The sequence below is a fragment of the Onychostoma macrolepis genome, chromosome 03 (genome assembly GCF_012432095.1).
Source record: "Onychostoma macrolepis isolate SWU-2019 chromosome 03, ASM1243209v1, whole genome shotgun sequence".
Classification (NCBI taxonomy): domain Eukaryota; kingdom Metazoa; phylum Chordata; class Actinopteri; order Cypriniformes; family Cyprinidae; genus Onychostoma; species Onychostoma macrolepis.
In genome coordinates, this window is record NC_081157.1 from 36,129,125 (window position 1) to 36,243,185 (window position 114,061).

Consider the following 114,061-nt stretch of genomic DNA (forward strand, 5'->3'; position numbering starts at 1 on the left):
CCTTTAAGAACAGTAGCCTACATTCGATGTTTTGTAATTATATTTAAATTACACCAGGAGTGTAATGCAATTAATTAAATATCGAACGAAACAATCTTAATAGATTTTATTAATATAAAAACACTGAACAGTAAACCTGATTCTAACTAAGCAAAGCAATAAGAACGAATGGAAAATGTATAATGTAGTAAACGTTTTGTATAGGCTAATAAATTCAGCATGTTGTTTCAACCGGACACCTGTGCCACATTGTATTTTCACAGCAAACATTCAATGTTAAACCTTAAACTATTTACAAAATAATGAAATGACCTTTGACTTCCTTGGCACACTTGACTTTGTTTATTTGAGTCAAAGGATCAAAGTGTGTTGAATTAGTGAAACGAAGCAAGTCTAATAAGGGTTAAAGATAAGTAATTTTCAGCAGCATTATGTTAATATAAAAATCATTCTAATAATAACGTTGAATTTGCTGAGCTATGGAAACGGAAACCATGGTATGGTAATATCATGGGACAGTCTTCCAACTATATGGAGCTCTGTTTTTCACTTAGCCTTCAGAATCAGATGCAAAGGTAATCCATCAGGTGACAGTGACTAAGCATTTTGGTACCATAATTTGCACACGAAACCGCACTTTTGTCAGCAATAAAACATGTCCACTCACAGGACGTAACATTTTGCTGTGTCACTGTGACTCAGCAGCATTTCGCCGTTTCACTTCCTTATGCGTAACGCGAGCACGTTTGGAACTTGGAACTCCTCCTGAGGGCGTGGACTGGAGTCTTCATGTCAGCTTTTGTAGTGAACAGCTGTCAGAGTGCCACATTTTAGTACTTTTATATCAGTATTTTTCATATATAAGACTTTTGGTAGTAATGAGAAGGAGATAGTATTAGTAATGATAGATAACAGAATAGCAATAATGAGAGTAATTGTCTATTATTGAATGAAGAGACCTACCCAAACTTATAACCTATGTAATGCTCTATGCTACTTTTTAAGTCTTCCCAGTTCCCAGATGTCTGGTAAAGAGCGCTTGATCTGGGAAACATCTGCTGTGTAAAAGCATCTGATAAACATTAGAGCAGTTACATAAGCTACATTCTAAAACAAAAACATATTCAAGTAATCGGTTAATTTAAGCACTCTAAACAAACATGTCATTGTTAAATGAGGTACCCCACATACTATATATGACGACAGGGAATGTATGATAATGTTTTACATTTTTCGCATTCGTAATAAAACCTGTACTACATTGCAATAAACTAGTTAAGTTTGTTATAACAGTTTATTTGTCAGAATACAACCATCTGTCATGGGAAACATTAATAAAAGTAACCTTCCTTATTTCACATGACTTTGTGAAAGTGAAACAAATGTACTCCTAACATGCCGAGTCACTTTCTGTTGTCCAAACTTTAATAATAAGTTTATGCAGTAGGGATCCAAATACTTTTCCAGACCACCGCCTTCCTCCAAAGCTCTTCTTGAAGAGAGGGATTTGAGCTGGTCCAGTTCTGTCCTGCTTCCCTCTCCTCCTCCTCTTCACAGTGTAGCCACAGATGTTTAAGGGGACTTGCACAGGAGTATTGAAGAAACTGACAGCCCTGATGAAAAGAAGTTCCATACATGCAATAAGATGAGTGCTATTCAAAACGGGCAAAATAGCCTGTATGCTTATACAGTTATATAGAACAGGATCTTTGTCAATGTATGCCCCTGCCAAGCTCAAATACACAGGCACGTTTACATGCACACAAATAATCCTTTTGTAATTAGATTAAGGGCTCAATCAGACTGAAAAGCCTTCATGTAAACACCTAATCGATCCGATTGAGCTTGATCTGAATGAAATTTCGATAAGATTGGAAGGGGTGGTTTATTCCTTTTCTAATACAATTGAGAGTGCATGTAAAGACTCGATCGGATTGAACCCCGAAACTGAAAGGAGGTTAAGGCTAGAAGAGATACGTATAGCACTACTGGGCATGCGCACATCAATACAGCGTAATTAATTATTTTTTCATTATTGTAAGGGGTAGGTTTTAGGGGTAGGTGTAGACGTTAATAAAACACAATCTAATAGGTAGAAAATTAATTTCATTGTTCGTTTCCGGTAGGAGCTGTATCCCTTCTAGCCACAACCCTGAAAGGACTGCACATGTGCAGAAAATGTAACGAAAATTCAGAAAATGTAATGTCGTATGACGTGCGGAACAACCTGATCTTCCCGTTGAGTAAAGTGTTGAACAAATGAGTGTTCTGTCATTATAAAACTGTCATTTCACTCAGCTTCTGGGAAGTGAAACACTAGTCCTTGTTTTGGATTCTTATCCGCAAATGGCTGGTTTTTGGGTGCAGGTACGGGCGTTTTTACTGCGTAAACGGCACGGCACAGCCGTCTATATGCTCACGGTCACCAAATTATGACAAGAAATGGCTAAATATTAATTCTGCTGTTTAAAACAAATAAAGAAACAGCGGGAAACTCTCTATATTTGTGCAGTGTATGTATGTCAAAAGATTAAATCCAATCAGAAACTTGTGACATATAAACATGTAAATTAACCCCGATCACTTTATTTAGTGTTCAAGAAAACACTACATTCCGATTCATCAATCGGAATGAATTCAGTCTGATTTAAACAAAAGTTGTGCATGTAAATATAACCAATAATGTTTCTATTCCCTAAATCTCAATGCCTATTTGTCTTCCATTTTAAGAAAAAAATCCCCTCACCTCTTTACTTCCCCAATACCAAATGCTTTGAATCACACTGTGGTTGGCAAGTGCCTGGGTAAGATGATCCCTGCCCCCTGTTATTATACTGACCAGACCTCCGGGGATATCAGAGGCCTGCAGGACCTTTGAGCAAAAAAAACAGAAGTCGAATACATTACAAACAAAGAATTGCAACGTGAAGCTTAATTGTAAAACGTGAACATTAAATGAAGGCAGTCTGAAGGTTACAGTGTGAGTGTAAAGTGTCTCCTGCTACCAATTAAAACACAGACATAAACAGAAATGTATTTATTTGAAAAGTAACAAACCTGTATAAATTCAAGAGCTGGAAGAGGGTATTTTTCACTTGGCACCATGACAACAGCATTACCCATGGCAATAGCTGCCCCTAGCAAGGACACCAGTGAGAGCAGCGGTTTGGAGTTGGGGAGAATCACTCCCAGCACCCCTAAAGCCTCAGGAGATGACAGGGCAGAACCAGACTGGGGCAGGAACTTTAATGAGATGAACATATAAATTAGAAAGCAGGCAAATGAAATCTTGGGTTAATTGACCCTTCGCAGGGAGCTTGATTGACAGACTATCTGACCAACCATAATGCCGAGTCAAATGAATCAAATGACAAACAAATCAGACAGGAGCGTAGATTAACATTGGTGAACTTGAGCTTGAAAAATGATGTGAATTGACTTCTTTCCGCGGTTGAAACAAGAAACCTTCTGATGTTCATTCTGATGTTATTTCATGCTATAACTAGTAAAGAGGAAGAGATGATCGGTTCACATGCCACTTGAACTGAGGTGCTACAGTCATCTGTCACGACACATTAAAGAGCCACAAAATGGTATTTCAAATGGTGTTTAAATTCTTTTTTAAAAATACAAAATTTGAAAGATGAGACTTCGTGTCATATCAAAATAAGCTGTTCTGTCTCGTATGCCGGTGTGTTGTCAGTGTCCTCTTTGCTCTACAATGTATTTTTCACTGTGTGAGAACTTGGTGTGTGGCATGAGAGCACCATGGCTTGTCGGACATAGCAACAGTAACTAAGCGGGGCAGTCCTTTGCGAAGGGTCAATTGTGCAAACATTCCAATACTAATTAATATATATTGTAGGTTCTTACTGGAGTTCCACCCTGCTCTTTATCACAGCGTGCAGCCCAATCAGAGAGCCTGGAGACACTAAGCTCCACCTCTTTCTCTGCCTTTTCTAATGAGATGCCGGTTTGAGTCTGGATCGATGCAGCCAAGTCCCGTCTCTTCTTCTCTAGACTGTCAGCAAGTGAATAAAGGGACTGAGAGCGTGCAGCGGGGCTTTTCTTCATCCACCTGCAATGACACAAGGAGCATCACATTAGATCTGTCAGTATTTTATCAAAATAGTTTCACCTAATTTTTTTTGGTCCATATGATTTATCCTCATGGTAACTTTCCCATATGCTCTTACCCTGGCTGGACCTTAATGGCGGCCTCTACTGCATTCCGGACATCCTTCCTGCCTCCATCTGGGCAGTGAGCCAGTACAGTGCCCCCCGGGGCCAAAACTGACCTGCTGCAGCCCGAGTCAGCTTTACGCAACTGACCACCCACTAACTGGGAGTAAAAGCGAGGGACACTGTGAAAGTGAGGAGGAGAGAGAAATGGGTCATGGAAGAAGACAAGAGGAGGACTGAGTTTAGCAGACAGCAGTAGTGGTCATTTAACCACATTTTATACACTAAAGGGTCCCCAGCGGGCAACCTGATATCGATTTGATGTCACATATTACTCAAGACTTGATCAAGATGCTGTAACATCATTTAAATTCAGTTTGGATGGCAATTTCCAGTGGTATTCGGGTGAAAATAGGAAGTTAGTGAAATTGGTTTAATGTATATGTAGTATATGTAGTGTAAATTTACTGTACATCAAATCAACATGTTGTCAAGTTTTTGATGTCAGTTTGATTTGCATATTTGACCTGTTTTGACATCAATTTTGATGTCAATTTGATATCTTTTCAATATCAATTGGGTATGTACTAAAAATACAGTAATACTATTAAATAATACAATTACAAAACTCATTGGAACAGAAAAAAAAGAAAAGGGGGAAAAAATGGAAATCTAAATCAGTGGATGAAATTTTAAAGCCTGGGTGCATTTTACAGATTTTTGTGACTTGATTTCTATGGTGCAGAGAGGAATTAAGTAAAGCATGAAGACGTAGTGAAGTACAGTGACCTATAATACAAGAAGCTGTTCAAAAAATGTTTCCAGCAACGTCACAATTCATTTTCAAAGAGAGAGGAAAGTCCCACACAATCCATCAAAACAATATGATTCCCGTACAGGGTCATTCCGCGTCAAAATTCAGAAACTTCCCCGGATAAAGGCTCAGGTTTATTCTCTGTGTTCCACTCTGTCTCGTGCAAGCTCTTCAAAGCATACTGCATTGACTGTGAGCGCAGATGGACACCCAACTGGAGCTTTGAGTGCTCACTTGTGCACAGTATGTGCGAACCCAATATTCTGGCTTGTGTGCGGACTCTGTGCCTGGAACTCAGCAGACAGTGCTGAGGACAAAAGTTAAGTCACATGGATTGTCCACAGGCCAGATTAGAATTCAGACAAGAGAAGTATACTTCTGGCTTAAATTGAAAATGGGTAAAATTCAACAATCCCCATATCTCTGGGACTGAACTATATTGGGCCTTAAAAATGAAGATACCAAAGAGGCTTAAGAACCAGAATCTAAAAGGATACTGAGATGGAACATTTTGGGAAAAAAAAAACACAAGAAGTGCATTTTCCCATTTTTGAACTGTCATTATTGGCATACAATTCAACAAAGATCGCTGAACAGACCTATTTTGCTCTATGCCATCTTTCTTAAGTCATTTCCCCCCTTTACTTTGGCTCAAATCTTTGTCATTTGGACCCCTATACAGTTGGAATAATCAGTAAATATTCATCCATGACGTTAAATATTTCACCAGGAAAATAAAAATAACCAAACTCAAAACTCTGGCTTGACTATGAAATTAGGTGTTAGTGCTAAAATCTAAACTCAATCTAAATACTTCTCACTTTTGATGATATTTATACCAGCTGTAACATGACTGTTCAATTTATGACACCAAACATACATGCATTTTGCAGTTCACCATTGAACTATGAGCTACAACACACCCACCTGGAAGGATCAAATCCTTCAGGTATCGTGAATCTGGAAGCTGCAGAGCCAAAATCAGCATAATTGATAGAGCTGGGACTGGAGCGAGCGAGGGAGGGTGAATGTGACAGCCGAAGGAACTGATACAGACCCTACAGAGGAACAAAAAGCACAGAAGAAGTCAGACATTCTCAACTGGTCACCAACCAAGACCATATATCCAATCAGAAATATAGTAGAAAACCCAAAAGAACAGAAACAATAGCGTAGACAACATTGAATCCCATTTTCAGCACACGAAGCTGAATGTGACCATTTTTATAATATACCTCTCTGCCTCCATCGGTGCAGTTCCCGCTCTCCCGCCGTCCACACAGAGGCAATGCAGGATCCATTACAGAATGACAGTTCACCCACACCGAACCTACACACAGACTACGGAGAAAGAAAAAGAGATAAAAGAAGGGAAGTAAGAGATCAAGATCAATGAAATCAAGGTTGCCAAAATACTTGACCAAGCATGGATGCACCTTTTTGCAGACTCCAAAGCCAGAGTCAAATCTTCAGTCCAGATGGAGGCTGCCTGACCATGAGGACTGTGGCTTCCTATACACAAGTACAGATCACAAAACTTTTAACTCACTTATATTACAACGCCATTAATATAATATGTAAATTTGTAAAAATATTCCATTAAAAGCTTCAGAATAGATGGATCACTGCACTCAAGACAACAATGCATGCCTATGGAAATAGTAAACTATAGCAAGATTTTTAGCTTCATATAAATTAGTTCTCTTTAATTTCAGCCTCACCGAGTGTAACTCCCTCAGCAGAGCTCCTGAAAGATATGAGGGGCAGCACAGGGCCTGGAGGAGGTGAAATCACAGACTCGCAGGAAGGAGCCAGTCCACACAGTACAGTAGGGGGGTAGAGAGCACCAGTGCCAGGTGGACATAACTGGATCAGCTACAAGATAAAAAACAACAAGAAAACAAAAACATGAAAGCATTCATCCTTTAAATGCCAAAAAATCCATCCTATAGTATTTGGCGACATCTAAACTTAAATGTTCACGCACTGTCGCCCCCTGCTGCTGGGCCTCCTGAACTGCAGCATCTATAAGGTTCCTGTCAGTCTCGGTGGCAAGAGGAACACATTTCATCCCAGTCATTCTCAACTTCAGTCTGGCCACAACACTGTCCAACACTGATTCCTGCACACAGAGCACCCACTGGAACTGGACAAGAGAAAGAGAGAAGCAGGCAAAAAGATAAATATTATATTTGTTTTATACATGACAAGTGATTTTTAATCAATGAGCACCCCTAGCGGACTATAGCGGTACCGCTGAAGCGCTGTTAACTGGTTTTATTTTAGAAAATAAGCACTAAAATAACAAGTAGTGCTTATATATTAAATATTAGATACCTAATTATTAAATACATATCAATATTACATCATATTTTCCTATGTTCTTTTCTGAAAACCTTGGGAACTTAAAATATTTAAATATTTACTCCACTGGAATAGATAAGATTTTTTTTTTTTTTATATTCTTGAGAAATTTCTCATGCTCTCCAAGGCTGCATGCAAAATACAGTAAAACAGCAATATTGTGACATATAATTACAATTTAAAATAACTATTTTTTTTACATCTCTTTTCTTCTTGAAGGCCAGCTCTATCACTCCGTCCACAGCACTGTCGAAGTCTGCCGAATCAAAGATGATAAAAGGGCACACTGAGCTGAGTGAGAGAGAGAAAGACATAGGGACTCCCCAACCAGCCACTGCTTTAGCCAGGGCTTCTCCACTCTGTTGTCTTCCGCTGTAGGTCAGGTAGTTCACTTGTGGATTTTGAGCCACTTTGGCACCCACTGATGCTTCACTGCCTGTGACCACATTCAGCACTCCAGCAGGGATCCCAGCCTCCATAAACAGCTGAGCCAACAGAAGGGCAGGAAGAGCGGTAGTCTTGCCAGGCACCACAATAACAGCATTGCCTAGAAAATTAATAGTCATGTAAATAAATAATAGTTAACCCCGCAGTTTGATTTGCACCTGCACATCTCATTCAGATAGGATTACTAGATTTTTACATTTATGAGCAAGAACTCCTAATGAATTAAGCGGTTTTAAATAATAAATTATATACATTATTTGGTAAAGCAGTTAAATGCAGGGTTATAATTATAGTTCATTATATTAATAATTAAAACCATAAAAAAAATTGTTACATGAAATAAAAAGTTAACTGAAATAAGATTAAATATAGTAATTTTAGTTCAGCTAGTTAATTTCTCATTTACATTTAGTTTCACTTAATGTACTAACACATCTAAAAATAAAACTATTTAAATTAACAAAAGCTATATACAGTATGTATATTTTGAAAACAAAACTAATTAAATGACAAAAAAAACCCAAAGTAACTAAAAATGGAAAATATACACATGTACATAATTCAAACTATTATAGTTATAACGAAAACCATGAAAAATGTTACTTAAAATAAAAGTTAACTAAAATAAAATGAAAGTCTTTTTATTTCAGCTATTTGTCAAGGCAACATTTCTCATTTTCATTTATTTAAAGTAATGTACCACAATGACTAAAAATAAAATGAAATAAAAAAAAATTATAATAACTATATAGATACATTTTAAAAACAAAAATGAATCAAATGACAAAAACACACAAATGAACAAAAATTTAAATTACAATGAAAAAAAAAAAAAAAAGAAATTATTCAAAATATTTTATTAATAAAAACTATACTATCTCTGTGATACTAAAATAACACTGGTTAAATGTAAACAAGTGAAAAAGGTTGAACAATACTCGCAAACAACCCCCACACAATTTTATAGGGACGATGTTCAAAACACTGCCAATACTAAGGTCAAGTACAAAATTGATTTTTAAAATTAATTTATAATTTTCAGTATTACCTATAAATGTGAAGCATGTAGGCCTAATTTATGTGACCACAGTTTTATTACTGTCCACACTATTAACACAAGTTAACCTACAAATGCCTAAACTGCTGCTTTCAGCAAGTTATTAAAACTGGTGCTATATAGCACTAAAAGTGGTTCTTGGCTCGTAATCATAGGGGAACCACTTTTGGTGCTATATAGCACCATATCTTTAAAGGATATACCATTAAATATACCATAAGAGGTGCCATATTGTATTGTATTTCTTCAACAAAAATGGTGCTAAACAGCACCAACAGTGGTTCTTTGGCTCGTAAAGAACATTTAAAGGGGCTTAACAGGTTCTTTGTACGGCAGTGGTGCTATATAGCACCTTAATCACCCCAAAGAACCACTGAAGAACCATACAGGAGCTTAACAGGTTCTGTGTATGGTAGCAGTGCTATATAGCCCCTCAGTCATGCCAAAGAACCGCTGAAGAACCACTGAAGCACCAAGATTTGGTGCTATACAGCACCACGAGCCAAAGAACCACTTTCAGTGCTATACAGCACCTTTTTTTTTTTAAGAGTGTAAAATTCTTATTTTTTCTTCCTTTTTTGTCATTGCATTCATCCTTTGAAAGTCTGGGGAAGACATGAAACTCAGAAAAGAAGGTATCATTAATGTTCATATATTAAGCATCATATCATGCTCAGTTTAAGAGAAAGACTCACCCATAGCTAGAGCTGGTAAAACCTTAAGTAGAAGAAAGTAGACGGAGCAGTCATCTGAAACAACCACCGCCACAATGCCTAGTGGACAGACGAAACATGACATGAGACTTACAATCATGTCTCTTTCTTACAACACATTTTCTCACAGTCTTCAACAAGTTCTGTCTCTCAGACTCACATACACACAAACAAACACTCACATACCATGCGGGATCCACTCAGGCATGAGCGTGTCTCGTAGCTGAGCCCAGCTGGCATAGTATTGGGCCAGTCTAACGAGCACAGCAGGAGAGGTAGAAGACTGAGAGACCTCACACAGCTCAGACACACACTGACTGTGTCTCTGCAGGACACTCGCCAACCTGCGGCACAGACATACATTAATAATGATGTAAAATGTAACATTAGTGACATTATTTTGAGTAAAGCTCTAGTACTTGAGTAACACTTTGGCTCTTTGGTAACCGCTCCATCCACTCCAGGTTTTAAAGCCTCCAGCAGCAGATGAGGCAGCAGACGCAACATCCTCATCTTTAGCACAAACAGTGCTGCAAACCACCGCTGCTGCACAAAGACAGAAGGAGGAGGGCAGGAGAACTTATCTTATCACTGCATGGAAGATTACATAACAGATCTGAACTTCAGGAAAAGATCAAATATTGCTTACCTTTGGAATCAGTCACATCCTGGGTCTGTCTGTCTGCAGGGCTGGAAAATTTCCCATCGATGAAGAAGCCAAGAATGCGAGAGTGTTTCTCCAGCCATGACTGAGAGAATGAAAATGATGGATACCTTCTTGAGAATTTGTGTTTAACTGGAATAAATGAATATCTCACACAAATTTGACAGCAATGATGGCATTACACTTTAAAATTAAGTTCAAATTATGCTGAAAATTTAAATTTCTCTGATAATCCAAATAACAAGCATGTTTCATTAAAGTAAGCAAACTGTAGTTTGGTTGTTCCACCTCTCTGAGGGAACCAATAGAGCGGCTTTGTGAAAACAGGGTGAAGGTTGCAGTAGATCATTCATAGAACATATAGCTCTCGCAAAATACATGAACAGTTAACTATTTTGAACTTTGCTCACAACACTTTCTTTTTACAAATTAAGTAAATTACATGTACTTAAACTAATGTTGTTTCAACCTGTATGACTTTCCTTTGGCCTTTTATAAAGTGTGATATAAGAAATATAAACATTGACAAGCTCAGTCACATTTCACTTTATTTGCATGGCAAAAAGATGCAATTAATGTGAATGGTGACTGAAGCTGTCAGTTGGTAACCTTCTGCCTAAAATGTTCTTTCGTGTTTCACATGAGAAAAAAAGAAAAGAAAAGAAAGTCATATGGACTTGGTACATGTTGAAGATGAGTAAATGACTGAATTTTAATTTCTAAGCGAACTACTCCTTTGAGACATCCATTGTTTTTAATGCGAATTTACAGCAAGAGGACCACCACCAGCATCTTGTCACATGCTTTTCTCGTGAGCTGTCTGCATCCTAATGTACAGTCACATGTAAATCATTTTAACACAGGTTTAAAAGATGGCAGTGCTCTGTTGCACTTTAAATGATACATAAATGTCAAATTGATTATCCAAAGTATTAAATGCATTTCAGATACAAAGTTAATATACCCCAAAGATCGCGTTACCTGTGCAGTTGCTGTGCTCGTGCTGGATGGTCCATACTCCATATTTTGAAATATGTCGTGCACAGTCTTTGCAGAAGTGCCTGCCATAACAATTCAACCTATAGAAATAAAAATTGTTTCTGACTTCCGAAAAATATGCTAATTCAAAATAAAATAATAATACTGAGTGTGTTGATTCTTTCACTTAATAACAGCGATCAAATGTACAAAGCTGGCAACTACTAGTTACAATAAGCAGGACCTGACGAATTTTCGATTGCAAGAAACACGTAAATATTAAACAATTCAAAAGTGCATTCAACGTGAGCTTACAAGTCCACGCTGGTATTTCTTCCTGGGTTGTATTGTGTTGCCAGATCGCGCAAGAAAATCAAGCAAAGTGATTTTTTATAACAGCAAGTCACCAAAAAAGCGAAAATGAGCAAACATGAGCAACCCCCGCCCCCTCCCACATACTACATATTTTATAATATGTAGTATTATAAAAAGATAATACTACAATAATAATAATAATAATAAAAACCAAATATTTTTCAGATTTATGAAGACTAGACATTGCAAATTGTTAACTTAATTGTTTTCAGTAATACTTTCATTACAATATACTTTAAAATAATACAATATAGGCTACTTAAAAAAAAATCATTATATGAAAGACACACAACCCTTTACTGGCTGTCTTTTGAACTCTATGAACAAATAATCCCAGAGAAGCTTATAGTAAGTGGACATGGCAACACTGGTGTAGTCTACGTCAAACTTAACCCCTCCTGATACTGTTGTGTAGGCTACTCATCATTCACAAAAAAAAATAGACGGAGCTGTCACTATAATAAGTAATACGTTATAAATGCACAGGACTTTAAAGTAAAACCATAGTTGTTATATGGGAAAGATATCAGATGGATTTCAGGAAGGCGTCCATATACTTCCCATCTAGGCTGTGTCTCATTTCGAAGGTTGCACCCTTCGGTCATTTCATCGATGTTTGTCCCAGTTCAGAAAAGTACCCATTATAACATTGACTGTTATTCGTCGTAAATCGTAAATTTCAGCAACTTATTTATTATTATGGAATGCAATGGTTATACTTTTCTGAAATGAGGCAGCCTCGGTGGCGGAGGCAGCCGACATAAGCGACCTCTGGAGGGAGCAGCCTTCGAAATGAAACACAATTGTTACTCCTCTCCACAAAAGTTGAAAGATCCTACTAAAATAGAGTGGTATTCCCCGTAGTTACACCCACTCGAAAACATTACCTGAAACACTAACAACAACAATATTATAGGCTTTAGATTGCCTATATTTTACTGATATGGCTTGCGAAGTCTCGCAGGGTAAGTGACTGTGTTTGTTTGTAACATCTTAAGCGATGTTAGATGTTTGTTACTTATGTTTCTCTTCGCTCTACAGATGACCAGATTGGAGAAGCACTCTTAATCGGGTACGTTTCACTTTTTAAACTTATGATGTCGCTGTATGTCGTATTTTATATTCATTATAAACTTAATGTTTCCGTTAATGGCTAGTGTAGCCCAGCTTTAGAAACTTTTTTGGGGAAAAAAATCCCCCCGGAAACACAATAAGGGTTAAACTATGCGGGGGGAAAAACAACAATTTATGGCAAACAATTGATGATCATTAGTGGACACAGTCACACAGTAGGCTAAGGCCATGACATGTCATCCAAGAATTGGCATAACATGCAATAGTTGACAATACTTTATTGTAGAAACAAATACAAGTGGGAAAAAAGAGAGGACACTTACAATAATGTGATCAAAATGTCCACCACAGAAGAAAATAATATACAGACGTGGTCAGAATTGTTGGTACCCTTGGTAAATATGATCAAAGAAGGATGCGAAAATAAATCTGCTTTGTTAATCCTTTTGATTTTTTATGATAAAAATTCACAAAAAAATCTCTTTAATTGGAGATTTCATTCATATTCTCTTTCATTGGAGAATAATAATTTAAAATGGGGGGAAATATCATTATGACAAATGTTTAATACACATTGGACACAATTAACGGCACCCTTTTATTCAATACTTTTTGAAACCTCCATTTGCCAGTTTAACAGCTCTAAATGTTCTCCTATAATGCCTGATGAGGTTAGAGACACCTGACAAGAGATCAGAGACCATTCCTTCATCCAGAATCACTCCAGACCCTTTAGATTCCCAGCTCCATGTTGGTGGTGCTTCTCTTCAGTTCACACACTCATTTTCTACAGGGTTCAGGTCAGAGGACTGGAATGGCCAGCAGAAGCTTGGTTTTGTGCTCAGTGACCCATTTTTGTGTTGTTTTTGAGGTTTGTGTTTGGATTAATGTACGGTTGGAAGATCCAAACATGGCCCATTATAAGATTTCTAACAGAGTCAGTCACTTATTGATTTTTTTTTTATCTGTTGTTTTATATGTCCAGGACCTCCAGCAGAAATATAGGCCCACAACATCAAAAATACAGCAGTATATTTCATTGTACACATGAGGTACTTTTTATCCCTGTGTGCACCAAACCCATCTTGAGTGTTTGCTGCTAAAAAGCTAATTTTTTTAGTTTCATCTGACCATAGAAGCCAGTCCCATTTGAAGTTTCAGTCGTGTCTGACAAGTTTGTTTTTGGAGGAGCGAGGAGAATTTTTCTTGAAACCCTTTTCTTTGATCATTTTTAAAAAAGTTTTCTGACCCCGAGACTCAACTATTTTCTGCAATTCTCCAGCTGTGGTCCTTGGAGAGTCTTTAGCCACTCAAACTCTCCTTCTCACCGTGCATTAGGATTATATAGACACACGTCCTCTTCCAGGCAGTTTCGTAACATTTTATGTTGATTCGAAATTCTTAATTATTGCCCTGATGGTGGAAATGGGAATTTTCACTACTCTAGCTTTTTTTTTAAAGCCACTTCACTAATTTGTGAAGCTCAATTATCTTTTGCGGCACATCAGAAATATATTATTTGGTTTAACTCCTTGCAATGGATGGTTAAGAGAATCTGGCCTTTGTTTTCCCTCCTGTTTATATTTCTGTGAAACAGGAAGCCATGGCTGGATAATTTCATGTTCATAATCGCTGGTGTGCTCACAATTGTGATTATGAATAGGAATATACTTCAGAGATATTTTACTCATAAGAATTTCTAGGGGTGCCAATAATTGTGTCCAACATGTATTTGAGAAAAACATTTATTGTTTAAATATCATAATGATACTTTCCCCCATTTTCAATTGTTTTAGTTCAATAAAAGGTTAGATTTTTGTGATTTAAAAAAAAAAAAAGGATTAATAATGCAGGTTTATTTTCAGAGCCTTCTTTGATAATATTTACCAAGGGTGCCAATATGGTTGCAATATGATGCTGGTTGCATGTTGTTGTGATAAACTATTTTTTAGTTGCAGGGGTTGTCCAGTTAGTAACATATTTGACAGAACTTTTGACAACATAAGAAAAATAAAATATTTTCATAAAAAAAAAAAAAATGTAACTTAATTTTAAAAATGATTAACGAGTTACGATTAAAATAACATTTAATAACGATAATGTTGACTGTGACATTTTTACACTCACTAAAACAGACGCTGCAAAACCGTAATTTATCGTGGGATTTGTGTGACATTATAATATACCTAATGTATCTTGTGGAACATCTACTATGCTTGCTAGCAATCAAATCATTTTGGAAAATCTAAATGTCATAGTGGCTAGATTGTAATGTAATGTTGGCTGTAATCAGAATCCGACCACCGTTTCATGCCTTCGTGAATGTAATTTGAGGAAAGTCATGATGAAATTATTAGTGTTAAAATTTTCATGTTTATTGGAGGTAATTGTGAATCTGTTATAGTATCTCTATGAACATTTGACTCATGTAGTTAACAAATAAACGTCTTTCAGGGTGGTAAGAAATGAGGTGATGAGCGTAGCAACCGAGGTACATGCAGCCCCACCAGCCCTTCCCGAAGCTCGACCAATAAGCAACAGCCAGGACCAGAAACTTGTTGAGCAGCTGGCGGAGACCATCAAAGTGATCGGTGATAGGCTCGATCAGGATAAAGCATTCAATGAGTCAGTCTGAGATTTGAATCTTTACTAAACATCAGTGTTGCTGTCTATACTGGTTTTAAAACACCAGGTTTCACTTTCTGTTCTTCTGACCTCGTAGCATGATTGATGGCTTAGTAAAAGTGGCTGATAAGAGAAGTTTCTGGGAACTTGTGGAAAAGGTTTTCACAGATGGCCAAATCAACTGGGGGAGAATTATAGTGCTGTTCTATTCAGTTGGAAAACTGTCTGCAAAGGTATTGGATTAGTTAGATCCTGCATGTTTATTTTGTCTTTTTAAAGGGGTCATGAACTGCCTTTTTTATTATTTTGTACTGTTCTCTGACATCCACTTATAATGTTATAAAGACTTTTACAACATGAAACATAATTTATAAGTAATATGCTATTTTCTGTCCTGTTTTGATGCAAAGATAGTTTTACCACAACTTAGCACTGCACAGTGTCTTGTTGTCTTCGGAGTCTGGCTGTTTTTGGCAGACTGGCTTCAATATAAGCTGTTTTTAGACTAATGACAAAGTTTTGAGTTCTGAAACTTACAGGATGTTTTTATAGTACAATGACCTCCTATATAAAGATCAAGATAATTTTGATTTCTCAGTTCATGACCTCTTTAAAATTTATGTTAATATGTCTGTTGTTTGTAGACCTGCATCTTTATGCTTATATCTGTGCATATTTACCACTTTCCTTTCAATAGATGGTCCTTGCACACTTACCCACAATTGTTTCAGACATTTTGACCTTAAGTCTGGATTACTTCAGGAGGATTCTGTTGGAATGGATTCGCAAAATGGGAGGATGGGTAAGAAACAATGAAGACACATTTTTACATTATTGTCTCAGAGAATATGAAGAAGCATTTGACTATTGTTTTAATCTTGTTCTATTGTTGTTAGAAGATGTGTTGAACAGTATTGATCACAATGTCATATCTATGACATCTCCTTTGTTTGTACCCCTTAATACAGATGCACAGTATCCCTGCGCTGGCCTGTTTCTCCTTTGAGCAATTTTCTGCTTCTTCACTTAGTAAATATTCTTCCTATTTTGGAGCCGCATTGGCCTTCACTGGTGGCCTACTGCTAGGTGGCTTCATCGTCTCTAAATTTCCAAGAAATAGCTGAGGAAGAAAATGAAGATGTTGCAACAGAAGTGTCCATAACGTTGAACTTGGGCGAAACATGTTACATCTGCATTTTGTAATTTGCCCCTTTTTTATTGTAATATGCCTTTATTTTATATGTATTTATACTGTTTTGTAGAAAACACATTGAATATGGTCAGTGTTAATTGATTTAAAGACTGGCACATGTTTATTCAGGATCAGGACAGATTGTTGGGATAAAGCTGAGCCTAAGCTTTTTACTGAAAATTGACACATGATATTACAATAGTGATTTGTATAATCTGGCTTGTTCCCTCTTTTGTTCATTTAAATATTTGGCATTGAATGTGATTAAAGTCCCGATAATTTGTATGTGAAAATGTATGTTTTAAAAAAATGATGGTTCTGTAATAAAATATAAAATAGTAATAGACTATTGGCCTTTGTACAGAGAGAGGGTTTTTTTTAGGGTTTTTTTCTGAGCTACATTATAGTTTGAGGATGGCTGCTAAATATAAGGTAGAATTGTTTTGGGTGGAGAAATGCAAGGAAATTAAGCAAACCGCTCTTTGTTTCGCTTTTATTTTCACTTAGCCTAGTGCGACGCTAGCAGTTAAGATGCGGAACTGACAACAATTTTATTATATCTTATATAATAAAGCAAGACTTATTAAACCAGTTAGAAGTTTACGATATGTTTATACTATGGCACTGACGTAAAGGCAGAGGCCACCCATAGATACGGTTTCATTGTGATTTGTGAAGTGGCTATCAAATCTATAGGATCAAGGAGGAAGAAGGAAAAAGCGCTCATGGAATTAGGTAGGCTATGACTTTACTAAACGGGCCTTTGTCATTATTTTGTTAACGTGAGCTCTAGTATAATGACATGAAATTTTATTTTATTTTGTCTCAATCTTTTAGATTACCAGTTTTCAGAGAATCACATATTTAAATCGTGCTTAGGCTATAACTTAATTAATAAATATTTTTTATAATATTTAACAAAATATACCCAAATAACCCAAAGTAACTTAACCCTCTGGTTGTGTTCGGACTCCAAACAATTGCTTATAAATCTGTCATTATGCTATATTATCACTAAATATTGGATTCATTCTTTTTGTCAACTTGTTTTCTTTCATTTAGGACTGGTTTTGTGTTTCTATTTGCATCTGATTAATCGTGGGCCCCCCCTTTTTTGGGGGGAAAAATCATTTTTTTATGAATAATTTTCACATTGTGAGATAAACAATTATGAAAATTTGCACGGTTTCTCACACTAGTGTGCTTTAATGATTAATCAAGAAGTTTGGTTTTAAAAGCTTTTATTTTGTACAAAATTGCAAAAAGTCACACTTGTGGTGTTCCCGGTCAAAAATGACCGGACTCCGAACAATTGCCCATAAATCTCTCATTTTACTATATTATCACCAAATATTGGATTCAATCTTTTTGTCAACTTGTTTTCTTTCATTTAGGACTGGTTTTGTGTTTCTATTTGCATCTGATTATTTGTAGGCCTCATTTATCTGAAAGTGGGCCCCCCCCTTTTTGGGGTGAAAAAAGCATTTTTTATGAATAATTTTCACATTATGAGATAAAAAATTATGAAAATTTGCACTGTTTCTCACACTAGTGTGCTTTAATGATTAATCAAGAAGTTTGGTTTTAAATGCTTTTATTTTGTACAAAATTGCACAAAGTCACACTTGTCAAAAATGGCCGGCCATTGAAAGTGAATGGGGAAGAATGAAAGTAAGAGAAACAACTAGTATTCAGGAGCATGTTGTGCTTGCAAACATAAAGGCCTTGGACCTGTGTGTGTGTGGATGCATGTATACTCACACTATCACACACACACACACACACATCTATGCATACAAACTATTGTGAGTATTACACCTATTTCATCCTACCCTGAACTGCATGCAATATGCTTTTATGAATCTGATATTATAACTCTCTCTCTCTCTCACACACACACACACACACACACATGCTCAAACTGCCTTGTCTTTGGCCTGCATTGACTTCAAAATAGTCCTTTTTCCATCCTTTGACCAGAACGTTACATCAACTTCAGCTGGTCCCTCAAAATCAGAAGATTGCTCCTCTTCAGTTGTTGCAAGGTTTTCAGCTTGTTCAGTGATGTTTTCCTCTTCCAATATATCTTGCAATGCATCTTCACTGTAAGATTCATCTTCAGTTGTCCCTTCCTAGGCATTTGTATGCTCTAGCATTTATTTGTAAACTTTTGTCTACTCTGTGAGAACACGAAAGCCTCAAAACCTATTGTCATAATGTTTTTTCTAGAATGTGGTGAAAGAAAAGATTCTTTTGAAGTAAGTGCAGGCTAAAGACAAGGCAGTTTGAGCATGTGTGTGTGTGTGTGTGTGTGAGAGAGAGAGAGAGAGAGTTATAATATCAGATTCATAACAGCATATTGCATGCAGTTCAGGGTAGGATGAAATAGGTGTAATACTCACAATAGTTTGTATGCATAGATGTGTGTGTGTGTGTGTGTGCAAGGCCTTTATGTTTGCAAGCACAACATGCTCCTGAATACTACGGTAGTTGTTTCCCTTATTTTCATTCTTCCCCATTCACTTTCAATGGCCGCCATTTTTGACAAGTGTGACTTTGTGCAATTTTGTACAAAATAAAAGCATTTAAAACCAAACTTTGATTAATCATTAAAGCACACTAGTGTGAGAAACAGTGCAAATTTTCATAATTTTTATCTCATAATGTGAAAATTATTCATAAAAATGCTTTTTCACCCAAAAATGAGGTGCCTACTGGATAAATGAGGCCTACGAATAATCAGATGCAAATAGAAACACAAAACCAGTCCTAAATGAAAGAAAACAAGTTGACAAAAGATTGAATCCAATATTTGGTGATAATATAGCAAAATGAGAGATTTATGGGCAATTTTTGAGTCCGGTCATTTTGACCGAACACCACAAGTGTGACTTTTGCAATTTTGTACAAAATAAAAGCATTTAAAACCAAACTTCTTGATTAATCATTAAAGCACACTAGTGTGAGAAACAGTGCAAATTTTTATAATTTTTCGTTTAATATTGTGAAAATTATTCATAAAAAATGTTTTTTTTACTCAAAAAATGAGGTACCTACTATCAGATAAATTAGGCTTACGATTAATCAGAAGCAAATAGAAACACAAAACCAGTCCTAAATGAAAGAAAACAAGTTGACAAAAAGAATGAATCCAATATTTGGTGATAATATAGCATAATTACAGATTTATAAGCAATTTTTTGGAGTCCGGTCATTTTTGACCGGGAACACGACAAGTGTGACTTTTTTCAATTTTGTACAAAATAAAAGCTTTTAAAACCAAACTTCCTGATTAATCATTAAAGCACACTAGTGTGATAAACAGTGCAAATTTTTATAATTTTTCGTTTAATATTGTGAAAATTATTCATAAAAATAAAAAATTCACTCAAAAAATGAGGTACCTACTCTCAGATAAATGAGGCTTACGATTAATCAGATGCAAATAGAAACACAAACCCAGTCCTAAATGAAAGAAAACAAGTTGATAAAAAGAATGAATCCAATATTTAGTGATAATATAGCATAATGACAGATTTATAAGCAGTTGTTTGGAGTCCGGTCATTTTTGACCGGGAACACAACAAGTGTTACTAGGTAAAATAAAACCCACAAAAAAATCCGAAAATTTGAAAAAAATTTATGAGAAGTACTTATACCCTATGTGAACAAAGTCAGTAAGTTTGAGTCCAATGCGATAACGTTAACTAGTATTTTCGGAAAAAAAGAAAATCTTCTTCGGGTCAATTTGACCCGAACACAACCAGAGGGTTAACCAACAGAGCTGTTTACCTGAATGCCATGTTTTCCGTGTTATTCGTTGTGGCGTTCGTTTTCATTAGCGTTCACTTTGGGTAGCACTAAATAAAGTAATAATCAGTAGTAGCCTGCATGTCATTCGTTTAATTATTATATGACTTAATGTTCTCAGGTCAGTGAAGGACCAGGTACAGAGAGCGGGAACATGTGCACCGTCTCTTCCTGAACCGCAGCCAATGAGTGCTGAGCGGGAGCAGCTCCTGGACCAGGTGGCCAACGTTATCAGAGTCTTCGGCGACTCGCTCGATCAAGAGCCGAGATTCAATGAGTTAGTATCGATATCGAAATGTATTTTTGGCATGCAAGAGTAAACTGTATGTAATAATTATAGAAATCAGCTTCTGAGTAAAAATATTAATGTTAAAGTTAATATATGATAGGATAAGAAATAAAGTTGTGAGAAAGGGATAGTTTACCTAAAAAAGTGAAAAAATTCCTTCATTCCTTCCACTCACCCTCCACTAGGTAGTATTTATTTTCCATACTATGGAAGTCAATGGCTAACGTCAATTGTTTGGTTACCAACATTCTGAGATGGTCCTCACTGCAGAACATAAGATCCAGGGGGCGTGGTTGCATCTAGACCCAACTCCTCCCACCTTACATTTACCTAAACCTACCTGTCTCCACCCCCTGATCCCTAAACCCACCCATCCCCACCCCTAAACCCACCCATCTCCACCCCTATACCTACCAATCTCCACCCCCTAGATGTAGATACAACCCTGCCCCCTGGATCTTTGTTCTGCAGTGAGGGGCTACTGAACATTCTTCAAAATATCTTATTTTGTGCACAACAGAAAAAAAATAAAAAAATAAAGTAAAATCAGTTTTGGAACAAGTGAAGTAAATGATGGCAATTTTCATTTTTGGGTGAACTATCTGTTTAAGTCAGCAATTTTGAGAAATTAAATAAAATTGAAATTGCACCGGTATAATGAAAAAGCAAGTCTGTTTCATTAAAGATGTGTTTCATTTCAGCTTGGTTGATGGGTTTGCACGTGTGGCAGATAGACAGAGTTTCCAGATGCTTGTAGATAAAGTGTTTGTTGGCGGCATCACCTGGGGGAAAATTATTACTCTGATCTGTGTTATTGGGAAAACAGTTGCAAAGGTATGCAGTGCTTGCTTTCTTTCTTTGAGTCAAAAACTATATTAAATTTTATTACTCTATATTAAATTAAATTATAAAAGTACTACATTAATACATTTTTGTGTTTCAGTGCCCAAAACAAAATTAATTATCTGAGGTTGCACTTTCATATATGTGCGCTTGTTTTTTGTTGTTCATGAATAGATTCTTGCAAATTCAGTCCCAAGCATTGTGTCTTGGACATTGGATTACTTCAGAGATTACCTACAGAACTGGATCTGCAGTAGGGGAGGATGGGTATGATTTGATAAACATGTCAGCACTTGTATTAACACAGCATAGCACTGAAAAGACATCAGTAATATTCATTGATTAACCCTTTTAAATACTTGAAGGTCAACAGTATCTATTCTTTGGCTCGTTACTCTTTTGAGCGAGATTTTTGTTTCTCATCAAGCCCGATCTCCCTCTCTTCTGGAGTCATCTTCCTCAGTGGAGCACTGCTGGGTGGCCTCATCGTCTGGAGACTAAACAGAGGTGCCTGAGGACGGTCAGTGGAGGACCAATAAAGTGAGAAAAAGAGGAATTCTGGGATTTATACATGCTACAGACCAAAACAAAGATAGTTTGGTGACCAAATATAGGAGAAGAGAAGGCTGTTTGGGAATATTATGCAAAGTGAGAAAGGGTGTGAAATAGTCCATGCGAGAAAGATTAAGAATGAGGGCACTTACAAGTTTCATCACATCCAGAATGGTATGTACAGTGTAGCAAGATTTGAAATATCCTAGATGCTGTGCCAAGAGGACTGTTCACTGACATTTTAGTGACACTGTTATTAACCTCTACCTCATTTTCACTAGTGCCATTGTTTTTACTCCGTGCATTCTGTTGTCAGACCAACTCTTTTAATAAAGCAAACTCTTTTACTGGATGTGTTGTGGGTCAATGCATAAACAACCCTCTAGCTAGAAATGTGCTAGAAATATACAAAAATTATATTTTTATATTTACAATTAAATTCTAGACTTTCTCAATAATGTAGATTAAGAAAGCACAATAGGAAGGGCCTGCATTAAATAAAGTCCTTCCCCCACAAAGGTACAGGAAAATTAAGATGAGAATTTGTGGTTAAAAGTATATAAATTAACTAAAAACTGCAATTTGAACCTTCAACCCTTTGGCTCTCATTGAAGTCCACTATATGGAGAAAAATCCAGAATGTTTTCCTCATAAAACTTAATTTCTTTTCGACTGAAGAAAGAAAGACATGAACATCTTGAATGACATGAGGGTGAAGAAATGTTTGTTCCGCAAGTGAATTAAACCTTTAAGTAGCATGTAATTATATTCTAAAAAAAAACAACCAAAAAACACATGGATCATTTAAAAAAATATTCTAAAATGCTAGCATTGAAAAATAAATTGAATATGTAAAAAGTGTGAAAAAAGGCAAGCACACTAACTGTACTGTAAATGTGCTCTCAGATCCCAGAGTAACATGGAGAAGTCAGAACAAACATTTGAAGAATCACACAGGACACATGTTGAAAATTTTGGCATGAGCTTTTAACATTTTTATTGACTTTTTGATAACTTTTTCTTTTTAAATTGGATTTCATTTTTCTAATTGTTTTTATTTTTTTCCTATCTGTAATGGAGAAGATTTGATCAGGTAGGTTAGCATTCACGTTCAAACTTCCATACTTTTAGTAATATAACATTTTTAAGTCTCAGTGTTGACAAACTCTGTTAAATTATTACAGTTTATTAATTTTTTTCTTTATACATTTCAAAAATATAAAAGGTAAATAATAAACATTCCATTGAAATATATTTTATACAGTTCTTGATATATTTTTTTCCCTTTTTTTTGTATGACAATAAAATTGTATCCAGCATCAATCTTAGTAGCATAGAACTCATCCATTTCTTTTAGGAACCTTCTCTTTCTCACTGGCCTCTCTTTCTAACTCTCTCTCTCTTTCTCTCTGTCCCTGTTTCTTAACTTAGGGGGGTGTATGGTTAGGCTTGCGCTCAGCAGTAGACACAGCAGCTCCATTAGCTGTGATAGTGCAATGAATTCCCCCTTTAAACAAGCTACATTAAGTAACTAAAGTAGAAAAGGACAGGTAGTGCATATTGGGTCAAACTATACTAGAATAAATGCACAGACACATGCAGTGAAAACTGAGTTCCTGCAGGCTGTTTTGGCGACATCTGCTGCATCTGTTCAGCTCTGAGTCTGTGGAAGCTCTGATGAATATTCACTACAGATATATACAGATAAATATCATCTTAAAAACAATATATAAATATGTAAATGAAGCACAGAGTCTTTCGGAATGGCTAGCGTATAGCCATAACTTATATTTGGCATGGCTACATTTTGAAGAAAAAGGGATGCGCGGGAAACCAGAAACAACATATGCTCTTTCTTCCTCTCTAATTATCTCAGAAAGAGAAGTCGTAGAGTAGAGAGCCCAGGTGAAAGAGATGGTTACCTCATTCTGGCCATTCACAAATTATTCACAAGTTATGTCCTCATTGTATTCCATGCATGCAATACAAGTCAACTTCAAACAATATGATTGAAAAACACAAGAACAAGGGATGCAAAAAAGCTTCTTCCTCAAAAATAGAGAAGGAGAGGGAACAGATGAGAGGGGAAGGTGGATGCAAACAGGAAAGCGTGAAGACTGATTCTGGCTATGTTCTGCTCCTCTCTGATATGTTTTGTATTTGGGTTTCAAGTAAAGGTATGTTGAGCTGTCAGCCATCTGGAGGGGTTGCGGTCTCATTCACGCTAAGACAAACCCTCATGGGAAGCATTCGCAGAGAGAGCATCTTCAATTGATGTGGCCGGTTTGCGTACACATTCAGGGAACAGTTTCAGGCACACTGGATTTCTTATTAGGGATGAGATGAACATGTCCCCCAATTCCTAATGACGACAATGAGGAAAAGGTGTCCCTCCATCATTATTGCTCCAAAACACCATCCAATCGGATTTATGAACGACCAGAGAGGTACACATCATCTTAACCAGTCAGCAAATGCAATCTGGAACTGAGTACCACATATAAAACAAGTTAGATGTCCTACAAACCCTCTGAGATGAGTATATGCTTACATATAAATGTATATGTTAACTCGAAAAGTGCATGAGTGTCTTCCTGCACCGTGAAGCACGCAGAAAAGAATAACATAAAACAGGCCTGACGTATTAATCGAGAAGAGAGAGGGAATTCAGTGCACCACTAAGGAAAGTGACATAGCTACTACAGCTGCACACGTCTGTCGCACCTTCAAGCTACTCGGACCAGCTGCTAACGTATGAAGTAAAACTACACAGTCAGCAGATAATGCTGGCTCTTGTGGTGATGGAGCTGCATCTGTGTCGTTTTCCCTCCCTGGACACACAGCACCGGTAAACAGACACCAGCCAGCTGGCCTGAGCACATGGCATGTATGTGTGTGTGTGTGTGTGTGTGTGTGTGCGTGTGCGTGTGTGTGTGAGCTGCAAAGGTCTTGCTTAGGTGTTGCATAGGTAGTTACTAAACTAAACTAACATCTGATTCTGAACGTTGAGCGCTGACAGAACACAGTCATGGCGTTTCAAGACAGCAAATGACACTTTAAATCAACGTAAACAACACCTAACCAGACTAACCAACTTTTGTAAAGTATCCAATGCTTCGTATCTTGTCGAAGACAGCAAAAGTTTTAAACAAACAGTCAAACAGTTACTCACACGTGTAATCTATGATTTAAAAGCGACACTGGTGGAATCATGGCCTCCTCTCACACAGGATAATGCTAATACTGATGCTAATATCAGAAATCTGCTGCTAAGTTATTAAGGAAGTCCATTTTGGTATGGCATGGCTGGTTTTAGTGGGTGCTCAGCATATGCAAATCTTGAAACTTTCAAAATCAAACAAATATTAAATCTTGTCAAAACCTTGCAATGCTCTGTACCACCAGAAAAAGAAACTACAGAATAAAATGTCAACATTTTAAACAAACTCAACACAACTACAAAACCATGGTCAGGTTTCTGAATCTCCTGAGCACCTTTGAGCTCATATGGTGGCGCTACTCTCACATTATGGCTTCCTGATTGAATAATAGTGCTTTGCGATGTAAGTGCTCAGGATCTCATGACACAGCAGTTCACACAACGCTAATATATTCATTAGATTGATATTAAGTGGATGCAGGCTCACTTTCAATGGATAAAGCTTTGATTTACCCACGGAATGTGGATGAAATAAAAAGAACAAGCATCGCAAATCAAGCCAAGACTTTCCATCAGGACTCAACTTAAAAAGAAAACTTCACCCACAGCCTTAAAATCCCCTTCCACCTTGCTCTTCAGACCCATAACCGTCAAAAGAAAAGAGCCCTGTAGGTGTCGGAGGTCTCCAGAGGAGCTGTCGTGCCACTGCTGGAGGCTGCCATGACTGAGGGAGACTGTGAAGGGCAGAGCAGAGAGCCAGGAAAGTTCAAGTAAAGGGTGAAACGGCGGACAAAGAGAAGGGAAGAAATGTCACTTGAAGCCATTGAGGGAGCAGTAGTAGTTGAAGGAGTTCGTCTCATCATTCAGCTAGACTCAGTGGGGTTTGTTAATCTTTTACCCAACAAAACTCTGTGAATCTTGCAATCCTATATATTTTTACATTATTCTTTTTTTTTTTATATTCAAAAACAAAATATAGAGCCTCTCTTTTTTTAAATATATTCTTTTTTTTTCTTCTAAATTTAGTAGCATTTAGCATAAACTTTTATTGTTTCCATTTGATTTCGGCGTTTAGTGATTTCAAGCCCTCTAATTTGGGGTTCAGGGCTTGCAGAAGTCATGCAGTTTAGTCATGCTGGTAAACAAAGTGAGAAAAATGCATTTTTTAATTTTCTCTTTTTTTTCAGCTTTTGTTCAAAGTTCACCCAGTCCACTTAAAAACCCCTCCGTCCTTCAACAGGTATCATGCACTTATGTTGTATTTTCTGTTCCCCACATGAAGTTGAAGAAAGTGACCCCATCCACTGATCCAGAGTCACCCATATTGTACTGTGCAAACAGAGCGGTCCCATCTACGGTTTCCTCTTGTTCCTCTCAGCATGATCTCTACCATCTTTCTCTCTGTTTTGTTTTTGTTTGTTTTTTTTTTGTTTTGTTTTTTCATTCATGCCATGCAGTTCATCTACAGTGGAACAGAAATGCTGAGATGCAGAGAGCTGAACTAAGAGAGAGAGAAAAGAGAGAGGCTAACGCTCTTTTCTTCATAGTGGACAAAGTCACCTTTCTGTGAGCCCTGAGAAGGACACTCTGAACAAGATTTCCAATTGGATGAATGGGGAAACAGTACGATATAGGAATATGGCAGGCCGATGGCACCGCTGTCTATTTTCATTTAAAGCACGTGCAAGATCTCCAAAAGGTAAAGGAGCGGAAAAGGTTTGGCTGATAAACTGTTCGATTGAAGCGTTTGATGAAATTGACTGTCAACGTGTGTTTGAATTGCATAGCGTTGAAGGGAATGATGGGTGTTTTTCCACACTTTATGTGTATTTGAGACTGGATCGAGGGTTTTTTTGTCCACTTTCAGGTGCATTTATCATGGTGGAACGCCCCACAAAAATAGTTCCCATCACTTTAAAATTGCATCCATTTCCACCAGGTCGAGCCAGGACATACTACAGTTTGTATGCTGAATCCCACCCGTTTTCCAAGGCCAGCGATCCCTGTAGGAAGAATGTGTTCCACATCCTCCCAGGACGTGATATTGTCAGTTTATTGCACCTACGTTGGGGGTTAAAATTAGTAATGGAGAGATGAGCGTTATACAATGCTTTCTTCAAGTTGGTTTAGCGAAGCACTCCTTTCATCTCTCTTTTTCTCTCTTTCGCCGTCTCTAATCCTGCGGTGACCCTGGGGGTTGCCTCTGGACAGGTTTTGCGGTAGGGGAGCTTTAGAAAAGGGGCAGTTCAGAAGCTCAGCACTGTAGGGAAGAAAAGAGAAAGACAGAAAGAGAGGGGAATAGGAAAATGGAGGACAGAAAAATCAGTATCGCGCCACACGTCGCGTCACCTCAATACAAACGCATTAAAAGCTAGGCTACACACTGCTAGAGGCTTTCGCAGATGCTGGTCGCTTCAGACCGCGCAACTGCGAGAGCCAAAGCTAAAGAAGCCAAACACACATTTTTTTTTTTTTTCTTTTTGTTTGTTTTGGAGTGATGTCCATGGAACATTATTTTCATGAAGTCTCCTAAATACCAATGTAAAAAGAAATGAAACAAACCAAAAACCCAAGTGTACTCATAGCAAAGCCCATCGTAACATGCGCTCAAAAACAAAACACACAAATGCAAGACTCTAGGAATCACACTCACAAAAACAAACACACACACGAAGCTGAATAAAAGTTCCAGTCGTTGAGGGCCACAAAATCTTGTTCTAAATCTACGTCAATAAAATCAGCAGAATCAATTACCAATCATTGATTTTGTCAGCCCTCTAGGATGGACCAGAACCAAGCAAAAGCTCACTGTACATCAGTTAATCCTCTTCACACAGAGGGTGCGTCCCAAGACGACTCGCTATTCCCCATGAAGTGCCCTTATTTTGATATTTTACCAAACAGTGAAGCTGGCATAGGGAATAGAGAGTGAGTGCACCATTTGAGCGCAGTGCCAAACATTAGAAGAGCGGGAAAACAAAGTGTCACACAAAGAAAATCAAAACACTAAGCACACAGTCAGGCACATCACATGAAAACACGCAGTGTGACGCACAGAACGCCATATGCACATTCTTACACTGAGAAGCGTTCAGCTCCCTTCCTCCTCTCTTTGCTTTTTTTCTTTCTTCCCCAAACTGTCCTCCATTTCACGATGCCTTTCTTCATTTGTTGACAATCCTCCCAAAACTCTGTTCCCCAAACACACAATCTGTCCATCTGACCCTCATGCTTTCATCTCCTGAATTTGGTTGCGTCCTGATTCCATATACAGGTTTTTTTGTTTTTTTTTTGTAATCCACTTATGGCAGACCATCTTTGAAAAGTTCTTTTTTTAAAACAAATCACTCATTATTTTTCCTCAGTTTCTCATTATGTCATCCGGGTTTTTTGGTTGTTATTTGGAAGCAGTAAGAGTTGGGAATAAATGAAAGTGACGGATGAAATGATGAAATGAAGCGCGTGAAGGACACTGTGGAAAAGGAAGACTTGGAATGAATGTTGGGATCAAACATGATTATTTCATATTTACACAGATGCATGCGTACACGGGGTGTTCTCATCTGCCTCTCTCTTTGTTTCGAATGACATCATTTTGGAAGCACTGGTATAGACGAACATAAAGAGATTTACCTGAGTAGTGACAGGGGAGCGTAAGTCAGAAACAGAGAGGATTCTGGATAATGTCGCTAAATCGTTTGAACTCGACCTGCTCTCCCCATTTCGAATGCCTCATTTGAATCAAACGATAGTTTCTGTGCTGTTAACTCCACATGCAGAGCATTATTTACACTGTCCTCCGTGATCACATGCAGCCTCTGCTTACCAGGGCATTTGCTAACTAAGCTAACTAGTGGCAGGCCTGTCTCTTCCACATTGTAACCTCAGAACTGAGATAAAGGGATAAAATTGGAGCCATCCCATCCGCTCTGTTGACCCTGACTACGCCTTAACAGATAGACTACACACAGCAAAACCACAAAATGCACTAGGGATGCTAAGTGCTAGCTATCTTGAATGTGTGGAAACATGCATCGCTGCAGTGAGCAGACTTCTTAGCATTAGCTTCTTTCTCTCTGCTCTGATCAGTGTTTAGTGAACAGGAAATCACTTCTGGTCCGAGTCTGTTCAAATAAATGCCTAAAGATTCTTTTCTTTAATCTTAAATATAACAGGTAAACATTAAGGGCTAAAATTAGGTATTCTTAGCCTCTAAAGTGACAAAAGAGTGCTAATGATCTACAACAGCGAATGCTACGTCATCCCCCGTAAAACCAGCAGAGGGGGCTACAGCTGAGGTTCACACAACAGCAAGGGGGAAGAGAACACTAATCTGCACTTTAAAAATGCAAAACTAAGATGATTAAACAAGATTGGTGATGCCATGAGATGAGAATACAAACTAAAATGCACTTGTATGGGAGCTGATACTGGTTTGGGGGCTCAGGTGTTCGTTTGGGAATGTATTTGTGAAGGAAGAAGTGGATTTTCTGTTCTAGTCTTAGTTCACAGTTACTGCTTCTTTTTGCATATATCTGATAAGCACTGGGCTTTCAGAATAGTTCTCTGTGAAAAGATGAAAAAGAATAAATCATAAAATGACAATCTGCAATGCTTTTGATGTCTAACAATGAAAAGAAAACTTAAACAGGTAGTTAAAGCACATTCAAAACCCCACATTCAATAGAACAGTTGTAATGGTCTCTGCCAACCAATAGCATCTTAGCATGCAAAACTAAGCCCCCCCCCAACAGCAATCAAGTCAAAAATGACAGATTGGTAACAAAACATCAATGGAAAAAAGTTTGTACATTTGTTTCATGCAAATCATTAATATGCATGTGCATATGAATATACACATCCATATGTACACACTCGTATCAACAAACATGTACATAAACCTCTGTTAAAATACATTTTCTTATCAAAACACACAGACTTATAATTTCCTTATTGCTCGCAATAGAAATCCATGCATGTGGAAATTACAAAGTCAACCTTCAAAACTGTACATCTCATTAAGACCTGAACTATACACCCTCATACAGAGCATTTAAAAACACAGAAAGGAAATGAAAAGAGAGATGAAGAGGAGGAGAAGGACATGGAGGAGACACAAGCTGAGAAATAAAACAGTGTTTTGGCTGGACTTGAATCATACCGGCATTTTAGTCTTCCTCTTTCTCTCCCTCTAAACGTACCAGGTCATTTGTCTGAATTTAAGATTATAAATAATGCACACTTGCATTTGTTTGTTTTACAAGGTACCTTGTTACATACATTTTTAATATACACCTATTAAAGGAATTAAAGATCTACGTTAGATAATTTGCCTCACCGCCATGCAAAGACAAAACACAGTAAATGCAAAATAAATGAGCAAAATCAGCTCTCTTAAGACAATAATCTGTTGTTTGTTGGATGGGTTTGACTCAACTATGCTCAGATTCAAAGTAAATCGTGTGGTGTAGTTACTGTATTTTGTCTTTAAATGGCTAAATAACCTGCTAGTTCAAACCGAAAAAATAAATAAATACATAATTATCACTCATAACACTGATCTGAGAATCTCCCTAAAACGCTTAAACACTCCAGTTACACCAAGCACACATGTGGCATAGCATACATCCGTCAGATGGCCCTCGCTCACTGTCCTGAGGCCTACAATGTATATGAGGCATGTACATAAAGCAGTGCAGCGCACATGCAGACGACCGGTGATTGGTGTTTTACTCATTAAAGCACAGTGTCACACATTAGTTTGCTGCTGGCATGCAGATGCTCCATGTAATCAACAACCTCTGTGACTTCCTTCACTCTAGCAGTGAACTTCTTTAAACAGGAAAGAAGAGAGGAGGGAAAGAGGACTGTAACAAGTAATGTGGCAATAGCAAAAAGACATGAAAATAAAAAACCTAAATGCAAATAAATAAATCAATTCTAAAATAAAAAACATTGCTTAATTCAGAAGAATGATTACAGATGATTTGAAGTAAATTAATAAATGATTAAATATGGGTATGTAAAATATTTCAATTGCAAGACAATAAAATCATCTAAATATATAATGCTACTTTGATTTCTGATCAAGTTTAGTCATTTATACCCCAGGTTGTCTGTTGTTTCACATGGAGAAAAAGACAACAAGAAGCTTTGTGAGCTGCCATTGCAGAGATATCTTCACCAGAGGTGTGTATTGCATCTGTGCACTGAAATATGCAGCAGATCGACACAAATGGCTCATATATCTGCGTTTCAGAGAGTTCATTTTGTCATCTTTTCTTTTTCTTCTCTTACTGACCGCTGTCAATCCAGCATCCACTCAATGTTCCCTCCTTTATATTGGAACGAAGGCCAGCATCCAAGAGACAGAGCAGGTAAACAAAAGAAAAAAGAAAAAAAGAAACAGAGAAAGAAAAGAAGGGGACCAAAGAGAAAACAAACTGAACTGATTTTCTACTGCATTCAAATCAGAGGAATAACAGTAATCAGAAAATGATTATGGTGAGGGAAGGTAATGCCAGTGATGATGAGGATGATGATGAGGAGGAGGATGAAAACGTCCAGCTAATTCTTGCCCTTTAGTGGGGAAACTCTGAGGCCACTGTCTGGTTCACCACAGCCCCAGGATATGTGGATATGCAGTGAGGAGTGCAGTTCAGCTTGATATGTCTTCATATTAATGAGGAAATACCATAATAAGGAAAGGATATATTTTAAAGACAGTTCCTTCATGCACTAGTATACAAATTAAAAAGGGTCCCGAAAAAGTGCAGAAGGTTATAGGCCCTTAACAGGAATGGCTCCTCCTCATTATTATCATCATTTTTTTTTTTTTTTTTTCGCCATTTGTCCAGACCACTGCTCTTTTCATTTCGTGGTACTTGGTGTTGAATATGCAGAGAGTCAAAATACAAAAACCAAAACGTTAATTGTAGATCTCCATGCAACAGCACGATATCCTGTCCTCCCAAAATGTCAACTCAAAGCCGCCCGCGCAACTCCAAACCCCGATCCGAATCGCAATGTCCAAGTGCTTAGTACAAAAATAGCCTCTTTTTAAATAATGATCAGTTCTCGGTCTCTCTGTTAGTTGTTAAAGTTAATAGTTGCACATAGTAAAGTTCGCAGGATTCATCTCCAGCTTCTCAGGGTCAGAGGTCACCATAATAGTCGATATTGCACAAGAATGGTTTAAGCATTTTTCTTTGTCCTAAATAAAGAGCATAATTATAATAGCGGTGTGAATTATATGTTAAAATATCGAGTGACAACAAAAGTTGCTCAGAGGGGAAATGCTCAGAGTGTGATTAAAGATGGTCCTTGTGTTTATCGTAATCGTAATACTCATCATGTTCTATGGCCTGAATCACCAAAAACTCCATCACAGTCAAATCAGCCAAAACGATCCATTAATTCTCTACCACAGGGCTTAATTATAAGTTCAAATCAGTCCAGCATACGGTGCGTTTATTTTCATATCCTCATAGCAGTTAAAGGGGATTGGGAGTTTAGTATATTCTACTTGCCTAACTGACATCTTTTCTAGCATGCGCTTGAACTACTTGCATGTTGACCTATGACCTTTATCATTCCAAGCTTTGATATGAAGTGGATTTTCAAGGCCTATTATGGTGTATCAAAGCTGATCTCAACGACTAGTACTCAATGATTAAGCCTGCTGGATCACAGTCTCGTTTTTTATACAACCAGCAATCAGGCGGGAACATGAGGAAAAGCCAACTACTATCATTCAGCTACAGGGGTAGATTTCCTACAGGGTGCTCATCGCTGTCTATAGACCAGTGAGGAGTTTTATCCTAGTAATATTCAGTGCTTCTTTTTATTATTATTATTTATCTTCGATAATAAGGCATAATCTGCTGATGTCACAGCATATAATTGTTTTAGTTGCCTGTCTGAAATATTGCCTGAAGTATATGCGATGAAGTCATTTTAGTACTTAAAGCTCTAAATCCCTAAACAAATTCATCCCATTCCCTTTGAGGCATGACATATTAAAAAGAGTGCTGGGTACCCCCACCCTGTCCAGTCAATGGAGGAGTGGAGGTGTGAGTACTTAACATTGTTATTGTGATTATTAATACTATTGCGGTATGATGGTGCATGAGTGTCTTTTTTCCGCTTATTTCGACGTCGTTCCCTAAGATGTGCTACAGAATGGAGGGGATGGGGGATCGGCAGCGGCGTAGGGGGCCGGGGGATTCGTAGGGCTCATAGGGTGGGTTGTTGATGGGGGTGATGGGGGTCAGGCGCAGAGGGGCCCCTGTCATCCCCGAGATGTTATTGAGGCTGCGGGACTTCTCGTAGCCAGCAGCTACAAAACCCAAAAATCAGGTGGATGGTCAGTGGATAGGTTACATACATTAGAGAAAGATGAATGAATGGAATTATTATGGAAGCATTTTACAAACAAAAACATTGGATTCATGACAAAAGTGTTTGTTTGTTTTTTTCAAAGGGGGAAGGAAGGGAAGGGTAAAAAATGGAATTTAAAGCAAAGAATGACAAAATGAAACGGATGTAAATGACACAGAAGCAGACAGACAGAAGGACAGACAGGGACAGACAGAGACAGAGACAAGGACAAAACAGGAAAATGAGAGTTATGAAATGTCATCAAGTTTTCTTGTCAATTTTGTTGTTGTTGTTGTTGTTATGGCACAGCAGTATTAAAAAAAACTCCCTTTAGTCGCAGCCACATACAGTTTTCAGGGAGAGATAAGAGCAGATGTGTAAAAGAGCAGGTGGATGAAACACCTGATGGCTGACTCAGACCAATAGTGAGGTAAAGAGTTTAGCATCCAGGTGTTTGACCCAGTCTCAGACGGAACACTCTGCGTTCTGATACTAGCACTGGAGTCCAACAGAGGAGTAGCAGAGGAGCTCCGTCTAGTCAAAGCAGCCTCACTCAGCACTGTGGGCCAGGTGAAGCTCGGGCAGTTCAGACTAAATGTCTTTCCATTATTAGCAGCAAATTCGTCTTCCGTTTACACATAAGTGTGTTTCAGTAGATTAATAGGGACTTCAAACAGCTTCACGTGACCCCAAAGTGCCTGAAAGCTTTCCTTCCACATCCATTTCTGGCTTCGTTTTGTAAGGGTGGCCAAACTTTCTTAAAGGCTTCGGTTTGTCTTCTTTTCTCACCCACCAAGTCCAGTGTTGTTTTATTTGGTTAAAAATTCCCTTTACAGGTCTTAGTGACCTTCATGGGATAATAATAATAATTTGGGTCAGATTTCAAATGACTTCAAGGGGAGTTCACTAAAAATGGTTTGCGTTCATTTGTGTGTTTTTGTTCCTAATTCACTAAAGAGATAATGCCGAATATGCCCACAAAAATATATGTTGAATGTAATTTCATGGCACAGTCTTGCGGGTCAATCTGAGTACTGGCTTGTGGATGATGCAGTATGCAAAACTACCATGATCTGCCATTCTTTACTGTAACATGTTGATCCACCACTGTGATCCAGCTACTTAAATCCTGAAAGTTTAGTAAGTGTCATTCCAAACCTGCGTGAATTTCATTTTTCTGTGGAACACAATATAAGACATTTTGACAAATGTCTGTGTTTTTGTCTATATGGTGAAAGTCACAGGAGTCCAGTGTTTTTTGAACCCCACTGACTTTCACTGTGTAGGCAAAAACATATTCAAAATATCTTCTTTTATGCTCCACAGAAGAAATAAAGTCATTCAGGTCTGGAACAACGAGGGGAATAAATCGTGACCGAATTTTCTCAAGTTTGGGGGGAAATAAAACCTTTTTTTTCAAATAGCTGTACTTAATAATATGAAAATTGGTTATAAAAACAGCTAAACACAGCTGTTTGTTTGTTTAAGAAGGGGAACTGGACTCAGATATTGCTATTTTTTCAAAAAGCCAACACGAATGGATATGGAAGGAAGAGCTGGCACATTACATAGTAGACAACCCCCTCCTGACACAGGAGAACTTCCCACACGGACACAAACACAGTGAGTTAGAAGTCTTAACAGAACAAAACAAGAGACAAAAGCTCACAAGGAAGGAAAAACACGGGGTGTTAAGAAGGTCCTACTGTCGTATAGTCGGCAGTCCTATCTCCAGTCCCTTGCGTGATGCAGTTCTGTTAGGAAGTGTGTGTGAGTGTGTGTGTGTGTGTGTGTGCATGTGTGAGTCTGACTCAGAGGGCTGCTGGGACACTCTGGGTGCTGCACAGCCACTTGTCATTCAAAATCTACACCAAAGCATCGCCTATAGGAGCTGCAAAGGAAGGCAGTGGTAGATAGATCTGGGTCATCATGTTCCTTACACCAGACCACTTGTGCAAGCCAGAAAGTGACTGTTTTCCACCATGGATTTGAGGAAATGTACATATTTAACCAAATTATTTTGTTTGTAAATAATAAAAATACATAAGAGTGCTCATTTACAGAGAGAATACATAAATAATGTGTGCGTGAACGTCATATTCTGTACTTGCAGCTGTGATGCAAACACTGCACAGATAAGAACACGCTTCCTTCCTATTGCTGGACTTGTCTTTACCTCCCTATTAGCATTTACTTTCTCTGAATGAGATTAATTAGGATCAATAAGGCGAGGTAGTATGTGTCCAACAGAAATAAGTACACCTTTGGCACCTGCAATCTTTCTTCCTCTTTTTCTCTGAACAATTACAATGTAAATGTGACGATTAAAAAAGCATTACTAGCCCTTCTTTTCATGAATAACTGCTTTATGACAATGCCTACATGAAAATGATTGTTTTTTGGATTCCAGTTCAAAGATACATAGAACAACAGGTATAGATACCTAGAATGCCAGTAAAAGAAAACAAAACAAAATAGAGCAAAGCAAAACAAAACAAGAAAAAAAACAGACAAAAAAGCAAAGCAAAAACAGACAAACTGAAACAGATAAGAGGAAGAGGGCAGGGGAAGAGAAAGAAACTTGTACAACAACTGTTATCAAAACAATTTAAGATATATTTATATATATATTTAAGATATATTTAAGAACTGAGCTTTCATGGTCATGGAAGAGCAAAAGTCTAATAATACCTACATTTTGCAGTTTCCTATATTTACTAACAGTACAATGATTCCAGCATAAATCATTGACCTGTCAATTAATCTCATTATCGACATCTTAATAACACAACTCGCACTCACCAGCCTCACGCATGCAACACTGAAGAGCTTTGGTGAGAGGTTATGTATGATGAATTACAGCAGTGTTGTGGACTGGTGTAATTCAAGCCTTTAGCTTGACAGACTCTGTGCTCCTGCAGTTCTTTAGCATCTGTGATAGAGATGTGGCTACATTCAGTGTGACTGTCACTGTTTGTTAGGATTTGTGAAAATGGTCAAAGAGTCGAGAAGCAAGTTCTCTGAATGCATGAAATGCAGAGTCTTAACATCGTAGCTTCACAGCTTAGCACAGGTTGCGAGTCTAACAATCATGCTTACAAGCCCACAGAGATTATATCCGTATGGGCCAGCCCTTGACCTGACATGAATGAAAGTCCCTCTCTGCTGTGTTTACGTACCTCATGTCAAACTTTAGTGACACTACGAGGACTGTATGAGTGGCCTGGAGGTGGGATGGAAGGTGAGTGTTAGTATGTGGCACAAATATTAACCACAGAATGGTTTAGAAATTGTGCAGCAATAAAATAAAGTTTAATATACTGTGTTGAACAATTTACTAAAATTTTGGTCTGTTTGCAGTAACCTCATGTTAAAGAAAGTCCATCTTTTTCACTTACATCACAAAAGTCAAGTGTGGAAAATCTGAGTTTTCGAAGACGACGCCAATGGTTTTTACTAGTGGGAAAATTTTATGTAATTACATTATGGTGTGAATTATAGCATTGCAGCATTAGAGTCTATAATGCAGCTAAGTTTCAATAGTGTGTCTGAGTTCATACACAGTATATTTGATCTGTGTGAATCTGTCCAGGTTAATATTTGCAATATCCACCAGTGGATATTTGTTCTTCCTTTAAACCCAAACACTGGTAGTCACATACATACAAGTTACATCACATCTGCATGTATGATTTAGACACAGAATAACACGTAAACACAGCACAACACGACACAACAGTACACAAACATTACACAACAAAGACACAAACTGTAAGAAAAGATGATCACTAAGAGAATAATTAAAGGAGGGCAGGAATATGTGATGGATGTAATGACTGCGGTGAGAAGAGAGGGGATAGTTTACATTCAGAAATTAGCACCTGCATATACAGTACGAGGATGGACAGAAATATAAACTTATGACATTTAACATGATGAAAGATAAACAATTCACTCCAATGTGCACATAGAGAAGTTCCCAGTAAGTGTGTTGTACATGTCACTGTTGACTGCAAAACAGTAGGTGGATTTACATTAATAATAAATAATAAAATATTTCATAAAAAAGAAAAAAGTAGTTAATGCAGCTAGAAACAACAGAAAGAAATATAAGTGCGCAGATGTTGACATTTCATCTAAGACAGTAGAGGACAGAGTGAAACAACAAACGTTGAAATAATAAATCACAGAACATTCAGATCATGTATGATAATAGTGTCATACATGCAGTTCACCGCCACTGATGGTGGATAAGACCATTCATACACAAACATGATTTGAAAGACAATAAAAACATTGTTTCTTAAATATATACTTCAACCATTCACTAACCTTGAATAAAAACCTTGCACTGAGCATATTACCAAAAATCTTATACTATATTTTAGTTTTTTTACTTGAACCAGTCATGCTCAGGCTTCTGTTATACTGAAGTTAAATGCAGTGGATCAGTAGATCTCTGCATTTATGTGCATTACTTGATGGATAATTTACCATCACTTGAATAATGAATTATTTTTAATACAATTAATAATAAATACTGCGGAGACAACGATTGAATCCAACAGTCTGGTCCACCAAAGAATAAATAATGCAGAGCTTCACTATATGATTAAGAAGAGGTATTAAAAAGATTTTATTTAGAGTCTATATGAGAGATGTGTTGTAAAAAAGAAAAACACCTCATCATCAGGTGAGGTCATGACAGGCCCCTCCCCTTCGGCCCTCGCTCTCTGTCCCCCGAGGGGCAGTGACCTGAACAGAATGAAAGCATTGACCCCTTTGGAAGCATTATCGGCCAGGCCAGCAACCTCTCAGCCATATCTTGCCGCTCAATTTTTACTGCACTGCAGTCAAATTCTCACACCGATGCAACATGGAACTCTGACAGTTGGCTGCAACGTTTGTGGTGGGAACTGCTGAATGACAAAATAGCAGGAAAGAGCAATTGCAATCAGCAGATGTGCCAATTTGGTTGTTGGGAATCATTCTGGACTGCCATTCTGTGGACAATAATAACTCATGTATAATATAGTACAACTATATATATATATATATATATATATATATATATTCCTATCCTATATATATATAGAGAGAGAGGATGCAGTTAAGGTCCAATGTCAACTTTAAAAATGATTTGAAAAGGACATAAGGCACTGTTTATACACATAGTGATACATGATATGGTGAAATTGATAATGAATTGGTCTAGCTCATCTAGAGCCCTAGAGAGAGAACCCTTGGGTTCTCCGGTTACAGCAAAGATTCAGAAGTGAGGTTAAATGGGAGTACAGGGGAAAATCAATCAGTCTGCAGAGAGAGAGAGATGGGAGGGAGAGAAAGAGAGAGAGAGAAAGAGGGGTGTGACTGCAGCCCTGCAGTGCAGTACTATTTCTACGCTTTAAGACAATGGCTAGAGAGGAAGATGACCACAATGCCCTCAGTCAGTGTGCTGTGGCCAGAATCCAGACTGCAGCTCTTACACATTTAGCCTCACCACTAGAGTCTGTCAATGGCAGGGCCCAAGGGTATGTGTCAAAGCTCTCAGCGTACTCAAAATATAAAATACAAAAACACCAGCACATCAAAAGAGCACTTTAGACTGAATAAATGATTGATAAAAGGGGGCAAAAGAAGAAACAACAAAAACAAAACAAAACAACAACAGGGGCACAACAGCAATAAAATAACCATAATAATCACCTAAGTGCATCTTGGGAGTAAGTGGGCGTCTGAACATTAAGGTTGTAACGTCAACCAATTTGCCAGGTTTTAGAAGACCAAATGTCATTTTTTTTAGCCTGAACCATCTTTAACCCCTTCATTTTATATTTCATCATGTTTCGCTTAGTCCCAGAATGCTCTCTTCCACTGTTTCCTTGGCAACAGTGGGCAGGAAGGAGTGAGAGGGCAGAAGGTAGAAACGGAAAGAGGCAGAAGTTCGAGTGGGGAGAAGAAAGAAAAATACATGCTGTGGTGATCGAGGAGGAGAGCGAGGGAGTGGAATAGAAAGGCACAGTTCACCCATAAATTGAAGTTCTGTCATCATTTACTCACACTCCTATGACTTTTTTCTTTAAAGCACCATAATATTTTAGAAAAATGTCCAAGCTGCTCTTTTCCATATAATGAAAGTGAATGACTACAGCTGATTTTCAGTGAATACTTAATTTTAGTCTGTTCCTGACTTAAAGCTATAACTGCTTCCCAAATGTCGCACTATACACTATGTACTTATACACTATGTACTTATGCACCAAGTACTCAACCATGTAGTGTATGAATTATATAAGGTTATTATGGCATTAATAGCCGGAGTCTGATAGTCCCTCCCCCTTCGCAACGTAATTAAAGCTGCAACGGTTGAGTGTATGAAGTGTTTAACATTCCACACGTTTTTTTGGTTATTTAAGTGGATTTAAAGTGCACTTTTTCTTTTTGGAATTTTCAGTGTGAACACTACTCACACTATTTATGCTACAAAACGTTATATAATAGCGATTAAGTACACGATTTGGGACGCACCTAACGCTTCAATTGTCTTCAAATATAGAGCATTAAGGTTGGAATACACCACATGACTTTGTCCCAGATCTTATGGTCTGGACGAGTCAACGCTAGTTGCCAAAAATAAGAATCAGTCTGCAGACTTTGGTGACAGATTTCACAGAAAATAACGTAGTGTATGATGGGCACATTTTTTTTTAGCTTCACACTATTATTCTGTCCAGTCAGAGGATATTAAACGTTTGATATTTAGAGCCAATTTTAGAACACATATGTGACCCTGGACCACAAAACCGGTCTTGAGTGTCAATTCAATTCAAAAATTAAAAAAAAAAAGCTGAAATAAGTTTTCCATTGATGTATGGTTCGTTAGGATCGGACAAATTTTGGCCGAGCTACAACTATTTGAAAATCTCGAATCTGAGGGTGCATAAAATCAAAATATTGAGAAAATTGCCTTTAAAGTTGTCCAAATGAAGTTCTTAGCAATGCATATTACTTATCAAAAATGAAGTTTTGATACATTTATGGTAAGAAATTTACAAAATATCTTCATGGAACATGATCTTTACTTAATATCCTAATGATTTTTGGCATAAAAGAAAAATGGATAATTTTGACCCATGCAATGTATTTTTGGCTATTGCTACAAATATACCCCAGCGACTTAAGACTGGTTTTGTGGTCCAGGGTCACATATTGTTTACACATATTGTACCGACAGACCCGGACCAACGCCGACAGACAACCAATTACAGTACTTCACTTCTCAGACATGAAAAGACCCAACAAACAACGATTCAACATGTTCAATTGGTGATAACAAGCACCGACCAATGGCAACAGATGCCAACAGGGTTCACTCACTGATCCGACAAAACCAGACAAACATGTAGTGTAGTGTATTTCAGCCTTTAGTAATTTGGATCACTTTTATATATTTATGCTGCCATTTTGTCCTTATTTTAATCTTGACAACCTATTCACAAATTGTATGGAAGACAGCAGCTTAGACATTCTGATTAACATCTTCTTTTGTGTTCTACTGTAGAAAGTCAATTATACAGGTTTGGATTGAAATAACAGCGAGTAAATGAATGGTCATTTTGGGGTGAACTATTTTAAAACATCTATACCAGCAGACCACACTGAAAAGCAATAGCACAAATACAGAAACAAAACCCTTAGATATGAGTCCATACAACACATAAAAATACACACACGCACAGGTCAATAAGATGGAATCTATAAAGAAAAAAATGAGAAAACATCCAAAAGAAAAACTTTTGACCTTTCCTGACCCGTGCTCTTTTGCATTCGTCAACATAATTGTGTAAAAGTATAACTGAAGAGGCACTGTGACCACAGTAAAACACACTCTGTGGGCACAAAGGAAGCCAGAGAGAGTGAGAAAGAAAAAGGTAAAAGAGAGAAAGGAGAAAGCAAAAGTAGTTCCACATTTACCCCTGATTTGGGTCTTACTGCATGAAAACTTTGCAGCGTTGATTTGAAACAAGTGCATCACAGCCTTTAAAAGTCCAGTTACCATGGCAACATCCCAGGTATGTCATTACAGCCCAACAAGAACTTACCTGTGTCTGTGGTTATCAGTATATGTGTTTGCTGAGCTTTTTAGTTTTTCATGTGTCTCTTTCAAGTCTATCAGACACATTTGTTTCTGCTCATCTAGTGTATCTGCGAGGCAGAATTGTGTCCCTGATCAGTAGACTACAGGACTGTAGCACACATCCTAACAGCGTCAGAGCACAGTGTTTCAGCACAGCCCTATCAAGCATTTGTTATCTACTAATGGCTAGAATACTGGAGTTGACTGTTTCTGGTCCATATAAGGAAGGGTTTTCATCTGCTGGCTGTGATGAAACACTGGTCAGTGGACCCCAGAGTGGAGGGCAGTTCCAGGAGAGAGAAGAAACCAGCTTTATTCAAAAAATAAACAGAAAATGCAAATAAACACAACCCTTCTCAGTGACCATTCACCAAAACCCCTACAGCATTAAAGGCATTACTCTTTTGACCTCTTTCTGGTAGTAAAAATAGTGTGGGATGGCAATTATACAGCCCTACAAAGGCAAAACAAAATAACTACAGCAACAATGAAACTGGGGAAGACGGCTTCACTAATTGATAATCTGAGTTTAAACGTAGTTGAGCCAAACCTGTTCATTACAGGAGAACTCAAAGTCTAAGAGATGCAAAATTTTGGTCATGATGTAATGTGTAGTTGCTGTGTTTTGCCTTTGAAAGGCAGTACAGTGAGCACTGAAACTCTTTACAAAGACCTGAGGGGCACTCTACTGAGGTGAAAGGTCACCGCTAGGGAGGAGAAGGAGGAGGAAGAAGTCACAGCAACACCGAATGGATTACAGTGCACACACACACGACAACACACGAACAGGGGAAGACAGTGTAACAGTGTAGCAACAAGAGCTGACATACAAACGCATGACACGACACAACCTGAGGAAGGAGATAACACAACAACAGCTCGTCAGACAAGCGCACCTCAAAAACACACATCAGAAAATACAACATCCCCAAACACACACACACACACACACACACACACAAATTAAAATAAACACATTTTCATTTCATCAAATGTGTGGGTGTGTGGAAATAATACAACATCCCCCAAACACACAAACACAAATTAAGCAGGAATCACACAAATAGCCTTCTGTCACACAAGAATTAGGACATTCAACATATTTTCATTTCATCATATGTGTGGGTGTGTGAATGTGAGTGTGTGTTGAACTACTGGCCTGAGGGTTAAAAGTGCAGCGTTTCAACTTTCAATTTCAATCCTTAATGTCTGGTGCTCAGTCAAGAGAAAAGAGCGTGAAAGATGTATAAATAGGAGGGAGGGAAAAAGAAAAGAAATTGAGGAAATAATTAGAGGCAAACACAATTAGAATGACAAAAGTTTACTTTTGAGGGGAAAATGAGAGAAAGAGAGTGAGAAAGATAGAGATGAGGGAGCTAGTGCTATAATGACATCGCTCATATACTGTAACACTTAGACTTTGAGATATATGTAGATATATAGTGGAGGTTTCAAAGCTAGTCTAAGCAAACACTTACTTACATTTGAGCCAGAGAGAAAGATGAGATACTGATTCTAGTCTGCTGTGAATCAGGGACAGAAATTGAGGCTCAGGGCAAAAATTCCCCATTGTGAATTACTCCATGTTCTAAAATGTAATATGTTTCATAATATTGTACTCAGTGTTGGGAAGGTTACTTTGAAAATGTAATAGGTTACAGATGACCAGGGCTGGATTTAGTGAATTGGGGGCCCCAGGCAAATATAGGAATGGGGCCCTATACATTTGCACACATTTACCTAGATCAACCTTGAGGTTCCTTTTTGTCGTGATGCTTGCTCCTGCACAATGGTGCCCCATAGTTGAGTCCAATGTTTCTACATTTTTCATGTACATGTTATAATGGGACTCTTTCATTTACATTTACATTTATTCATTTAGCAGACACTTTTATTCTTTCATGTTGTAGACCACGACATAGCAATTGATTTACCGTTGAGATACAAGTTTTAACAAAAAACTAAATAAATTATAAAATGATAAACCTCACAATTGAACCTTTAAACCATTTGTTTTTTTTTTTAAGAAAAGGGATGAGTCAGATGTATAAATTATTATATTATTTAAAACGGGTTTATGTGGGTGGATTTTTGAACAAAAACTGCAGACTGGATTATTGAAAATGTACATTCATTCTCTGCCAGTAGGAGGTGTTTTTGGAACTTCAGGGCCCGGTTGCATGAAAGTCCTTAAGTCAGGGGTGTCAAACTCAGTTCCTGGAGGGCCGGAGCCCTGCTGAATTTAGATGCAACCCTAATTAAACACATCTGATCCAGCTAATCAAGTCATTAAGGCTTATTTGAAAACTACATGGTATGTGTGTTGGAGCAGGGTTGGAACAAAACTCTCCAGGAACTGAGTTTGACACCCCTGCCTTAAGTAATTTGTCTTAGGAGTATCCCTGAGGGGGAAAAATTCCCTGAGGTAAGGGATTTCTTTAAGAGCGTTGCAACAAACGTCTTAAGGGTGACCCTTACCTGAGTGTTCATACTAAGCGTTTCACGGTAGTTCCTGACAACATCTCACAATAAACTGTATAGATATGTATATCTCTGACAATAAACAGAACATAACGAAATACAAACCTAACCAACTAAAACACAAACAAATAAACGAGCGTTGCCCGTTTCTGCACTGTTTTGTGTACAGTCGTTACCGAGGAAGCCGCTTTGTTTCTAAAGTGAAAGCGCCTCCTGATGACTAATGAAGGAAATGTTGATAAATGTGAAAATTAATCCATGTCTTGATGCAGCAAACACACAGAGTTGTAAATGTAAACAGGTGGATCGACAAGAAGATAATGCATTATAAAAATCTAAACAGTTAAGCCATACATTACATTTATATTGTTATTTAATTAATGTAGGCTAATAATTGATTAATAATAATTGTTTAAATTAATATATATAATGTGCATTTATTATTTATTATTACATTTGTTTGCCTCTCTGTGCCACATACTGTATTTTGTACTATATTGTATTTTGTATTTTGCAGCTAAATTCTCAATAAAACTGTTTTCATTGGTATATTTTTCTGTTTCTGTTGTCAGACAATTTGATGAATATGAAATTTAGAATACATTAAGACTACATAACCAGCTCTCCCTTCCAAGATGTTAATCTGCACAAAAATCCTGATTTATAAACGTGCTGTCGTCTGATAAAATCAAATAGGCCACACATAAGATAAAGACAATAGCTGTGCTGTGATTTCAGCTATACTTGCATGTAAAATTAGAGAAGCAACATATCTGTGTTTTAACTGAAAGCGCAGCTCCTTTCAGCCGCTCACCGAACAGAGCAGACGCAGAGAGAGAGGTGTGTGAGCGCTGAGAAAGAGACCTCGCACTCGTCAGCTTCAGATGCATAATATTTTCATTTTTTCTACAAGCAGGATACACAAGAAGCACGTTCAACTCGGACACGCAGACGGTTGTCACAGTAATAAACACCGTAAACAGCAACCGTTCGCGTGTCCGCGCTTAATGCGCATCTCGTATATGAAAAGCATTTTAGGGGGCCCTTGGCTTTTGGGGGCCCAAGGCATTCGCCTACCTTTGCCTAATGGGTAAGTCCGCCCCTGCAGATGACAAGTTAAGCTATTTAAAATGTAATACGTAGTGTAACTATTTCAATTACTTTATTAATGTAACTGATTACATTTGATTACTTATTGATGAATTTTCTAAATTTCTAATGAATGTTTTCACCTGTTAATCATTTTCAAACATTCAAAGCAGACAGGGTTAACCTTACAGTAGGACTCAACACTGATTATTGTCAGATTTTCAAAAGACTTTCCTTTCTCACTTGAATTAAGATTATAATAATTTAATTTTAACGCACAGCCACCACAACATCAGACTTTAGCACCTCTTTTCACCTCTTTTCACATCATTATGAGGTTAAATACAGATTTAAAATAACAAGAAATAGTTTAATAGCTATGATACTGTTTTTGAAATCAAACCTTAGCACAGTCATGACAGTAAACACTGGCATCTAACAATGTTTTCAGTCTTGAAAAATAAAGCATATACATAAATGCAAATAGGAAATAAGAGTTATTAAATAAGTATGTGTCCTGTTCTGTGTCCTAAACTCCTGAAACATTGGTGTCTCATATTTTAGAGCAGTTGATGCAATTTGGGAAAGAAATTAATTAAATCTGTATGTGTGTGAAAACATTCAGATGTAACCCCCTTTGTAATCGGTAACATTTTCATAAGTAACTGTAATTTAAGTACACTTTTTAATTTATTTATTTTGTCATTAATAATTATGTAATTACATGTAACTCCCCAACACCGATTGTGTTCTATGTACATCTTGGGTTTAGTATTAAAATACTTGTATCAATTATTTAAAGGGTATTCTAAAATTTATTCGTTTAAGATATCTTATGGACTACTCATTCCTTAATTTATTTTAGAATTGATATAATTTAGAATAACAGAACTTGATGCTGCATGTTTTATTAGGTTAGAAATATTATTAAAGGCTAGAATAAATAAATTCTGGGCAAATTGAAAAAAAAGACATTGCCTATTAATACAAAAGTGACACTGTCATGACTGATTTTACTGTGTGAATTTAACCTATGCAGATATTAAATACTTAAGTTATATCAGTGTGTAAATTGTTGAACACGGAGACAGAACATATAGAAGACATTATCCCCCTCTGACTCAAAGGCATATTGTTCCTGTTTATAAGTCATAGCCTACTGAAAGTTTACTTAAGTCATGTATTTTCATAGAGACATCAACCTCTATAAAAGCTTAGTTTAGTATTGTGTACTTTAATCCTGAGCGTGGCTTAGTTATGTTTGCGTTTCATATCCATGGTTGCTCTAATGCATGAACATGCCTAATATATTCTTTTGTACAACTTCTTTATATCCTGTTGAAATATGTGCATATAAAATATTTCCCTGTGAAAAAGCACTGTGCTGTATGGAATTAATTAAATATTGAGCTCTATTGATTCAACTAATTTCTACGCTGCATCACTGGTTGCTTTTTTGAGCGTTACCTCTGATTCATTATGGTTTGATCCAAGAGGAGGCGGAATTGGCATTGAGGTCCTGCGGTAGCAGTGGCCCTTCCGGCTTGAACCAATCCTCTGCTGGGGGGGAGACTGGGTTGGCGCCTGCAGCTTCTAGTGTTTTTGTGGGTGGGGGGGGTTGTAGGATTTGGTTGTGTAGAGGAGTGTATTTGGAATACGTGGAGGTTGGTGGAAAGGTGCAGGAGTAGGAAGGTATAGTATAGAAATAAAGGCAGATGTCAATCATGCCATTGCAAAAAAAGAACAGATTCAAGAGGATGTGACGTGAAGTGTGGAAGACAAGGAGAAAAAGGGCAAGATGAGGGGATGGATGGAGGAAAAGAGACATGGGCAGAGACAAGCCAGGGTAGGAGGCCAGGAAGAGAAAGAGAATGAAGTAAAAATCAATGAATGAGAGCAAGAAAGAGCAAAGGCAAGCCTGATAGATAGACAGATAGATATATAGATTGATAAGACACAGAGAGAGAGAGAGAGAGATACAACTAGACAGACAGACAGGTATCTGGTTTTGTGTTATTTATAATTGAGTCAAGAATTTCAATTCAATTCCTGAATCTGAATTTAGGTAGAAAACAGGAATCAGAATTGCAATTTGCAAATTAAATGTAAGAGTTAAATAATTAATGTATTTTAAAAGCCTTGAAATTTCATAAAAATATGTAAAAAATTAAGCAAGATGGAAGAACAGAATGCATTATCTGTATTAAACTCCTCTTCCTGTCATTCCAATTTGAATTGCAGTTTAACTTCCTCTGGGATGTGGCCAATTAAATTCAACTCTTAAATTGAAAGAGAGCCAATTCTTTAATTCATGATAGACTGATATATCGACAGACAGACAGACAGAAAGAAAGAACGATAGATAGACAGACAGACAGACAGACAGAAAGATAGCATTTGAAGAGCTTGTTGGCCAGACGCAGTGAATTTGTTTGATATATCTGTTAATGATTTAACTTGCGCTAGGATTATTTTAACTGAAAAGTCCTGATTTTATCAAAGATTAAACACATTTAACAAAGATATGAATTGAATTATTACTGCGTGTGTGGTAAGAGCTTTGCTAATGATGAGCGGCCTTCAGAATGATTGATGTGGTGAATTATGAGGAGAAATGCGAGAGGAAAAGGCGGGAGCTATACTGTTAGTATGGATGCGGGAGAGTCTGCTTTAATGCGTATACCTCTGATGTACTTTGTCAGATGTTGCATGTATATTTGTGTATAATATATATATATATATATATATATATATATATATATTGCTACAATGTATGTGGTCTTTTCCCTAATATGCAATAATAAGCATTTGAACATACAACTTACCTTTCCTGAGCCTGTTCTGTGTGATGCACACTGAAAGTATGAGTATAATAACGTGTTTGTTTGTGGGTGCTGCATACCTTTCCTGACATTGCTGTCTGTGGTGCGGAACTCTCCGGTACTGAGAAGGAAGCAGGCCCTATCGTGGGGGTAACGCTCACGCCCCGTGCATGTCCCCAGCCCACCGGTGGCAGGACTCCTGTCATCTGGCCCCAGCACCTGATCTATGGTGGGACAGTCCTCATTAGCCAGAGCTGCGTTTGCAGCATCTCCATTCTGTTTGGAGTCTGGAAGAAAGAAAGAAAGAAAGAAAATGACTATTTGTGGTACTGTGTGCATGTGATATTAGAGACAGTCATAGTAACATGAAAAGCCAGGGAAGAGAGAAGAAAAAAATTCAGGGATGAAAAGGCATGAATAAAAAGGAGCAAAAATAGATGCACTACAAAAAGAGCAGCATCACTTGATTAAAATGGTGCAGGGGAACTCAGAACATCACATACACAAACACACACAGCATACACAACATGAATGAGTGTGTCTGAAAGAGGGAGATATGTGCATGTGCACACACACTCAAACAAAGAAGCTGCAGGGGCACTTGTTCTTATAGCTTCCGACACAGCTGTCAAATCTAATCTGACGTGAGTTACCGCTCAACAATTTACAGAAATAAGCCAGGGGCAAAGCCTGCTAAAGACATGGAGAGAGATGGAAAGAAAAAGGAGGATGGGGAGGCGAGGCGAGGGAGAAGATAACAGAGACCCGTTATGCAGTTGGACCTCATTGGAAGAAATTAAAAATATTTATCAGTGAAAATGCACATGTCCGTGAAATCTGGGAAGATGAACACGTTCACAGTTGAATGGTGACAAAGGGTGATGAATGGATGACACAAAATATAGCAAAGGTCATGACACAAGGTTCACTACACCAGATATAACTCACTTTCCTGACAGCCATTAAATGACAATCATTGAAGAGATTATAAAAAAACTTATAATACAATAAAATAAAAACCATTTATTCACCCTAGTTTCTTTAAAAATCCACATGGATTTATTTTTATCCGTGGAACACTAAAGGAGAAATCTTGAGCAATGTTCAAGCTTCTCTTTTCATACAACAGAAGTAAATGGAAACCATGGCTGGATTTTGAGTAAATAATGAGTACATTTCTGCCTGTGCCTCACATAAAGCTATTGTATTGACCCCATTCAATTTGACTGTATGAAATGGAGCAGCTCAGACAAAACATCTCCTTGTGTTTTCCACTGACAAAATGTAATCATACGGGTTTGGAATCTTGGGTGAACCTTTTAGAAACCTTCAGAATAAAATCAGTTACAGAATCAGAGCACCTCTCACGCAGGCCAAAAAACCCCCACCACACTCACACATGGGGACGGGTGACAAACAAATGACTTTGTTATGTGTTTCACACTTTTAGTTTTACACTACTTAATAAAACTTCATTAACAGTACACATAATGGATATGATGCCAGTACTGTAGGTGTCAAGGGCATGTGGGAATGGTTTGAAGCTACAGGAGGGCACATGTGCTAAAGCGTTTCCTCACAGCAAGCGTCTCAGGATGCTCATGCTCCCTTTCATTTCCTTGGGAACTTCCAGCTGTGAGAACTCCATGGAAGAGCAAAACAAAGAGGAGGAGCCGAGAACTACAGCTGTCATCCACTTAAGAGTTTGCTTGTTCCAAAAATGTTACTTTCTAAGATAAACAATCTAAAGTCATCCTATTTATAAGGATGCACTGTCATCTGCCATAATCTGTATATTTGGTGTTGAAATCATCTAAATATCGGCAGATATGTGGCAGTAAGCAGAGTGCTGTTGATTTGAAACCTTTTGCTTATATTATAGATCAAATATAGCATATGCTAATCTGAGAGGCCGTGACTAATCTGGCTCATGTTATTCTTAGCATGGGGTATGTATATATGTGTTGTGCTCAGTAATGACAGACGGAGCTCTCTTGGCTGCATGAACTCACTGGCTGACACCTTCACATGCAAAAACGGCGAAAAAATATGTTCTTAAACAGCTTTTTAATCTTGTTTTACTGTAAAACATCCTTACATCAAGAAAAACTTTACTTGAGAAGCAAAATATTTTTACTGGATCAATAAAAATATACTGATTAGGAAAATGTGTTTCTGCAGTGGGTGTGCAAATAAACTGCACACACAAATAGTACTGTAAGCTCCATGTCAATCATCTACCAAAAGCTGTTTGCTAGTTTCAGCATCATTTTCCCTTCTCTTCTGATTGGGTGGGATGTTTTCTGGTAGTCTAAGATACTGATTGGAACGCATGAAGCGTAATCCTGCTATAATTTTAATAACCTTCCTGTTCTCTGTCAAACTCGGCCGTGACAGCGTAGTTTTGCATATTACTGCTCTCAAATATTTGTGTGTGTAGACATTACACAATATTATATAAAAGACCCAGTTTAGGTAATGACAGTTCATTATAAAGAGCTGTAAGTGATGATCACAGGCATTTGAACTTTCTTGATGGGTGAGATGGAGTTAGTTGACATCACACACAAAAATACACTCACTTGAAGTGTTGTGCGTCTATAGCATTTTTTGTTCATAATATAGCTATTAATTGCCTTAAAGCATTAGTTGACTTCCAGAATAAACATTTCCTGATAATTTAATCACCCTCATGTCATCCAAGATGTTCATGTCTTCATTTCTTCAGTCGAAAAGAAATGAAGGTTTTTGAGGAAAAAATTCCAGGATTTTTCTCCATATAGTGGGCTTCAATGGGAGCCAATAGGTTGAAGGTCCAAATTGCAGTTTCAATACAGATTCAAAGGGCTCTACACGATCCCAGCCGAGGAATAAGGGTCTAATCTAGCGAAACGAATGAACGTCATTTTCTAAAATAAATATAAATTTATATACTTTAACCACAAATGCTCATGTTGCACTAATTCTGCCTCCACAACTTCACGCATTACGTAATCACGTTGAAAAGGTCACGCCAAGTAGGTAGTACCGAACTCCATCTGATTTTCTCCACCAACTTAAAAATCGCCCAAGCATCATTGTTTTACCCTTTTTTTTTTGTAAAGGGCGTTTGATTTAGTCTTTGCACATTCACTTTGTAAACACTGGGTCGGTACTTCCGCCTGCGTCATGCGTGAGTGACCTTTCCAACATGATTGCATAACACCTAAGGTTGAGCTAGAGTAAGATGACCATTTGTGGCTAAAAAGTATATAAATTTGTCTTTTTTTTTTTAGAAAATGAGCGATTGTTTTACTACAGCAGGGATCGTGTAGAGCCCTTTGAAGCTGCATTGAAACTCCAATAGACCTATCGGTAAACCCCTCCCCTCGTACACAGATGAGCCAATGACAGTCGAGTATCAGTTGCACGGGGAGCAGAACTCGGATATCTTTAGGTTTCAGCGCCATAAAGAAACATTGGAAGATCCGAAGCTTGCATCGGTTTTATGGGGTTTATGCTTCAAAAACGGAAAAACGATGGCCTGGGGTACTTGTAACACTGATTCCAGGTATCCTGAGAGGATGGGCAATATAATTTATTTTATTACATTTCCTGAATCCAAACAAAACAGAGCAAAATGCCCCCAAGTATTCACCCCCAATACAAATGAAGACAAAAATGTTCATTTTCTGGTTGTCATACACTGATTAAGTTACAATTTTCATCTGCTCAAGCAGAACGTTAATGTTATCTTGTGCTTTAGCAAGGTATCTCTGGCTAAAACTAGCTAACGTTAAATTTAGTGAGTCCATGCTAACGTTCAACCTAAGTAGCGGACCGTTCTCGCGTCTTGTACAGTGTAGGTCAAAAACACATAAACTAAGGTCTACATTTCAGTGCCTCTCCATATTAAACCGGTTAAATGTGCATTAATTTAATCGTACCCTGCGATACATGAACAGTGTTGATCCTGCATGTTGTCATCCGAGATCATGATGACTGACCGTAATATGAGACTTCTCCCGCGTGCATTGTGATCAGTAAACCCTCCTTTGAGTTACCCACTGTATTTATTTTTAAATATTTTATAAATCCCTCCATAGAATATTTAATTCCCATTTGGTGGCCTTCTGTGTCCAAAATAGTGCAAAAACATCGTGGGACAAGGTTTTCACACTGCAGCTGTCTTTGTAAGACAGTGAGCAACTCCCTTTGTTTGTTTGAGGGAGAAACAGTAACTAAGGGGGGCGGGGCTTACCGATAGGTCAATTTGTACCTTCAACCTGTTGTTCCCTGTTGAAGTCCACTATATAGAGAAAAATCCTGGAATGCTTTCCTCAAAAACCTCAATTTCTTTTTGACTGAAGAAAAAAGACAGGAACATCTTGGATGACATTGGGGTGAGTAAATTATCAGGAAATGTTTACTCTGGAAGTCAACTAATCCTTTAAAGTGCGGTCACATTTGTGAAATTTAAGGCAAAAAAAACAAATTATCGCTTTTCACTAGCATAGCAATGTAGAAAGCACAGCTCACACAGTAGTCACTTTTAATCTGTGTGATAAATTCAAGTGACCAACTGTGTGGGAAATTTTTTCGCCCTCATGCCAAACTCCCAATCATGAGGTCACGATTTCACCCGCTAAATTTCACAGAGCAACTGTAAATGTGAACGCACCTTTATTGTTGGAAATGCAACCGGTAACACTTTAGAATAGGGAACACTTATTCACTATTAACTACGACTTTTCCCTCAATACATTCCTAATTTTCTGCTTATTAACAGTTAGTAAAGTAGTTGTTAAGTTTAGGGATGTAGAATAAGGTCATGTAGAATAAGGCATTAATATGTGCTTAATTACTACTAATAAATGGCTAATGTTCTAGTAATATGCATGCTAATAAGCAACAAGTTAAGAGACCCTAAAATAAAGTGTTACCCATGTAACCTAGTAGTGCAAAGAAATGTCACACACACAAACACGTAAACACATGGGTTCACTCACACACACACACCTGCTCTGTTTATCTCTATGATTTCCTCCTGTGCAAGAGGACAGTCTCCTGCCATGCTTCCAGAGACCACCATACTGCCCAGCACATTACCCATGATCCTGTGCGGCGAGGCAGTGGCCATAGCCAGGGCATCTGGCTTGCAGTAGTTGGGCGATCCAGGCTGTGGAGCCCGCGGGATGTGCTTGTTCTTCTTCTTGGGCAGCTTCTGCTTGGCCATGGCCAGAGAGTAGTACATGCCGAAGTTGTTTACAATGACGGGCACAGGCATGGCGATGGTCAGCACGCCCGCCAGGGCGCACAGGGCACCCACTAACATACCAGACCATGTCTCTGGATACATGTCTCCATAGCCCAGTGTGGTCATGGTGACCACTGCCCACCAGAAGCCGATGGGGATGTTTTTGAAGGTGGTGTGGGCGCTTGCCGTGGGGTCTTCCGGGTCGGCACCGATGCGCTCGGCGTAGTAGATCATGGTGGCGAAGATGAGCACACCCAGAGCGAGGAAAATGATGAGGAGCAAGAATTCATTGGTGCTGGCACGGAGCGTGTGACCCAGCACTCTCAGCCCCACGAAATGGCGCGTGAGCTTGAAGATTCGCAGGATTCGGACGAATCGCACCACGCGCAAAAAGCCCAGCACATCTTTCGCCGCTTTAGAGGAGAGGCCGCTCAGCGCCACCTCCAGGTAAAAGGGCAGGATGGCTACAAAGTCGATGATGTTCAGCGAACTCTTGAAGAACTCGGCCTTGTCCGGGCAGAAGATGACACGGGCGAACACCTCGATGGTGAACCAGATGACGCATACGCCCTCCACGTAGGTCAGCCACCTGTCAGTCACTACCTCAAACACAACCTCCTCCCGCGTGACGTTCCCCACCGTCACGTTCTCTGTCTTATTGTAGATGGTGTTGAAGGCTTCGTGTGTCTCCAAGCAAAATGTTGAGATGGAGATGAGGATGAACAGGAGCGAGCCGAACGCCACATACTGGAAACAGAGAGAGGAAGACAGAGAGAGACAGAAAGACACAAAGAGAGATGAGAAGATGAGCACATTAATATTATACAGTGAAATCAGTGAGATCACTTTTGGAATAAAGAACTAGTACAGTGCTTAAAGCTGAAGTGTGTCATTTCTGTGGCAGAACTGCAAAAATAACGACAGTCTGATCTAAAACATAATCAACATCATGACTTTTTCGTCTCTGCAAACTGCTGTTCTACTGTAGATAAGGAGTCTTTAACAGGGGCTCTGCCAAATATTGTTTGATACCAAACTAAAGTTGTGTCCCAAATGACATAATATACACTATGTATTTTTTGAAGGTTATTTTCTCGTCCAGTGTCTGATAACCGGAAAGGAAAGCTGCGACAGTGAAGCGCATGAAACCATTCCACACTGAGGATTTTTTTCAGTTAAATATATGTACGGTCCAGGTATTTGAAGTGCTCTTTTTCTTGTCGAATTTTCAGTGTGAACACACTATACTCACACTATTATTAAATGGCATAGAATAGTGCATAAGTACGTACATTGGGACCTTACTTTTTATGTTCCAAGCTAAAGCTAACCTTGAGAAGCTGAAATTCAAGTAAACATTTAATTCTTCCTGCCACATTAGTATATAGGCTACTACGTAAAATTTAAATGTAACAATAATAGTTATTTTAATGGCTTTACAATTTAAGTACCATAGTCTATGTGAATGTATCGATATAATACAACATGTGTTATTATAATATAGACCAGGCTTAAACTGCAGTGCTCAATTTCAACAATATGTAACAGAGAGTCCATGCTTGGTCTCATAATACAACAAAAGGTCTTTGGCCTGAAAAAGATTGAAAAACCCTTTTCTATATAGATTTTCTAAATCAAATGGCATGCCAGCCTTCCCGTTCTGTGCTTAAAGCAATAAGTTGTTGGCATCAGGTAGACAAGCGCATGGAAAGACCCTTGAAAATAAAATAGTCTACAGAATAAGCACTTTAACATCCAGAGGCTGCTGTGATGCAGTTTGGACCACTGCAGAGGTCCTTCACAATAAGAAGGAGGTGTACTACAGATAGAGGGCGCCAAATACTACAACAAAACAGCAAAAGTGCTCTGAGAATAGTGGGAATGGTGTGAATGCAGCAGTCTCATTGACACGCTGCACCGAGGAAACACCACAGGGGAAGAAGATGGGGAAAAGCAGACTTTGTGAGTAAGACGAGGAGAATGGATGATGGAGGCAGACAAAATGAGAAGAGATGGTACGTATACAAAGACCTGTAATGGAAGGGGATAAAAGGAGAGAAAAAAAAGAAATGTATATTTAGAAACAGGAAAAAAAAAAAATCTGAGAGCATAAGGAAATGGAAGGGGGAGAAAAGAGGAAGGGAGGGGCCAGTGAATTATAGCAGTGTGCGCTGTGCGTGGTCACCATTCTGAAAACAGAGATGTCATGTTGGCTCTCCTGCAGATAGATGTGCATTGATTGGCTAGTGCACGTCTCTTGTTAAAGCCCACAGCCTCTTCTCCTATCACCTGCAATCAATATAATCTGTTTATCTCAGTCCACCTCAGTGCCAGCATCCATACTATAATTTATTTATTTTTTTTATGTAGCCCGACATTACAGCCATTTATTTGGAAGTGTAGGTGTGTGAGTGTGTGTGTGTGTGTGTGTGTGTGTGTGTAAAACACTGCTGCTGCTGCCATTCCCCCTCTGCAGTGCTCACATTATTCTCCCCACTCCCCGCTCCTCATTTCTCCCCCTCCTCTCTGTCAGTCCACACTTGCCCCTCCTCCCTTTACTGGGGTAAACCATTCCTTTTGCAGAGGACTATCTGTCCACCTCCTTTTCTGGCTCCTCTGCACTGACAGTCCACCTACCCTGTTATCATTTTTTTCTGTGGATTTTCTGCAAGTTGCCCAGATGTCCCACACATTTCATAATGACATGCCAGACATTTACACTACAAAAATCATTTTCATGATCAGTATTTTCTAGAAGCAAACAGTTTAACTTACTCCACCTTTTTTGAGTAAATATCACTACATTTTGTTAGATTTATGCTTAAAATAAAAAAAAAAAAACCTTGCTAACAGGGTTAGAAAATGTAAAAAAAAAAATCTATTCTCTGAAAAGAAAACTATCTTCATTCCTATTTTATTTGTTAAAGTTTCAATGAAACAGACGTATAGACAGATTTTTTCCCCTCCGTATTGTGACGAACATCTGAGTGAAATCAATAATGGGAAAAGAAAAAAAATTAGGGAGGGGACTTGATTTCATCAGTTGTTGATTGGATTTTAAGCTGTGGCTGTTGTGCTCAAATGAATTAAATATTATATTTTTATATTAAACATTACAAATACATAGGTGATTTGTTCTATAATGTGATATAATATAAGATCTATAATATGCATTTACCAAAGAAATGAATGAAACAGGTGAATTTTCATTTCATGCCGACTTTATAAATTTATCTTATTGGTAAATGTATCTTATTTTAAAGATAAGTATATAGTATACTATATATATATATATATATATATATATATATATATACTATACAAATATACTAATTATGAAAAATATTTTTTCAGTCTAGATGCACAGACAAACCACTTTCAGTACCAATAAAAAACAATAACACATGAAGAAAACAGACACAGACACAAACACAGTCACTTAACCATTTGAATTAAGACACCTAAAAAAACAGTTTTAAGGACATCTCTCAAATAGCTGCAGTCAGGTCAATCCTCCCATGACGAACGAGGAGCAGTCAAATGAAGGACTGAGGCATCCTGGGAGAATTAACTAATTCCCCAACCCGATTAGCATGAACTAATTTAACGAACCCATCTTGTCGTGCCCTCAAAATCCTGATGAGGGACCCGTTTGTGTGTCAAGCAGACACTACCACGCACGCTGTCACCAGTACTCCACACGTTCTGCTCCAGATACAATCTCTCAACCCTCTGATCACAACTGAGATGTATTGATGGTAAAAATAAGATATAATTCTAATTTGACAAGAAATCAGTTTTCTGTAATATTCTGGAGAGGAAAGTAGGAAAATGTTGGAGCAGAGCAAAGTACATCATACCATGGACAAGATCATCAATTAATGAATTGAACCCTTTTTATTATATATTATTATATATATGTATTTATTATACACACACACACACACACACACGAATATATATATATGGAAGCGTTTGTGTCAGAAATCGTTGGCATTCAAAAAGAGTTATATTAATTCATTTATCTTCATTTTGTCTACTGAATACAGTATCTGACAGTTTTCAAGCCAACTGATAGTCACTCATTTGCATAAAGTTAAAATACTCTCAACTTTGGCAGACACTCAACACACTCACATCACCAAAGTTCACTGTCGCTGAAGTGACTAAAACTGGCCAACTCTTTGTAAATGATTATTTTTCAGATCGCTTTCACACTGTATGAGTGAACGGCCCTTTATTTTTGAAGGACACAAAACCTCAGCGCTTATGCAAGAACAGAATTGAGTTTTTCTTGTATCACTGCAGTCTGGCTCCACAGTTGTGGAACGAAGTCTAAGAGCATCACTGTTTAAAGATTTAGAGGATGAATAAGGACTCTAGCAGGAGAGACTCTCCTGGAATGAAGTAACTCTTCACCATAATGCCTTAATGCCACTCCTGGGAGTGTGGACACGCTCTTAATGGCTGTTTGCTGCCCACAGTTCTGCTCTTGTTCCTGTATTCCATTACAAGATACTCTGATGCTACGGACATGTTTGTACCCATCATGACCAGCTTTTTCTGTAAGAAAGGTTGCGTGAAATATGACCTCTTGAGACGGTGCCTGCTGATTCCATGCTGTCAAACTTTCTAAAAACATGCTGAAACATACCAGACAAAAAAATAAAGATAGGTGTGTGTGCATGCATCTAAATGTCTTAAAACCAGTCTCCCGTGTATAAGACAGAATATCAGAACCATAGGAGAATGAGTATGAATTTTACACACTGGAATGAGTGTACAGTATAACCATAACCTGAGTGCATTCTTTCATATAATTCTCACACACCAAAAATAAAAAATAAAAATAAATGGTAACACTACAATAAGGTTCATCAGTAAACATGTCTACAGCATTTATTAATCTTAGTTAATGTTAATTTCAGCAATTACTAATGCATTATTAAAATAACAAGCTGTGTTTCTTAATATTAGTCAATGCACTGTGAACTAACATGAATAAACAACGAACAACTGTATTTTCATTAACTAACATTAACAAAGATTAATAAATAGTGTAATAAATTCATTGTTCATTGCTTGTTCATGTTAGTTAATACATTAACTTATGTTAACAAATGACACCTTATTGTAAAGTGTTACCAAATAAAAAAAAAAACTATATTGCATACAGAAAGCTATTAGCAGTTTTTACTGTAATTTTGTACATATATTATGTAATTATTATTCATTGTGAGATTTTTTTCAGGATAATTAAGCATATTTCACCCTTAAATTCTCATTACTACAATGCATCTGATACTGTCTTTCTTAATATTTTTTAAAGATTATTACTTCAATATGTTTTTCCTTTTTTCTACATAATACTTCTTTTAAGGCAGAAAAATGCTACCATATGTATAAATACTTTAAAATTACTATATTACTATTTTTCCGTTAATGTTTACATTACAATGAGACTGTCATAAATAAAACACATAGCATAAGATCATCAACTGTATGATTCCCAATCATTTCAAGAGCTAATTGCACATTTATGAGAAATCTTTTATTTTATTTAAGTGAAAACCCACACTCCATTTAGGATTAGCACAATCATCATCTTTCCCCAGAAAATTGCAGAAACTGTTCCAGAAAGCTCAGGAGATCTTTCACCATTACTTGGCTTGAGAACGGTCGAGTAAGTAAGTAAAGCGAGCTATTCCAAGAGGAGCATTTAAGTGTTGCTTTTCCCAAAGACACTGTGTCAGCTCTATGGGACACGCCTGCTAGATTTCTGGAGGAATTGCCTGCAGAGCAAATGCTAAAAAACATACTCTAGCAAATCAGAAGGCCTGATGAGATCAAAAAGCAATGCATCATGTCTTACAAAACAACAATATTTTGTTGTATTGTGCAGAACACTGTACAGAACACAGAACTGCACATTCTTTGAAGCACGAAAGGTCAAGGCTTTGGTCTCAGATCCCTCTGAACACTGTTCTCACACCAATGGTGTGTGCGTGTGCTGCATAGTGTCATTGAGATAGCTCGCACTGAGTCAGTGCATTAATTCCTTCCAAAATCCCCCCAGTTCAAAACCTATACTAGTTATGTCATATACATGTTGATTCTGACTGACGACAGCACTGGTGGCCACACTGAGTTTACTGCGCAAGTTAAAACCCTCTACAAGTTACTGTACCATCATTTGTTACAGTGGAGGTCCGAGATCTTGAATATGAATGTCACAAATTTGTACATTTGAGTACTGACCTAGTAATAGGGAGCTACAGAAGCATAATACAGTTGCCAGTCACGTTTTATGTTTAGTTTAAAGAGAACTCAATTTAAACTTAATGTACCTTTTAGAAATGGCACTTAAACATGCATGTGACACGGTCATAGGTGTCAGTGTAGCTCATGTTTACATATTAAACCTATTTAAAAGCAGCCCAGAATGAACTGACCCTTAGTATGGTTATGTTCACATGCAACTTAACACAGACCATTACATTTTCAGCATGCAAAACCAAATTTTCTGTAATCTGTGCTGTGTTAACTGAGGCGCAGTGGAAGTCGTCTGTCACGCTTTACAATACGAGTGTTTGAATGTAGCCGTAGTCTACAGAATCATACATTTTACAATGTAACGTTTCTTTGTTTGATTTTTTTTCTAAATTCCAAAGCTTTTGGTTTGTGTAAAGTTTACATTTGAATTTTTTTTTGTGTGGTCTCATGACTTTTGGACCACACTGTATATCAACCACAAATACTGGAGCACAGCACTCACATTTTGTCTCGTAGCTTGCATGTTGCTGCACTAGTACTGCACCACAGATGAGAAAGTAACCACTGAAATGAATAGAAATGGTCTTCTCCATAGTATGCAAAGCTAAAACCAAAGCTGAATAATTTTTTCTATCATTAATAAATCATCTACAGTTGGTGTTTATGAATATACATAGGCTGTGGGCTAAAAATAGAGGTCTAGATTTGTCTGGAGTATTGGAAACAGAAGGCAGAGTCTCGAGTAAAAGGAGCAATCTGGCCGCAAGCGCACAAGTTTAAAGAGCAGATGACTGGAGAGGAGATGGGAAGTGGATACAATAGACGTGGCAGATGTCGTAGTTTAAAGAACCAGAACTCTATACCATCTTTCACATCCCTCCACCACTCGTTTTAATATGCATCTACAAAATGTTCTGATCTTCTCTGATCTCTCAGGAGAAAATCCCTCCTTTATATTCCAGCCATCTCTGTATCCTCATTCTCTTCACCCACCGCCTTCATCTTTCTGTTTTTCCTCTGTCCACATCTTTCATTAGACATGGAGTGACCTAATTTTTATTAGCACTGTGCAGTACACCATAAATATTACAGACCACACTGTCTCACACACATCAGTTTGCAGGACTCCCATTTTTGATCATGCTGTCGTACTCTCTTTGTTTTTTGTATCTCTCTTTCTGTCCATTCCTTTGTTCCTGTCTTCTCTCACCATGAATAATGAATACAGGTGCAAATATCAATATTAAACACTTAACATTAGTCAAATTCCTGACCTCTTTCTTTTTGTCTTGAAAGCACTTTTTTCCTTGAATTGTTTTGTATAGATTTTATGCTTCACTCTTGTCCCAGAAGCAGATTTTCAATTTTAACTACGCAAATCTGTCATAAAAATATGAGAGAGTGGAATCAACAAAAATTTTTTTACACAAATTACTACTGTCCTAACACCTTATATTGTGGTGTTAACTCTACGGACAACAAATTTGTATCCAATAGTTTTTTTTTAAGTTAGCGTAGCCTGTTTAATCACCCAAACAACACAGTCAGTGAAGCGTTGCTTGGTTTCCCTCAGACATGAATAAGGAATTGAGGTTCATCAGACCAGAGAATCTTTTTTTTTTCACAGTCTGAGAGTTATTTGGGTGTATTTTTGTAAATTCCGATCAGGGTTTCATGTATCTTTACCGAGGAGAAGCTTGAGTTTGGTCACTTTGCCATCAAGCCCAGATTGGTGGAGTGTCGCAGTGATGTGTGTCCTTCTGTAATTTTCTCCCATCTCCATATAAGATCATGGAGCTCAAACAGAGTGACCATCAGTGTCTTGATCACCTCTCTAACCAAGACCCTTCTCCTTCGATTGCTTAGTTTGGCCAGGAGGCTAGAGCTAGGAAGAGTCCTGATTGTTTCAAACTTCATCCATTAAGGATTATGGAGGCCAAATGCTCCTGTGAACCTTCAACACAGCATAACTTTTTTTGTAGTCTTCCCCAGATCTGTCTCAACACAATCCTGTCTCTCAGCTCTGCAGGCCATTCTTTGACCTCATGGCTTAGTTTTTGCTCTGACATCCATTTCAGCTGTTAAACCTTATATAGACAGGTGTGTGTGCCTTTCCAAATTGTGTCCAATCAACTGAATTTGCCACAGGTTAACTCCAGGCAGAGTATATAAACATCTCAAAGACGATCCAGTGAAACTGGAATGCTCCTGATCTCAATTTCAAGTGTCAAAGCAAAGGGTATGAAAACTTATGCAATGTCATTTTTTTTTCATTGTTTCCTTTTTAATAAATTTGCAAATTTCCGGTTTTGCTTTGTCATTATGGTGAGTGGGGTGTAGATTTATGTGGAAAAAAAAGTAATTTAAAGCAGTTTAACATAATAACGCAACATAACAAAATGTGAAAAAAATGAAGGGGTATGAAGACTTTCTATATAGGCACTGTATATGTTATTTATGCATCATTTCTAATTTTTTTTAAATTACGCAAAAAGGGTAAAAATATTGTTTCATTATCTGAATTTGGTGCTAGGTGTGAACTAAACTTTAAAAAGACAAAGCAGTCTATAATTTTATTCTAAAAATGTTTCAAATGTCCTTCCTACCACTGCCATTTCCACCTCAGAATGTACAGTATATAAACATATTATTGTTAGTACTAAAAATACAGCTCACATTTATTTTCCACAAAGTCAAAGACACACCCAGCTGCATGTGTTTTGCCTCTAAAAATGTTGTAGTACATGGCTGAAAAAATACAACAATCTAAAATTGTAACACTGTAAGATTGTCTGAGAGGTGAAATAAGATGTCAAGAAAAATACAAAGAAAGGAGCAAACCGTGTTTGTCGGTCAAAGATTTAAGAGAATTAACAAAAAGTCGAATAGGGAAGTGCAAGCATAATGGAACAGTGCAGAGAAGTACAGTAGGATTAAGAGGAAAAGAAGCAGCATTTCCAACAGAAGATTACAATACACTATTAGCGTCAATTAACTGGGATGTATAAAGCCCTACAGACAGGTCCATACTAATCAGAGCCCGGTGATGCATACGTGACCTAACTATGCCACAGAGAGAGTGATACGAAGACAGGAAAAGAGAAAGAGTGTGTGAGAGAAAGAAACTAGCAGAAGCAGGACAGGAAGAGAGGGAGTAAGCACATCAGAATTCATCAGGAATAGATCAGAACAGGGCTACATAAGAATGTTAATTCAGAAAGGAGAACAAGCAGGAAGAAAAAAAAAAACCTGCCTTCATCATGTACACAATGGGAAAAATGAAAAGCAGAATTCAGATCCCAATTGTACAGCACACTATTGAGTCAGCTCACCTGCTTTTTCTCTACTTTGTACAAATGAGTGCTCTAGCAGCCATAAAAATAATGTCATTGTTACATTTTCAGACAACATTGCTATTTTAGGTTTACTGCACAAGGATGCAAGTCCCATTGTGAAATTTTGAAGAAATAAGCAATTCTGTACAGTCCCAGCTAAGAGGAAACATTTCTGTTAGTTACGAACAAATATTCTTCCACTAACTGTAAAGGGATAGTTCACCCAAAAATGAAAATTACCCCATGATTTACTCACCCTCAAGGTGTATGTGACTTTATTCTTTCAGACAAATACAATCGTCTGAAAGAAGCTTTATAAGCTTTATAATGGCAGTGAATGGGGGGTCAAGATTTTGAAGCCCAATAAAGCACATCCACCCATAATAAAAAGTACTCCACAGGGCTTCAGGGGTGAATAAATGCTTTCTGAAGCAAATCAATGTGTTTTTGTAAGAACATTATCCATATCTAAAACTTTAGAAAATAGAGTGGTGTCCAGCAGATGATTAGGCGTAGCATAAGCTCCAGTGAGAATATACTTTTTGGGCTTCAAAATGTCGACCCCTGTTCACTGCCATTATAAAGCTTGGAAGATTCTTGGAAGAGAATTACATTTTTAATATAACTCTGATTGTATTTGTCTGAAAGAAGAAAGTCATGTACAGCTATAGGATGGCTTGAGGGTGAGTAAATCATGGGGTAATCTTCATTTTTGGGTGAATTATCCCTTTAAAAGACCGTTCGTTCAACATGTTTTAAATGTTACTACTTACACTCTTAGAAATAAAGGTGCTTCACTATGCCATAGAAGAACCTTTTTGTCTATATGGTTCCATAAAGAACCTTTAAGATCTGAAGAACCTTTCTGTTTCACAAAAGGTTCTTTGTGGTGAAAGAAGGTTCTTCAGATTATAAAAAGTAAGAAAGAGACGGTTCTTTGTGGAACCAAAACTGGTTCTTCTATGGCATCGCTGTGAAGAACCTTTTAAGCACCTTTATTTTTAAGAGTGTAAGTTCCCATAATGTTTGCAAAATTATAAAATGGAACGTTCCCTTAATGTTTGGATAATCCAGAAACGCATTATTCAAACATTATAAAAAACTGACATTGAACATTCAGAAATAATGTTTTCATAACTTAATGGAAACATCAGAAAAATGAACACATTTTTGTTAGCTGTGGTGACTACTTAATGTTTGATGAAATTAAATGAAGATGAAGACTCCATTCTTGGCAGTAGCCTTAAAAAGCTGTTGTAATTTTTACAGAGAAATGGGTCAATTCATATTCCAAAACAATTTTCCATATACTGCTATGTACGTTAATACCCCAACACATAAAACAAAGAGTAGGATTTTCAAGAAAACAGAGAGACACAGTAAAACTGACTGAATCAAGTTCTGTAGGAAACATTCAACTCTATAAATGTTTCACTTGCAGTTATATGAATGGGACACCTTATATAGATATGAAATATAAGAAAATGGAGACGCTTTATGCATTAAAAATGTAGCATTAAAATTATTTATAGTTAGTTCATTTAACACAAGCAATAGCAGACACATTTGAAGAGACCATTTACTTTAAATTTCAAGAAGAGTTTAATTTAGTCTCTTTTCAATGAGTAAAATAGGCTTTTATGATCTCAAACATCTGTTTGACTTAAAACAGAATCTGTTTTCTTGCGCACCATACAGTAAATAGCATGTAAGTGTGAATATAAACACAGAGTGTAATGGTCCGTACGCTCCCTCAGGTCACATAACAGTTGTCTGTTTCTGCTCAGTTTCAGTAGAGACTGGGAAGTGTCCACCATGAGTTTACACGATGCTGCATTAACTGCAGAGATATTAGAGTATCAGACAGAGAGAGAGAGAGAGAGAGATGGAACTAGATGCTGGCAATGCAGAGGATGTTTGTACGGTAGGGTTCGCATGAAACAGCGCCCTCTTTACGTGAGAGGTGAAAGTGCAGGTCTCTGAGGTCTGGCATGGGAAAACTAAGGCCCTGCTGATCTCCCCACACAGCGCTCATGTTTCTGCCTGTTGTTGCTCCCTGCACCCCGGGTCTGTTCTATTCATATCCAGCAGCGCTGTGTGTGAGAGCGAGAGAAAGAAAGAGAGAAATCCTGCGCGAACCTAATCTGCTATGCCAGTGCACTGCAGCATTTGCCTGATGCAACTGCACGGACAAGAATACTGTGGATCACATATACAAAACACAAAAGCACATACACACACACACACACACTCAGGTGAAGACATATTAGGAATGATTACGGAGCGCAGAACACAGAAGAGCAGTCACCTCTGTCACACAGGGTCATGTCCACCATTATCACAACACCTTGCTGGTGGCAGATTCAACAACACCACCAGCTGTGCAACATTCAGCAAGACAGTAAAAAGCTTAGAACTCGTATACGCTACAGGTAAAAGTGTGTAGCTTATATTTTTTCCATATCAAGATATTGCTACCTTAAATGGTGATTTTAATGCATGAAATTGTCTGTTTATATTTGTGATCGAATAAAAAGCTGCTTACTTTTAGAAAATCACTGTTAACCTACAAACTTTGACCGTTCAAACTTCCCATTATACACTTCACTGAAAAAATATCATAGCATATAATGTCGACTGAATATGTTGCTTTAGAAAACGATGAGACCTTATGGCAAGCAATACGCAACAGAAACTAATAAATATAAAACGCAACTGGTAATCTGGAAAGTCTTAAAATCTTAGAAGCTTCTGAAAACATATCATATTAGAAAAAAACATGATTTTAAAGCATGAAATTATTTAGACTGGTATTTAAAAATCAAAAACAGCATTTGAAATTCTTCAAAACTTCAAATCAAAACTATATATCAAAGCACCTCTAAATAAACTTGTTTGAGGTTTAATGGACTTGATGTCTATTTATATTACTCGTCTTTAATGTGACAGAAAAAGACACTTACTTTTAGAAATGTATTGTTCACCTACTAATACCTTTCAAAAACATTTTTTCCACACCATTCAGTTTATTCAGTAAAAAGATGCCAAAAACACACACATTTCCAGCTATTTCTGCAGTGCCTCTTTACTTGATGGACTCATGTTTATGATACCTGAACATATGGAAAAACAGTAAATTATAAAAAAATTAATTCAATAAAAACAACACTACTACTAATAAAATGCAATGTAAGCATATATGACCCTGGACAACAAAACCAGTCATAAGGGTCAATTTTCCGAAGATTTATACATCTTCTGAAAGCTGAATAAATAAGCTTTCCATTGACATATGGTTTGTTAGAACAGGACAATATTTGGAGATACAACTAGGAGGGTGCAAAAAAAATCGAAATATTGACAAAATCGCCTTTAAATTTGTCCAAATGAAGTTCTTAGCAATGCATATTACTAATCAAAAATTAAGTTATTATATTTACAGTATGAAATTTACAAAATATCTTCATGAACATGATCTTTACTTAATGTCCTAATGATTTTTGGCATAAAAGAAAAATCAATAATTTTGACCCATACTATCTATTTTTGGCTATTGCTACAAATATACCCCAGCGACTTAAGACTGGTTTTGTGGTCCAGGGTCACATATTGTTTGGACAGTAAAATAAATAGACTAAAAAAAGGAGAAAACACTTAATGTCAAATAAAACTCACTGTCACTTGATCAAGCAAATACAATGTTTATCTTAGTATTTATTTGTTTGGCTGGTAAATCACTCATCTGTTTTTGTTCATGCATTTACAAAATGGTTCATTTTGCTATTTAGCCTAAAGGTGCAATTCACATATACTCTGAATATTGCTGGCTCTGTGACAAAATTGCTTTTGTTCCCCTACTGTAAGTCGGATTGGTTAAAAGTCTGCTAAATGCAAGAATAAATTTGTTGACAATGGACGACTGACCTTTTCTGCCCCACAAAATTTCACAGAAAATGTACAAAATTGTAAAGTCACATTAATACTGATATATATTGTATATTACTAGGTCTAAGCAGTAATACATTTCACTTCTGCATGAATAAACGTACTTCTTTATGATAAACACTTTTGGTAGAGCGTTGGCTTCTCCAATATAAAATCTGGATCCTGAAGCAAAACCAGTGGAGAATCCCTGATCTAATCAAGCGCATACACATCATAAACACGCACACAAGCGCCTCTTGGGGGGTAATCGGTACCACTCAGTGCTTGCGGCTGATCACTGCACTGAATCAGCACGACAAAAATCAATAGGATAATTTAAATGAAAAACAAAGAGTGGTGGAGAGCATTTAATTATAAATCAATTGATAAATCCATCGACTAAAAGCATCTCATTTAATATGTCAAAAATGTGCAGCCTTCTGCTATACGCATACCAGAGGACACGCAGCGGCTTACCGGACAAAATATCATATTTGGCCACTAATGTAATCTGCTAAGCAAGCATGTTAGCGAGACAGAAATGGAAAGGTAGAGAGGGAGGGAGGGAGGGGAAAGCGTTCTGGAGCGTCACAGTAATGTATCGCCTCAAGCCCTCTCCCTCTTTTGCCTTACTGCACCATAATGACATGAACCAATGGATACCCAAGGTGGAAAACAGATGGAGGAGGGGCCTGAGAAGAGAAATGGGTGGGAGAAAATAAAAAAGAGATGGGAGAGTGGGATGCCGAAACGGTCGCCTGCTAAAGAGAAGCCATCCATAATGCAAAAACAACCTATAACCGGCATCAAACCCACTTGGAGTGTGTGTGGAGATGCATAAAGGGGTTAGGGGGTGTGATGATGGAAACAACAGAAGAGCGCAATGCTGATGAAAAGACATCAAATGAATGTGGAGAGAGGGGGAGACGGAGGGATGTGAAGCGCAGAGGAGGGAACAGGCGATACGGGAGGAGGGGGAGAAGCGAGTGGCGGCTCGTTCTGCTGTGTAAGGAGCAGCACTGATTGGTTGGGGATTCTGTGCAGTGGCTGGTGCGGAGCTTTGTAAAAATGACACGGACACCTGCCAGATCCTCCTCCTCCTCTTTCCTGCAGCACACAGCCAAGGCCGTATAGCGCTAGGCTGCCAAGCTGAGATCCCCCCTATATCGTCAGCAAGAGGCTCTGGTGCAGGCATGCTGGGAGCACCATCTCACACAACAAGCAGGCACTTACACACACCTACACGGCACGATGATATAACAGCTACTACTGGAGGGATGAGAAAGAGGGTTAAGTGAAATAACTGGCAAGCACGAGGTTGCACCATAGCATATGTGTGGACTCATACTGTATAAGTTGCTTCAGCTCACCATGAGAGATTATGGATATGTCAAGCAATTGAGCCATAATAATGTTCAGTTTGTTAAAATTTAAAAAAAGTAAAATAAATATTAATCAAAGTTACACCTCTTATCTGTTCTAAGGTCACTTTCAACCATAGTTTCTTGGTGCTTACTGTTATACTGATCTACACTGAATAATAATAATAATAATAATAATAATAATAATACATGTCCATTATGTAATAATAATACATGTTATGACTTTCTGATGTAACCTAATTTGTCAGGTTGATTTAGTCAAATTTAAAAAAAAATGTTATATGTATTTATTTATTTAGTTAAGTTTAAAAACAGTAAATGTAAATGTATATATATACACACACACACACACACATATGTGTGCGTTTTTGTGACATATGAGGACACAAATTTGTATAATGACATGGGTATGACAGTTATTACAAGGAGAAGGTGATTTATGAGGACATTACCCCATGTTCCCATATTTCAAAAGGCTTATAAATCATACAGAATTATTTTTTTTTTTTGACAAAGTAAAAATGCACAAAGTTTCCTGTAAGGGGTAGGATTAGGTGTAGGGCTGGTGTAGGGTTGGTGTAGGGCGATAGAAAATACAGTTTGTACAGTATAAAAACCATTACGCCTATGGGATGTCCCCACAATTCACAAAAACAAACGTGTGTGTGTGTGTGTGTGTGTGTACAAGAAATTCTCCATGAAATCCGTCCCAACAACTCAAAAATATAAATCATTAATATAGGTTCAAGAAAGTGTATTTGGGTGACGCACAGTGCTTGGAAGATGTTACATAGCTTAAATGTAAATAATATAATATATTATATAAAATAATATATGCCACACTGTCTTTATGCCATTCTTAACTCAAAATAAAATGTTAATTTATTAATAATTTCCAATTATTGATAATCAATGGTTGCTATGGTCAAGTTGATTTGATTAGGCATTAAACTTGTTCTCTTGACATAGTATCTCAAAGCCATGACTTCACATTACAACAATTATCACATTCTCACGAGTTAATACTATGTGAATCAAACATGTCACTTCCGGTCACTATTCATTCATACCTAATGCATTAGCTAATGTTAATGAATAGAACCTTATCGTTAAATAGTTACCAAAAATATTTTGTCAAATAACATCAAGTAGTACCATCAAAAATAACAATTTTAGGTCAAAAACATTTCAATATTAAAATGACTGAATCAAATGGACTGCTTTGTTACAAGAATAAACAATTTTTAAAAGCCAGGTTGGTATTTATCAGGTAGCTAAATATTTTAGTCCGTATTCACTTCTTAGTGCATTAAGCTTTGTCTGAGTGATTTTCAGAAGCTGATGTAGGGTAAAACTCTAAAAGGCATTTCCTGTTAGCACAAAACATGCAGGATTGCCTCTTGCTGTGAGGTGTACGTGTGTGATGTCACCCTCTACAGAGGCCATTCTCATAACACTGCTCATATTGATCCTTCGCTGTCAGCTGAACTGCTGAGTGTACATGAGTGAGGCTGTGAGAGAGTGTGTATGTGTGACAGTGTTTGATTAGAAGGATAATGTGATTGAATGAGGGAAAAAAATGAAAGAAATAAGATGAGAAAAAGTGGACAGAGAGCGAGAGAGTAGGCTACTGCCGCAACAGCCATCTGGGATAAGAGCAGGACAAGCTGTGCTCCACCCTCAACCCTTCTCCATATCCCTCTCTCTCAAGATCTGGCAGGACACCAGGGTAGGGAAAGGCCAGAGCCCTGGAACCCCAAGGGATCAGCATCTGGTACCTCCACCAGCCAGAGAAAGAGAGAGAGAGAACATGTTTGAGAGAGAGAGAGAGAGAGAGAGGTTTTGGTTTTAAATACATCTACATCTTTTAAATACATTTTAAAGTAGATTTATCTAAATTTATATATATTTCAAATTTTAGTTTTTTTGTTTGTTTGTTTGTTTTCAGTTAAACCAGTCAAAATATAGTTCTTCACAACCATTGTCCTCCTTTTCGCTGAACTAAAATTAAATAAATCAATTTCCATAATCGGTTTCTAACTACATGCATCTACCAGGAACAGTTTAGAATTTTACAAACTAGACACATTTTACTCTTAAATCATTACTTAAATCATCTTTAAAAGCGTCTTTCTCCTTCTAGTACTAAAGTTTAAAGTATTAAAGTTGAAGTTGAAATGAAGCTGCAATTAAATATAAATATTATATGAAAAACTTGACAATTGAAAAAATTGACAATAACAATTAGAAATGTTGTCTTGGTAAATAACTGAAATAAAGTAAGTTGAAGCACTAAAATTGCTAAATAAAACTGAAATAAAAAATGAAACGAAACATCAAAATAAAAAAGCAATATAGCTATATAAAAAAAGGAAAATAACGTAAAACAACATTACTAAAAAAATTAGCTTATTCTTGATCTTATTTCAGACTTCGTCTTTTTAAAAAAATCATTATGAAGTGAGGCCAGTCTTCCACAAGTTACGGTGGGTTTTCAGAGTACATTAAGCTCATTTGTCTCAAAAAATCAAGCAAAATTTGAATAAAATATGAAGAAAATGTGACAGCTTGATGTAGCAGTTAGTGTATGTGCTTCAGACACACTGTGCCGTGGCAATTACGCAGGAGATTCATGTCTGATTTCCCCCTTTACTGCTTTTTGTTTCACCAACAACATCCTCCACTCTCTACTGTCAAGACAACAACCAAAAAGTTAACAAAATGAAGAAAAGAATAGTGACTTTGAGCTAAAAAAGAGTTAAGCTAACTGAGACTTATTATAGCACTTTTGTTGATTTTGATTGCTTCCATTGTCCTCATTTGTAAGTCGCTTTGGATAAAAGCGTCTGCTAAATGACTAAATAATGTAATTGTAAAAAACAGCAACAACTTTCTGGCATGCCTTATGAGCGCAGGATGCTGGAGTTTAGTCCAGTAAGCAAACACCAGCACTGAGGTCATGCAGTGTGTGTACTCTGGATCCCCCGATAACCAACACATGGACACAAGTAATGATAGAGGGCAGAGGGTAAAGGAAATTTAACAAGACGCTAATGGCAGCATACAGTGACTTGGTAAGTACATATCATTTGGAATAAATGAAGGCTAAAGGGGAGCCCATGGTCCAAGTAAAGAGAAAAACAAACAAACTGAAGACAAGTCTTTCACTCAAAGAACACACTTGCTGCACAGAAACAAGAAAAATAAACACATTTAAAGTACGATGTAAACATAAAAGTAATTGTCAATCATTGTTAATGTTCTTTTTTAGAGTTTTATGTTTTTTTTTGTTGTTGTTTTTTTTGTGCTTTTTTTTCATTTAGTTCTAATACTTTTCTTGTACATATCTTTAAATGTACAGGTTAAATTATTCTTGATTGATTTAAAGCAAATACTGAACTGATGTTCAAAGTGTTTACAAGGCAAAACCGATTTGACATTCATTATAACACTGGTAAATATAATTCAACACTCTTATATTACATCAATATGTATCTTAACAAACATGCTTCATTCAGCAGAGGCATGGAATAATACTGCATACAGCCAGATGTTAATATGACTCTCTCTCACACACACAAGCAATGGTCAGTTCTGCAGCTGTAGCAAAGATCTCTCTCTCTCTCTCTCTCTCTCACACACACACACACACACACACACAGCTCAGCACTTTAACAGATTAATTACAGTCAGTGACTGACAGGACAGAATGAACCCTCTCAAATCAGCGCAAAAGAAAAGCAGCAGACACAGCGGCTCTTACAAACACAGACATAATCAAACAATCCACCTGATTACTTCTTTCCTACAGTGAGGTCCAAAAGTCTAAGAGCACTAGTGGAAATGCATTTTGCATTAATGCAAAATTTGTCATTGCAAATTCTATCAGAATAACAATTTGAGTGAAACATTCAGAACGTCTTAGTGTTTGGTTTGCACTCCTTCGCAGCACTCGAGCTGCATCAATTCCACAAGTTTGAGTAAAAACTGTTGATCATGTTCTCCAAAGCAAAGATCCAAAGAGCATCTTGAACAAAATTCTAGTATCCATATAGTATAGACTGCAAATGTGTGAGTAAACATCCTCACACGTCTGTGGTGCGAGTGTGGATTGTGGTGTGGTGACTGATAGCTCAGGGAGAGCAAAAGATGAACCTTTGAGACTGAAGATGAGTATATTGCATAACAGTAGTTGATGTAGTGTGATCGAGGTAGCTCGGGGATACAGACAAAGACAGAGTGAAAGAGAGACAATACACTATTGAGTGTTTTGTTTGGGAATGACGCATTGGATCTCATTGATAAAAACACAGGTTCTCGGCCTAATGGAGAACAAGAGAGTGACTCAACCTCCCACCAGATTCACACTTTCTATCTTTCTCTTTCTAATATCCATTCATAACATACATTCCCCAGAACCCTTTAGACGTGCTGATGCCCCAACAAAGACATGTAGAGAAGAGAATTTCAATATAATAATATTTATATCATTATATAAATATTATAAAAAACTTTGTTGGATGCCCATGGTCTTCGGGCCCTCAGACGACACTGCATCACTCATCGGCATGATTCTGTCATTGATATTACTAAATGGGCCCAGGAATACTTCCAGAAATCACTGTCGGTAAACACAATCCGTCGTGCCATCTGCAGATGCCAACTAAAGCTCTATCATGCAAAAAGGAAACCATATGTGAACATGGTCCAGAAGTGCTGTCGTGTCCTGTGGGCCAAGGCTCATTTAAAATGGACTGTTTCAAAGTGGAAAAGTGTTCTCTGGTCAGATGAGTTCAAATTTGACAGTTACGTTGGAAATCACGGACGCCGTGTCCTCCGGGCTAAAGAGGAGGGAGACCTTCCAGCGTGTTATCAGTGTTCAGTTCAAAAGCCAGCATCTCTGATGGTATGGGGGTGCATATGTGCATATGGTATGGGCAGCTTGCATGTCAGGCAAGAATGGGACCAAATTCCAATACCAAATCTCCAGAAACTCATAACTTCGATGCCCAGACATCTTCAAACTGTTTTGAAAAGAAGAGGAGATGGTACACCATGGTAAACATGACCCCGTCCCAACTATTCTGAGTCCTGTAGCAGGCATCACATTTGAAATATTGACAAAGAAAACACACATGCAAAACTCCCTGACATACACAAAAAGCACACACTCCTTGTTTCTCTTGCACACACACTCACTCCATCGAGGTGAAACAGAGGAAATAAGTAGCACAGCATTTTTTTCTGCTTAGTATTCGATCCTGATAACTGCAGCACACTACACACATTTGTCCTTGCAAATTTTCCGTCTCCCTTCCTCTCTTCATCATTGCGCTCCCCGTAATCACTCCTTCTCGATCTCTCTCCATCGCTCTAACACTCTCTCCTCCTCGCGTGTCACTTCTCTCTCCCTGTCTGAGCTGTAGTTTGGCAGTGTTCTCCTTCTCTCTGTACTCTATGCCATTAGCTGGGATGACAGAGTGCCTTTCCCTTTGTCCTTAATCCAAGTGAGAGCCCCACTCTGAGAAAATGCTAAAAGCTAGCATGCAGTGGCTAGTGCCAAATGCACAGAGATGCACAAACTTCTCTTAGATGTATGCATACACAATTATGGCAGAAAAACATCCAGATGTGAAAGTGCGCATACAAACACCTTTGACTTTCCTACATACCTCAACTTGTCTAAGCTAGCTTGCTGACCTTAGCTCTCCTCCCAGACTCTATTGATTGTCTATTGAAGAGGTTTGAGGCATTTTTCAGATGGTCAGACTTCACACTGTGGTCATCGTTCCTTAGTTTTTGTAAACATCAGCAAGCTGTCTTAAATATGTATGCCTACTGTTACTGTTATTTTAACCTTATTAAAAAGTACTGTTCACCTCTATATGTTAAATCATGTCCAGCCACATTAGATGAACTCCAGCAGGCCAATAAAAGATGATGTCCTAAGACATGGTATCACATGACCGGCCAAATTTTACTTATTTTATCTCAGTAACTGTTATTGGACACTTTCGCTCTTGAGATTATTATGAAATTAATGATGACAATGCAAATCGTGCAGTGGTTCTCAAGCTTTCTGACTCTAAAGCCCCCCGTAAATCAAGGCGCTATTCGAAGCTTAGCTGATAGGCAGCTCCACTGCTTCTATTGTAAAAGAAGCAAATAACCTCAAAAATATGAGCTCAGTGTAATGTTGTACAGTAGTTTTTTAGCATTTTAATTAAAATTATTGTAATATACCTGCATTTAAATAATTGTTGGACTTATTGGGGCCCCACTGGAACCTTGTTGAGAACCACTGGAGTAGAGCATTTCTACAAGCGACGATGTTTGCTTGTGTGTTATGCTGCATCCTATAGAAGCCCATTTCCACCACTGAATGAAAAATAAAAGGTAATTGCGACTTTTTATCTCACAATTCTAACTTTTTTCCCTCAGAACTGCGGGATATAAACTCGCAATCTTTAGAAATAAAGTCAGAATTGAGAGACTTTTCTTCCTCCGATTTGCAAGTTTACTGACTTTTTTCTCAGAATTGTGAAATATAAAGTGAAATTTTTAAAAAGTATAAAAAAAGTATTGTATCATGCAAAAAGTCAGAATTGCGAGATAAAAAGTCGCAATTACTTTTTTTTTTTTATTCAGTGGCGGATAGGGCTTCCATGGCATCCACACCACTAGTCGTCAGTATACGTCCAAAGGCAAACATCAGCCTGAGGAACATGAAAAAAAAACTGCTGCGTGCACCTGTAGAGCAAATATTTTATGCATTTCAGCTAACAAATGGCAGCCATCTTTATTCTTTCACTGTCCAGTGCTCATTTACCTTTTTCTGTCTTTTCCCTACCATTTCTTTTTCTCTGTTTCTCCAACAAGAGCTTCGTCTCTCCATTTGCCACCTTATCTTTGCTCTCATTCAGTCTTACTCCCTCATTTCTCATTTGCAATTCCCCTCTCCCTTTCCTGCTCCTCCATCCAGAATGCTGCAGTATTACCACCATCAGCATCTTATGAACGCTGCTCTTTCTCTCCTCGGTTCCAGTGCGCTCACACAGACACACAAGCATGCAATCTAGCCACATCCATGGGGAAAAGGCTTATCTAAAACTGGCAGGGAAAAAAAATCGCTTCATACTAATAGTCCAGTGTGTGTGTGTGTGTGTAATGGAATGGCAGCGTCTTATTGGGATTAACATGACAGAACAAGGATATACTATATATAAAGTAAAAGTGTCATGATACATTACAGCACCATGGTTTCCCCCTTCCCCCATTACCTTATTCTTTCTTTCACTAACTCTTTCTTTCTCTTTCCCTTACTAACTCTCTTCCTCATTTCTAGTCATAGATCAGTTTCTCCTGCCCTATGCAAAAATGAAGTCTTGTGGGAGTGTGCCTGAGAAAACGCAAGGGATTTGGTGGGAAACGGAGGGGTGGGGGTTGAAAGAAAGAGAGAAATATTCTGTATGTGTGTGTCATATATGGTGTTTCAATGAGAGACCGCAGAGTCCCCCTTGTGACTGCTATGAATATATTTTCAAGTGCCATGAGCACAGACATCCAAACAGATGTTGTCATTCCAAACATGTATGACTTTACAAACATGTTTGTCCTTCTATCCTCTCAAAGAAAGTCAGTGGCGTCCAATGGTGTTTCGGATTTTAATGGCTTTCAAATTATGGGGGAAAAAACGGTTGAAACATTGTATAAAAATTCCACAGAAATGTTCCTCAGAAAAAATATGAATTCTTACAGGTTGAGGGTCAGTAAATGGATGATTTTTGGACAAAATGTCTTTTTAAGTGTAGTATTTGTGTAGTAAAGTTATCTTAAAGGGCCTTTTGTTTTATAAGAGTCATGATTCAAAAAATGTCAATTTATTATTAGTAACAATAAAACACAATTCAGAAACCAAAAAGACAATTAACTGCACAAAGCTTGGTAGAAAAAAAATTAAGAAAAGCAGAGAAAAAGCAAAAAAGCTTTTTCTCTGAAAAAGAAAAAGAAAAACTTTTATTTTTAACATAAGAGATGGTGCAGTCATTTTTTACTTGAATGTGGCTTCCAATACCAGCCACTTCTGTTTATTTTAGCTGATATTGCAAACTAGTAATTGCTATCATATTATTTAAATTTATTTTGAAATCTTACAAATTTTTACCTTCTTTAGACTTTTACAGTTTACTGCACTTTGTTATTACTCTTGGTTAAACTAATTATTTATCTATAGCATCTAATGAATAAGACGTCTTGCACATTCTCAGTAAAAAGCTTAGCCTATACTACTGCATTGAAAAATAAGGTGGATAAACACCGAATCTACAAATAAATAAATAAAAGGAATTGTCCATAGAACTAAAGTATAGTAAATGGAAGAATAAATGCCTCTAGTAGTGTCAATGAAAATGGATTGTTTTATCTAATATTTGTGTCCATTAAAATACATTTTAAAATGAGTCTCCCGAATGGAACGATAAGAATAATTCAGCATTTGCCCTGCAAACTAAAGCAGCCTGCTAAGCACAATAAAAATGATGTCTGTGGGTCAGAAGAGTTAACACGGACCTCTGGGAGGTGTGTAGGGATAAAATACAAGGCTTTTCTTTTCTGTTTTTAGCCGACTGTCCCCCTGTGACCAACGAGTGCTCGAGGGAACAGGGTTTTCCATTTGCCCAGTTAACAAAAAAGCTCAAGGGGTGCAGAGGTTGACCAAAATGAGAAGGAGTTCTGGACATCACTGGGCATCCTATGATTATTTTGGCAGTATAATATTCTTGCTCTGAAAAAAAACCCTTAAAGTAGGTGGTTTCACACTGATAACTCGTTGGCTCTGGCATCGGCTGGTCTTCAACACCTATTTAAAATGCTAAGTAGGAGTGCTGCACCGTGTATAGCACTATATAGGTACAAGCTCACTGGCTGACTAGAATTCAGGGTGGATGACCGGCTCACTGGGATGTTGAAGTAGTCTACTTTAGAAAAGACCGAAGCAAACAAAATCCCTCGAGCCAGGAAAGATGCCTTGTAAAAGCAAATACGCTGCAACTCGGACAGACTCATTCACCGGCGAGCTGGACAGCGGCCAGTGAAGGAAAAAAAAAAGCACACTGCGACTGTAGATTCAAGCGCATCCAGCGCTCTACCTCTTATTCACCGATTTATTGGTCTCAGCGTGACTGGTTCAATAAGCTTTATTATCATGCACTTTGCTGCTGCAATGTGTGGCCAGAAGACATGTGCAGTACAGATACTGCATAAAACCCAAGTCACCCTGGTGGTTCGGTTAAGCTTTCGCTGCCAGGTCAGGATTGTGTAAATGAACAGTTCAGGAGAAAGAAGAGGCCTGCTTGTTACCGAGAGGAGCGAGAGCTTGTCCCACATATCCCTCATTTTCTTACTATATTTAGAGATGTAGTAAAAGTAGAAGAAGGGAAACAGTGGGGGAAGATTGGAGGTGTGTGTTCATGGGTGCCAAAAGCGGTCTCATCTGAAAAGAAGCATTTACAGCCAGACAAACTCTGGTTACAAATGAGCATGATCATTACAGTGAACACAAAAGGTAATTGATACTTTTAAGGAACTGATAAACACAAGGCCATTTTAGAAGAAAATGCTTGCAGTTAAAAGGAAAGCATCCGAAGGAATCCAATCACACTCGATGTGTTGTACTCAGAGGGATGCTGTGGTCTATGCGGCCCTTGAGGATGCGCTTCAAACATGTTTGCAATGAATAAATCAAATGTTGCAAAGGAAGCAAGGAGTAATATTCATTTGCCAATGCACGAGAAAGGAGCGACACACTTTTCAAATAGTTTCAGGTCCCTGGAGACCTGACATTTAACTATTTTCAGTTATTTTTGGCACAACTATTCAGCATTCAGTGTCGCTAACTGTTTACAAACACCTGGTGGGGAGACAGTACTACACGACAGGTATGGGATATTTGTGACCCTGGACCACAAATCCAGTCATAAGTGTCAATTTTTCAAAATTGAGATTTCCACATCATCTGAAAGCTGAATAAATAAGCTTTCCATTGGTGTATGGTTTATTAGGATAATCTGGAATTTGAGGGTGCATAAAAATCAAAATACTGAGAAAATCACCTTTAAAGTTGTCCAAATGAAGTTCTTAGCTATGCATATTACTGATCAAAAATGAAGTTTTGATATATTTACGGTAGGAAATTCATTAAATATCTTCATGGAACATGATCTTAACTTAATATCCTAATGATTTTTGGCATAAAATAAAAATGGATCATTTTGACCCATACAATGTATTTTTGGCTATTGCTACAAATATACCCCAGCGACTTAAGATGGTTTTGTGGTCCAGGGTCACATTTTGGGAAATCCGAATAACTAAATCAAGTTATTGACAAGTTATAAGGATTTGAGCCCAGTGTTTGTGGATATGCTACACTTAAAATTTTATTAATACAGGGAATTAAATAGTGGTAAGGTGAGCAGTTTTGCTTAAGCCACGTAATTTGATTAGAACTATTCATCCATCCATCTATCCATCCATTATTTCTTTGGTTTTCCCAGACTTATTCCCTCTAGTTTCCCCCCAATTGATTTATTTGTTTAAATATTTGTCTTTTAGATAAAGGATGATCAAATGTTTGCAGGTATGCTGTACCTAAAAAAGGGGTGTTATTCATAACAGGAATTAAATATTAATAAGAGGAACAGTTAAGTCATTTACTCTGATTAGAATATTAGATTACGATATAAGTGCTGGCAATGCAGATATTTTTCTCCAGTTTTCCCACAAAATTATCGCCCAATTTATTTATTTATTTTAATATATTTTACATATTCCGTTTATATATATTTTTATATTTATTCAAGATATTTGTCTATTAGAAAAAGATCAAATATTTTCAGGAATGCTACACCTAAAAATGGAATATTATTCATGCAGAGAACTAAATAAGGTAAGGTGAACAGCTGTTGCTAAGACACTTACTTTGATTAGAATAAAAATAGATTAGAATAGTACTGGCAACAAACATAGGCATGCAGGCCGATATGATACACAAAAAATGCTGTCTAAGTGGGGAACTCACTAGGGTTTGAGACACAGCCATCGACTGAGGGTTGATCTACATTCCACATGTAAAAGCAATTATTTAGTGATGAGTATAATGAAAAATGCAAAGTGTCAAAACAAACGTACATTTCTAAATACATACCGGACCGTTTACCTGAGGCGAGGTAAATTGTGACATTAATTAAAGGTTTTCTGCATATATATTATTTACGCGTGGGAACAAAATACACAGAGCACTGCAAAGTGGGATTATTTTGACTACGGGCTGTTGCTAAGAAACGCTGCTAGAGCTCTGTAGTTCATTTAATAGTTGTTCATCCTTATCGAATAGGATTTTGCACGTGAATGACTATGCACCCGCAGGTTGTTATCCATCCGCTCATACAACATGTGCTCGACTACAAGCTTGAGATGCTGAACAACAGTAAAGCAATTCCGATCATTCTGCATACTGTGCATTTGCTCCTCAAGTAATTGTCATCGAGGAGGCTTTATTTTTGTGATCTCTATTGCCTCTTTTTGAATCAACCTGCCATACAACTCCAGTGTGTAAAGTGTTTTTTGCATCTTCTCCTCTCCAGGTGATGCACCTTCTGTTCTACTTCATCACACATAAATTACAAATCTTTATGCTACAGAGATAATTGTCAATTAGATTAGCGGTTTTCAAGCTAGAGCTCGGGGACCCCAGGAAGCCACAAAAGTGTGTAAAATAAAATATTTTTCACAATATAAGTTGTAAATTAAATTCAATTAACTTTTTATGGGTAGAAAAAATACTGTCATCTGAATAGAAAGTCAATATTTTTCAGATAATATTTTATATTAATTTATTTGAATTTAAAATAAAATAAAATATTTGAAGACTTCAGATGCAAAAGCCTCTAAGTGCCATCTGAAATTTTCATCTAAAATAAGCATTTTTATCAGACCGCTATCTTAAGGTTCAGTACTTTTACTCTAATGGCAATGCATAGGTCCTTTTCTATGCAATTAAAGTGAAATAAGTGAACATAAATATAGGGGCCGGATAAAAATGCTCATTTTAGAAGAAAATTTCAGGCGGCATTTACAGGCTTTTGCATCTGAACTCTTAATTTTCACAATATAAGTTGCAAATTAAATTCAATCAACTTCATTATGGGTAGAAAAAAAATATTGGTGGTACACTGTGAACTTAAGTAAATATTTTCCAGATTTATAATATTTTTTTCACAATATAAATTGTGTTTTTATACATCAAAATCTATTTGTCTTCTATGTTTTAGGAAGAGGCCCCTTGCAATCCATTCATCATATTTGGTAGTTCATGGAATCAAAAAGTTAGAAAACACCTGAATAAAATGCCAATGTAGTTAACAGTTATCTGAATCCTTTAATCTGGCCAATGAGGAGCCAGGGTTTGCTGCAACTCTTCACCTATGTACAGGCTCACTGGATCATCCGATTTAAACCAGGGATTTAACCAGAGAGAGATACAGCTCTCAGTCTTGCCTTCATAAATCAACTCAAATACTCAAGCTATTTATGCTATACTGCCTGACGCCACAGTCTTTTGAAAGTCAGCATGTACTTTGAAGACACCTTCACCATCTTCGCAAATGCTTGAAATGAAAACTGAATCAGTTAAAGATGTAACCAAAATCTAGATAACACACACCTTTCATGCATTTGCATACTTTTAGATTTATGAAAAGTGACAAACAGCATTGCTTGCACACACAAACAAATGCACAGGCTCTGCCTCTGTTGCTGTTATTCAGTTGCTCTGCAGCAGAAATCAACGCGCAGTCAGCTAGTATGAGACGCCGCAGTGTTACGCTATAGCACAGCGAGAGAAAGGGACATGGAGGTTGTAAGTGATGATTAGCAATCCGGCACGAGGCCCTGCACCCATACAGCAGCCCACTAATAAAACTCTATGCGTGTCACGGTTGATAAAAGACCTCCGTTCAATGACGACGCAGTAAAATGATGACGGCATCTCTCCCTCCCCTTGAGAACTGTGAGAAGAGCTGGGTAACTTCAAACGCATTAAGAGCAATTCTGCAATCAAATGCAACCCAAAATGCAATTGAAAACTGATCAGTTAAATGGAACCCTGGGCTCATTTCAAGAAAGCAAGTGTGTATCGACTGCTCATGACTATGATCTATTGACCCAGATGTGCCGCGGGAGACAAATATCTTAAATAACCAGCCTGCGATGATAAAGGAGATAAATGGTCGCTGTTCACTAGCTCGTGAATAACGTTCTGAGAGGCAAATGGTGAATTGCCTTTCATGTGCTCCAGCTGAAACATCTCTTAACCAACAAGGGTCAGTAAGTGACTTTGGTTTCCTAAAATTGCTATAGATTTGTAGCTATGTAACCCAAAATATCATTGTCTGACAAGAAAAAAAAACTGATTACTTGCTTAAAAAGGCAAGTAAAAGAATTGGTGCATCTAATTGGGCTGCAATCTGTCTAAAGTCTATGAATTCATATGACCTTATTATGCTCATTATCCCAAAATTGGGATCCCAAGTGTGGCACCCAGAAAAAAACGAAAACTAATTTAAGCTTCAGGTCTGGATGTGAGATGGATGTAGAGATTATCAGGTAATTGTGGTGCCAGTGACATACAGGGCTTCTGCTAAGTAAGCAGGAAACTGATTCAGTTAAAAGTAAGACCCATGGGAAACTCAGTAGTTCCCGGGATACCACGAAGATCCTGTGCTTCCAAAGTGGATACATACCTAAGCACAACCTGACACCAGTAACTTGCTTTGCTAAGCTAGAATTTTCTCAGATACCGTGCCTGGTTAAACCTATAGCATTTTAAGGGTCACATCATTCACGTGATCAAATATACAAAATTACTAAAAAGTTTGTAAGCATAAAAACATGCTTACTGTCAGACATGATTGTTCCAGCAAAGCAGGAACAAGTGGGAAAAACGTTCTTCTAACATAAAAAACATTCACAGTTTGCAAGGTAATGCAGTTCATAGCCAAAACTCAATAGTGTCCACCTCAGGGTAAATGCCCTGGTAACGTTCAATATCACAGGGGTCTGCCAGGTACCGTTCTGCAGTATGGACAACAGCGAAATGTATAAACACTTGGCGCCTGCGCAATGACTGGCGGTTGAGATATGAATGCGTGTGGTGTCTCATAATTAAGAGTTAATTTTTGCGATAATTACCGTCTGACTGATAATTATTCGTCTTGCTAGACGCCTATTCAGCAAATAAACGGACATTGAAAACATTTTATTAGCTTACTTGTAGTGACCACATCTATGTAGGAAAGAGTCATTATTAAGAAATAGCCTATTTCACCGCTGAATGCTGCGACTGACGAATGAGAATCGACTTTTAAGAATCAACGTTCTTCAAACCATTAAAGCAACTTTCCTTTCAACATTCAAGTGAGGTTATAATAACATTAGAAGCAGAAGCAAAAAGGTAAGTTTTAAAAAAGCGCGACAAAGTGCTGAGGAGGCGACTGCGCATGCTGAGAGCTCGAGACGCAGTGTTCACCGGCAAATAATGCGCGTGGAGACAGTAGTGACAGACAGCGAGACAAAATACTGCATTTATCAGAGAGAGTGACAAAGAAACGCTCCTCATAACGAACCCGAGTCTTTTTCTCTCCGAACGCAGCTAACAAACTTTCCAAAAGTTTACGACTTGTGCGACAGTGAGTGGACTATTGCGACTCTTTCCAACCAGCTCATAATTCCAAGTACACGAGAACTATGCAGTCAAATACAAGCTGAACATGTAGGTAGCCTATCACATGAACGCTATGCCTTAAAGTGAGCTTCAAACTGCTACAGACACGTTTAATAAAGCAGACTAACAAGATGCCGGTGCACTCACTCACCCTGGCGTATTTGGAAGAGTAGGGGTCCTCAAACAGCGCCCAGATGCGCGGCTGCCAGGTACTCCACCAGCTGGGGTTGCGACCATCCTCCTGTAGACACAACCTCTTCAAGTCCCCGTCCGCACCACCCGTTAGCGCCGGGTCGTCCTCTGGCGGGTCCGGCTCGGGCGTCTCGAAGCTGTCCAGCGCTTCCTCGGCGTCCCGATGCTGTCGGTAGTTCATCCAGCAGCAAGCCTCCACGTCTGTCTCGTCGATACCCCAGAACGCGAGCTCCTCCTCGAAGAGAGGACCGCAGACATCGTTGGGACAATGCAACTTCCCTGTGCGGTAATAATTGAGGATAAAAGCAAAGGTGTTGGGGTGGCGGTCAAAGAAGAACTCGTCGGATTTGGGGTCATAGTCAAAGTTACTGAACGCATCTGGCTCCGTGAGCCAGGACAAGCGCGTCCCAGGCAGCGTCTTCAGTGTGCTGCGGTACGTCTCGTGCCGAATCCCCCCGCAGTTTATCACTATTTTCTCGCTGTCTGACGGACAAGTCATGTCTGCGCTGTAACATACTTTGTTGGACGACTTGTTCCCACCCTTGCGCCCTTTGAAAGAGGAGACACACACCGAACTGAGCATAGAGGAGCAGGGGGAGGGAGAGGAGGAGAGAGAACCGACAGGGGAGGGGGGGAGGAGGAGCCTGCGGTGGGAGAACAGAAGAGAAGAAAAAATTAGTGATACTCATATACTTTTTATACAGCATCAGACTGGTCAAGGTAACCTGCCTTTAACTCATCACATAGTCAGTTCTTGCACCGGTTACTAATAGCTCTGTACAACAGCAGGAAAAATGGTACAAAAGCTGTCACTGGGGTGGTACCTTTTAAAAAGGTATTACATGCTTAGAGGTTCTTTATTGGAATCTATGTTTCAACGAAGAACCTTTAACATCCATGGAGATTATTCAAATGTTCTTCACACTAATAATAATAATAATAAAAAAGGTTAAGAACTGCTCACTGAAAGGTTCTTTGGGGAACCCAAATCGTTCTTTTATGGTTCTACTGCAAAACCGCCTTTGGGGACCTTTATTTTTAAAGAGCATCATATGTAGCATTTAAGAACTAACACATACCGTTTAGGGGTAAATGTAAGTAGGTGTACCTTTTAAATTGTACTGCCCCAGTTTTGTAACTTTTTTAAGAGTGCAGGTGGTGCAATGCAATGTCAATTCAGATTTAGTCAAAATCCTATTGAAATTTACAAGAAACTGCAAATATAAGACCATTGTCTGTCGGATGTCATATACCTAAGGTTCTTTATGGGATAGTCTACTCATTGGGCTTGGAAAAGAGAGGGCCTGTCCATAAAAACTGTGTCAAAATGACGGCCCTAGCCAACATACAAAATCAGAAGAATGATGATGCAGGTATGGCATAAGTGTTTTAATGAAGGAGTGAGTTCAATATACGTTCAAGTGTCACATAATAAACAGGAAAGAGACCCCTCCTCCTCTTCAATGCCCACCCATCTTTCCTTTTCCGTCTTTTACCATCACTCAGCTCTCATGTCCCTCAATTCACTAAAACACTCTGCTCAATTACAGCGAAGGGAGATGAAAATGACTAATGTTTCACAGCCACCCCCCTCCCCACACCATACTCTCAGCGTATCCAATAGAAAGAGGGAGAGGAAGAAAATGAGAGCGAGAGGAAGGGTGGGAGGAAGAGGGAGAAAAGCTAAAGGCAGAACGATTATTTGCTGAGCTACACAAAATAGGGAGAAAAGACTGCAGAGCATTAACTCTTACACTATCTCTCTCTGGGCAGTGCTAATGTTATGCAGACCGTTCAGTACAGTCTGTGTACAGTATTAACCTTGGTTACCGACGTTAAATACAGAAAATCGTAATTGTTTTGAGTGTGCAATCGTCAGATTTACCTAAAAAGGGTTAGTTTCACGTAACCTCTCTTATGCATATTCATGTTTTCATTCCATTACACGAAGCAAGTGCTTTAAAAACTGAATGTTTTCACTTCATAGCTATAGTGAAACAAATGAGTCCTGGCTCTCTTTTTCCAATCAAAATGTCCCATTTTGGAAATATGGAACAGGGACGCTATTATCTTTTTCTCTTGGGGTCGTTGTGCACTGTGGTAACATGCCATTTGTAGCTGATTTAACCTTTAAAAATTACTTTTGTTAGTGTGACCTAATGTAGGCACATTGCCTCCATGTTAAATAAGGGTTTTAAACGTAATAAAACAAGTTACTACATGAAGCATTTTTTACTCTTACCTAGCAAAACATTTTTTACAGTGTACAAGGGTCAGATTTCACCGACAAATGTCCTCCTTCCGTGTTTTGCTGTGTTGTCTTTTTTGCTTTCTCAATAACTCTCCTATATCTGTTTCTCTTGTTTGGCTGTGCTGCATGGCTGTTCCATACATATCTGTCAAACTGTCTTCCCTCATTACTTATCCACTCTTATCCATTCTCCTGAGCTCACTCTTCCTCTTGCTTTCCCTTATGTCCCCCTGTGATTAACTGTTGAAACAAAGATCACAGGAATATGAGAACTGTAGGAAGGAGAGAGGCTGAATCATATGAAACATGTAACTGAGATGCTGGTTTCTGCTTTCAGCACCACGGACAGCGTATGAGTTTCAGTTAATCATTTAAAGCAGTATAAGCACTGGAAATGAAAATGAGCACAACAGTGTTTCATAACAGACATAAACTGAAGAGTCATGAATAAAATACAAAAATAAACCTAATAATAATCATAATATAAAGTAATTATAAAATAATCATGTAAAAACTCAACCCACAACTGTGCTGTTGTTTCACTGCTTTTACAATCTATATTCGCATAGTAGTTATTATATATAACTAAATCTTCAAAAGTGGAAACACTTTGGCTCTGCTACACCATCAAAGCATCACTATGTTCGTCTGGGCCGCCCAACATAGCAATATTAGCTAAACCAGTCCCGTTTTTGCAAGGTATTTAAATATGCCAAGCTTGTGGGAATAACTATAAGGAACACAATGGAGTAAATAAATAAAATGATGAATAGGAAAAACTGAAACTGAAAGGAAACTAGGGAAAAAAGTTGTGCTGACAAAGCAAAAAAAAAAAAAAAGGTTCTCACTAAAAAGGGAAATCATTGTTAAGTGTGTGTGCCTGGATGGGGAGTACATTAAAGTGTGTATGTCCATGGGGATGGGGGTTGGTTGTAAGGACAGATACGCCTATAAAAGACAACAGCACTATATCGACAGAGAGCATGGAGAGAGGAAAAAGGGAGAGAACATGTTACGGCCACTGAGGGAAATGTGAAGGAATGACTGCAGCAAAGGTAAATGAAGCTCCATTCATAAATTATTAAATTTCTATAAAAGAGAAGTGATATATGCATGCATTGTTATGAGAAGAAGGTAGAACTCAACCATATCTATGCCCTTTTTCTTTTATCGTACAGTATGCTGTAGTGCGTCTGCATTGTACCTTCACTCTAACTCCCTTTCTCTCTGTCTGGTGCAGTGTAGGTTCTTTGGATTTTTCTGCTTGCTATCCCACTGCAGTTGAAGCTCGGCGGTGCTCAAAGGCCACCTAGAGGACTCATTGGGGAACTGTACAGCACAAAATACTGCAGTACCCCCTCCTCTTCAAGCTTTCTCCCCGACTGAGGTATGGATGCCTTATGCAAACCATCTGTCGATGCATTGCATACAGGTTTGTGTCCCTTTTTAGCCCATACACCCTTTAATTAACTGAAATCACTTAACAAATGCAATTCAATCGCTGATTTATATGAACTGACCATGTATTATCTCAGAGCTTCCTGATCTGAGTGATTAAGGCTTTTTGCAATCCTTTCCTTGTTCTCTCTCTCCGTTATTTGTGTGCACTAAGCTACTCTCAGCCGAGTTGCTCATATCGACGTCTCTTGTGGAATAGCACTAAGAGAAAATAAATTAACAGAGCAAGGACGCTTACGCACACAAACACAGACACATTGAAAAAAAAGCAATGTCACAGCACAATTAATTAGCTTTAAATGAATTAAGCTGTGCAAAGACAAACTACAAAGCACTGGCACATATACGATATATCCTCAGAAGGTCATCAGTCAGATTTTGACCTCTGCTTTGAAACTAATCACAGCTCTGTTCTCAGCCCTTTTATTTTCAGTCAAGAGAGTGAGAGAGAGAGATTCAGAAAGGGGCTTAGAGGACTCATCTTACAGTGGCAGCATTGAGACGTGCATGACTATATTTCCATATCTAGCACTAACAGTGTTCTTAAGATAGTTATAACCCCACTCCCTCCTCCTCCCCCAGCCTCGCCTCTCGTTAAAACCTAATTAATAAAAGTGCCCTCTCCGGTTAATTACCATCCCTTTATAGTCCCCCATTAAGTACTCAGGGAATGAAGCCGGTGAGGGATGGGATATAATTGTGTTAAGCCAAATCACACATGAACTTGATGGAAACTATTCTTAGTGGTGGGAAAGAATGGAGTAGGGTGACAAAAAATTACAAAAAAAAAAAAAAGAACTGAAAAACAGACGGAGGACAGAGAAGGTCAAAACGGGGGTCATCTCAGGTGATGTGTAAGGGTCATACTGTTAGGAAGGAATGTATTTGTAAGGATGCAAAATCATGGAACGGCAGCAGGAGGGAAAGTAAATGGTTTGAAATAAAGCACTGCCAATGGGATGTGAGTGGGCAAAGGAGGGAGGGGGAAAGGGAGGGACCAAAAGCTGAGAGAAACAAACAGAAAAAGTTTAACTGGTGTATGTGATAAGATGAGAAAGTGTAGAGGAAGAGGAAAACTAGTTAGAACAAAAGTATTGATTACAGATCAGTAGGCTATTTCTCAACAGGTTCAGGGGCTCAGATTATATATCAGACAGTTAAAAGTAAACAATTTGGTTATCTGACCTATAGTTTCTATTATCTGCATTTATCATTGTTTTATGTTATTATTATCCGTGACCCTATTGGAACCCATTTTTTTTCAAGATCCACCTGTTTTTAGAGTATTAGCAAGAGATGTAGGGGTCACGGTAGCCCCAGTCAACATAAACGTTCTAGAGTTTTGTTCGCATTTGATTGTAGAGAACCTTGCCATTGGGTAGGGAGTGAAGAAAGAAAAAGAAGAAAGAAACTGCTTATGCAGTGCATGGAACCAGAACAATCAGTTCCCTATAACATACAGAAGGGCAAACACTTGGCAAGTCTGTTTCAGAGGGCATAAATAGCGGGCAGACAGGTATAAGTAAGATTTGACATTTATGTTGACAGAGAAAAGACACCTACATACCTATCAATGTGACTGTGTGAAGAAGAAAAAAATCAGACACAAATTGTGGGACATAAAACGTCCATGTATTTGTTGGACTGACAAATCAAAATAATGTAACACCAGAAATACCTTAAAGTATTTACAAATAAAATTATGAAGGGGTTTAAGTTGTGTGCGAATTATTGAGTGACCTTTAGGGGGTCTACTTTTTCTGTCAGTAATTTACGTCTCACACCTCTATTACAGTTAGCTAATTGTCAACTAATAGAGAGTTTTAACAAAACACACGGTTGGTGTGAACGATTCATATAGTGTAAATATATAATTATGTGACAAGTATCGGGATACTTTTATTGTGACTTGTACCGCCCGATAGCGCTACTGTTTCCTTGGTTACCTCCTCAGAATTCTATTCGCGAACGTCTATTTAACATATTCTGACAAAACCTTGTAATGTGACTTTTATGGTTAGCAAAACGCTGTAATACCGTACAAATGCTTACATATGAAAAATAAATACACCAAATCTTAATTACGGTGCTTAGACCACGTCCCTCCCATAATTCGCACACGGGTTTAGGTGGCAAAAACAAAGTAGACCTGACTACTACTTGTTGAGCTCGTTGACTGGCAGTGGCAGGCCTTTTTGCAGCAGTACACCGGGCACACAGACAGAAATACTCAGAACATAGGTGATATTTTGTCACGTGTACACAAAATCACGACACAGACACAGCACAAACACCTACATTACATACTTACTCGCTTTGGGTCTGGCTCTGTTCGCGTGCGTGCAGTGTGCGTGTCACTGAACACACACACATGAACACACAAACTGCACAAAAATGCTACGTGGAATTTACTATGTTTTCTGATTGAACGGAGGGATCCTCTTGGCGTAGGTCCAAACGACTGTGCAGAAACCTAAGATTTTGTTCTCTATAAAATGGCTACAGTTATGAATAATGCAATATAGCCTATTCTTGCTAAAACACCTGCTAGTTGAAAACAACGCAACTGTGCTATAGTGCGTAGGTCAGTTCCTTTAGTGATACAAAAGACTAGCCTACGAAAAATATAATTTATCACCTAAGTTGCACCTTTGCTGTCCTTGTTCCTCAAATAAATTATTCTCGTTATGTACATAGATGTTACAGGTCTAATATAAAAAAATATTTGCTTGGTAAATAAGCATTTCTATTGTTTAACAAAGCTCGTGTTAACCTTTTACTTTTATTCCCTAAACGAAACAGTCTATTCAACCAAGCGAAACGTGCAGCGGGGAAACACCTCTCACTCTCTATTTGTTTAATCTTCATGCACTCACTCCATTAACAGTCTATGCCTTTCTTCTCAGTTTTAGCATCCTTTCTTCTGTATCTTCACCTGTTCCCGTTGTCCAGGGTTAAGAAGACCGTAACCAGGTCTTTAGTTGCAGACTGAGGGGTCTGTTTGAAATTATTTATGCCGAACAAGCAGCTTGCCGGGCACGACTAGAAATGTTATTCCTTAAGCTGCCTCTCTTATTTCTTCCGTTCGTTTTTTTCCCTCCCTTTTTTTCCTCTGTCGATGTTTTTGTTTTGTAAATCTGTATTTCCATGCAATTTATTCCTTAATCTAATGGTGACATGGGATCCCTCTGTGTTGTTCCCTCCCTTTAGCTCTTTAAAGGGAAAGGTGGCAGCTGGTGCCCCCTCCCCAAACCCCACCCTGTGCCATTTAACCATATACACGCCAAGAAACAAACCTGTCGCTATTTCCGGCATTCTTAATAGCGTTAGCTTTATACGTGATTTAAAAAAAATAAAATAAAAATAAAGTTCTTAAAACAAAACAAAATTCCCAAACACATTCATTAACCTATCACTTAATAATGCAGAATTATATGTAAATAAATAAATAAACAGGGTTATTAATGAACATTAAATGTAGGCTATACTTTTACAATTATCAGTGTAAATCTATAACCCTGATCTCAGTCCATACAGATAAGTGTCTCCTTCTTATGGGTGTTCCAAAACAAGAGGGTGGAATTTGTGTCTCTGTGTGAAAGAGACAACGCTACACCAATTAGGATAAGCACCAGGACAGGTCACAGAATTCTGCACAAGCAGACCAAACATCCAAAGAAAATCAGATAATGCAAGCAGGGCTAACGTATGCATATATCGAAAGAATAATATCCTGAAGGGACACGCCTGAATATGGAAACTTCTATCATTTAGCCTGTAAGTAAAGCTGAGGACAATAAGAGGTCATAGATGTCTAGACATGGTCAATAATGATTATTCTTTCTGATCTTTTAACTACCCCTTACCTATTTTATTTGCTTTTAATAGCTGTCTAAAAGGTAAATCTAGCCTCCTCTGTTTCAAAATCTTTGCATTCACCTGTTCCTTAATTTTTTTATTCATCTAGCTTCCATATATGGCCTTAAATTAGTCTTGCTTGCTCTCTTGCTCTCTCTTTGGCATGTTGCCGGAGGCAGAGCTGGGGGAGGAGAGTGAAATGTCGCAAGAGCAAGTTGGTGGAGGAAACTGGGTGGGACAAAATTCAGACTATATTGCAACATTCTTACTAATTCTCTATATTTTACCCATTACCCCACCCTCTCTGTTTTGTTTTAGGCTCTCTTTATGAGATCACGAGCAGAGAAAGGTAGTGTTTAAGCACACACTACTGTGCAACACTCTTGGGTTGTCTAGGTGTGCAGCCAACTGCCTCCTCAGCGATATTTCTGTCTCTTCCTGGTTTTCCCTCCTTACTTGCAACTTTTCCCCCTGGGATTTTAAGCACACGTCTTGTAATCTTCAGAAGCATACATTTTATATAAAATGCACTAAATTCTTTCATATATAGTCAATTACAGCATACTGGGAAAGATTTACTCACCTTCATGTCTTTCCAAACCTTTGACTTTTTTTCTTCTGTGGATCACAAGACACTATTTTGATAGTCAACGACTTCAGTATATGGACAAAAAAGCTGAATGATTTTCAAAATATCTCCTGTTGCGTTCCACAGAAGTCAGTCAGTCATACACATTTCAAATGACATGAGCATGAGATAAGCAAAGAAGTTTGATTTTTGTATGAACTATCTCTTTAAGGATAAAGAATACATACATCCAGGCACACGCTCCAGATCAATAAATCAATAACGTTTCCACCAATCACTTGTTTTTGTTCTCCATTTATTATTGACCCTCTGAGTGACAAAATAAAAGCATGAAAATTAAGCAATATTGATGAAACCATTTTTTGAAGTTCAGATCAATTATAACAAAACTGAAAATCAAACCATCCACCCTACTTTGTCTATTTTCTTATACCATAGACATCTTATTTCCTCCATATGTCTGATTCTCAGTACTATACATTTTAGGAACACCTAAAATGTCCAGTAACACACCTCTACCACCATCTTCTTGCCATTTCACCCCACTTTGTGCAACACCAGTGGCTTGCAATGTTGGGGGACGCACAGGTACAGTAAAACTATCCATATACAGACTACTTTTACCCCTGTGGGGCACAGGCAGAGGTGTGCGAGGCAGCCGGGGTTGACATGATAGGGTGGATGGAGCTTTGTGTGCAGGAAGTCGGCTGTGAGCTCCGCTCTTGGTAAAGGTTCCATTAAAGGTAGCTGCATCCAGGACAGAGCAAGGAGACAAATCTGACCTGAAAAAGAGGATTATCAATAACAGAGGAAAAGAAAATGATTTAGTGACGCAAGAAAAGGCACAAGGTTCTCAGATGAGTATTAATACATTGCATGCACATACTAGTGCTTTGAAGTCTATTATCTTCTTGCCTTACCTCTATGCTGACCATTCACTTAGCTCATATATTACTTTTATATCGTGGCTCCTCTGAGACTAAAGCTCTTCATTCCATAGCATAAGGAAATGTCTTTGTATATTACACACCATTGCTGCCTCAATAAAAGAGCTAAAACACAGGAAGGAGGTTTAAGTGCTCTTAAAACAATTTGTTCTTAGTTATGAAGTCAGCAAAGCAGATGTACCCATTTAAAAAAAATAGAGAGACCATATGTCACACTGTCATACAAAGACTTTCTGTGAAGAGGTGTGTGAATTAATGTCAATAAGTGTTTGTGACCTTGAGTACTGCCCACCAATCAAGAGCTGACAAGGTTCACGAGGCCAGGCCAGAAGGTGAGATGAGTGATGCTTCACTAAATCATTTTAATAAGGCCTGCAGCAGGCCAACGTGAAAAATAAAGCATCTGTCTAATGCTGCAAATTCAAAGCTGGATGAACCTTAAGCTAAAGATCATTAAAGGATAAAAATCATTCAAAATTTTTAAATTTTAAATTCTGTCATCATTTACTTAACCCCATGTCGTTCCAAACTTATGACTTTGTTCTATGGAACATAAAAGAAGAATGTTTCAACAGATTTTCTTTACAGATAGGAAGAAAATGGTGCCCAAAACAATACTGTATGCACAAATAATAACATTTTATTTATTTAATAACATCATGCAGGTTTGGAACGATATGCGGGTGAATAAATGAAAGAATTTTAATTTTTTAGTAGAAATATTCCTTTACATCATCTAAAAAACTGTTTTGCAATCAGTTCTGACCCTGAACATTCTGTCTGTTGAAGTGACCATGTGTAAAGTCATTTTTTGTTCAGTTAAATAACCTGTGTAGAATGTGTTACATGCACCGTAATTCTAAATAATCAAACAAAGCGAGATATCCATTCTGCTGCTATACACAGTCAAAAGTCTGCAACTACTTGAAGCTGCACATGATTCACTATAGGCCAGATTTCAGAATTACATCACCCCTGATGTTCTGGTGACGGATGCTTTGCTCTAATGGCATCTAGAAGCAGATTTCTCAAATAGTACATTACCCTCCACTTACATCTTGGGATGGAATCACGGAATCCTTTGATCTCCCTCATCACTTTTGAGAATCCACCACTGCTGACCTCAGATCTCAGAATTAGCATTTAATTCATCAGTGAATTCACACCGCCCTCTGGTGGTGGAGAGTTACCTGTTAAAGTGCTTGAAGTCGGTCTTGGTTGTACTGCGTACTGGTTCCTGCACAAACGCCATTTGAGTCGTTTCCAGCTGTCTGTACAGTGCCTGATTAAAATCAAGAGAAGTGTGAGTCATTCCATCAACCTAGAAGCTCCAGTGGGGATAAAACTGCTGTCTGTGGAGCGCTACTGAATCCTCATGGCTATGAGACCCATCCATTATGATACTTTGCATGAATTAGCATTTTTTAATATTGATGAAATTCCCTACTCCCTAACATTTCAAAGATGTGAAATCTTTGAAATGTTTCCCCAAAAAGCAGCTTTGTGTGGCTCTCAGTGCAAAATTTACTCGGTAACACTTTAATTTAAGGTGTCCTTGTTACACATTACATGTACATACTATTATAATAACAATTAATTATGCATAATTTCATGCAAGTAACCATAAGCCAAACCCTAATCCTAACCTTAACCATATGGTAAGTACATTTAGCCTAGTTAATTAATATTACTCAGTATTTAAATGAATAACTACACTGCAACAAGGACACCTTAAAATAAAGTATAACCATTTACTCTTAAAGAAATATTTTTGGTTCAATACAAATTAAAAAGACTCCCTCATATCGTTACAAATCTGTACGACTTTCTTCAGTGGAACACAAAAGATGATTTTATTTTTATTTTTTTGCACATACAATCAAAGTCAGTGGTTACGACAGCTATTTGGTTTCTAGTGTTCTTCAAAATATCTTTAAAAAAGTATGTCATAAGTTTGGAAAGACATGAGGGTGAGTAAATGATGACAAATATAATTTTTGGGTGAACTATCCCTTTAGGTTCAATCGACAGCATTTGTGGCATAATGTTAATTACTGAAAAAATGATTTATCCCTCATTCTCAATTTTTGGGATTTTATGGATGAAATTTTATAAAATACATTAATTCGCCTGTTAGATGTGCCAGATGTATATCATGTGGCTATACTTTTAAAATGGCGAGTATTTTAATGTTTACAGATTGTTCCATGTCACTTTCATTGTAAGTGCCTCAGACTTTGTTTTTTTCTAGAGAAAAGGATGGACAAGTAGAAATTTTTCCCGAGCCTACAATGTTCAGCCTCTTTATCTCACCTGCATCATGCTATAGTGTTCAGCCGGAGGCTCACGTGCTGCTAATTGACCTCTGTAGCAGTCCTGCATTTCACTGATAGGATTAGAGACCACTCTCACTGTTGGCCTGTCTTTGAGCTGCAGAGGATCAAACAGACACATATGAATGACATACAAGAAGACATTAAATTCCAACAACCTCCCAAAATCTCCAAAGAAAAACTCATTTTACACACACACACACACACACAACTCTGTATAGCTATCTTTGTGAGGACATACATTGACACAATGCAATCTCTAGCTCCTTACCCTAACCTTCAGAACTAAGTGCCTCACCCAAACCCTTACCCTAAACCTACCCTTTACCCAATTATAAACTGACCCCTAAACCCAAGTCTTGACCCTCAAACAGGCCTTTAAAGGGGTCCCAGAAAGTGAGGACCGGCCAAAATGTCCTCACTTTACAAGACTGTCCTCACTCTGATGGTCTAAAACTCAAACCGGCCCTCACAAAGATAGCTGTACAAGTGCACACACACACACCTCACCCTCAGGGCCAGCTCGTTGAGGAAGTGTGTGGTCCAGTGCGCAGGGGCTTTAGAGTGGATTTCATTGTACAGAGGTCCGTTCAGTGGCTTTCTGTCATGCTCGGTGTGCGAGGTGAGAGAGAAGTGAGCAGAGGCAGGAACTTTGTTCTGACGCTGGAGGACTGGAGGAAGAGGGGCATTCTGGGGCAGCGACAAGAAGGTAGTTGAAGGTATCTATAGAATCACATCTTGTTTCTTCGGTTGTGTACCATTAGGGCAGTCAACAAGAAAGGTTAAAGTCTAGAACACTTTAAACCTGAGGTTTATTTATGATGTTATAAATATTTACTAACAAGTTCTTCCATATATGCAGTACACAGCATGGCATAAAAGCTCTAGATAAGAAAATCAAAAACACAATATTATCTAGTTTCTGATAAAGCCTAACGTTAACTCTAATATGGTTTTCCTTGTCGTCCTACAGACAGACTAAACTCCGTTAATTTGTTCAGTGTCGTTTTCGGTCTAAGAAGTTGCTATAATAGCAAGCTGCCAGCTTAACTGCAGTAACAACAACTCTTGTAACTAGGGTTACCATGATTTTGGTAAAAGTGATGTTTTTCGTGCCTACCTTGCGAGTTTTAAAGTAAAACGGGAAAGGCTGCAGATGCGCGTGTCCAATGGTTGTGCTGGTTTGGACATTTCGTCTCTGGTTATCCATTTGCTTCATATAAAATAAACCCATACAATAAGCAACCAAATAGATCCAGGAACTCCTTTCCGTCGAAAATAAGACAAGTGAAATATTACTGATAAGACCCTTTATGCGTTTAGTCATAGATAATGCTGCCCCCATCCATAGGAATGGAGTCGGCCTAGTTTACGCTTATCTGCTGCTATGGAAACGAGCGCGCGCCCAAGAGCGTACACAGAGAAACAATCAGTAACATTAACCAGTCCTCGATCATATGAGAGTTTTCCGAGGAACGTGAACCTAAATAGTTAAAAAGATGAAACAATAAGAGTAAATTAATAAATAACATAGTAACTTCTATAATTATTATAGGCAGGTATTAGGATCTTCTTAGCAGAGAAGCAGATTTTACCATATTTCTTTCTTTCTTTCTTAAAAGTGAAAGTGGTATTAGGGCCATTCACATTAGAGATGAATTTAATAAAATCTATCAAAATAACGAAAGAAAGTACATTGTGATATTTTCATGACAATGAATCCCAATTTTCATGACAATTAAATTCGAATAAACCATAATGCGAAACAAATGCTCCCTCTCATTATTACAAAAAGAATAAAAATAAAAGGTATATAGTAAATTATTAAAATAGCTATGATATTTTGTCACAACTTTGTTGATCATGGTAAATGTTTATTATCTGTTGGCATAAATTAACTCACCAGACTATTAAATAACATTGTTGGTTTTAATGTATGAATAAATATATAAATAAACTCAAAAATTCAAGCATTGAACATAGGCACTATGACTGGCATCACAAAGCCACTCATAGCAGCACACTGTCATGACGACCCTATTTGAGTATGGCATGCCTAGTACGGAGCAATCTGTTCATGCTTGGTACAGAGCAATCAGTTCATTCAGGAAGTGTCTTCTGCGATAACAGTGTTTGTGTGCTCCTGATGTAGTTCACACAGAGCAGAACACATGATACAAGAATACTTACAGAAATGGGATGCATAGCTTTAACTCTATTGTCAATGCATGTTTTCTGAAACACCGACTCAATACGTGAATGAATGAATGAATAATGGTAAGTAGGAGCCATCATGCCATTCAGTTCAGCATTAATCCTACGGCAAAAAGACACAAAGTCCTATAAGTACACACACTGTGTATTTGCACTAGCCAGCCAATTTTTGAAGTTCTCTTCTGTGCTAACAGACACACATAACCCCCGAGAACATCACAGGGTGCAGGGTCCACATAAGAACACAATAGAAATTTAGACTCAAGACAGACCAGATGCACTATGCAGTCTCTCCCTCTGCATGGCCAGGGAAAATAGTATATTTGAGGTCTACATGTTTTGAGATCGTTCCACTAACATATAAATAGCTAAGGGTAGTCAACACTGATCTCCTCTGGGTCTTCTGTCATCCTATAGGAGCAGAGAGGGTGGGAGAATGGATCAGCAGGTCAGTCAGAGGTTGAGACTGGTTACCCCCTGGACTCCAAAGACCTGTCGGTGAAAAGACAACGATGGATTAAATTTCAAAATACAGATAGGCTACAAGCACATTCAGTAGAATATGGCATATTTCATTAAAGAAATTTAAAGGAATAGTTCATTTAAAAATGAAAATTCTGTCATTAATTACTCACCCTCATGTCGTTCCAAACCTGTAAGACCTTCGCTCATCTTCAGAACACAAATTAAGATATTTTTGATGAAATCTGAGAGCTTTCTGAACCTCCATAGACAGCAATGCAACTACCACATTCAAGTCCCAGAAATGTAGTAAGGACATCGATATAATAGTCCATGTGACATCAGTGGTTCAACTGTAATTTTATGAAACTACGAGAATACTTCAACAATCACTTCAATCAACAATTTCTTCTCTTCCGTGTCAGTCGACACACGTTCACGAGAGTACCACGATGTATATGTTCACATTCTCGTAGCTTCATAACATTACGGTTGAACCACTGTCACATGGACTATTATATCGATGTCCTTACTACCTTTCTGGGCCATAAAATGTTTCAGTTGTCTATGGAGGGTCAGAAGCTCTCGGATTTCATAAAAAATATCTTAATTTGTGTTCTGAAGATGAACGAAGGACTTGCAGTTTGGAACGACGTGAGGGTGAGTAATTATTGACAGAATTTTCATTTTTTGGAGAACTATCCCTTTAACATGACAATTACATTTTTATTTTATTAATTTTAACAGTCTGTTGTACACACTGTCTACTGTAATAAACAAAAAAATAAATGTTGTGAGATACACTACCATTCAGTAAGTTCTGAGGGAAATGAGTGCTTATATTCAGCAAGGATGTATTAAATTTCAAATGGATCAAAAGTGACAGAAAAGACATTTATGTTAAAAAAGATTTATATTTCAAATAAATGCTGTTCTTTTGTACTATTCATCAAAGAATCCTAAAAATGTATCACATTTTATGCAAAAAATATGAAGTATCACAACTGTTTTCAAAACTGATCATACAAAATGTTTCTGAGGCAGAAAATCAGCATATTAGAATGATTTCTGGAGGATCATGTGACACTTAATACTGGAGTAATGATGCTGAAAATCCAGCTTTGCCATCACAGAAATAAAATACATTTTAAAATACATTAAAATACAAAACAGTTGCTTTAAATTGTAATATTATTTCACAATTTTTTATGTATATTTGACTGAATAAATGCAGCCTTGGTAAGGATAAAAGATCTTACCAATCCCAAAGTTATGAACAGAAATGTATGATTTTCGAACAAAACAAAAAGGTCTTCTGATTAACGATGGGCTGAGAGATGATGAAAAGGCAAAAACAACAGAGAAAAGGTATGAAAGGAAAAGAAAGTGATAGCCACACTCACGAGTAGCTGGTATGTTGCTGGCGTCTCCTGGCACTTCTCATCTTCTCAAATCTGGCTTCCATCTCTTCTAGGACTTTAGGGGTGTAACGCACCACCAGCTTCACTGAACCCTGCGCTGCCTTTAGCAGCTCTACAGCTTTCTCATGATGTTCTCCCTCCACACTCTATACACAATGAAAAAATGAAGGACATTTTGACATCTGTTATTCTGGCAAACCACAGCTCCTAAAATCAAGGTCATTGTCACACACAGAAATATAAATGATACAACTCAAAATCCTACTGTGCCAACATACCACTCCATTAACAGAGAGCAGCTGATCTCCTCTCTTCAGACCACCCTGTCGGTCAGCAACACCCCCCGGGATGACCCTGGAGATGTAGATGGGAGAGTTTTGCTCTTTTCCACCCATGATGTTGAACCCAAGCCCCTCGTCTGTTTTAGGGAGTTCGACCACTCTTGGGTGTGCATGGCCTTCACTGGCTGCGAACGCTGCTACCGTGGCCTGGAAAAAGACACCAAAGAAGTGTTTTCTTCAGTATATGATCATTCTCCATCAATATAGTGGCAATGTTTTGGTAAAAAGTTACCTTTGCAGTGGCTTGTGCTCGGATCTCTGGCCCACCTACAATGTCCAATGTATCATAAAGCTGCTCATAGACCTTAAAAAAGGGACAGTTATTTCATTACAGTTAGTTAGTAACACTTTATAATTAATAAGATTAACAAATATTAATCACATTACACAATGCTTAGATCATTGATTAATATAAGTGTCAACATTTGAAGTGGATCAGAAAAGTTCATCAAAGTTATCCTAAGACAAGAACACATTTGGTTTTAGGACAACTCTGATGAAAGGTTTTGATTCACTTCAAATATTGACTAGTGTATACATTCAAATACCAGAAATGTCCTGAAACTTTGATTCATATTTTAGATTCAAGTGCATACATAATTCAGTTAACACAAACTGCTGATGTCTTTAAACAATAATAATGTTCATTATTGACTTCATAAAAAAATATTAATGTACAATATGTTGGTCATTATTGCAAAATAAAGCCCGGTAGTATCACACAAGACCTTGCTGTTTTGGGTTTATTTTGTGACAGTGACTGTCCATTATCTTGCTTATTACACAGCTGTTGATTACCAAATAAATAAATAAATTGGCATGACATATTGATTTTAGTCAAAATGATTTATATTTATACTATATGAGAAGAATGAGACAATACCTAATTATATATTTAACTCTCATACAAAAATCAAGAATCAAGAGCTGTGTAACAATGAAAGTTATTGTGCAGTTTTATCAGTAAATCATATGTAAGGTTTGTGAAGTAGAAGGCAAATTTTAGTGGAAAGAATCACAATCAAAGTAGACATACTGATCAAAATCTTGTCTTCCTATAATATGTTATCTCTCTGCAAAAGAGCAGGGCATCTGAAGGACATGTGAAAAATGACCAAGTCTGACAAGAGTGTCATGTAGAATATCTGTGCAAGTTGTGAACAGACTGGACTCCTGCCATTGAAACCCATTACTACAAATCAAGGAGTGAGATATGGAGACTTAAGTGAGATGCTGTCTCAAAGAGACAAGAAAGTGAGTCATTCAGGAGGAGGAACAGTGCAGCACAATTCTGTCTACGAAAAAATACCAAACACGTGTGGAGGAGGCAGACGACAAAGTGCTGTCTTATGTGGTGACACATCATTTGACTTCAAACCTTAATTTTATACCTAGCTATTTATGTTCCATTAGTGCTCTGTGAAATCAGTACAAGAAAAAAGTACAAATTAGTAAATAGTTTCACTTTTTTTCTTTCAAATATTTTTCAAATGAATGCAACATGTTCCAACTGAACAGAATCTAGCAAACAGTTTTACAGTATTTCTCAGTCGCTTTGGTGCATTTCTCACATCAGAAATGATTTTTTTTGTGCACATCATAAAAGCAGTTTCTCATTCTTTGGTACATTCATGCATCTGATTATGTACATTTGTCTGCGGTTTCCTACATTTGCTAATATCATGTTGCTCAAAATGTATTATATAGTTCTCTGTGCAATAGTCTTACCCCTCAAAACATCTAGTCATTAGTTCATCCTATAAGTCATTAAATGCTAAATGGTTCATCTAGTTGTCATAAACTGTCAAACATATTTTCTACACATTTCTATTAGACTTTTTGTAAATTTGCCATGAATTTTGCAAGAGAATCTTGACTTTCACTAATGAAGAGAATATAGATCAACCAGCTCTCTGAAATGGCTCAAAGGTGCATCTCATGAATCTTCAATTGGAAAGCATATATAGACAGAGGACAACACAAGAGTTACAAATTCTGTAACAGGGTCAACAGCCGAGAGGAAGAAGAGGAATAAGGATGCTTGGTGGAAGGGTACAGAGGCAAAACAGAGGAAGAAGCAGAAGAAGCCAAGGACAGAGGTGCATATCAGATTAAATAAGGGCCACTAGTGTGGAGCATGTTGTCAATCATGGCTGAAGGGTGCAGCTAAATATTGGGAGATCGACCATATCCTCAATAATTCAAACATTTCGAAACAGTCTCTTTCAATCAATATCACACATACAGTAGTGTGTAAATTTGTACTTTTAAAATGGATATATGGCATACATAAGAAGCGCAGCCTTCTGCATTTCAGTACAGTAACTGTCATCCAAACTGTTGCCATAGTTTACATCAGGTAACACTAACAGAGTGCACTGTTATATTGACAACATGACTAAGCATTTTGACTATCTTGTTTGTGAACAATGACACAAGGACTTTTCATTCTGATGGCACTGATATGTGACCCTGGACCACAAAACCAGTCTTAAGTAGCACGGGTATATTTGTAGCAATAGCCAAAAATACATTGTATAGGTCAAAATTATCCATTTTTATTTCATGCCAAAAATCATTAGGATATTGAGTAAAGATGATGTTCCATGAAGATATTTAGTGAATTTCCTACCGTAAATATATCAAAACTTCATTTTTGATTAGTAATATGCATTGCTAAGAACTTCATTTGGACAACTTTAGAGCTGATTTTCTCAGTATTTAGATTTTTTTGCACCCTCAGATTCCAGATTTTCAAATAGTAATATAAATGTATCTCGGCCAAATATTGTCATATCCTAACAAACCATACATCAATGGAAAGCTTATTTATTCTTATTTTTGAAAAATTGACACTTATGACTGGTTTTGTGGTCCAGGGTCACATATGTTCATTGACATAAATACTTACTTTTGAGATGAACTAAAGATTTTGAATAAGTTACAGGCTTTTGCAGGAAATCCATTGTGTGGTGCTGTTTGAACGAGTTGTTTTGAGAAATGCACATACTTCTTTACAAATATTAAGGACAATTCGAGAAATACACCAAAGCGACCGAGAAAAACTGTAACAGAAGCAAAGTCACAGCCAAGAGAACTTATGTTTGAAGGACTGAGGCAGCCTTTACCTCTCGGATAGCAGCACAGAACTTGCTCTGTAAAACTCTCTGTAGAGCCTGGAGTTTGGGAGGAGGAAGTTCACCGCTTCTTTGAAGCCTGTCCAGCAATTCTATCACTCTGCAAACATCTGGCAGAAAATAAAACATCACAGAAATATACATTAAAAAATAGATAGATAGATGGGTGGGGTAGATAGATAGATGGGTAGATAGATAGATAGGAAGGAAAGTCAACTAGTGAAAGTAATTTTTTTTTTTACATTTTTGAAGCAACATGGTTTCAAGTAATTACACTTTCAAGGCTGTTTTATTTTTAAATACCTTCCATGAAAAGTACTAAGACGACATTATGTCTAATTTAATAACTGAGTTCATTACAGTAGATCATCTGATTTTCTCAAGACAAATAAAGGGGACTAACGTTACGTAAATATCAGCGCCGATGAAGACATCTAAAGTCTAAACTAAAGCCTTTCTATATCCACAGATGACATATATATATATTCTTTTCTCAAGGAATATCAAGCATAATACAAACACCATCACTCCTACAGAAGGGGGGCATCACTCATTCACATCTTGGGCACTATACACGCCACTCAGTGCTCGTGAAGACACAACAGCCCGTCAGTTCATTGGTAAGGCTATCTGCCAGAGTATTTCCAAACAGCACTCGCGTCTGTTGGGACATAATGAAGTAAATTACCTCTTTCCAAGCAGAGCGGTTCAGTCATCGCCGCCATGTCCAGCTCTTTCCCCGGGTGATAATACGACGACATCATGAAGACCGACTGCTGCAGCGGAGGACCGAACCGTTTTCAAACGTCTTCTACCAGAGGCAGAAGTGCAATATATTAGATATCGCTTTGAAGCTGAAAGAAAGGGTCTTCAAGAGTAAAAATCAACCGTCTTCAGCAGGTTCGCAGTGAAAGAGCAGGTGCTCCGGTGGAGAGATGCGCGAGCAGCCGCTTACTGAATGACGCAATACAGCACGTCAGAGGCGCGAGAGTTCAACCTAGCGGCTGATCAGTCTTTCTTCTCATGCTTTTTTGTGGTTGTTCTTTTAACAAAAAACCCAGATAAATATTAGAACAAGACCATATGTAATGTACAGTAAACATTAAAAGGCAGTTGGCTCAGTGGTAGAGCATTGCGTTAGCAGCGCAGAAGGGCGTGGGTTCAATTCCCAGGGAACACATACTGGTAAAATAAATAAAATTATATTCTTTGAAGTGATGAGTAAAGTAAAAGTAAATCAGAAGTGCATGGCTGATCTATCTTTATCGTTTTAAGACAGGACTTTAGAAATAAGGAATCAAGACAATAATTTGCCAATAAAAAGTGTTTATTCAAGAATGAAAAGCAGAACCAATACGACCAGAGACGAGCTCAAAAAAAAAAAAAAAAAAAAAAAAAATTAAGAGCGATTTTTCTGAACCCATTGCAGACATTCCTATTTAAAAAACACATTTGTGTTAATGTTTGCTGCCTGTTACTTCAGTAAAATTAGGGGCCAGTGTACAATTTGCAAACGATCCATATACTGAACCAAATATAAAACAAAATGTACAAGACAAAAGATAGAAAAAAAAATAAAGTTACAGAGAAATGGGGGCAGATATAAAAGGAACCTTGTACAGATAACGTTTCAAACCATCAAGCAAATACACCTGTAATCAACATACATCTATGAAAATGGACATAACGGTACTAAACAACCCCAATCATCTGATCTGACAGTTACCCATCTCTTCCTGAATAAACTACACTGTAATAAAACACAGTGCCTCAGTCAAAAGATCTCTTCCTAGCAATGCAGTCACTTGATATAGAGTTGATGTCAGACAGGGAATTCAAATGTATCATAAGGCTAGTTATCTAGTGAAGTTTAAGCAAACAAAGCCTCACAAATAAAATAACTGGTATCCAAAAAACAACAAAAAAAAAAACAACCCCCTCACAGTTCAACTACATAATCTTTTCATTTTAACAAAAGGATGCTTCTCACAAGGGAGACACTAAACTCTCAGTGATAGCTGTTGGTAGTACAGTATAATACTTACACACTGTAGACATAGTGCAAGCAAAGGGTGGAGGCATTAAATAATGGTTGAGGATATTTGTGAATCCAATCAATATGACAACTGGACGACCTTGGATCATTCACACAATGGTGGCACGTTCAGTACTCGTCGCCCTGGGCCTCCATCCTGTATCCATTCTCATTGGAGGCATAGCCCTCTCCTGACTGCATGGAATCCTGATCCATCATCATCATCCTCATCCCATCCTGTGAGCCTTCTTCTGATTGTGGTGGCAACTGCTCTTCACCCTCTTCACCTCCGTTACCCAAACCCCCCTGGTCTCCTGAGGAGGATACGTGTCTGTCTTCCCTACGCTCCCCACGGTCCCGATCGCCCCGGTCCCGCTTGTGTTCGCGATCTCTATCCCTGTCTCGCCTTCTTTCACGATCTCGGTCTCTATCTTTATCTCTGTGGCTGCGCTTCCTGTCACGGTCTCTCTCCCTGTCTTTGTCTCGTTCCCGTCCTCTCTCCTCTCCTTCGGGCGCTCCGTCCTCCCCTCGTCCTGGCTCACCCCCCAAGGGGTCCTCCATACCCCTATCTCCTCCTTCAGGAATCATGCCATCACCTAGCCCGCCCATGCCTTCCTCTCCTCCATCCACACCCTTCCCTCTCTCTCTCTCTTTCTATCCCTGCTCCTGCTTCTCCTCTTGCGGTCTCTTTCACGGTCTCTACTCCTCTCTCGGCTGTCTCCGGCAGCACCTCGTTCTCTTTCCCTTTCACGGCGCCGGCTGGCACCTCCTGCCTCCTCCACTGGAGCCACGAGGGCTCTCTCGCGCTCACGAGATCTGGTGCGTCTGCGTCTTTCTCGGGATCGAGAACGGCGGCGTTCACCACGGTCCCTATCTCGGTCTCGTTCCCGACTGCGATCCCTGCGTTCGCGATCCCTATCACGGTCACTGCAGGATAAGAGACAACAGAGGTCAGGATTGGAAGACTGAAATGTACCTACTTAAAGGGATAGTTCACAAAAATGAAATGAAAATCATCATTAATTTCTCACCCTCACGTCATTCCAAACCCGTAAGGCCTACGTTCATATTCTGAACACAAATTATGATATTTTTGATGAAATCCTAGAGCTTTCCGACCCTTTATTGACAGATACTATAAAAAGAACTGACACGCTCATGGCGCAGAAAGGTAGTAAGGACATTGTTAAAATAGTCCAGGTGACATTAGTGGTTCAACCTTAATGTTATGAAGCTACGAGAATACTTTTTGTGAATGCGCAATGGAGACTGACATGGAAGAGAAGAAATTGAACAAAGTCATTACTTTCACTTTCTTTGTGCTCAAAAAGTATTCTTGTTGCTTCATAACATTACAGTTGAACCACTGAGGTCACATGGACTACTTTAACGATGTCTTTACTACCTTTTTGGGCCTTGAACGTGGTAGTTGCTTTGCTGTCTATTCAAGGTCAGAAAGCTCTTGGATTTCATCAAAAATATCTTAATTTGTGTTCCGAAGATGAATGAAGGTCTTGAGGGTTTGGAACGACATGAGGGTGAGTAATGACAGAATTTTCTTTTTTGGCTGAACTAGCCCTTTACAAACAACCATGCACCACTCAACTTGCCTTCCAATTGGTCGGTCATCATAGCGGGAAGTGTCATCTCTGCCAGAGTGCTTGATGTTGACATCTGCCCCTCCTCGCCTTGTACCGCCAAGACCTCCACCTGGACAGTGAAATAAATGTACAATGAAGACTTGAAGTAATACGTATGATCCCAAACACACTATCTTTACCAGGGGTGGGCAATTCTGGCCCTGGAGATCCACTGTCCTCCAGAGCTTTGCTCGAGAACAAGAGTGTCCAATCCTGCTCCTGAAGGGTCACTATCCTGAAAAACCAGCTAATAAGTAAATCTAATCAGCTAATCTTCTGGGTTAATAGAAACTTTTCGGAAATTGGGGCAGACTGGAGCCAAACTCTACAGGACATTGGGCTTCCAGGAGCAACATTGGACACACAAGGCCTTGAAAAGAACACTTGATTAGAAGAGAACAAGACATGCTCACCAAGTCTCCGGGGGTGCCATCCTTTGACCGTTCGTCCTCTTTCAACATCAACAAGCACTCTACGTCCATCAATCTTTTTGCCATCTGCGTGCTTATAGGCAGCTAGAGGAGTTGATAGACGAGCAGTAGAAAAGAAGAGATCGAGGGATGAAGGGAATAAGGAGAATACAGAGAAAGAAAGAGGTGGACAATGAGAAACAAGAATACACACAACAGTATTTCCTGCTACATACCTTGAATTTGGGATGAACTCCATTCAAACATGTTAAGCTATTTAAAAGGCACACGCTTACCTCTGAATGGATAAGCCACCAGTAACGAGATAAATTGACAATGTTGCCATCCAAATAAAAAAAAAATATATATATAAAAATCAATTTAAAAAAAAACCAAACAAAAAAAACACTAGCTACCTCACGTTCAGTTCATGATTACACACTTGGATTGAGGCACACCAACAAATGTTGCAAAAACGGCTTGATTAAAAAGCTGGACAGTAGTGACCAATGTTTATCATTTTGATTATAAACTTTATATGAATTCACATTATTAAGTGTACTAATTTTCCTCACACATTTTCATGCCCCCGGTTTCACAGACAAGGCTTAAGCTTAGTCCCAGACTAAAATGCAAGTCTGAGCTGTTTCAACTGAAAGAAACTTGCACTGACTGATCTTAAAATACATCAGTGCCTTTGTTTTGTCTCAGGAAAAAAACATTACTAGTGTGCGTCTTAAGCACGTTTATAAAAATTACTTAAAATGTCCTAATTGAAGTATGGCCTAATCCTGGCTTAGTCTAAGTCTATGAAACCAGGCCTTAACTCATTAAATTCAAGTATAACACATTGGAGAATGTGAGAATGCTCTAAACACAAAAAAATTCAAAATCCAGACATCATTTGACAAAGCTCAAAGACACTAAAGCATGTGCTTCGAAAAAAGCTTTGTAAAATTCAGGAAAATAAGCCATTTCTCTGATGTTCAAAAAAATATTAAGGATTATTTGAGTACCACAGGACTTAAGTGATGCAAATAAAAATCGAGGCAGTTCAAGGTAGATCACAAAAACAAGGAAGCATTGTAATCAACAGGTTGGACCACACAAGTCATCTCCAAATTTAGGGTGATCCTCATTAACTGCCCATTAATGCCATTTTACTCATTAAATCTTGAAAAAAGGCACTTAGTGAACACAGTTAAGATAAAAGCCACGCTCTCCATTCTCCAAAATCTTTCAGAAACATTCATTCACACACACAAACAATTTCTATGAGCAAACCCCCTCCTCCCATTACACACATCATGACAAACTAAAGGGGAAAAAAGAAAACATTCTGCAGAGCTTTACTTTTAGATTCTAGATTATAAATAATGGATTTGCTGGAATTGCAGCTTTTAAATAATTTACAAAATTCTCACTTCAATATGGCCAATACCCTTTGGTCCTTTTCCTTCTGCTGGCCTAAGATAAAAGTCTAAGCCCTTAAGTATTTAATCATTATCTCAGTGTTACCACATTACCTGGAGATGCTATCTTACCATAACACCTGGCCAAGGATGGAAGTCCTTGATGGAAAACCCCACGGAAATGTAGCCTGGTGATTCCAGCTGCCTCGAATCAAAATGTCCTTCAGCACATTTGATACTCTTTTTTATTTTTTTACCAAAACTGGACAACCTTGAATCAAGGAATTGATCCAAACCTTCAACAAGCGATACGATGAAATCCACGAAGCTACTCTGGTCTGCACTGTCGATGACGTTCAGTTGAACCCCATTACGAGGGCCTTACCATCAAACCCTCAAGTTCTTTTGCACACACCGCTCCTTACATCTCAACTAGAGGGCCTTACCAACAACCCTCAGACTACCATACCAAACTGGAGGGGCTTACCAAACACCCTCAAGGCACCTACCCAACACGAGGGCCTTACCATCCACCCTCATTTTTATCAGTTTACAGAGGGCCTTACCACAACCCTCACCTACCTAACCAATAAGAGGGGCTTACCAACCACCCTCATGTCCATAGCAAAATCTCTCATGGTCTTGACAAAATCTACCTCGCAAGTGACATTTAAAGAGATCTCGCACAATGCTTTACATTTTTTAAATCTAAAATTTTGAAAAATATGAAGAAATAAATGGTGTGAACCCTTAACAATTGTGTTAAGGAAAGTAAAAATGTTAATTCTACTAATTTTATTGGTTGCACCCATGTCGAATTTCTAGCCCACATGGAGTTGTATAGATAGAGATTTAAACAGCTTTGTACAAATTTGTACACATTGGAAAGATTACTCTCCATGCAGCTCCTCGCTTCTCAACCTAAATGGGAATTTTAGATTTATGGATTAAGTACCTCACAGAAGAATTCTGGGACTGAATTTAACTATTGAAGCGGTACAAGATGAATCCATGACAACAAGAATCTTTAAATGTAATTGGGTTCCGTGCAGTGATTTGAATATACAATGCCCTTGGTTAATCTAATCTATTAAAGCCAATTCCAAACATTCTGGCACATATTATGCCTATACACACTAAAAATATTATCATTATCAATTGTACAATCTTTTACATCATTAAACAGTTATGGTCCTGGCCTATAATATATATTAACGCTTAGCGATATTAAGACAGCTGCAGTAATGATGTGAAATATACATTCATATTATTACTGCGCAACACAAACGCAGATACATTTTATTTTGCCATTGCAGAGTAAGTGTGTTATGGTGCAGTCACAATTTCTTGGGGAAAAAAGAACTATTGTGTATTGTCAATAGCTGTACATGAACCACAGGTCACACAGAAGTCACTTTCAAACTAAGCAGCTTTCTGCTGGTCAATGTGCAAATTTGCGAGACCAACTTGAACCTGTAGTGAACTCTGTGGGGGAAATCTTTCACCTTCCTGAAATGCAAAATTCCTGACTGGATTCCTATTAAGATGACAAGCTTGTCAAAACTGCCTTCACCAAACAGCAAATGTGACTGCACCTTTATATCAGGTATTACATATCAGGCAAATAACTTTGCTTAATAAAAACTAAATCTATTCTGCATGCTTTTAAAAAAAGATCAAATCAAGATCAGCTTTCACGTTAATGTAGTCTCAGCCTCTGACGTCACGCCCACGGAGCGTTGGCTAAACGTCTGATGCATATGGCACACAAAAGTGGAAACACTTCAGGAGTTTCGTAGTCATCATGAGATTGGTTGAATTATACAGGACTTCCGGGAGACGTGTGTCGCGCGTTCTTTAACGTTCTGTCTGGAAACAAAGATGCCGTGACGCCAAACCCCCTCACAATAGAAGATAGCCATCATGTTTACAACGGTGACGACGAGCGCTTATCAGGATCAAATAAATGCTGGTTTTTCAAAAGTATGTGAAATATTTAAAGTTTGCAGCATAGAATCTTTAAAATACGTTTGAGAGTTTTACACACCGATCTATTGTGGCGACATTTCCTTCCACACCCCCCCCGCAACGTGACGCTGAACGAAACGAACTGTGATTGGTTGTTTGACCTGTCAGTCAAACGGCTTCATGGGCGGGCCTTGGCCAATGAAAGCTGCCATGGATTCCAGACCTTCAGCCGTCAGTCTTTTTTGTGCTTCATGCATCGTTGCAATACATCCAAAAGGTTCTCTTTACTGCACCATTCGGTTTCAAATGCAACAGTCCTACAGTCTAAATCTTGCAAAGTACAACCACATTAGTAGTAGTATGATGGCTTTAATAGAAGAGATTAACGACAGGCTCAAACTCACTACAACAGGCCCAAGCCACACTCAATGACAACTGGAGGCCCGATGTTTAGCCCTATAAAATGGGGCAGAGATTTGGTAAACCTAACAACCTAGAATTAGATGAGGGGTGTAAAGAAATCTTACCCATCATACAAACCCATCATACCAACCATATACTGAGCTGTGGTAGTAGGGTGTAGATGTATCAAAACCATCATCATGATCTGCAAGCCAGCTCTGGCCAATAGCCATCAGAGATAGGCGGCTGCAGTAGCAATGAGAACAACACACAATTAATAGAAAGCATTGACTCGCTCTGCAACACTTCAATCATGAACGCCCCTGTGTGAACTGAGTTATAAAAAGCCTTGATATTACCGACTGTTTGTGCACCAGACATGAACAGGTGTGTAAGTATATGGGTCACCTTTTTCACTACAGATGGCCTTAGCCTTTAGCTTACCATCACCGCTCCGGTCGGGAACACACTGCTATGTCACACTGCCTAAACATTACAGAGATGCCATAAAGCGGCAACATTCATCAGAATGTGTGTTGGGCTAACGCACAGCCACACGCCACTTTTCCCCCCACATGTGCTGCACCGTCACACTCGCACCAAATGCAACGCACACATACACACGGGGGTAAAAACAGGAATATACTACGAACACAGACATAATAGGGTTGACAAACGGTCATACAAGCACACAAACACACACACAAATGGAGTTTTATAACTTGACAGTTACACATTCTCATATGCAAGTTTGGTTGGCTACACCTAAATATGTGGTCATTGCAGGAAAAATAAAAAAAAAACTAGAACAGATGGACTATGAACAACATACTTTGTTGCTTCAAAATAAAATATGAATTAATAATTTTCAAGGAAAGAAAAGACAATGAATGATTCATTGTAGTAACAGATGATGTAGCTGGTCTAGACATTGCTTTTAGTCTTAAGGAATTTAAAGAACGAAAAGTCTTGGTCACTCACAGTGCATGTCTCTCTCGTGTTCGTATTCAATGAACGCATAGCCTCTTGGTTTTCCAGTTTTCTTGTTGTACACAATATAGATCTAATAAAAGCGAATAAATTCAATGATGAGTCTGCAAGATAACAAATGCTTAATAGCATACCATGGAAATGTGCATAAATTTAGTACAACTTACCCGCTTGATAGGACCATAAACTTCAAACTCGCGCCGTAGTTTGGATTCTGTGGTGTCATAATTCTGTAAACAGAAAAAGAGGGTAAGATGCGTGTTTTCAAGACACAATCTCTAAACAGTTGGTCAACAAAAATACTCACAATTCGAGCCACAAACAAGGTCTTAAACGCATCTCCTTGAGCATTAGGATCGTTGTGTGGGTCCCCTGTGGGAATACAAGAAACATTTTTTTAGGGTTTTATAATAGTGTGTTGCATTGGTTCACTTAGTAATGGGTTCAGATACTTACATAGCTTCAGTTCTGCTTCCACCACAACTTGCCTCCTTTCCATCTTCTCCCTTCTCTGCAATTCAAATCACAATGGACCATGTTTAAAAAAAAAAAATTAATAAAATTTCCCATGAGATAATTTACATTTAGTCATTTTGCAGACGCTTTTATCCAAAGCGATTTACAACTGGGGAATACATAAGCGATTCATCTCGAAGAGGCAACTAGACAGAGGAAGTGCTCGTATCACCAAGTCTTAAACATTGTTAAAATAAGTACAAGCTAGCAAGGGAAGGAATAAAGAGTTTTTTTTTTAAATTATTATTATTTTTATTTTTTTAGTTCTCCCATGGAACACATGGAAATTGCTCAATTAAGTGTACTAAAAAGATTATACTACCCACAGAATCACTTTAACACGGCAAATTTATTTTAAAAAATCCAAAAAGTCCTCTGTTCGGTCATCTCTAACTCATAAACCCACTGAATATATGCCTGTTAACGAGCTTTACACCATTCAGCATTAGAAACCATGAGTAAACTTTCCACAAAAACTCAATTCAGTCAAAAATTGCTCACCTTTCTCTCCAACCTCTCCTCCCGCGTCTCTGCTCTTGTGGGTGGTGGAGCATCTCTGGGGTCCTAACCAACAGTGGATAACAAAACATCGTTATACAACAATACCACATAATACTGATCAAAATCTCTTATAATTCGCATCATGCATGCAACACTTATGATGAACGACTTGATCTGTAATCTTTACGGTCAGTATTTAAAAAAAATAATAATCTATAAAATAATCTTTTACATAAAATATGGCAAAAGCACCTCAAATTGCCGGATGAAAGGGGCAATCCCGCAGTACGGCTGGTTGTGATGTTTCTCATGGGGAAGCTTCTCCAGTTGAGGCAGGAACGGTATCGGGTCCCGCGGGGCAAACAATGCCAACAGGTTCGGGGGAAGAAACTGAGTCATTGTTCACCTAGGAACGAGAAAGTTAAATGGATTAATTTATAACCCAGAACAGCCTTTAACATACACCCCAAATAACAGATCTGTGCAGTTACGGTGGGTAAATGATCAATAAAAAGAGATTTCAAGAAGATCACAGCAGGGACATATTGATGTTGGTAAACTTAACCTGAAAACCCAAGTTAACTTGGTGTTTTTCACATCTGAGCATCTCCAGTATCTGCATCAGTAAAGTAACACCCTCCAACTTAAACGATTCTCGGGAAGTCAGCAGCTAACGTAGCAGCGCCTGCTACCTCAGTTAGCTTCTTGCAAACAAACAACACTATGCTCGCATTACATCGTTGATTAAGTAATCAGCATTTTCACTATTATAGTAAACAACTCGAAACGCTTCACACAAGTAATGGAAGGGCACGCTCTGTAACACACGTGTAAACCAAAACTCAACACTGGTTAGGGTCAGCTCCACTATTTCTACTGATCAGATCAGAAATCGCCAACATTTCCACGGGCGGCCTCCTACAGTTAATTACCTCAGCTTCTCATTCGGTTCCGACGAAACCTCCGAGTTTAGCGCAAAAACCCCTCTGCGTCTGTCTGTAGGAACTCTTCGTGCGGGAACTTCTTCAATATCTTTAGTATTTTGTGTGTATTTCGGTCCACACAATACCCAACGTGTGTTCTCAACAAGCTGGAGCTGAACGAGCCGTTCCTTACTTAAAATGGCGCGAGGCCGCAAACCACTCTGGTATTTTACGACGTTTGTACTCGTCTAATGGAGCTTTACGTTAGGGGCGTGGTTACGTATTACAAAATAAAAGCTTTGACTACAATAGAAGTTGACCACCTTCGGGGCCGCCTGATTAAACTAGTCTTAAAAAGTTAGTCATCTCATTTTTTTTCTTTAAGACTGGTCATAACTTTTTTTAAATTCAGTTATGAAAAGGAAGATTGATCTTATGTGTATTGGAAAAGTAAGACTGCTAGTTGGTCAAACTAGTCTTAACATGGTGGCTAAGTTTATGCAGCTGGCCCCAGATCTGTGTTTTTTGTGGAATGGATGTTGAGACTGTTTTGCATGTTTTTTCTTTTTTTTCTCTCGAATGTATGTGTGCTAAAATTCTTTTGGATTGATGTTGAATGTTTATTTACTATGTTGAGTGGATCTAAAATTAATATAAGGAAAAGAGATGTTATAGGCCTATTTTATTTTGTTCTATTTCTTTATTTTCCTTTCTTTCGTAAATGTGAATGTCATGTTTTGTAATATTTAGTTTTGTTATGAATGTTAATTGTTCAGCATACACAATAAAAAAAGTTGACCACCTTCAAACACTCAAACCTTGCGTAATACAAACCAAGGTGTAGCTATTTTGTTAATTAACTCCCTTGTGTAATTAACAAAATTATAATTTCAGAACTAATAGATACAAACACTCTTTTGTACCTGTAGCCATTCTGCTTCTCAATTCTGTAAAGAACCATAGATAACTTAGTGACTTACTAGTATTTATTGATTGTTTACTGTTTTTTTTATTATCATTTTTAGCCATGCCTGCAAGGTAGGCAATCTTTGTATTGGTATTGTGTGTGTGATTGTGTGTGAGTT

General features: G+C 38.0%; 7 protein-coding genes across 22 annotated transcripts; 2 read left to right on the top strand and 5 right to left on the bottom strand.

Annotated features, from left to right (window-relative positions):
• Positions 1–1,280: 1,280 nt before the first annotated feature.
• Positions 1,281–11,649, bottom strand: aldh16a1 (aldehyde dehydrogenase 16 family, member A1). Of its 3 annotated transcripts, none has more exons than XM_058770584.1 (17): positions 11,535–11,649; positions 11,223–11,320; positions 10,227–10,326; positions 9,997–10,120; positions 9,764–9,921; positions 9,560–9,637; positions 7,561–7,907; positions 6,984–7,142; positions 6,718–6,871; positions 6,433–6,508; positions 6,232–6,337; positions 5,924–6,054; positions 4,197–4,364; positions 3,874–4,078; positions 3,058–3,243; positions 2,747–2,872; positions 1,281–1,613 (listed from the first exon to the last, which is right to left on the bottom strand). In XM_058770584.1, exons 2-17 carry the CDS (start codon positions 11,307–11,309, stop codon positions 1,437–1,439), a joined length of 2,382 nt encoding a protein of 793 aa, XP_058626567.1. In that variant the 5' UTR covers positions 11,310–11,320; positions 11,535–11,649; the 3' UTR covers positions 1,281–1,436. The 3 variants fall into 3 exon arrangements, with proteins under 3 accessions (XP_058626567.1, XP_058626565.1, XP_058626566.1); XM_058770582.1 differs by having other exon boundaries at positions 9,997–10,123; XM_058770583.1 differs by lacking the exon at positions 11,535–11,649 and having other exon boundaries at positions 9,997–10,123; positions 11,223–11,528.
• Positions 11,650–12,184: 535 nt separating this feature from the next.
• baxb (BCL2 associated X, apoptosis regulator b) lies at positions 12,185–16,824 on the top strand. Its single transcript, XM_058770322.1, has 6 exons — positions 12,185–12,559; positions 12,636–12,666; positions 15,123–15,293; positions 15,391–15,526; positions 15,991–16,095; positions 16,262–16,824. The coding sequence occupies exons 1-6, from the start codon at positions 12,538–12,540 to the stop codon at positions 16,415–16,417; spliced, it is 621 nt and encodes a 206-aa protein (XP_058626305.1). The 5' UTR covers positions 12,185–12,537; the 3' UTR covers positions 16,418–16,824.
• A 108-nt stretch (positions 16,825–16,932) lies between these two features.
• LOC131537075 (apoptosis regulator BAX) lies at positions 16,933–22,325 on the top strand. Its single transcript, XM_058770323.1, has 5 exons — positions 16,933–17,220; positions 20,417–20,572; positions 21,286–21,418; positions 21,602–21,694; positions 21,855–22,325. The coding sequence occupies exons 2-5, from the start codon at positions 20,481–20,483 to the stop codon at positions 21,969–21,971; spliced, it is 435 nt and encodes a 144-aa protein (XP_058626306.1). The 5' UTR covers positions 16,933–17,220; positions 20,417–20,480; the 3' UTR covers positions 21,972–22,325.
• Positions 22,326–22,944: 619 nt separating this feature from the next.
• On the bottom strand, positions 22,945–90,071 carry kcnc3a (potassium voltage-gated channel, Shaw-related subfamily, member 3a). Of its 14 annotated transcripts, none has more exons than XM_058770082.1 (8): positions 89,189–90,071; positions 83,128–83,812; positions 53,046–54,030; positions 48,128–48,334; positions 42,486–42,506; positions 31,441–33,477; positions 28,219–29,705; positions 22,945–27,399 (listed from the first exon to the last, which is right to left on the bottom strand). In XM_058770082.1, exons 1-6 carry the CDS (start codon positions 89,248–89,250, stop codon positions 33,314–33,316), a joined length of 2,124 nt encoding a protein of 707 aa, XP_058626065.1. In that variant the 5' UTR covers positions 89,251–90,071; the 3' UTR covers positions 22,945–27,399; positions 28,219–29,705; positions 31,441–33,313. The 14 variants fall into 14 exon arrangements, with proteins under 14 accessions (XP_058626065.1, XP_058626064.1, XP_058626075.1 ...); XM_058770081.1 differs by having other exon boundaries at positions 31,246–33,477; XM_058770092.1 differs by lacking the exon at positions 42,486–42,506 and having other exon boundaries at positions 31,441–31,474.
• Positions 90,072–91,585: 1,514 nt separating this feature from the next.
• On the bottom strand, positions 91,586–96,137 carry zgc:193811 (uncharacterized protein LOC559801 homolog). Its single transcript, XM_058769206.1, has 5 exons — positions 95,725–96,137; positions 95,115–95,294; positions 94,585–94,701; positions 93,462–93,553; positions 91,586–92,106 (listed from the first exon to the last, which is right to left on the bottom strand). Exons 1-5 carry the CDS (start codon positions 95,947–95,949, stop codon positions 91,752–91,754), a joined length of 969 nt encoding a protein of 322 aa, XP_058625189.1. The 5' UTR covers positions 95,950–96,137; the 3' UTR covers positions 91,586–91,751.
• Positions 96,138–96,512: 375 nt separating this feature from the next.
• lin7b (lin-7 homolog B (C. elegans)) lies at positions 96,513–103,278 on the bottom strand. Its single transcript, XM_058769207.1, has 6 exons — positions 102,868–103,278; positions 102,171–102,289; positions 99,275–99,346; positions 98,980–99,189; positions 98,684–98,847; positions 96,513–97,310 (listed from the first exon to the last, which is right to left on the bottom strand). Exons 1-6 carry the CDS (start codon positions 102,941–102,943, stop codon positions 97,289–97,291), a joined length of 663 nt encoding a protein of 220 aa, XP_058625190.1. The 5' UTR covers positions 102,944–103,278; the 3' UTR covers positions 96,513–97,288.
• Positions 103,279–103,488: 210 nt separating this feature from the next.
• snrnp70 (small nuclear ribonucleoprotein 70 (U1)) lies at positions 103,489–113,189 on the bottom strand. Its single transcript, XM_058769205.1, is given in 11 exon segments — positions 103,489–104,864; positions 104,867–105,141; positions 105,825–105,924; positions 106,268–106,369; positions 111,028–111,109; positions 111,204–111,266; positions 111,344–111,408; positions 111,493–111,547; positions 112,054–112,116; positions 112,306–112,459; positions 112,986–113,189. Coding segments are annotated over 10 exon segments (1,473 nt in total). The 5' UTR covers positions 112,453–112,459; positions 112,986–113,189; the 3' UTR covers positions 103,489–104,343.
• Between the last annotated feature and the right edge of the window lie 872 nt (positions 113,190–114,061).

Coding starts and splice junctions, on each gene's coding strand:
- aldh16a1 (XM_058770582.1), bottom strand. CDS start 11,309: ATGGCAGGCACTTCTGCAAAGACTGTGCACGACATATTTCAAAATATG. Junction 10,327..11,222: donor CGAGCACAGCAACTGCACAG/GTAACGCGATCT, acceptor TCATTCTCTCAG/TCATGGCTGGAGAAACACTC. Junction 3,244..3,873: donor AAGAGCAGGGTGGAACTCCA/GTAAGAACCTAC, acceptor ATCTCATTAAAG/TTCCTGCCCCAGTCTGGTTC.
- baxb (XM_058770322.1), top strand. CDS start 12,538: ATGGCTTGCGAAGTCTCGCAGG. Junction 15,294..15,390: donor CAGGATAAAGCATTCAATGA/GTCAGTCTGAGA, acceptor CTGACCTCGTAG/CATGATTGATGGCTTAGTAA. Junction 15,527..15,990: donor TTGGAAAACTGTCTGCAAAG/GTATTGGATTAG, acceptor TCCTTTCAATAG/ATGGTCCTTGCACACTTACC.
- LOC131537075 (XM_058770323.1), top strand. CDS start 20,481: ATGAGTGCTGAGCGGGAGCAGCTCCTGGACCAGGTGGCCAACGTTATC. Junction 20,573..21,285: donor CAAGAGCCGAGATTCAATGA/GTTAGTATCGAT, acceptor GTTTCATTTCAG/CTTGGTTGATGGGTTTGCAC. Junction 21,695..21,854: donor TCTGCAGTAGGGGAGGATGG/GTATGATTTGAT, acceptor TTTCTCATCAAG/CCCGATCTCCCTCTCTTCTG.
- kcnc3a (XM_058770079.1), bottom strand. CDS start 89,250: ATGTGTGTGTGTTCAGTGACACGCACACTGCACGCACGCGAACAGAGC. Junction 83,813..89,188: donor CAGAGCCAGACCCAAAGCGA/GTAAGTATGTAA, acceptor CTCCCACCGCAG/GCTCCTCCTCCCCCCCTCCC. Junction 42,507..48,127: donor AGACAGCAATGTCAGGAAAG/GTATGCAGCACC, acceptor CTCCTTCCTCAG/GTTGTGTCGTGTCATGCGTT.
- zgc:193811 (XM_058769206.1), bottom strand. CDS start 95,949: ATGGGGGCAGCATTATCTATGACTAAACGCATAAAGGGTCTTATCAGT. Junction 95,295..95,724: donor TTTACTTTAAAACTCGCAAG/GTAGGCACGAAA, acceptor TCGCTGCCCCAG/AATGCCCCTCTTCCTCCAGT. Junction 94,702..95,114: donor TCAACGAGCTGGCCCTGAGG/GTGAGGTGTGTG, acceptor GATCCTCTGCAG/CTCAAAGACAGGCCAACAGT.
- lin7b (XM_058769207.1), bottom strand. CDS start 102,943: ATGATGTCGTCGTATTATCACCCGGGGAAAGAGCTGGACATGGCGGCG. Junction 102,290..102,867: donor ACCGCTCTGCTTGGAAAGAG/GTAATTTACTTC, acceptor ATTTTCTGCCAG/ATGTTTGCAGAGTGATAGAA. Junction 98,848..98,979: donor TGCTCTCTGTTAATGGAGTG/GTATGTTGGCAC, acceptor CATTGTGTATAG/AGTGTGGAGGGAGAACATCA.